The sequence below is a fragment of the Ambystoma mexicanum genome, chromosome 1q (genome assembly GCF_040938575.1).
Source record: "Ambystoma mexicanum isolate Mex_15411 chromosome 1q, UKY_AmexF1_1, whole genome shotgun sequence".
In the NCBI taxonomy this organism is placed as follows: Eukaryota; Metazoa; Chordata; class Amphibia; order Caudata; family Ambystomatidae; genus Ambystoma; species Ambystoma mexicanum.
Window position 1 is genome coordinate 465,530,305 of NC_090922.1, and position 144,179 is coordinate 465,674,483.

The window sequence follows — 144,179 nt, forward strand, 5'->3', positions numbered from 1 at the left end:
AAAGTGAAAACGTTTTTTCTCAAAATGTTTCCTTGTGTATTTCTATTTCCACAACACAATTTTACAGAGTTGATCTGTTAGATGAAGTGATGTGTTTTGCACAAGTTTTGCCAGTTGTATGTGAGTCTCAGGGGTTCTGGTCATCAACCTGAACCTCTGTTTATGATTGACCGGTTTCAGCTGGATGGTGTTGCTATCTGCTTTCTTCAGGACTTAAACCTGACATAAAGGGTCAAGGCGTATAGTGCATAAAGACAACATTATTGTATTTGTCTGAGCCTCCTTCTTGTGGCTGTAGGAGTTCATCGCTATTTTTCTTTTTTCGGACGTCTTACTCTTGAGGCACCATCACTAAGTGTTCCTCTATCCATTGAGTGAGAACATAAATGTTCATGTTGCATATTTGGCATTCTTACCAGTACTTATCTTCTTCTATGCTCTCTTTATGGGTCCCCCAGTGGTCACCCAGCTCGCATCTTCTACCTACAAGTAAATGATGGGACCATGTCTCTAGTATCTCTTCATCTACTTCATCTACTTTCACAACACAGATAATAATATCGCAGAGTCACCAATACGCAACTATGCTCTGCTTACCAGAGGAATTCCTTCAGTTCATATACAAGGGCTTCCGTCTCTGCTTTTGGCTATTGACTGCTAGCCTGTTCTTCCTTTGTTTTGACCTCTAAACAAGTGGTCTGAATCAGTGATATGGTTGTTGCATCATGTCTTTTTTCTATTTTCGATTTTCTTCCCAAACGGAACCATTATAGCTCCAAATGATGTCATCACAATTTGTTGTTCGGCCTTTCTTAATTCAGTGATTGTTCAACTTCTATATCAGCATTCCCAGGTAACTAATCACAAGGGGTATGCCTACAGCAGCAAGCACTCGCACATTGCCAGTATATTTCGCATTGTGCCATACGAATAAAGTTCCTGTCATGTATCACGACTGTGAAAGCAATCCGAGATATATATTTCAAACAGCATCCTTACCTTGTCTAGGTCAGTTTCAGGATATACTCATATCTCTCATCGCGCGACTGCGTCCCTTATTCAATCCAGTCTTCTACTAGAGGAATTCTGAAGCGTGCATGAATAATCTCAGGTACATAAGTCAGGTGATCCAGAGAAGCTCTTCAATAATGGGTTAGTCTTCTTTTCATGTCTACGTTGTAAACACGCTGTGGAGAGGTCCTTTGGCTATGGAGCTTGTCCTCTTTTTTGTCCAAAATCCTTTAAACAATCGCTGAAATGCTTATTGTCAAACACCGGTAGAACGGGGAGACATTGGGCCTCATTACACGGTAGGTGGTGGACCATGGCGCTATTAGCACCTTGGTCCATGCCGGTAAAATACCGGCACCGCCTTGGTGGAAAGGGGAATTACCGCCCTATTCCAAAGTTGGTGGGGCGGTAATTCCCCCTTCCCCCATTGCCCTTCCCATTCCCATTTTTGCCCCATAGGGCATAATGGGAATGGGGAAGGTGGTAATTACGGCACCGGAAATTGTGGTACCATAATTAGCTCCCTGGTCCCTTTGCAGGTTGGTTTTTAACGCCTGCAAAAAGCAGGCGTTAAATTCTCCAACCCGCAAAGGGACCTCGTAGTAGGGCAGTAAGGGTTTACTGGTACCCGTAAAATACCGGTACCGGTAAACCCTTACCGCCTACCGTGTAATGAGGCCCATTGTGTGTGGTGCTTGACAGCTGTGGATTTCTGTTTGAATTGTGCAACTCAAAGCATTATAGCATGACATCTCCCAACAAGACTACAGTGGTTGGACATGAGACTAAGATTTTCATTCCCTTCCCTCCAATGTGTGTCCACATGTATGGCAGCAGATGGCTGGTGGGACACCTTTCCCTTTCCCCTTTCTCCCAGAGCTTTTGTTGGGATGCACTTACAGCGTCCCAGCCAGCCAAAGAGGTTCAGGCTGAGGAAAACATATAAGTAAATGCCTTAGTGGGAGCAGTTGAGTTTGCGCGGTGGAAGGCCCACATATCACTTGAACTAAGCTTTGACGCATAATAGATACATCATATAGCAACACAGAAGGAGCACAAATGTATGAAAGTTGTGGTTGCAGAGGTCATGGTTATGGCAGCGTATTATAGGCCCAGTGTTAGAAATAGTAACTGAAGCTATGTTTTCAGTGAAGTGCAAGAAGGAAGCTGAAGCAGGTGAAAAAGCAAGTGAGAAAGGCATTATGGTAAAGGCAAATAAATCCCTGAAATTGAAGCTAGAGAGTCGTGCCCTGGTCACGTCATTACTGGGCACCTGGGGTTTGAACGAGATAAGGGCGAGCTATGTCTGGAAAGCACTGTGATTTAGAGGAGCAGAGGTGATGCCAGGAAATTTAGTTCAAGGTCGGAGGAGCAGCTTGTATGTGTCGTGGCATCTGGTATAATGAGAAGGCACATTGTTTTATCAACCCAGAGTTGCCCTTGCAAGTCCTCCTTTGAATGTGCCTGGGTTGGAGTGGTGCACATTGCGTGACGGTTGAGAATTATTGTTGAATCCATTTACCGGTAGCCAATGATGTATTAGGATTCAATATTGATGATGTAGTGGGCCTCGTGCACAGGGGCAACAGACTTAGATAAGGTGCGGCCAATCGGTCAAGGGACTATTGGGGGATGTTAACATGTTATATAGGTGGTAGCCAATGAGGGTAGGGGATTACTTTGTAACCTATGTATGCTAAATTGACTTTTTCCTCTATATAACCTGTAATTTCTTGGAGCGGTGAGCTCCATGTCAATTCGGTTCTACGGGACCATCTGATGTAGAGGACATTTGGCATCTTGGATAATTTTTGTCATACAGGTTTGGGTCATGTCTTTGTCTACAAAACTGGTGACACTAACATGATTCCAGACTCTCTGTGAGGTCGGAGATGTCCCAGCCACACATCCTGGGCAGTGGCACCTATCTGAATTGACCAGTCCCCTGTGCACAAACTGAGGGAACCCGTTATCAGAGTTGCTCGGTAGAATACATAGGTATAAGCACACCTTTGCGGGAGAAAACAATGAGGCCAGAGTCTGTGGGTTGTGAGTGTGTGGATTGTGAATGACCACATGTCAGTATATAGTGTTTATTTAAAATGAGGTGGCCAGATGGCTCTCCTCAGTTGAGAGGAAATGTGACGTCATGGTAGTATTGTATGAGAAAATGAAGAGAGAGGAAACATAATCTTCTCCATTGCCAGGGAAAGGCAAGAGCTATGATTAAAATAGAAGTGAGGTCCATTTTATGGTGGACCTGCGATCCCTTCGTCCGGCATAAGGGGGTGTAAGGAGATAAATTCCCTTATGTTGAAGTGAAGATTGAGGAAGGGTCTTAACTATTGTGTATATAATTGTGTTTTATTCAATTGCTGTAGTGTGGAGAGAGGATTGTTGAGTGAGAGGAAGAGAAGTGTGGTGTGAGAAGGGAGTGGGGAGTGGGGTGAGGAAAAGAAGGAGGGGGAATGAGGAGAGGGTGTTGTGGTGGATGGGCGGCAAAAGACGCCACCGTTGGACCCGAGTTGAGGAACAAAAATTGAAATAACTGAATAACTAGCAGGAGTCATGAGTGTCACTACCCCACTTGAATATATGTACTCGGCACTTCCGTAGTATTGGGAAAAGATAGTACATGATACGCGGGTAGGGATGTATAAACCGTTGCTCGAGGAAGAAACAAATGATAAAGACGTGCTGGGTCACATGTACACATATTTGGCTGCAAAGTATAAAGGGAGGAAGTAAAAGAACAGGCAAGGCATCCTTGAGCTTTGGAGGATGGTTTAGGATTTAGAGGACGTACCCGAGGACCATAAGGGATGAGAGACCGTACCCCCAGCACTTTGTACTACCCCCACACCCTGTGTAACACCCACAGTCTGTGATACGCCTATAACCCCCACAGCTCTGCCACCCCCACAGGGATGTTACCCTATGCAAGCAGCCTCAGGGTATACTAATCCCAAGTATGTGCCCCCTACAGCCGTGTGACAGAGAGAACCCACCACATATGAAAATGTCCCCGGCAGTGGATGCAACGTGAGACACAATAGTTATGGAGACAGAGACGAGGCTATGACTAGACTTAAAAACACCACTTCAAAGGACAGAGGCAAAGCTAATGTGTGTAACACTGGAACAGGATGTCAGAATCCGAGTCCATTGGAAGTGAGTATCTTTCCGAAGCAGGCGGACGATGGGTTGAACGATAGCTGAAAAAAAAAGGAATGAATTTCCAGTAGAAGTTAGCAAGTCCTAGGAATGATTGCACCTGTTTCACTGTGGTTGGGGCAGGCCACGAAAGGATTGCTTCCACCTTAGATGGATCCATGGCTACTTCTTGGGAACTCAAAACAAACCCTAAGTAATTGACTGTGGAGACATGGAAAATACACTTCTCAGGTTTTGCCAACAAATTGTGTTGGCGCAGTCTTTGTAGGACCATGGTGATGTGTTTTTGGTGCAGGTTCAGTTCTCGTGAATAAATCAAGATGATATCCAGGTAGATAATCACGAAAAGGAACAACATATCTGAAAATTCCCGGTCCATGAAGCGCTGGAATACGGCAGGAGCATTTGCTAGGCCGAATGGCATTGTCATGATGCCTGCCCCCGGGAAACCAGACCAGGCCCAGCGCCCCGGAAGCAGGCATCATGCCATTTGGAGCATGCCCAAAAGCCCCAGTTAGGGGCTGTTTGGGTGCAGTCCTGGCGCCTTTGGCGTCAGGCTCATAAGAACAAAGTCAGTCCTGGCGCCATAGGCGCCAGGCTCATTTATGATAACTTACCTAAAGCAGACCATGCTGCTTACTCACCTGATGCAGACCATGCTGCATGAAGACCTAAGCCTAGTGAGGCTTAGGAGGGACTATTTTAATGCAGGGACTGTTTTCTTACCTGGGTGGGGCAGTGGAAGAATACTTACCTGGGACTTCTTCCAAAGCTATTTAAGCCACGCCCGGACAGCCACACGTGCTTCGCATTATTCTGCAGTAGCAGCGTAACGCTCACCGTGCCTGCAGCAGCTTCCAGTCTTCTGCCACGCCCGTCTACACTCTGGAGCTCCTGAACCCTTCAAGGAAAACAGAAGGAAAGGTTAGAGCAAGAGTTTATTCATATTCACCTGAATCCTGCATCTTCCCGACTTGGACCTGGAAGAAAGAATCCATTAGTCGCTCTTGCCGCGCCTCATGCAACGCCGCGCTGAACTCACCTGTTGCCATTTTCAGCATTCCATCACGCTCATCTTCAGTCCGCAGCCGCTCTTCATCACCTATGGACATAATAACAATAAGGTGAGCAACAGAGAGTTATCTAAGACAACAAAGGAAAATATTAAGACTTACTTGAGATCACCGGGGATACTCACCTAATCTCGGGTCGGTGCAACCTTTTCCGCATATCCGCCGCACCCCGGCCCAATGGGGAAATATTCCGCTACAGACTTACCCGGTTGCGGTAAACGCTTCAATCCACAGATCTTCCTCCGAATGGATGCCTGAAAAGGAAAAGACCACAGATTAGAGCAAGCCTCCCTCTTTATTCCGAAACAGCTTTTTTAAATACTTACCTGCGCATCTCTGATTGCCACGTGAACTCTTTCCAGATCCATAAGGGCAACCTAGAGGAATTGGACAGAGTGAATTCCAGACGTTTTGAACTCTTATAACTATTACCTCTGCGGAGTCAACTCCGTCTGCAAATCGCCAACTTCCCACACCAGTGAGGCAACTGGTCATCTACGCGCCCCTGCACTTGAAGCAGGATGGAGAGTTCATCTTTCCAGATTATCAGGTGAGAATCCAAAGGAGTCCCAAAGTAATTCATGGGGAGAAGGTGAGGTTAAGCTTAAACCTCACAGGTGGTTAATTCCCCTTTCTGCATTACAGAAGAGTATTCATACGAGCCACACAGACCAAGCTGGGTGGCCCGGTCCACTCCGTCATCTCGGTGCTCCGAGTATCACTGGAGGAAGTAACATCAGGTCGGTCCAGATCAACGCCCCCGTGGACACCAGGTGAGCGTAACAGAACGCAAAGCCTACCCACAACAAGCCACCTGGGCGTTATGGAGACCTCAGAGACGGATCAATTAGCCCAATTATTAGGGGAGCTAAGGGCTGAAGTGCATGCCGCCCGCCAGGAAACTAATGCCCTTAGGAGGGAGCTGATAGTTTCGAAAGAGCGAACGGATGATCTAGCCAGACAGTTATTGCAAAATCAAGCTGGGCAAATGCCACTGCCTGGCCTCGGGGCAGGTCCAGCTCCTGTGTCATCGAGCAACCCTGTTCAAATACACTTACCAGGGGCCGTTCCATTGGCTCCACCCGAACGTTTTACCGGAGACCCAAAAAAGTTTGCTGTATTCATGAATCAGTGCCGCTTACACTTCTTATGCAGACCTGCAGCCTTTCCGAATGATCAAGCCAAGGTAGCCTTTGTGCTGTCATACCTCAGCGGCAGCGCAGCAGACTGGTCCATTCCTCTAGTTAATCAAGATGACCCCATTCTTTGGGATTTCCAGGGATTTCAAACAAGCATGGAAAGACTATTTGCTCGACACTCCCAGGGTCAGGCCCTGGATAACGAACTCTTATCCCTACGACAAGGGAATCAGGATCTTCTTTCTTACATTGCAACCTTTAACAGATTAATAGTGGAAACTGAATGGCCAGAAGTAAAAAGAATCACATTGTTCCATCGAGGGCTTCGAGGAGAACTCAAAGATGTCTTGGCCCAGATCGTGAACCCACCTCAAGATTGTACTGAATATATAAATTTGGTGGTCCAACTTGATCATAGACTTCAAAATAGGAAGGCCGATAAAGCCAGGTTTGAAAACAGAGTCTTGGTCAGAGCTCATACCAGCCCCAAAGGGGCAGAGACTTCAGAACCCATGCAAATCGGAGGGGTGAGAGGACCCTTAACTCAGAAAGAAAGAGATAGAAGGCGACAAATGCAGCTATGCCTATATTGCGGGAATTCCGGTAATTTTTTGCTGAACTGCCCCATAAAACCACCCAAAAAGGTGGTGGGGGCTGCGGATAAAAACTCTGGCTCGGGAAACGATCCCGCCCGACAAGCATAGAGGTCCGCTTGCCGAGCTCGAAGAAGGACACTCGCATTTCACCATTCCAATGATCCTCGTAGATCCGGAACAGCCATCTCGGATGCACGCGGTAAAAGCGTACGTAGATAGCGGAGCCATAGGAAACTACGTGGACAGGGAACTGGCTTCCAGGATGAACCTACCTCTCGCCCAGAAACCCACTCTAGATGTCATTACCACAGTTGATGGAACGGAAATTGCCTCAGGCCCCGGAACTCACTCCACCACAGAAATGACATTGCTGGTGCAGGATGGGCACCGAGAGACTTTGGTGTTTGATTTAATCAAGGCTCTGCAGTTTCAAGTAATACTGGGGATACCTTGGTTGGAAAAACATAATCCTAGTATCGATTGGCGAGAGAAGAGAATTACCTTCCCAGAATGTGCGCACACCTGTTACCCAAGAAAATCTCAGAACACGGTCCTGGCTTCAGTAACTCCAGCTACCATACAACTACCTACAGAGTATCTAGAGTTTCAAGACATCTTCCAAAAAGAACAGGCAAATACCTTGCCCCCACACAGATCATATGACTGTCAAATGGACCTCATACCAGGCGCACAACCTCCCTGCAGCAGGATCTATGCCCTTACGGAGCCCGAAAATCTTCATTTACGTCAATACCTGGACCAATACCTTGCTGACGGTTTTATTCGCCCATCTAAATCCCCAGCATCTTCTGCTTTGTTCTTCATGCCAAAAAAGGAAGGCGACCTCAGAACGTGCATAGACTATCGCGCACTGAACCAAATAACCTTTAAGAATCGGTATCCGTTGCCTTTAATTCCGGAATTACTTGACCAAGTAAAAGAAGCCCGCATATATACTAAACTAGACTTCCGGGGGGCGTATCATTTGGTACGTGTCAAAGAAGGCGACGAGAGGAAAACTGCTTTTCGCACGAAGTATGGATTATTTGAGTACCAAGTGATGCCTTTTGGATTATGCAACGCGCCGGCAGCCTTCCAGTTCTTCATGAACGATGTCCTTAGAGAACTTATCGATGTTTGTGTCGTTGTTTATATTGATGACATCTTAGTATACTCCTCATCAGAATCTGATCATATCAAGCACGTCCGAGCAGTGTTTGAAAAGCTACGCCAGTACAAACTACATGCCAAATTGGAGAAATGCGTTTTCCACACCACTGAAGTGGAATTTCTAGGATTCATTTTAACCCCGGGAGGAATCAGGATGGATACACGAAAAGTAGACGCAATTCTCAAATGGCCTTCGCCAAGCTCTGTCAAAGGGGTACAGAGCATGCTTGGTTTTGCCAACTTCTACCGCAGGTTTATTCCAGACTTTTCACAGATTGTTCATCCCATCACAGCACTCTTGAGAAAAAACAAACGCTTTGTATGGACAGACGAAGCTGAAAGTGCCTTTCAAGAATTAAAGGCCAAATTCACATCTGCACCGATCCTAAGACACCCACGTCCTGAACTCCCGTACATAGTGGAGACTGATGCATCCAGTTTAGCAATGGGAGCCGTCCTTTCTCAAAAAGATCCCGAAACAAACCAGATTCACCCAGTGGCCTTTTGGTCAAAAAAGTTCTCGGCTCCTGAATTAAACTATGCCATTACTGATAAGGAGCTGTTAGCTATCAAGTCCGCCTTCAAAGCTTGGCGACACTATCTACTCGGAGCCAGGCACACCATCACGGTTATCACCGATCATCGAAATTTACAATATCTAAAAACAGCCAAAGCCCAGTCTTCACGTCAACTCCGTTGGGCATTGTTTTTTGCCGAATTTGATTTTGTAATAACTTATCGGCCCGGTTGTAAAAATGGGAAAGCGGACGCCTTATCCCGAATAGGAATGGGAGAGACTGAAGTGACCCTGGAACCTGTACCCATAATCCCTGACCAGAGAATTCTTGGTATAACTTCAGTACAGACACTGGAAGACATTCAAGGGATTGTCCGGCAGCTCTTTGATCCTCAAGCCCTACAAGATTGGGCCAAAAAAGGCCCAGATTTCAGCATCACCAATGAACTACCATATTACCGAGGACTTCTATTTCTGCCACAAAAAGAACTACAAGAACTAGTCATCTCTCATCATCACGAAACGTTACTAGAGGGACACCCCGGTATTACAAAGACCGAAGCTAAAATCAAGAAACAATTCTGGTGGCCTACCTGGCGAAAAGATATTAAGTCATTTGTCCTATCTTGTGGCATCTGCGCCCAAAACAAAAGTCAAAAAAGAAAACCAGCTGGGCTAATACAGCCTATGGACATCCCACCGATTCCTTGGCACACCTTGTCATTAGACTTTATCACGGATCTACCCCAGTGTAACGGTTTCAATACTATCCTAGTAATAGTGGACCTTTTTTCTAAAATGGCCCACTTTATTCCCTTAAAAGGGATACCCTCAGCCTCAACCCTGGCCAAGGAATTCCTTGAAAACATTGTTCGTCTACACGGTTTTCCATCTGTGTTAATTTCAGACCGAGGAAGTCAATTCATCTCGCATTTCTGGAAAAAATGCTGCCAACTGGCACAAATAGATGTCAGGCCTTCCACTAGCCACCACCCCCAGACCAACGGCCAAACAGAGAGAACTAATCAGACTCTCGAACAATATTTACGCTGTATGCTACATCAGTCTGAAGGCAATTGGAAGGACACCCTATGGATCGCTGAATATGCGTACAATAATTCAGTACACTCAGGAATTGGGCACAGTCCCTTTTTTACCATATACGGACATCATCCCCGAACCTCGGAGTTGGATTCACCCCAGCATTTAGAGATGCCCGCAGTAGATCATCTTCACATAGTCATTACTCAAACCTTTAAGGAAGCAACAGAACATTTACGAAAGGCTAAGGAAAAATACAAGAGAAACGCTGATCAGCTTAGAAGAGAAGCACCACACTACCAGATAGGGGACCAAGTATGGTTATCTAATAAGCACATTCCTCTCAAAGGAAAACTGACCTTTAATCCCAGGTACTTGGGGCATTACTCCATCAAAGCCATTATTAACCCGGTGGCTGTCGAGTTGGAACTACGTGCTCATATGCGAATCCATCCCGTCTTCCACGTGTCTCTTTTGAAACCAGTGCAACCAGGAACTAGGCTAACTGACCCACCTGAACCTATCCTCATAGACGGAGAACCCGAATACGAAATCAAGAATATTTTGGACTCAAAAAGAGTGAGATCTAAACTCTTTAACCTAATTGACTGGAAAGGTTATGGTCCGCAGGAAAGGTCTTGGGAACCTAGTGACCACGTGCATGCACCTCGTTTGGTAAAGAGGTTCCACCGGGAATTTCCAGACAAACCACGGCCAAGGGGAGGAACGACTTTGGGAGGGGCCTTGAGGGGGAGTGCTGTCATGATGCCTGCCCCCGGGAAACCAGACCAGGCCCAGCAGCCCCGGAAGCAGGCATCACGCCATTTGGAGCATGCCCAAAAGCCCCAGTTAGGGGCTGTTTGGGTGCAGTCCTGGTGCCTTTGGCGCCAGGCTCATAAGAACAAAGTCAGTCCTGGCGCCATAGGCGCCAGGCTCATTTATGATAACTTACCTAAAGCAGACCATGCTGCTTACTCACCTGATGCAGACCATGCTGCATGAAGACCTAAGCCTAGTGAGGCTTAGGAGGGACTATTTTAATGCAGGGACTATTTTCTTACCTGGGTGGGGCAGTGGAAGAATACTTACCTGGGACTTCTTCCAAAGCTATTTAAGCCACGTCCGGACAGCCACACGTGCTTCGCGCTATTCTGCAGTAGCAGCGTAACGCTCACCGTGCCTGCAGCAGCTTCCAGTCTTCTGCCACGCACGTCTACACTCCAGAGCTCCTGAACCCTTCAAGGAAAACAGAAGGAAAGGTTAGAGCAAGAGTTTATTCATACTCACCTGAATCCTGCATCTTCCCGACTTGGACCTGGAAAAAAGAATCCATTAGTCGCTCTTGCCGCGCCTCCTGCAACGCCGCGCTGAACTCACCTGTTGCCATTTTCAGCATTGCATCACACTCATCTTCAGTCCGCGGCCGCTCTTCATCACCTATGGACATAATAACAATAAGGTGAGCAACAGAGAGTTATCTAAGACAACAAAGGAAAATATTAAGACTTACTTGAGATCACCGGGGATACTCAGCTAATCTCGGGTCGGCGCGACCTTTTCCGCATATCCCGGCCCCTATGAGGAAACATTCCGCTACAGACTTACCCGGTTGCGGTAAACGCTTCAATCCACGGATCTTCCTCCGAATGGATGCCTGAAAAGGAAAAGACCACAGATTAGAGCAAGCTTCCCTCTTTATTCCAAAACAGCTTTTATAAACACTTACCTGCGCATCTCTGGTTGCCACGTGAACTCTTTCCAGAACCATAAGGGCAACCTAGGGGAATTGGACAGAGTGATTTCCAGACGTTTTGAACTCTTATAACTATTACCTCTACGGAGTCAACTCCGTCTGCAACTCGCCAACTTCCCACACCAGTGAGGCAACTGGTCATCTACGCGCCCCTGCACTTGAAGCAGGATGGAGAGTTCATCTTTCCAGATTATCAGGTGAGAATCCAAAGGAGACCCAAAGTAATTCATGGGGAGAAGGTGGTGTTAAGCTTAAACCTCACAGGTGGTTAATTCCCCTTTCTGCATTACAGAAGAGTATTCATACGAGCCACACAGACCAAGCTGGGTGGCCCGGTCCACTCCGTCATCTCGGCGCTCCGAGTATCACTGGAGGAAGTAACATCAGGCCGGTCCAGATCAACTCCCCCGTGGACACCAGGTGAGCGTAACAGGCATCACCAGGTATTCATAGTGACCAAAGGGGGTCCGAAAGGCCGTCTTCCATTCGTCGCCTTCTTTTATGGGGCTCAGATGGTAAGCCGGTCTTAAATCCAGCTTAGTGAAGATCACAGCTCCCCGTAGGGCCTACAAAATATCCGAAATGAGTGGCAAAGGATATCTGTCTTTCAAGGTGCATTTATTCAAACCCCGGTAGTCCAGGCATGGACGGAGCTCCTTAGTGTCCTTCTTTGGCACAAAGAACAGAGACGCTCCGGCTGATGACTTGGATGGACGAATAGTACCATTGGCGAGATTGGTGTCTAGATATTCTTTTAAGGCTGCCTTCTCGGGTTCTGATAGAATAAACATTCTCGCGAATGGTATGACTGCATTCTCTTCCATGTCAATTGCACAATCTTCATGACGATGAGGAGGCAGTGATTGGACTATGGCGGAACAAAATACATCTGAAAACTGACAGTACGCCTCGGGAACCTGGAAAATGGCAGAGACCATGAGGTGTTGTAGTTGTGGGGAGTTCAATTTGGTGGCCTGTATGTGTTCTCCAGAAAGACAATGGGAGAGACAAAATTCAGAACCCAGAAACAAGGATCCGGCTGCCAATTAATATATGGATTATGTTTTCGCAGCCATGGCATGCCAAGCACTATAGGATAGTGAGCTGTTTTAATGATATCAAAACGCAACATCTCATTGATGATTGTGGATAGAAAGCATGAGTTCAGACGTTTGTTGAGTTATGGGACCGGAGGATAAAGGCTTCCCATTGATTCCGTCTACTGCTTGGAAAACCTCCTTGGTCTCACGAGGAATATGATGTTTCTGTGCCCATTCATCATCCAGAAAAGGCCCATGGCCCTGCAGTCCACCAGGCCTAGTATGGAATGTATTTCTTTGTTATGGTTGCCAGGTTCACCTGGAGTAGCACCAGAGTATTGTGTGAAGGTAGGTTTTGTGAGCTTGAAGACTCGGAGCATGATACTTTTTCCCGAAGCTGGGCTCAGTTCAGTACCGGGAGCTGGCGTTTCCCGAGCGGCGAGGAGGGGTAATCGGGCAGTTACAGATTAGGTGTTTATCCGATGCACAGTACATACAAAGGCCGCTGTTGATCCTTCATGTTCTTTCCTGGTTAGAGAAGGAACCTCTCAAGGACCCAAGCTGCATGTGTTCGGGTTCAGGTTGAGCTTTGAAAGAGGCTTCTTGTTCCCCAGGAGTATTGTAATCAGGCTGAGGCTTGGGTGGCAGGTTCTGCGTTTTCTTCTTCTTAGCTTTTCTTTCCTGTATTCTGAATTCTATCTGTAAGGACAAACCTAGGAGGGCCTGATAGGAGGCTGGGAGGGCTACTCTGGCTAATTCATCCTTGACTTCTTCACTTAACCCGCACCTGAACAGGGTAAAACAGGCTTCAGGGGTCCAATTAGCATCCTTGGCCAATTGTTTTAAGCGAGTAACATAAGTCAGCATGTCCTGTTTTCCTTGTCGGAACTCTAACAGTCTTTCCTGGGCCGAATACACCTGATCAGGGCAGTCAAACATGGTCTTAAGCGCAGTAACAAAGTCATCATAATTGTCTAGTACTGAATCCCCTGCAGAGACCAAGGGAGTAGCCCAGGCCAGCGCATTACCAGACAAATGTGAGATCATAAACCCCACCTTCGCTCTGGGAGTTGAGAAATAATATGGTTTGAAGGTAAAATGAACCAAACATGAGTCCAGGAAGGAGGGTAAAGTTTTTGGATTCCCATCATATGTGTCCACAATTCCTCCTACTGATGCACTTTCCTGATACGCTGAATGCCTGGATAGGACAAGCAGTTTTAGGGCAGCGTTCTCTGCCTTCAGATTTTGTACTTCCGTGGTGAGTTCCTGCATGCCTCCTATCAGGTCTTGGACAGCTGCCTCCATGTTGCAATGAGTGGTAGTCTGTTGGCGTCCCAATCTGTCAGAATCCGAGTCCTCTGATTCTGGACTCACCTGTTTGCTTCTGGTGGTTTTCTTCCTTGGGTTCTCAGGTTTCCTTCTCCTGGATGAATGTGCCTTATAGAGGTAGGCTGTGGAGTCTTCACAATTCAGTCTGCTTAACTTCGGAGACAGCGCTGGTCCACGATTCCCGTTCAAGGTTGTTTCGCGGCTCGGGCGAGACACGCTGGTCTGCTGCTTCCGATCGCAAGAGTGTCGCAAATCGGATACGTTCAATCATTCCAGGAGTGGTCCAGGAAGTGCCAGGAAAATAGGCGATAGTAGAAGTCACAATAAGGACTAGGAAGGTAGAAAAAAGGGGGAACCAGGAGTATGGAAGAAGGATACCGGGATGGGAGGAAAAAGGGAGATGATAGCTCACAACTTGCCGGACAAGTCGCAGGCAAGCAAGCGTTGAGACACGCGCAGGCGCGGGGTTGTGTCCCTTTTTAAGGAAGCATAAAGTCCACAGAAAGACTGGTCCGTGCATGAACATAGCGTCGGCCATGTTGAAGGGAACAGAACAAATCCTTATTGACTGAGGGACCAGGCAGACCAGAGGGGTCGATATCGTCGATACATGACACAGGAAGGAGGACGGACAGCACCAATAGGTACTGATGAATGGAGAGCAGGTGACATTTTGTTTTGCATTGATAGTGCAGCAATTAGGGATGTGAACATCGAAATGAAGGATGATGTCTGCAATGATGAGAGGTATCGAGGGGGGCTACAAGCGGGCTGACAGTTTAGACTATGTGCCGGTCAGAACGGATACAGGAGCAGGAGTGGCAGAAAAAGAGAAATGGGCAATAGAGGTGATGCCACCCAGGGTGACCCACAGAGAAGAGATTTGATGGGGTCCAAGACTCAGAGCACAACCAGGCCTCATGGCGGAGGTAAAATGCAAATGAGGGCGGAGGACGTTATCAGCCAAGCAGACGGGAAAACTGCTTCCATTGCTACAGAAAGGCACAATATGTGCTCTGATCACACATGGATAGAAACATGTTGATGTAGGCACTGCCCTTGCTCTCAGCGGCAACAGGAAAGTGGATATATGTACTTGAAAAACAGACATCATCCATTACACTAGCAGTAGGAAACCTTAAAAGTTTGTTTGCTGCATTGGAACAGACAATATTTGATGGAAAGCGAGATACCCAGGGGTGCACATTGGAGATGATAACCATGATGGAGCCCACTTTAATGATTGTCAAATGAAAATATGGGCTGCCTTAAAGACAGCATATCCTGATACACTGGATATAAACTTGAATATGGCACACACTATAAAACCAGATGAAGACTCGGCACAATACATCACCCAACTTCAAGAGATGTGCAGGGTGGAGACAGGTGATCCATGGGACAAAACAGTAGCAGTATTCACCACATATTAAAGAAAGGACTTGGTACAGAAGGATTTGGACAAGGTGGTGGGTATTGAGGCTAAAGGATGGACAGAGATTCAGGTGATTATAGTACACCACTGTGGGAAAAGGCAAGCAAAGGAGAAGGAAGAGGGGTAATATGCACAGAAGGCTGAAGCTAAGTTGTTACAGAAGAAATGAGCAGATTTGAGTATAGAAGGAGCAGTGATTATGAGTCCGTCTGTAGGACAGGCAGAAGCGTGAATGGTACCGGAGTGGACAGAGGGGTACCCTAGTTACCCAGACTATCGAGGGTATCAGCAAGGGGGAAAGGGGTTTATAAGATGTAGAGGAGGAGGATATGGAGGGATGGGCCCAGGATTTGGAGGCCCAGGACCGTGTTGGTCATGTGGAAGACCAGGACATTTTTGACGAGAATGTAGAAGTAGACAAGCATATTATCAGGATCCCTGCACCTATCGAAGTGGACCAGAAGTTCTGCATACAGTGCGCCATCGGAAATTATGCCTCTCAATGTGCCGTATGGGCGCAGGGTCTGTGAATGCACCACAGCAAGGACAATAGCCACAGTACCTGTATCAGGCGTTGGTACAACAGCAAATGAAACCCCCTATCCCAAACTCTGCACCAGCATATGCACAGCAGCAAACACAACAGATCGTACCCCAATACTATACACTAAACAGGGGCATGGGTGGTAACCCTTTCCAATTACCAGGATCAAACACTTATCCAGACTCGGACAGCCCACAGAGAGCCCTGGTGTGCCCACTCCTGTCAGTCACTTCTGACCATGAAGAGGAACCCCTGGTAGGCGTAAATATAGGTAACAAATCATTTGTTCCTATGGTTGAAACAGGTGCAACAAAATCATGCATAAAGAATGGGTGCTTCTCCTTATCAGGAGATGTAATGGACACACAGGGGTTCTCTGGGGCAATACTATCGGTTCCATTTACAGAAGACTTACCCATCAAGGTAGGTATGAGAGCTGTGTTAGTTCTGTTGTTGTATTCAGTGGACACACCAGTGAATTTGTTAGGTAGGGATCTGCTAAGCAAATTAAATACGACAATCTCATTCACAGAAAGAGATGTAGTGTATTCCACCACAGGAATTTGTTATGCTAGGGTTGCAGCAGTGACACAGGCATTGCACAGTAACAGTGCTAATAGAGGTATACTCTTGCACTCAGATTTTGTTTTGGCTGCGGCCACAGTGTTGTTGGGTTGGGTGTCTGGGATCAGAGACAAACCCTGGAGAGTGGCATGTGAATATTTGTTTAGGCCCACAATTCCCGAAGACCATGCCCTGGACACCATCATTACATTAGATGTGGAAGCAGTGATGATTGCAGTCTACAAGGTATTGTTAATAGGGACTGACGAAGAGGGAGAGGAGTGGCATACAATTTTGTGTATTGATCCAGCACAGCCACTAAGGGGGGTGTCAGAAAGGCAACTGTTTGAAGATATTGATAAGGGTGGAGACTTGATTTTTCAGATATGTATCCCATGTCAAATAATGATCCAACGTAGACACGTACCCCATCCTATACTGATTGCCAAAACTATGCCTGCATATTTAAAGGAAGATATGACAAAGGTACCTAATGCTTTATGGATGGACAATCCCCACTGCGTAGGGCTTTTGAAGATCACAGGAGTAGGTTGAAGGAGGGTGCAGTCTTACCCAGAGTACGGCACTATCCATTATCAAGAGAAGCAGATGAGGGAATACATGAGACAATTGTGGCACTATGAAAACAGGGTATCATAGTACCTTCAGAGTCCCCATGTAACACTGCGATGTACCCTGTCAAAAAAACCAAAGGGGCCAAGTTGGAAAATGATACAGGACTTCAACCATTGAATAATATTGTTGAAGCTAAATTTCCTGTAATGCCGAATCTGGCCACATTCATTTGTAATATACCCACTGAGGCCACATATGCGACTGTGATTGACTTGAAAAATGCATTCTTTTCCATTCCACTGCACCCTGATTCTCAATATCCCACTGTGTGTACATATTGCGGGCAAAGATTCCAACACACAAGGCATCCTCAGGGGTCCTTTGAGTCCCCCAGCATATTTAATAGGGTACTTCATAAGGATTTGAGTAACATGCATGTACAGAGCACCATTATTCAATACATAGATGATCTCCTAGTGTGCAGCACGACAGAAGACAATTGTAGAGAAGATTCAGTGACACTACGGACATTACTTGTGGAAAAAGGATACATAGTAGATAAGGGTAAGATGCAGTTCTGTTAGAAGAGAGTCGTGTTTTTGGGCAAGAATATATAATTTGCAGGGAAAGGAGTTACCTCACAGAGAGCATCTGCAGAACGGAATACACCACAGCTGACCACAGTTAAGGAAATGCAGCAGTTTCTAGGGTTGTGTAACTATTGTAGGACATGGAATTTCAACTATTATAGTTACAAAAAGCCCCTGCTGCAGGTATTTAAGCAAGCACATACAATTAAAGGAACACTTATCTTGACAGGAGAAATGGGCACGTGTTTCTAGAAACTAAAGAATGCCATAAACACTGCACCAGTGCTACCAACGCCTAATTACAAAAAAGATGATTACTTGTTTTCCCACTCCAATGTACAGGTTATGACGGCAGTATTAACACAGTTAAATGCTTTGGAACACAAGCCTCGAGAATATTACAGTGGGATTTTAGATTCTGCAATGCAGGGGCAGTTTCCTTGTGAAAAAGCCATGGACGGTGTGGCATTTCAATTGAAAAGTTCTCTTCAATCACAATGGGCTCCTCAGTAATGTTATATGTAGCGCATGCAGTGTTTGCAATTCTTGAAAAATCTAAATCCACCTTAACAACACAAAGGGCCTCAGCATATGAAGATATGTTGTCACGCTCATCCATTCACATTGTAAGGTGTCGTATGGTGAACCATGCCATATTTATTGCAATCCCATTTCAGACAGGAGAGGAAGAGCATGACTGTGCCACATATGAAGGTCTTAAGGAGGATTTAATATAGGCAAGGGAGGGTGCTCTTTAAGTGGGGAAGTTCTCTTTGTTGATGGGTTGATGATTGATCAGGAGATGTGATGGAGGCAAACAGGTGCAGCAGTGGTGTGCCTTGTAAATGGGGAGCAGCAAGTGTTTCAACCACACCACTTACTGCGCCACATGAAAAGTTTTGTTCGCAAAAAGTAGCAAGAGTAATTGTGTAATGGTTAAGCAAAGGTATTTATTGTTGGCCCTATGTGATTACACGTGTTTCGGCACAAAACCGTACCTTTCTCAAATCAGGGCATATCCATGTTTGTCCATGTGGGTTCAGTCTTGTTACAATACAAACGGAAATCCCGGTTTAAATCCCATCTGTAAGTTCAAGTTTCATGCAACTCGCATCAGATAGTACTGTACTTGTAAATGGGGAATATGAGATTGTAGTACAAAAGAGGTTACCAACACATTATTTGTCACAGGCAGCAGAATTACATTAATTGAAGCATTTGAGTTATCACAAGGATGTGCAGTAGCACAATCATCTGAGTCTGACTATTTGACTTCCACCACGCATTCAGGACTGTCTAGATGGAAGAGAAAAGGATTCAATAGGTCATATGGTATGACTTCGAGTAGGTGGCAGGATATGTTCCCACACAGCAGCCACAATAGCCACAGTAGCAGGCCAACCAGAATATTGGGTAGGTTCCCATACCATAGCAACACTGGCATGATTTGGGCTTTGAGGGTTGCTGGCTGGTGCAGATGACACTGTGCAGGTACTGGCAGCCTGCACCAAGATGGCCGCCAGGCTAGGCCTCTGGATGTTGCACAAGATGGCCCCCAAGCAGCATACTGTAAATCATCCCTGGCCGTCTAGTGTTCAAGAGTGCAGCCCATGGCTATAAAACCACACCTTGGGCCGCACCCCATGCTAAGCGTTTTCTCCGCTAGACTAACCATCCGAGCGCAGCGTTTCCATTGTGCATGCTGAGACTCCTGAGCTGGCTGTTCTGACACCAACAGAGCCAGCGCCAGCTGATTCAGGGCCCCTGGAATCTCTGCTAACTGCTACGTACTTCAATACTTACCGATACAGGCCGATGCATCACTGCCGGTACTTAGGAAAGGAAAAAGCCAGCGTAAGAACTTTGACTTCACTACCTCGTGTTCACAGACGCAGATCCCAAGTATCCCACTTACCTGCATTCCAACCCTTGTAGCCTTTCGGGCTGAGATCTGGATACTGGTGCTCGCTTTTCAGCTCCCGCTGCTCGCTCTTCAGTTTCCGCCGCAAGAGGGAAAGACAAGGACATTATTAAAACTCACCATTGGTGCAAAAAGTTACAAAGACATTATCACAACGGAGCCTGTGCGCTATGTACCAACAGCTGTCAAAGACATTATTACAATGCAACCTGCGTGCCTCGCACCAACAGCTGTTACAGCTGAATTCATAACTCGCGCCTCCTGCACCAACATACTTCCACTCTCCCAGTGCTTACCAGGACTATCCTGTGCATCGCAGCTGGTCTGGACCATGAGAGACAAGTGAAGGAACTGGACCCAGTGCTGAAGCCACACCTTAGGGACTGTCTGTGCACACAGAAGGAAGACAGAAGATAAGCCAGTGTCTCTGCCGGCCAGACAGCCTTAAGAGGAGTTCACGAGGTGGGGGTTGGAGGATGAAGGATTGAAGGCTATACTAACACCGCCACTTGTTTGCCCGCAGGTTACATCAACAGCGAGATACATCCAAAGCACTCCCAACTGCACCGCTCACTGGGCCCTTGTGTCATTCGGAGTGTTTTGGGCCGTACATCACGCAGGATCACGAGAGGGAAGCCACATATAGGCAGTTGGGAACCAGTGACCAGACGCTCCCGCCAGATGTTAGAAGGTAAGCGTTACAGCAGCCTTGTTGTTAAGACATATATGCCTTATCCCAACCAACACTAGCGGAAGTTGGCAAATGCGCCGCCCACACCCAAAATACCGAGGTTTTTTTGCTCATCAATGAGGTCGCAGACAGAGCTGCCAAAGAAGCAGCTTATTTACAAGTACATGATGTCACTGGGTATCCTGAGGTGGCAATGCAACAACTGCAGTTAGCAATACCACACAAAGCAGTACCGCTTACCCAAATAATTGAAGAACAAGGTGAAGCAGCCCAGGAGGAGAAGGATCTCTGGGTTAAAAAAGGAAGCTCACTTTCATCAATGGACTTGGTATGGTAAAACATTACAGGTGAAGTATTAATACCGCAGGAATTGCTCATGTTGCTCTTGAACAGCTGCATTACCCAGCACATACTTCTGAGAAACACATTGCTGATTATGTTCAGGAGGACTAGTTTGTCCTCAATTTGAATGAATGTGGCAATGAATTTGTGGCAAATCGCACTACTTGGCAACCCTTTACAGTGATGGACACACCCTCAGGATGTTGCGCTGTACATTGCCCCGTCCAACTGGACCCTTCGTGGAACTCCACATTAATTATGTGGATACGTTCAACAGGTGCAGTAACTACGGTTATCTTATTGTAGCTCTCTGACCATTGTTTTCCCATTGGATTGAGGCTGGTCCTTCTGTAAAACCTAATGCTGAATCAGCAGCCACATGTTTAGTACACAAGGTCTTTCCTCGCTGGGGTATATGTGAAGTTTTGAAATCTGACAATTTGACCTACTTTTTTAACAACTTGTTTAAAGAAATTGCATCGCTATTGGGGATACGCTACAAATTGTGTTTGATTTACCACTCTCCAGCCAACAGTGTTGTGGACAGATTGAACAGACTGTTATAAATGAGATTGTCTAAAACGTGTGCTACATTAGGGAGGAATTGGTTGCATTGTCTCCCTCTGGTTATGTTCAGCTTGAGAACGCAGCTAAGTAAAGATCACCACTTGTCCCTGCACAAGATTGTAACGGAAAGAATAACATACCACTAACACCTATCCACACTGCATCAGATGCTCACTAGAGTGAAACTAACAAGTTGTTGTCCTGACAGATTGCTCCTAGAAGGGAAGATATTGCTGTGACATCACCAACAGATGAAGCAAGCTTACCAGCACCACAGCCATGTCCCATCGACCAGGTGTATGTCTGGAATTTTGTGAGGTGCTGGCACGAACATCGCTTCCAGGGACCCTTCACTATCATTTATTGTACCCCATTTGCCGTCCATGTGAAGGAGTTGCGGTACTAGGTTCATTTCGGATGTTAGGAAAGTACCTGGTCCTGCTCCACCTTCTCAAGAAAATGAAGAACCCATTGAGTAAAATGCAAATGACTGTACATTAAGCATCCTATGTTAGTGTGATGCTGCAACTGACATATTCCTGAAAAATTGAAAAGAAGTGTTGTTGTTAGCCTTTCTTCTGTTTTTTATATCCCTCTGCAGGGTCACGATGTCAAGTGCTGTGTTATATATTTTAAATGCTGCATATGTTGTTTTATTTTTATTTTGTCCATATTGTCTCTTTGTGTTTATTTTATATGGGTGGGGTATAGAAAGGGGGTATGAGAATCGCACAGATGTGCAAAATGTGGGAATGACATGAACAAGGAGGGAAACTGAGGCAGTGATAGAATATAACCAATAGGAGTGATTTGAGACACTTTGGCTGTTGTGCACCACCCTGAATCCAACAACATGTGGTATAATCACATGCGTGATGTGGGAAGGACGAGGGCAAACAAGAGCTGCTATGAATGCTCATTGATACCTCAAGTGATGGGTACACCCAAGTCGGTTATACCTCAATAAATGCAGGCTCCTATAGCCCAAAGTTTAGTACACCTGGCCTTTTCCAAGGGCACGCGTTCCAAGCGCTTCTAATGGACAGAGATGACGAAGAATGTGCCAAGAAGAAAGAACAAGCTTGTTTCAAAATAAGACCATTATTGAAGATGTAAGGAGCATTGTTTTCCAATGATAGAGGGATGACAGGGGCAGTATACTGCACAGAAGGGGGGCTTACTGGGGTTCTCGGAGCACATAGTGGTATGTTTCAATCAGAATAATAAGAATAATAGTTTGGCATTTATATAGCGCTACAAACCTTCCGGTATCTGACCGCTGCTTATTATTACCCATGGTGTGTGGTGCTCATTTATCGACCTCGGAAGGATGAAAGGCTGAGTTTGGCCCTGCCGGGATTCGAACCTGCGTTGGCTCTGCACGGATGTCAAAGCGAGCGCTATACTCGCAGTGCCACTTGACCGACAACTGTCACAGAATATGCAGAGAATATGTGCCAAAGCTTACATGGATTGAGTTAAGCGAAAAACCAGCAAAAGTGCAGCTACAAGAGAACTATTCCTTTGCTTCTGAGGAAATGGCACTATACCGGTAGGGATGAACCCTTGTTGCATCAGAACCTTCTTTATACCTGATCTGACCGAAGGCACAGTGGCATTGATGGATGTCTATTGGGTGTGTGGGCAGTACACATACCTCCACCCCCACCATCTTGGAAGGGCATCTGCTCACTGACCACATTGCATTCAGCATTCCTGATAGTCCCTGATTCCCATCTGATAGTATAAATGTGCTGCCCCCAGAAACAACTAAGCCCCCATCCCACAAGTGTTGCCGTCACTCACCAAAGATACGCCACCAAAAGAGATCCAAATACTGGTTGCAGGACTCATCTGACAAATGGAAGACAATCACAGACCAGTTTCAATTGTTTCGTAAGGCTGAGACCTTTGTTACCTCCCTCCTGGTGCCAGGTATCCAGACAGCAGTCAATTCTAAGTGGTTGCAAATAACCAGATGAGAGATGCTCCAGTTAGCAAATGAGACAGAGCAAGGTCTCAATTCTATTTAGACTGAATTACGGGTTATATGCCTCAGGCCCTCCAGAACAGATACATTCTGGATTTGCTTAGAGCTATGTATGGGGGCATGTGCAACAACATTGGCCTGTCTTGCTGCACATACTTCTCCCCAAACTATGCCAACAGCGGGTTCCTGACCCATGCAATAGGGACCATTCATAACTTGAGGATTGGCATGGAGAATGAAGCAGGAGTGAATGCTGCTGACTGGTTCAATTCAATGTTCTTCTAGGCCCTATCATGGCTGGAAATAGCATTACAATTATTGGTCCCCATCGTGGTTTTTCTGCTCGTCATTTTTTGTTCATGCCATATGATTTTGAAATGCTGTTCGAAGACCTTTGCGAAGAGTGTGACTATGATGGTGACTATTACAGCGGGTTTACCTCCTACTATATTGGATGTTAGGGCCTAGTTACATGATGTACACCCTGACTGATAAGGGGGATGGTATCGTGAAACACAAATTGTGAGAATAGAGAATGATTTTGGGCCCCCATGTACATTGACCCCCCCCCCCACCTGACCCAGATAATTATGTAGAGCTTTGGGTTGATTTAGCTCCTGCATGGCGGTTGTTGTTTTATGACCTGCCCTCCGGAAGAGTATACCCAAAGGGGGGAAAACGTACACCACGTGTGTAGGGCATGGATACCAAAGGACGATGACTTTAGGAGAAAGGAAGCAGCTGGGTTAGTTAATGTAGGATTACCTAAAGGGAGGAATGTTGTGATACACCTACAGCATCCCAGCCAGGCAAAGACGTGCAGTCTGAGGAAATTCTATCAGTAAATGCCTTAGTGGGAGCAGTTGAGGTTGCGCTGTGAAAGGCGCACATATCACTTGTAGTTAGCTTTGACACATACTAGATATATTATAGAGAAACATAGAAGGAACACCAAATGTATGAATGTTGTAGTTACAGAGGTCATAGAAAGGGAAGTGTATTATAGGCACTGTATTTAAAAATAGTTTAAAAAGCTATGTTTTCAGTGAGGTGCAAGAAAAAATCTGAAGCAGGTGAAATAGGGAGCCGGAAAGGCATAATGGTAAAGGCAAGGTTAGCAGGTAGACATGGCAAAGGTGCTGCCATATTGGATGTTAGGGCCTAAGTACATGATGGGCATAATAAAGGCCCTGATGTGGAGCTGCGGCTCTGTTCAGGTCCAAAACATATTCCTACCCATCCTCCACGAGAGAAGCTGTGGTCAGAGGCACACGCTGTGTGCAGATAAATGCTAACTTGATCCAGCTGCAGAGCTCGCGAGCATTGAGAATGGAATCTTAGATGCAGGGAGGGCAGGCAGGGATGCGCAATTCGGAGGACAAATTCATGAGAATTAGGCACTAGGATTTGTGATGTGAACAGGATAGGTGAAGAGTTAGAGCACAACTGTCCTCATCCAAGGAATGGTCGTCACATTTGAACAACATGTAGACACAAAACCAAAGCAAATACATCATTGAAATTGAAGCCTGAGAGTGCTACCCTGGTTACATCATTACTGGGCGCATGGGGTTTTGAACGAGATATGGGGGGAGTCATGTCTAGAATGTGCTGATATTTGGGATAGGAGGAGCAGAGGTGATGCAAGTAAACTTAGTTCAAGGTTGGAGGAGCAGCTTGTGTGTGTCGCTGCATCTGTATAATGAGAAGGCACATTGTTTTATCAAAGCAGAGTTGGCCTCACCAGTCTTTCATTGAATGTGCCTGGATTGGAGGGGTGCTATGGGGTGAAATATAGCCCCTGAAAGCTAGAAATAAAGAGGCTTGAGTGATTGTGGAATCCTATTGAAGTCTAAAGCCAGCACAGAAATGGTGATGTCAGACACGAGGCCCATTGAAGCAAGACAAGGCCTAAATCTCAAAAGTGCAAAGGTATGCACAATGCATTTTAGCAAGGAAAAGAAAGACATGTAGCTGACAATGCTGTTTTATTAAACCATGGAAATCTACACTTATTACTTAGACAGATAGCACTGTGTACATTATCTTCAATGTAATACCAGATTGTGATCCCGAAATCTCCAGTGAAACCAAGCTTTTTGCATTTATAAGAAATAAATGAACTCCCATTTTCCTTATCCTAAATGACAGTACGCAGAGAGAAGTGCCTACTTGGGTTTAAGTTGAACATGATTTTGTCATATAACTGCCCTATACATATGGACACTCAAGAAGTGATACTCATGTCTTTTGTAACTGTGAGATTAATGAAGTACATTACACATGGATATAAGGCCCAGGTACCTTATCAAATGTCATGTAAAATGTATTGTGTGCGAGTTAAGTCATTTCTTGCTGAATTCTGCATGCAGCCTGTCATTTCTTCTGAAATGAAACTTTAACCTCAAAGACCTTTGCTCTGCTGGTCCTAGATAGGGAGGTCTGGTTGTCAACAATCAATCAGGTCAATTGCTTAAGAAAATATAAAGAAATACACTGTCACGTTGGAAATAGATAAAGCCCTGCCTGTCATTTCAGCAGAAGTGACCTTGAGGTCACAACTCACATAAATTGCTGGTAAAGCGGCAGCCTGGGCCATTCCAATGCAAAGAAGGGATAGCATCTGGCTGGTCACATGCTTAAGGGGAAATTCAATTTAAGAGAACAAAGGTGGGGGCCAGAGCGAGCGAGGCATCTGAGGCTGGAGTTTAGTTAATAGAAAAATACATTTTATGGCATAAAAAGGGCAGCGTATATGCTACAATAATCATTCCAGAGTTTATTAAAGGTGATAGTAACCCCTTTTGAACCATGCATTGTGTGATAAATATAACAGGAGTTATTAAGGAAAATTTGATTTGGGCCTTCCCTTGATTCCGAGAGATTTGAAAGTGGGTGTGAGGGTGAAGGACAAAATTAACATGGGCACTATGAAGTGGCATATTTTTCACTGATACAGCTCCTGAGTAAACAAAGAAAAAACATATCTCTGCATAGGAAGGGCGTGCCGACTTCAGATTAGCATCATCTGATTGGCCTTGAAATGTAGTTCTTAAAAATATATCCATACATGTAAAGATTTGAAAAATTAGTGCACTTGACATGTTGATAGATTTTCAGAGTTTAAACCTGCCAACCCACATGTCAGTTTGGGATGACAAAGCTTTCTCCTCCCACAGCTTTCCTAACTCACACCCCTCATCTCCTTGTCCTATTTGCACACAGGTGGGAGGTGGGTAGAGAAAACCAGTAAATCCCTTCTGTGGGAATAATGACAAGTTGGTGATGTCATTTTCCCTATAAGTAAACCAGATTGCACCAGAACTGTTTTTTCCCACTTGTTCTGGGAGGAAATCTGCTGCTGAACTCTTGCAAGAAGCACCAAGAGAGGCCAGAGGGGACTCTCCTTGACTGACACCCCTGCTGTCCCAGAGGTGCCGTGCTTGTCCCTGATGTCCATTACAAGGCCTCTCCTTTAAGTAAAACTATCCCAAAGCCATCGATTGTGTAGGCCCTGTATATTTCACAAGTATTGTTCTAGGTCTTTCTCCATAGCAACATATCTTGTTTGTCTGTGTAGATCCTTAGCATATTTCATTAAAGTAAATCAATTAATCCCCCTATAGAAATCATGGGATAGGTTTTGTTAGCATTTGAAACTAACAAGCTCCTCCCAGTGTGCTTTGAGCCGGTATAGACATAACAATTTTTTTGACTATTTGTAAGAAAATCCCTCACTTCAGTACTCAGTACAGAAGGGGGGGGGTCCTGAATCTAAAAGAATGAATCCCCACAACCCTGTTTCCAAGTGAGTGTGCAGGGTGCAAAACAAAATGTTCCATTGATCTCCTACATTTTAAACCAGAAGTGGTAAGCCTTGTATTTCCTTTGCATGTGTGGTGGAGAAAACTAAATTATTCCTTCGTTCCCATTGTGCTCCGCACAAACCACAAAGCCCTGCCTTTTCTTTTTAGGTGTGGCAAAACAAATTTTCCCATTGTTTTTCTTTCCCTCATATTGCATCTGTGGTAATAAGTCAAAAACGATTTTTCCCCTTGAATCCCTTTTCCAAAGAGTGCATTTCTATCAGAACCCAAACGATTTTCCCCTTGTGTTCCCACGCTCTGTCACTGGCCTTCAATTCAGAGGGGTCAAGTCTAATTGATGTTTGGAGGGTGGGGATATCTGGGAGAAAAAGTTATATAACCAAATCAGCAATCACTGTGTGTCTTGAATTGTTCTTTCTCTGTATTGGTGAGTGATTTGAAAAGAAATCTGCGGGAAATTGTGACTGCATATCTCAGTAATATCTCTGTGTGGGGTGCCATTACGCAAGTCAATGTTGTTCTCGTGTTGCCACAGCCTGGGTGGCTGATGTTAGTCTGTGAAATTTGGTTTCAATATATTAATAAATCTATATCCTTACTACACACTGGCCTGGTTCTTAGTCCATTGTAGCACTGGGTATTTGTTGGGGTTAGGTGTGCGATGGATTGGAGGCCTTACCAAATTGAACCTGAATTAAAATAATAGTGATTTGTTGTGTGCGACCTTGATTGGGGCGAAAGGTACTCCCTGAGTTGAGTTTGACTGCATAATAAACCGCAACAGTGCACATCATTTGATGGTTGAGATGTTTTAGTGTATCCATTTACATGTGGCCAATTATGTATTTTGATTCAATAGTGACGATGCAGTGGGCCACGATTACAGGTGGAATGGACTTAGATAAGTTGTGGCCAATTGGTCAAGGTACTATAGGGGGATATTAGTTAGCATTGATTGCCAATGAACATGGGGGGATAACTTTGTAACCTTTTTATGATAAATTGTGGTTTTCCGCTATATAAACTGTAATTCCTTCGGGTGGGAGAGCTCCGGGTCAGTTCAGTTCTACGGGACCATCTGAGAACTTTGTGTGCAAAAAAACATTGTTTTCCCTCGTAAAGTGGTGGAGTGGTTCTTCGGCCTTCTTGAAATATTGTTGTTGTACGGGTTTTGGGTCACGTCTCTCTCTGCACTCTGGGGCATCAACCAGACTGTACAATTGGTCAAGGCTAAATATCTGGGAAGGGGTAAGAAGGGCTCTCTATGTAGATGTTGAAGGGTAAGATCTGGAGAGGGGAAGCATGTGGCAGACACATCAGTGGTAAAGCAGGCAAAGAAAGGATTTACTGGACAGGTAAGTAGTGTCATGATTTCTGTACACAGACATGCTGCCATGTCATGCCTCCATTCTCATCTCACAGGGCATTTGCATGACATGACTGGGGAAAATACATAGCATCTTTCATGCAGTCGCCCATACACCTCATGCATGATGATCAAATGTATTACATTATGTTGGCGGAGGCATGTAATCTGTCATGCACCCTGGGAAAGTATGATTTGCTGGTGCTTCCATATAAATGTGGAAACTGAACAGGGTTCTTGTCTTCTTTGTTGAGTACAGTGACTTTTCCCTTGTTGGAATATGAACGGCCAACAGTACAAATACCGTTATGCGCCGGGCAATTTGCTCAGACAAAGGAGTGGAGTGAGCTGTGCCTGTTGGCGTGTTTAAATATATGTGGCCATATTCTGAAAACATTTGTTGGAACAAATGATGTGCGCCCCTCATCCACTGTTAGTGACTGCACACCCAATCCTAAAGTAGCCTCATAGTTCAAGCCTTGGCAGGCTCTCTACTCGCTGGTTGAGAAACAGTGCAACAAGTGAAAAGGCTGCCAGGAAATGGCTCCATGGTGTAGCTAAATCCTGTATTTAAAGGAGGCAAGCTTTTTGGTTTTCTTAGCACGATGCCAGGGAGTATTATGAACATAATTGCTAGATAATCCATCAGTGTTCATCCCCAGAAACTATGCCTTTGTTTCAGCCATTCCTAAACCACAACGAGTGGCTCTCAGACTTGTAAACGGCACAGTTTTTACACATTTGCCTAACACCTTCTGTTCCGTCACAACTATGCTTGTAGATGAATGTTTTCATTAAAGCAAGCTGGAATGCACATGCACCAACCCTTTTCTCTAACATACACAACTATAAAAATCCCTTTCAAGCATCCAGAAACTTACCTTGACGAGTACCAAAGAATATGTTTACTGTGCAGGAGAGGTGAACCTTATGTTGCTCTGTTTTAACTATGGCAAAGGGTGACCGTGACCAGACTGTACTAACACCCCATAAAGCTTTGGACAAAGCCACTTCTGTGTTCAGGATCAGTTACACCACCATTCCCAAATCACACACTTTCCTACTCACAGCCGCTGCATATTTTCTGATGACAGCAGGAGTGCTGTGTCTTGAAATGAAATCCCATATATTTCACGTCTAGTTATTATCGTTTTCCCCTTCTACAAGCGGTAAATCAAACATTTTCATTGGATAGTGTAGGGTAACTCCACAACAACCAGACATAGGAAAAACAACCCATTAGGGAAAAAGGCTAGGTGCACCCCTTTACAAGAAGAACAAGAGCTTTATTTTATACAAAAAGGAAAGAGGCAACAGGATATTATAAGTCCACTGCCACAGAGCTCTCTCACGTCCTCATAATGGAGTTCATCTTGTAAACCTCCCTGTACTTGCAAGATCTGAATGACACAAGGCCTAGCACGATTGTTGTTTGTCCTACTCTGTTTCCCCCCTCCTTGTCTTTTCACACTTAGAAACACTTGTGTACAGGCACGTTATAAATGGCTTATCATATCATATCATAAACGTACATATCGTCATTCATTCTCTTCTATCTTCACTGCACCTGGGTAGCAGCCCCTCCACCTTGAAGCGCTGCAAAGTAATGGTTAAACTTAAAAGGCACCACTGTGTCTTTACTCCTAAACACGTGATGTGCACCTGGTCATTAACATGTACTCTGCAGATAACTTTGAGGTCAGCATAGTCCTTGCAAACAAAGCAACTATTTTCTCATCCTAGACCCGCAAGCGCCCCATCATGCCTCTCCACTTTATTGGCATCACCGTTTGCTCTCCCTGGTACAAACCACAGACCTTGTTGTTCTCTGCTCCCCATGTATCAGTTAGCCCTCCCAAGAGGTAAGCCTGGTGTCCCACTAATTCATCCACTTTGTAAAGGATTTAATGTTATGTTATGTTATATGAATTTGTACAGCGCACAAACGCCCAAAGGCATCTTGGCGCTAAGCAGAGGAGATAAGAAATGGTAGAGCAGACAAAACACTAAAAGAGAAGGGTCTTCAAAGACTGCCGGAAGGCCAGATGGTTGGAGGTTGTATGTAGAGCCCAAGGCAACTGATTCTACGCCTTTGCGGCTACCACAGAGAACGTACAGCCACCAGTCCGTGACCATCTAACACAGGGTACAGATAGTAGAAGAGAAGCCTGGGTCCGGAAGGGACGAGCAGGAACATAATGAACAAACCTTTCCTGGAGATATTCAGCTCCTAACTTGTAAAAGGCTTGGTGTATCAGGCACATTGATTTAAACAAGATCAGTTTTTCAATCTGGAGCCAGTGCAACCGTTTCAGGAGTGGTGACATATGTGCTTGTGCCGGGGGGTGCAGAATTGCTCTGGCCGCCGCATTCTTAAGCATCTGAATGCGATTTATCAAATAGCGTGGTTGGCTATAGTACAGTGAATTACAATATTCGGCTGGGCTAAGAACAAGGGCCACTACCACAGGGGCATGGAAGTGACGGGGAATAAAAGGGAGAACCTTCCGCAGAGTGCGCAGTTTAAAATGGCCGGATTTACAGGCTGCACCAACCTGCTCTGCCATAGAGAGGGAGGATGAAAACATCCTTCCCAAATTTCTCACCAGAGGGGACGGAAGAGGAAAAGGGCCAAGAGAGACATGCCAAAAATCATGAGTCCAGAAAGAAAGAGGACTGGCCGTGCCTACCACGAGAACCTCTGTCTTTCTGCCATTAAGTTTTAGCGAATTATTAGCCATCCAGGCGCCAAGATCCTCAAGACAGCTTCTAAGCCGGGACGCAGTTTCAGAATGAGAGAGATCCAGGCGAACCAGGATCTGTGTGTCTTCTGCAGAAGACTAAAAGTGAAAGCCATGTCAAATGATGAGAAGAAGAGGAAGAATATAAATGTTAATCAGGATCGGCGACAGCGCGGAACCCTGTGGAACTCCGCAAAACAGTGGGATAGATTCTGAACAGAAAGGAGGCAGAAAAACTGACTGGGGCCGATAATCCAGGAAGGCAGCGAACCAGCTCAGCACTTGACTTCCCAGGCCAGCGTTCGACAGTCGAGAGATCAGAGTGAAATGATCCACAGTGCCGAACTCCGTCAACAGGTCCAGCAGGAGAAGAGCTCCCACCCCGCCCTGATTGACTAGGCAGGTTAGATCGTCTAGCACAGAGTTGAGTACTGATTCAGTTCCTCTCCCCGGTCAAAAATCGTACTGAAATGTGTCAAAAAACCAAGAAGTTTCCATAAAAGATGCAAGAAGGGGAGAAACAAGAGCTTCCAGAACCTTCATCAAAGATTGGAGGAGAGAGATGAGGCGAAGGTTTGCAAGAACGCCCAGATCAAGAGAAGTCTTCTTCAAAAGAGGAAGCACACAAGCATGATTCAAGGCTTTAGGAATGAGTCCCTCTTGAAATTACAGATTCACTATCATTTAAGAGTATTATTTCTGTACATCTGGTAGTTCAAATGGAATAACCATTATTCTGGGGGGCGCTAGTGTCCTAAATCTCAGTTCATGTTTTGGCAACCCAAGACCTCTGCCCCAGCCCCCATCAGCGTGGCCTTCATACTGGGCTGCATCCCTTCTCCCATTTAGCTGCTCGCATTCCTACCTAATTGTTCAAAGGTCTGGCTTGATACATATGTGGGTGTGCGTGCGTGTTCCTTGCCACGTCTGGGAATTGGAATGCGATAAGCACGAGATGAGACCTTGTTGTTCTGTAGTCTCCAACACGGACTGCGAGAATTCGGGCCTACTCTTACATGCAGCATTAGTTCATATTATAAATGTTGAGCACATGCAATAATATCTATGTAACACTATTGCGACACAAATGGTTTGTTTTCCCCTGTATAACCTCCCAGAAAGTATGTCTCCTTCCAGTTGATCCCACCCATAAGGTTCCTCCATACCCCCTACAGCACCATCTGCACATTCACCATGTTTTACTATATTTTCTGCAATCTAAATCGTTTGGGAGGGGCAGTGATTTGAACATGCATCCCGACACTAGCCTTTGGAAAAAACGCAAGTATGCTTTTCGTCCACAGTAAAGTGATGGACAAAAGCAGACAAACTCATTACTGAACTGATGAACTTGCCTGACAAACATCATTGCAAGATATTCGTCTATGTGTTCACCAGAGGCGTTGCTAGGGGGAGGGGTTAGGGGGCTATAGCCCCGGGTCTTTTGGTTATAGCCCCGGATAGAATCTCAGGGGCTATAACCAAAACACTTCCTAGCCCGAGTCCCGACAGTCCCGACAAATTAGCGTAGCCCCAGATCTTTTCCAGACCTAGCAACACCCCTGGTGTCCACAATCAGCATTGGCACCCCTACTCAGCAGTGGCCTATTGCCTGTTCTTGCCCCTGTGGTGGTGGTGCTGGCTGGTAACTGTGATGACCACTCTGTGCCAGATGGTCCTTGGCCCTGCTAATGGCAATAGTTATAGTGCAGCAGCGATAACAGTCAAATACCATGTGTTTAGGACTCAGTGGGTGGTCTGGTACCCGCCTGCATATAAGCACAGTCCAGTTCCATGTGCCCACTAAGAACTCCCGCCTGTGGAGGTGCAGCAGTGCAAGAGCTGTGAATGTTATGTGCCAGCCTTACCACTGACTGTGGTAAATATGACTATGCTTGCTTTCCTGCCAACTGGAAAAATTGGCCCACACTCGCAATTATTGCTAGTGCCCAGCAGTAAGTCCAGGCACTAGCCCTGTCAAACAACCCCAGAAATGAAGCACTGCACAAACCCACATGTCTATGTTATTGCATCTTTCCTTGTTGCTTTTGCATTTGACATGAAAAACATGGAGGCTTTGTACACATAATATGCCCGGAAATGTTCCATTTTGCAGATCAATGTGAAGTAAAATGGAGGGCACAATAAGAGGAGGAGCAATAGCTTCACATTAGCAACATACTATTGTACTTCCTATTTTAAAAAGAATATAAAAACACAGCTGGGTCGGGGTTCTCTAATAATCGCTAAGCAGTGCATTCTGAACATTTGGTATCAGATATCACCAAAGGGGCCTCTTTTGAATGGTTCCCGCATCTTAAGGCTTAAGAATCAATTCTCAATTAAATACGTCACGTTTTTCCACAAAACACAGGTCAATCTTAAAACTCTGCAGCACCAAAATAATGAACCCAGGCAAGATAGGTTCCTTGAGATGGCTCTGCCCAAAGACCATACTCAACTCTACAAGGAGGACTGAAAGGGTACCGTGTGGTTGGGGCCAGCGACAGTATGGTCTGGGAATAAGCGGACCCACTGTGCAGGTACCCTCCTCAAACACCGACTGAAAACCTGGCAGCATACATTCGAGGCCTGTCCACAACTGTACCGAGGCAGCTGCACACAGCTTCCTGCCAACGCCCCCTCATCACACTGTCGTTGGGGCACCATACAACAGGCAGCGCCCTCTATGGCATTGAGGAGATAACACTGTTACACATTGCCGAAGTTGTGTGCTATCGGGGTGGCTTTCTACAAGGCTCTGTGCCAGGCAGTGGGGATGGGAGCCACACTAGCACTGGCGTTGGCACTGGGGCGTGATTGGGTGAGTTGCTGGGGTTCCTCCTGTTCAATGCAGCTCTGAGCCTGGAGAAGGCTGTAGGCCCGGGGAAGTCGAGACTGCCTTGCTGAGTAGAGATAAAGGAAAGGCTGTTTCATTCCACCCAGTAAGTCTTTGGAGCACCACCATTGGTTGAGGTCTTCCACGTTTTCACTTCTTGGTGAATAAAACACAATCAATGTACATAAAATAGTGCAAGCAGCTCATATACATGGTATGTTACTCAGACGCTGCAGCCTGCACCTCTGCACCTCTGTAACACTATATTCCAACCGCTAGGGAATCCAACGGTTCAAATCTACCATGGCATCCCCTTCCACAAATGGCAATAGTATTGAAAAGCAGGCCAAGGAAACCTGCAATGGCTTTGAATGTGTAACACTTTTTCCCAGAGTCATGCAAACACTGGTGCTGGATGTGAGGTATATACTTGAGGGCAATCCCAACTCTGGCTAGGGCCAGGGGAGTATCAACAATGTACCAAGGAGAAAAGCCCCACCAGGAAGTATTTAAAATAACAGAAACAAATGCATGACTTTGTATACATGTGTGGTGGAGGCAGGTGCATATATTGACACTCTGCTAGGTACTGCCCTGGTAAGTTTCAATAAAATGAAGTAAAGAATATGGGAACTCAAGCTCCTGTCCAACTGCAAAACCACAAATGTGGTAGACTGCATTCAGTGCCCACGTGGCCTACGCTATGTAGGGCAGACTACAAGAGCAGTGCATGTCCGCATCAATGAACATCAGTCCAGGATCAGATGCAAACACATTGCTGCCCCACTGGTCTCCCACATTTTGGAATACCAACACACTGCTGATGACATAGGGCCTCATCACGAGTCTGACGGTAACCCTTAAATGTGGCGGTAGCGCTATTAGGCATTGCTTACACAGCTGGTTCCATGGGTGTGGGGATTGTTAGCACATCCTACAGTGTGTAGTCCATGGCTGACAGTCCTGCAGTATGTCCAGTGTGTGCAGTGTTGAAGTACTGTGTGCATATAAGTGGATAGGGTTGAACTGCATATTTTATCGGCTTGGGTCCATTGCGTTGAGTGCTGACTACTGTACTGTACCATGAAGTATTGGTTTTGTGCACTTAATAGAGTGCTGGGAGCAGGATCACTGTTGTGAAGATTTGTGGTTGGGTTGGCAGTAATACAATGCTATGTGAATAGAAGTGGATAGAGGTGCCGGACACGGTGGTATGTTTGTGGATTCTGGTAACTGTTACATGTGTGCATGCATTGCTGCATTATCGTGCAGAGGTTGGGTCGAAGTGTCGCTGGCTATGTTATGTTTGTAGATTGTGGTACCTGGCCACATGTTTGCCTGCATGGCCCTGTTATGCTGAGCTGGGTGTGAGCAAGGCCTACACTGTTGGGTGCATGGCAAAAGGCCATAGGCCGTATGCCATGCACCCAAGAGCCTAGGCCTTAACCATAGCCACCACAATATAATGCAGCCCTGTAGTTTTAAGTCTGCATCTCTCAGAGGGTGGTGACCTTTAAAGAATGGTTGTGTCGGACATTTTAGATGTAGTAGAACAGCAGAAGTGAGCTGATATGCGTACATTACCATATGGTGCAGGTTATTGCACGTATTGCACATTAGGGAGCCACATGTGACCATTTGCGTTTGCTATGGTTTGCCCTTTATAACACCCTTCCTACGTTACGTTTGTGGATTGTGGTACATGGCCACATGTTCGCATTCATGGCTCTATTATGTTGTGGTGGGTGTGGGCAATGCCTACACTCTTGGGTGCATGTCCAAAGGCCGTAAGCCATGCACCCGAGAGCCTAGGCCTTGACGATAGCCACCGCAATATAATGCAGCCAAGCAGGTTTAACTCTGCATCTCTCCGATGGTGGTGACCTTTAAAGAATGGTTGTGGGGGACAATTTAGAATTGGTAGAACACCCAAAGTGAGGTGATATGCGTACATTACCATATGGTGTACGTCATTGCACATGTTACACATTAGGGAGCCACCTGTGAGCATTTGCGTTTGCTATGGTTTGCCCCTTATAAGACCCTTGCTGTAGGAAGTGCTTTAAGTTATTGCACCATGAAAGGAAGTCCTCAGCATCACACATTTAAAATATGGACAATGTACACAGCCACCCACATACCATTCACCAGACCCAACCCAACGTCATGTAGCCATGCATGCAAACATGTGGCCAGGGTGAAAGTTGGCAGGCTCAATTGCAGATGGGGAGTGCATTGCACATGACATGAGCATTTAAACATAGGGTGTAATACGGTGTGTTGTGTGTGGTGAGGCCCTAGCATCTTGGATGCATGGCTGGAGCCCTTGCACCGACAACTATGTGAGCTGCTTGCAAGTAGGTTTGACGTTTGACATTGTTGCATTCTGTTCGTGATTTGTGAGCATTTCATACATTGTTGGTTCTATGGGTGTGGTGATTGTTAGCACGCCATACAGTTTTTAGTCCATGGCTGGAGCTTATGGCGTGAACACTCCTGCAGTGTTTCCACTGAGTGCTGTGTTGAAATAATGTGTGTAGAGAAGTGGATAGGGTTGCACTGGATATTTTATGTGCTTGGGTATTGTGCATTGCGCAGATTTGACTACTGTACTGCACTTGGAAGTATTGGTTCTTTGCACTTACTGGAGTGCTGGGACGAAATAAAATATTGCTACCTCTACTTAGTGGTGATGGGTGCCGCGCTGGGTGAATCTGGATGCTGAAAGCATGGATACGTTTGGAGAGATTTTAACTGGAGGTGCTTTCTAATCACATGAGACGTCTACTGTGAGTGTGTAATGGTACATATGGAGTGCTGGACAGACATTATAGTGTTCAATGCACAGGTCTTGGATGTGATTGCTGCATGCCTGTGTGACTATTTGATAGCACCTAATGTGGGAGCTGTGCAAAAACAATAGTGGAAAGGGAAGAAGGACCGTCCCTGCTTTACTTGGGCACAGCCCTCGCTGTAGCTGGGAATGCACACGTGCCACGTTCTGCCCTTCTCAGCACGGTGGGCATGGAAATTGAACTGTGGGGATTATCCAATGAGGTGGCGAGGGTGTGCTTCACAGGAAGGGGCGGTACTATTTTTCCCAATACTCTGTGTACTGAGGGTGACAGAGATGGAGAGACGCAGAGTGCTGATCGTGGGTGATACCTTTCTGCAAGAACTGCACAAGTATGCTGTGCAAAGAGGCATTGCTGTTAAATTTGAGTTTGGAAGGAGTGGAGGCTTTCTGGGGCACTCTCTATGAATGCAGTTTCGGCGGTATGGTTGACCTTTGCAGATGTGTGGCCTCTGTCGGTACTGTTGATGTTGGCGTGGTGCATTATGGAGCTGAAGATTTGGGTACATGTCATGTGGACATTTGCTCCATCACGTAAGTAAGTTGATTTAAGCAGTGATGCAGATTTTTCCCACTCCCAAGGTGGTTTTCTCAAGAAAACCACCAAGAGGAGCATGGGATCAGGCCAGTGTAATTTCTCCCCAGGCAGAGGTTGGAAGGTGTCTTATAAACAGAAGCATCTGTAACTTTATGTGCACTGCTGGGATGTTCTCCGCCGACTATGACATCATTAATGAGCAAAATGTGCACTGGTTTCATGCAAATGGCATTTCTTTGACCGCCATTGGGAATGCTGCGTTGTTTTACACTCTGCAAGAAGCGTTGAAGAGAATCCTGTAAAAATGTAAGGAAGAAAAGAAAACAGAAACTGGGATAAAGAGCAAAAACAAACAAGTTTCTGTGCAAGCACGTAAAAAAAAGAATTAAGGCACAGACGAAATCCCCTACCCTGGATTAAATTTATTCGCCAACTACTGGCGATGTTGATGAATCTGGATGCAGAATTCTTGGATAGTTCCACAGGACTTTCTACTAGAGGTGCTTGCGAATCATCCCAAAACCTGCACTCTGAATGTTTAACGGTGCATATGGAGTGCTGTATAGAAATTATAGCGTTGGGTGCAGAGGTCCTGCCTGTGATTGATGGATGCGTGTGTGACTATTTAACAGTACGCAATGAGGTAGTGCTGGACAGAAAATAGTGGAAAGGGAAGAAGGACTGCTCCTGCTTTACTGGGGTGCGGCCCTTGCGGTACCTGGGGAAGCGCACATGCCACCGTCTCTGCTTCTCACCATGCTGACCAATGGAAATGGGACCCTGGGGATTATCCAATCAGGTTCTGAGGGTGTGGTTCACAGGAAGGGGCGGTAATACTGTTTTTCATTACTCTGCGTAGTGAGGCGGACTGACATGTAGTTACGCATTGTGTTGATTTTGGGTGATGCCTTTCTGGTAGATCTGCACAAATATGCCCAGGAAAGACACTTTGATGGCGATTTCGGTTTGGAAGGAGTGGGCACATTTTAGTGCACTGTCCATGTCCGCAGGTTCAGGGTTATGCTTGCACTTTGCAGGCAAGTGACCAGTTTCGCTGCTGTTCGTGTTGTCATTGTTAATTATGGCAGCATGAATTTGGGTTACATGGCTTGTTCACGTTTGGTCCATCAACTGAAGAGGTTGATGGATGCAGTGAAGAGGCTTTTTCCCACTGCGCAGGTGGTTTTCTCAGCCATACCACGAAGAAGAGTATGGGAGTATCCTAATGTATGTTATTCCCAGCCAGAGGCTAGAAGGGGTCTCCTTAACAGAAGCATGTGTGATTATTTTTGTTTGCTGTTGGATTTTCTTCTGCATCAATGACATCATCAGGTTTTTCCATGCAAATGGCATATCTTTGGTGATGCTCTTTTGTTTGCCCATCTACAGGAGTCGTTGAAAAGTTTACTGTAAGATTGTGATGAGGAGAAGAAAACAGAAAACCCTATAAAAAACAAAAATAAAGGTGTTTCTCTAGAGGCCATCCTGCAATTTGTAAATGCCTCTTTTGAAGAGAGTGCCGCACCAGACCGACTGAAACGCTCCTGGGTTACTCCATTGTTTAAAAAAACAGGCATCGCCAAAGACGATCCTTTGAATTATAGGCCTATCACTAACTCGGCTTTCCTAATGAAGATTCTGGATCGAGTTGCCTATATACAAATAGCCAAACACATAGAAAGCCACCTGATTCTTAACTGTCGGCAATGAGGCTTCAGAGCAGGTCATAGCACTGAAACGGCCCTACTGGAATTAAAATCCAGGCTTCTTTCCAACATAGATAAGGGAGTATCTACTATGATCATGCTGCTGGACCTTTCAGCCGCGTGCAACCTGGTTGACCACAAGTTGTTGGTCACCAGGCTCGAACAAGTGGCAGCTTTCTCCATTGAAGCCTCGCAGTGGGTATCTTCCTTTCTCAAAAACAGGGTCAGCCGTGTTTGCTCAGACTTCGCCGAAGCAGACACAATCCCGATTGAGCATGGAGTCCCACAGGGAGCAAGCTTTTCGCCCTGTTTTTATAACATCTTTACTGTCCCCTTTTCGTCAATGTTGGTGCATGAAGACATCGGGTTCACCAACTTTGCAGACAATACCCAATGTATCATTCCCTTGACGGGAGACCACACACAAGACGAAGAGCGTGTAAATAAAGTTTACACCTGTATCGCAAATTGGATGGTACAAAATGGATTGGCGCTTAACAGAACAAAAACGGAGCTCATGATTGTGGGATCCCCTAATCGGATCTCAAAACTTGACCCCAGGTATAGCAAAATTCAGCTTGGCAAAGTTAAACTAGACACACTCAAGAAAGTTAAGTCGCTAGGGTTGATTCTCGATCAGCACTTCTCCATGAATGCTCATGTGGGAAGTGCTGTATCAAGGGCAGCCTACTACCTAAAACTTTTCACTCCCCTTAGACCCATGATCTCCCAGGCCAACGCTGAAACACTGGCGAGAGCCATAGTAGGCGCTAAAATGGATTACTGTTGCAGCCTGCAGACCGGCATCAGCAAAAAAGAAATCAACCGGTTGCAAGTTATCCAAAATGGTGCCGTGAGGGTGGTCACTGGCCTCTCCAGGTGGGACTATGTCACACCAGCAAGAAGAGCCTCATTCTCCTAACATTCAAGAGCCTCTTGGGGACTATGCCCCGCTATATTAACAAACTTATTCTGCCCAAGAATTCCCTTTGCGTACTCAGGTCACAGGATACTAATATGCTCATAATCCCTAAAAGTAAATCCCGGAAAGCGGAAAGGGGTGCATTTGCCACAGCAGCCCCTATTGCCTGGAATCGCCTTCCCCTGGACCTCAGATTGGAATCAACCCTTGATGCCTTTAAAAGAAAGTTAAAAACATGGCTTTTTTAATAAAGCCTAGCTGAATCTTCGTCTCTTACCCCCAGCTTTCCAACGCATATCTGTTTTTTGTTGTTTAGTCTCATCCATGCCATCATGCCCACGGGTTCATTTTTGCACAGTACAAATGCATTAAAGTAAAAAAAAGTAAAGTAGAAGCATCTAAAAAAATATATCTTTTCAGAGCCACCACCAAAGACGAAATCCCCTACGCTGGTTGCAATGTATTCCCCCATGCCCGCACACAGCACAAAAGCCACATCTGGAGCTTTTGAGGATGGCGGCCATGGAAATGGGACTGTGGAGGCTAAAGGATTGTGCAATAACATTTCTGGGTGTGGTATCTACGAAGAGGAATGTTCTACAGAACTGATAGTGTTACATGGAGAGCTCTTTAATGTGTTTGGTGGATGTGTGTGTGACCATTTACCAGTATCAAATGAGGGGGTGCTGGAAAGAAGATAGTAGAAAGGGGAGATTGACTGTTCCTGCTTTACTGGAGTGCGGCCCTCATGGTACTTGGGGAAGCTCACGTGCCACATACTAGTGTTTACAGCACGCTGTCCATGGGAATGGGACAGTGGGGATTATCAGTACTGAGGGTGTGGTTCACAGGAAGGGGCGTTAATACTTTTATCTATTACTGTGCATAGTGAGCTGGGCTGACATGGTTGCCATTACTTACAAAGGTAATATAGCATAGCAGAAATTGTTCCAAAATCAATGAAAGCTCCAAGCTATGCGGGCTGCTACTATGTTCTGAAAAGCTACAAACAGAATGCAGAGCAGTTCTGGGGTGTGAACTTTTGTAGGGCTGCTGCAAAAACTTTGCAACCGGTAAAGAGGCCTACATCGTTGAACCAAATACATACATGTGCAATGGCACACTGTGGGGGTTTTGTAAGAGTGTACTTTCCCAATAACACTCAGTAGACTGCAGAACATTGTACTTTTCCACTGTCCGATGGTCCGGATTGTGTCCACGATATAAGGGCCCATGCGCAGCGTGGGTGCGGTCGAATGGTGATTTCGCGAATGTTCTCGATTGGGACGGCTGCCCACAGGAAGCATTTTGGGCAGAATACTTTGTACGCATGTGCATAGGTGTCCTATGCACACCGTTGGGATCTCTGGACTGATTAATAGTGTGACACATGTGCGCTGACCATTTTGGGACATGTGTGGTGTTTTTAGGGTATAGCAGGTGGAATGTTTATGTGTGCGACTACCTGTATGACGTGGGTGGGTGTCTCAAACTACTTAAAGTTTGTCACAAGTTTCTTCGCATAGGCTACAGGGGTGGTGTTACCAGGAGACAGAGGAAGAGATACGCATGCGCGTACTTGTGCAACAGACAAACGTCTGCTCCCAGAACTAGTTATAGACGGTTCACAAGATGCGGACATGCGGTTCATTCTGGCTTGGTACGGATGCCTCCATTATGATTGCGGATAGGCCGGCAGGTGCGGTATCCGTAGGACACCTCCCTTTTGCTTAATTGTGGTAATTCCCACCAGTACTGACCACTGCTGAGTCATAATGGGATTTTAAAAACAAAGGAAAAGCCACATATACACTCAGGAACAATTTACATATCAACCTTAATTTCCACACGTTCATAGCTACTATTATGAAAAGGGAAGGGGTAGCAGAAATGGAGCAATATTGTGGGGAATTGGGGATCTGTACAAGTTGGTTGTGAGGGGAGGAAGGGTTTGAGGTATCATCGTAATGTGTTTGCTCACACGGATTTTGAGGTGGTGATGGTGGGCTATGAAATGGGGAAGGGGTACATTTTCAGCTTCGGCAGTGGTATTTTATTTTGCCCTTAATATGTCCTTGTATTTAATATTTTAAGGCGGCAAAATTGTTTCCCAATGCTTCCATTATGGCTTCCAGGCTGTCCAGTTTGCTATTTACAGAGTTTCTTTCCTTTCCTGTGTCCGTATGTTGTTGTGGAAGGGGTTCCAATTGCATTGCTTTCCTTTCCAATATGTTCTATTAAAGAAATAAAAATATATTAGGTGTACATGAAGCAATAGATATTAAATATTTCACATTTCAGCTGCAGTGCGTACCAATGGGGTTAGTATCGTAAGTTATTTTGTCATGAGGGAAATTCTTTTCCAGCCACTCTAAGGTGCTTGCCATTGCTGCACACCAAAATAAATGTTATGCTTATCTACCATTGTGTACTGCACCACCTGTGCAATTATCAGACAAACTTTAGTGTGCTTACTACGTTGTAGTGACGCTCAGGTCTTAATACTTTCCAGTCCTTACTGTGGCCATTCGTTCTTTGTTCCTATGTAAAGCAGCAGTGCAGTAAGATTGTTGAAGCAGACATCACTTCTCTTATTGGTGCATTACGTTATGGTGCACTCCCAATGCCTTGTTTTGTTTCTTTCATAAGTACAGAGTTTCCAGACCTTCTCTTTTTTAACTTGCAATTCACGTACATGGTGCTGTTTGTATGTTCCATGTGTTTGATGAATGGTACCACTATGTACGAGAATCTGTGCATTTCTAAGCAGGTTGGATGCCGCCCTATGCCCGCAACCAGATGCATACTCCACGACTGCTGTGCGCATTAACATGATGCCAGCGGGTTCAGTATGTTGTACTGTACATGTTTACAAACTAAGGGTATCCTGGTAAAAACTCACTGAAAAAACATTGTTAAAGGGACGTTATGTTTAAGTTACAGTACTAAAGACCTATCAAATTCAGTGAAAAAACGTTGTTTAAGGGACGTTATGGATTAGTTGCCCTACTAAAAAGCTATCAAATTCAGTGAAAAAACATTGTTAAAGGGAGGTTATGGTTCAGTTGTTCTAAGAAAAACCTATCAAATTCTGTGCAAAAAGTTGTTTAAAGGGATATTGCAGTTACTCTTACCAACCTATCCATATTATGGTTACACGTAAAACTGGAAAACCGCGGAAATTCCCTAGTTATGGTAAGCTAAGCAACCATAACACGCGCCACTTCTGTGCACTGCTAAGACTAACACCCCTGACATGAAGATGACATCACAAATGTCATTGATGACATCACTGATGACATCACATGTTCAGTTTGTCATGAAAAGCCTCCACAAGGGATTGTCATTATAATGTTGGCAGAACACTATCAGAGTTAATTGGGGGAACTATCATGACATACATAGTTCATTAAGCAATGCATTGCTATAAAGACCATTGCATTACAGAGTTCTTTCTATTACATGAAGCTAATCAATTAGAAACGTAGGCATTGTCTGCAGCATGCACCATAGAGGTGCAATACTCAACATCTTGCCATGTTGGATAGTAAAATGGTGAATGCTTTTGTTTCAGAGTTTTGCATACTGTAATCATGTCATAAGTCGCTAGCAATGCCTCACTTACTCACTTACTACATAATTGTACTACTACACACAAAACATAAAGAGAGAACATATACAAATATTAGCATACACAGGGAAAGTAAAGTAAGCAAAAAAGCAGCACTATTACCAGAAAGTGGTCATAACCTACCTGATTATCTTCATGCACAGAAATAATACCTGTGTTTCAGGCTTGGTTCTTCCCCTATATATATGTATCAAATGATGTAAGTAAACCGTAAAGAAACTAATGTAAGACCATATGACAAGGGTAAGCTCTACAGATATAGTACCTTTTGACTGTTTACTTGCTGACTGTCACTGAAGAAAACCACTTGGCCTAGATATGTCAGTGAACAAAAAAAGAGGGAGCCAGCCATGTGATGTCATCAGTGATGTCATCGATGACATTTGTGATGTCATCTTTCATGTCATGGGTGTTAGTGTTAGCAGTACACAGTGGTGGCGCAAGTTATGGTTGCTTAGCTTACCATAAGTAGCGAATTTCTGTTTTTATTCAGTTTTACGTGTAATCATAATATGGATAGGTTGGTATTACTACAGAGTAACTGCAATGTCCCTTTAATAGGTTTTTCTTAGGGCAACTGAACCATAACGTCCCTTTAACAACATTTTTTCACTGAATTTGATAGCTTTTTAGTAGGGCAACTAAACCATAACGTCGCTTAAACAATGTTTTTTCACTGAATTTGATAGGTCTTCAGTAGGGCAACTTAACCATAACGTCCATTTAACAACGTTTTTTTACTGAATATATCTATATATATATATATATATATATATATATATATATATATATATATATATATATATGTATATATATATATATATATATATATATATATATATATATAACCATATATATGATAGTGATATATATATCACAGTTTTAATTCCACATTAAGGTGAGGTGCATGGTGAACTTTGCACATTCACGAACTTGTTAAAATATAAAAGGCACATGTTGTGAAGTAAAAATGTGGACTTTTGGACTTTGCGCAATTAGGCACTAGACACTTTAACTTTGTTGTGTAAAACGTGATATATGATAGATTTTAGCATTATGTATCTTAATATGCATATATGTGTTCAAATTGGTGTGCAAGAGTACAGAAAGGATTGCACTCTCCAGAGCAGTTGAACTGGGCAAGAATAGCCAGTCTGCAAAAAACACTCACCCGCTGTGATTGTGTGCAAAAATAGATTTATTCCATGTGGGCAGAGATAAAAAAAAAACACTGTACAGCGCGTTTTGCAGCAATCCAACTGCTTGTTCATGTACTATATTTTTTTTGGTCAAAAGCCAAATGGTCGAATTTTTTATTTTATTTATATATATATTTTTTAGGTTTTCGTTTAGGGAAAAAAAGGGTTTTTTAGAAACCCCCCCCCCAAAAAAAAAACAAAAGTGAAAATACTAAAAAAAAAAAATCGACCATTTGTCTTTCGACCAAATGGTGTCGACCATTTGTCCTGTCGACCTTTTTTTTTCGACCAAATGACTGGTAACCAGTTCAAACGTTAGACAAATCAAACAAACAACACTACATAAAACATTCTCAAAACACACAATTAAAACTTATGAAAATAGACAGATAAACCGGAATCTAAGATTGTACAGTTATTCAAATTAAAAATTATCAAATCATCAATTCATCAAAATGTAAAATCAATCAAGTTAATTAACCATAAAAATGTCCTAACTGCAAATGAATAAGTAACCTTGGTCCCGCTATACATGTTATTCCACAGATCTTCCAAAAGCATACTGTGCCCAACCATTATTTTGTCTTTAAAAACGTCAACTCTTAGTTGATACAACGCAGGACAATACATGGCAACATGCTTTAAACTTTCTATAGAACTCCAATCTGCCTGATTAATGGAATTATTTGCGCTGAAATCGCAGATTTGCGCGCCTTTCTGCCTGAAAAACCCCATACTTTAAACAAGGATTTCCGGGCAGAAAGGCACGCAAATCTGTGATTTCAGCGCAAATAATTCCATGAATCAGGCTGAATATATTTGAGACAACGGGGTTCGTGCATTTCTTATGCATAATATTTCCCTACTTGGGATCAAATTAAGCCTGATCCTCATAAAAGCATTTCTGAACTTGTTTTCAGGGAAGATTTACACATATTTTGCGGTGCTATCCCATTTTTTATTTTCCCTTGCCAAATCCTTACACAATTTATAATTTTGTCTCCCTTCACAAGTCTTACACCAATTGTCTTGGTACAATTTCTTTTTTACCATATCAAAATTTGATATTAGATCGGTACTGTTTTGATTTATTGATTCTAGGAGATCTTGAATTATTTTTTAAGCACATGGAACAAAACCTCTCTGTCGTTTAACTTTTCGGTATGCAGGTCACTGTGTAGGTTGTCTCCCTCAGCCACAATAACAACTATACAAAACATAAACCTTTCCATCAATAATGCACAATTAGTTATGATATGCCTGATTCATAGCTCAAAATCACTATCGGTGCGCAATTAGGCATAGACAGGGCTATATGCTAAAAATTGCCCTCCATTCTCTCCATGAACACCACATCCAACTGTTGATTCAAAGCCAGTCCTTACATCACAAACGGGACATCCGTTGCAGGATAAAAGTTAATCAACGGCACTACCATGAATATGTCATATCTAAAATGTATGTGTTTCATTTGGGCCCTAAATTAAGAGGATTTTGCCATCAACCTTTCTTCTAAAGTGCTTTTGAGTGGCTTTGACACCACCTCCAATTTCTCTATACCCAATCTCCATTGCAAACTAGATTTCACCAGGACCTGGAGAACTTCATAATTCAAATGTTTTGTTAACATTAACCTTTAGTTTATTTTCGGCAGTATAATGGGTGAATTGTTTGAACGTTGAAGACCTACTTGTGTGTGTTCCATTAAAATTATATCGGCCCTCATTACGACCCTGGCGGAGAGGGGTATACGCCAGCGTAATGCATGGCGTACCTCTCCGCCAGATTAAGACTTTCCGTAGCGCCATGGTGATTTTTCCGCCCGGATTTTCCGGGCGGAAAAATCCATGGCGCTACGGGACCTCTTGTTAATTACGCCACCGTAATCTACGGTGGCGTAATTAACGCCTTCCCCACTCCCATTATACACTATGGGGCAAAAATGGGAATGGGGAAGGGTAAATGGGGATTGGGGACTAACCGCTCCGCCAAGGTCGGAATGGGGCGGTAAGTCCGCCAACCCCCATGGCGGAGTTGGCAGCTCTGCGCCATGGTCCATGGTGCAAATTGCACCATGGACCTCCGCCAGGGTCGTAATGAGGGCCATCGTCAGCATAGGTGATCCAAAACATTCTTGTGTTAAACAGTCTGTGCGAAACAAACACTGCGTTGTGCAGCTATTCACCCAAATCTGACAGGTACAAGCTAAATAGACAGAGGGTGGCCAATACGCAGCCCCGTCTAAAGCCATTCCATGTTCGAATTTCTCTTGATAACTCACCCATTGTGTTCATACAAACTCTCAGTGAGGTATTAGAATGCCAGTGGATTAAAATGCCCAGTAACCCTTCTGGCAAGTTCCATGTTCGTAACTTATTCCATAGACGGGCGTGTTTGACTAAGTCGAAGGCCAATGACAGATCTATGGACTGCCACATATTGTGCTCCATGTTGTTCACACCTAAGTATCGCTAGCACAAAGCCAAGAATTGCTTACACACCGTCTCCCATCTAACCATCCCAAAGAGAGCATGCTGCATAGGTTTCAATTGACACACAAGGTTTCCCGAGGAGCACATTGCATTGCCATATAATGTACCATGTTATCCAGGTTTCCCTGGAATGGGGCTTTGAGTTCTTACATTGTGTGTACCATGATTTTTCGTATCTGCACATTCCTGTGAAACTGCAGTGCCACATATTGCGCTCCATGATGGTCAAACCAATGTATCCCTAGGAACAAACATTTAATCATTTTACATTCTGCCTCACATATAACTATCCCTAAGAAATGGTGTGCCCTACTGCGTTTACCTATAGGCATCCCTGAAAAAACGCATTGGATTGCAGAGGGTCGTGCCCAGTTGTGTTTAGACCTGACTGCCCCTGGAAGGGCACACTGAATTCTCTCTTCTTATTTACTTTTAAGTTTCTTATCTGGGTACCCAAGGGAAAGTTTGTTGCACATATTATGCTCCATGCTGTTCACACCTGCGTATCCCTAAATGTTTCAGATACTACCTCGCATCTACCTACCCCTACACGAGTGTGATGCTTTGTTTCTAAATTATAGCATGTTACGTTCACATACAGGGACCCCGAATGCGCATTGCATTTCTGCAGACATTGCCCTGTTATGCTTCACATCAAGGTGTCCCTGAGATGGCTGATTAAGCTTTTTCATTTTGCATACTACTCAGTAACATATCTGAGCGTCCCTGTGAAAGTGCATTGTCACAAACTGTGATGAGTGCTGTTCACATTTAGATATCCCCAACAAATGGGTTGGCAATGTTTTACACACTGTCTCACATCAGACTACCCCTGGGATATATGTTTTGCTCTTCTCAATTCACAGGCAGGTATCCCCGGGGGGCACGCTGCAGAGAGATATATTTTGTAGTGCTGTGTTTCACATCTGGGTGTCCCTTGAATTGTTCCATTATATGTACTAGTATGTCCCGTATCTGGATGTCTCTGGGAAGATGCTTTGCCGCATATTTTTCTCAGTATTGTTGAAACCTGGGCAGTACCCCTAAGAAGAAGACCTGCACTGAGGTACATACTGCCCCTCAACTGACTACCCCATAGAAAGCCTGTTGCATTCCTCCAAACGTTTGCAATGTTGTGTTCACATCCAGGTGTCCCTAAAGAGCACATTGAATTGATAGAAATGGTTTCTCTTCTTGCCCTCTTTTGTTTCACATCTAGGTATCCCTAAATTCCCAGATTAAGTACTCACAGTTGTGGCAGCCATAGGCTGGAACGCCCTACCACTAGACATCAGAACCAACCCTTCTCACACCGCATTTCGTAGGCGACTTAAAGCCTGGTTCTTCACCTCCAACGTGTATCCTTCGCTGCCTCAAAGTTTTACAGTACCTTCACTATACCATATGCTTCTGGAAATACTTCTGCTCTACGTCATTTGTAAATTATTTATGTGAATAAGATTGCACATGTAAATATTACTGATTATTATACTTACGGGACCAATGTATCTGTTAATATCTTATGCCTGTAAATATGTTTAATATGATATATGCCAAACGTATGTTTCTATCATTGCCTGTACCGTATTACTGGCTCTCCAGCACCCAGATACCCACGGGTTTGGAGCGCTCTACAAATGTTAAATAAATAACGCATATTACTGCTACAATTTCATACTCCATACCTAGACGTGCTTCGAGTAAACTGTGCTGGGGTGTACTATCATGTTCCATGCACACAAGCACCCACAGGTAAGAGATACCCCAAGATAGTAACAGTTTATTTGTGTCTATACGCTATGAGCGTACAACGCTGAGCTGTGACAATAGGACAGACATCACAAGGGAACTATCCAAAAGACTCACCATCAGTACTATATACTCCACCTAACTGTCCATTGACTGGCTCGCATATACAATACCCAGCAACAAGGACCCACACACAGCTAAGGAAGGAGAAATAAAAAACAGATTAAAGACCTGCTTTGTTTCTCATTACCCCTGTGCTTAGTGCCATGCCCCACGCCCTTCACGGAACATACCCCGAGAAACAACACATGTAATCACACACATGAGGACAAGAATCATAATCCTGGAAAACTCCAAAAGCCACACCTGCACGCATCCAAGTCAAGAGTAGCATTCAAGAACACCAATGGTGTACACTTGGTCCATTAATCAATGTAACAGGCAAAAGAAAATCTAAAATCTCTGCTCCATCTGACGGTTGTATTACCTACCTCTCTTTCACACACACAGTCATCTCTCTAACTCTTTAAACACAACAACTAGACTACTATAGAGACTGAACAGAAGGGAGCACAACTCCAGCTCCCAGAACTCGCCACTAACTGCCAATAAAAAGAATGAGCCACTTCAATGCCCTGTGCATCGCCCACAGAGCCCATGAACGACAAGGAGCGGAATTTCTCCAAAACAAATGGCACTCTACCAATTAGCCAGAGACCAGGGACCTAAGATTGAGAAAATGTGGTGGCCACATGAAAGAAAACGCTAATTAGGGAAATTCACACCTACAGGACCACCTACAAATTCAGGAAAGATCCCCAAGAATATTAAAGCTACACTCGTCAACCCGCGGAAACAACACCTCTCAACTTCAGCATGCAGACACAGCCTAAAAAAGAGCCATGCCAGTTCCCAACCATCCACCTTGAACAAAACGCATGGCTTTCGGAGAACTATTGTGACGAGAAAACAACGCATCAAGGACAAACTGCCAAAACGCTGTAGAAATGCCTTCACTGTCTCACTGACTATATCCACACCGACCACATCATTGGACGTCTTCACGCATCAAACACAAAAAGCCAAACTGCTCTCACTACAGCGCAACTGACAATAACAATAATTTTAAAGCCTCTCTGAAAGCACAAAGAGAAACCCCTCCCTCCTTGAGTAAACGTTAATTTCTCTCCACCTTACTCTCACACACAAATGCAAACTTGCCACTGGCACGTGGTTTTTAAAAGACCCTGCTTCCTGACTTCGAGCAAAAATGACATGTTTTCACTTCTATCTCCAACTGACACACACACAGCCCTGGACAATGGATTCCCACACTACATAAGGCCGCATTTCTGAACACAAGTCCCTGAATGCATCCTGCACGTCGAACCTAGAGAGCTGAGGGTACTTCTGATCTGCAACCTCAACACAAAGCACAGCAGTGGTGCCTTCCTCTAGTCTTCTTACTAACCAAACACACTGGCTTTCTTTAACAATACAGTGCAGTCCAATTCCTAATAACATAACATGGTATATTATTTTATGAGAAGTGAATTGGTATTTATAAACTACACATTCAGCGTGGCTATTGTAAACCTCACTTGCAGTGAGCAGATTTGAGTTTCAGCTGCAATCTCCAATAGCTTGACACTCTGGTGAGTAGCAATGGGTGATAACAGCATTGAACAATGAGTTGGCCCCCCCATAGTGTTCCCAGACTGCTAGAATATATTTTGCCTTGGCCCTTAATGTTTTTAAAATCAAGCACTGGGTTTAGCAAGAAAGGTATGTGGGGGCCAGGTGGTTAGTCACTCACCAGGTAATTCACCGAAATGTAATAATTAAAATATAACAGGTTTTCTTTGAGGAATCCGTATTAATTTTATGGTGACGCTGCAGCCACAATTCTATGTGCAAGTTTGTCATTTGGGCCCACAATGCTCCTGCTTGCAATAATTGTGCTCAGGTGGATACTGTGACATGTAATACTATTCTTGCACTGTTACATTGAATGGTCAGGCAATCACTGTGAATATGGCAAGAGCACAACGAGGACAATCATTGATATTAATGCACACCATGCAGTGCTCAAATCTCATGCAAATACGTTTAAAACTATGACAATGAGAGTCCATGGTTTCGGGGACGAAGGTGACCCCTTCTTTGGCACAAATATTCGGAGTTACCGGCTCATTTCATTTTACTTTATCATAAAGTGCTCATATCCCATGTGTGATGGATAGGGAGTCAGAAAAATAGGGTTGCGGAGGGTTAAGATGCTCAGAGCTCCATCTTCACTTCAAGATTCAGGTTCTTAGTGGAATATATTTTGAATGTGGACAGGAATGTATATGTTTTGCGACCTGTTTGATTTTTTTTTATTGTATGTTGAAAGGAGTGCTAGAGATGCTAAGAGAGGGGCCATGGGAGTTTAGAGTTCCAGCCCAAAACATTAGTAAGGGTCGAGTTGGTTTGGGAGGATGACCTTCAGTGTTTCCCCAAATAGAAGTGTAGGGATAGGCTAGAGGTAACAATGGGTCATGCATGTGTCACTGCAACCATTTTCCCTTCTATTTATGTATAATAATGTTAACCTGTGCATAATACAAGAGCAGTACAAACACCAGCAATCTGGCAGCCCTTTTCATTTCCACTATCACGTTTACCCAGCACTACACACACTGGGACCATGATGGCAAGAATTGAAAGATTGGTTTGTTATGTGATTTGTGTGCTGTGATTAAGTCTCAAGCCCTAGAAGAGATTATGTTCTGCTACCATTACTGGGAAATCTGGTATTATGAATGTACTCGATTCTGGAAGGGGAAAGTCCAGCTACAATCATATGAGTATGAGTTGTTATTGTTGAGTATTTCTTGCTCAACATTTTGCTAGCAGAATTTCGAAAATAATAGCAAGTTGGTTTATTATGTGATTTGTGTACATTTCAAGCCCTCGCCAAAAAGGTAATCCTTATAGTTCTTGAAAATCAAAACATTACAGATTCGTACCAATTGGAAATGAAAGGCTCTGTGGATGAATGCCTACAGACTGGTTCAAAAACATGCGCTCACCAAGTAAACAAGGTGTGTGATTATGGACAAATCATTTAATCTCACTATGCTTTATTTCCCAAAACAACGGTTTCCTAGCAATAAGACAGTATATGCTCGTTGAAACATGCCTCAATCATCGTTTAATCACGACAATTTACAGGAATATAGATCAGCCAGTTATGCGCTCGCTAGAGACGTGGAATTAGGCTGCTCTACATTTCGCAACTTAAGATCTGACTTTGTCATTCATCCTTCTGAAGAGATAAAATGAATGCCATTACATTGGGTGACAATAACTAGAATGCTCAGAATTGAAGGCAATCCATACTCTCAGCTATACACCTCATTCCAAACATTCTGACTTGAGCAGAACGCTGCCCAATTGCTCTCAGCTGAGTAAAGGTAAAATGGAGTAAGGGCAGTTTAATTCGCCAAACTGGCAACTTCAATTGAACACAAAATGTAAAACGTCTATGCTCATTATATTAGCATCACGAATGACTTGCGTGTGCTCATTTTTCTTTCACTTTCTATTTGAGCAAATAGCATTTCAGACCTCTGGAGGGTAATTATCGCTTCAGAGGAATGCACCTTGTGCAACTTTGGGGCTGATTCATGGAATTTGTGCGCCGAAAAACAGGGATTTGTGTGTATTCTGCCCGCAAATCCCCATTTGTTAAACAGGGATTTGCGGGTAGAATGGCGCACAAATCCCCGTTTTTTTGGCACACAAATTCCATGAATCAGCCCCTTAAAGTCTTTACTTTGGCTCACGGCATAATTTGAAAGTGCGGCATTTTTACCGCTATCAACATCCATTCCTGGGTCAAGAATGTTTGCCGGATTGGGTATTATTGCTTAATTATTGTTATTGTACACCACAAATACAAAGTTATTCATCTCTTGAATGGCTAAAGGCAAGACCTCTTGAAAACCATGTCACTCTTAGGGCTGAAAAGTGCATATATGATAAACAAAGGTTCTTAAGGGTGCATACGAAATATTCACCAACCTCAGAGATAGCATCACTTAGCTAATTGCTTTTCCTAGCCTCCAGCGCATTCTGTCATTCTCAGATCTTGCAATATGCAGGTGGCTTCACGTCATGCCACACTTAACTGTGGAACTGACCGTGTGCAATCGGTGTACCTGAAGGTTAGAATGGGCCTCATTACAAGTATGGCGGTATGGCGGTAAGGCAACAACGGCGCCGGTGTTGCTACCGCCACCTTTGCTACCGTACCACCATACTACGAGTTCCGGCACCCATGAGCAGAACATGTTGGTAGCACCGGTATCGTTATTAACGGTGCCGGTGCTACCACCCTCCCCATTTGCATTTAGCCCTATGGAGCTCAAATGGGAATGGGGATGTACCAGGTCCGGCACCCGCGAAAGGGCAATTGCTGGGCCCGGAATTGCCCGGTAATTGCCCATTTGCGGGTGTCGGACCCGGATGCGACTTTGGAGGTAGCCTTGCCAGTAAGACCACCAAGGCTACCTCCAACCTCGTAATGAGGCCCATGTGTGCTTATTCAGAACTTTAAGTAGAACTCAGTACTCAGAATGTTATTGTAGGAGTTGATGCAAAGATTTGTTCTTAGGTCATGTTAGTACACAAGGTATTATTGTTTTGACAGGACGTTAATCAATACCTTTGCCCTTACTTCCAGATTCTAATTTAATGAGGTGACTAGGAAGGAAGTACAGTTGCATGTGTTAAAATCACAGAAAAAATTGATGTGGAAACAAAGGCCCTCATTACGTTCGCGCTGGTAGCCATGCTGCTATTGTCGGCATGGCTGCCGCCGAAATCACGTCCGGTCCACAGAATGAGGAATTACCGGGCCATTCTGAGTTCGGAAGGCCCAGTAATTCCTCCCTCCAAGGACCCGGACCCGGTCCTTCCCCATTCCCATTTCAGCCCCCATAGGGCTGAATGGGAATGGGAGAGGGAGCAAACAACGGGCCATTACGAGTTGGCCCATTGTATGCGCCTTCTTCCCCTCGCGGGACATGGTAAGCACGCCTGGTTTTCCCAGGCGTGCTTACCGTGTCCGGCGAGGGGACCTCGTAATGAGGCGGTATGGGGTTAACAGCACCAGCACCTTTTACGCCGCCGTTAACCCCGTACCGCCAGGGTCGTATTGAGGCCCAAAATATAAAGGCAAAAAGGCTGTGGTTTTGCCACTACAATCCATGTAAAGGATGCGGGGGACACCCCTGCAACCCCGCTCACCTTAAATGGTGTAATGGGGTACACCTTTAAAGGGTCAAACCACAGCATTTTTGCCGCAATATTTTGTACAGGCAACATTTTTGCTGCAATTTTACCATTGCATACCGGAAGTACGCAGAATCAAGGCAATCAATTTCACTGAAGGAACTGCACCATGTGCACTGCAATATGTCTATTTCCTATTACGTAGTAATGAAGAAGATACATTTTGTTCTCAGGAAAGACCTGCTGTTGTGCCATCAACATAGAAGAGCATATGTTGAAAGTTGGACACATTCTCTATCCCTGATTTATCATGACTTTCCCCGAACCCTGAAACCAGACATCTGTCTGTCCCTGTCCGCTTAAAATGTGCTTGGGCCCCCACTTCATTTAGAAACTGCAGAGTGGATCCACATAGAGAGGGCGATTAGGCTCATGCAGCTGCCATGGTAATCTTGCTCTAGACAACTCCCACTTACACTGCACCTGGCGCTAATTGTAGTGAGATGTTGTCCACTTGCTGGATGATTTTGAAAGTAAGGACACACTCGGCCCTATTCAGTGGTTTCTGGCTTCAAGTGATAGGGTGAGTGTGGGGCCCAAGGCCTCCATCACCATAAGATAGATATCACTTCACACGTTTTATCTACGGCCATTCAGCCAGGTCCAACCCCCACAGGCCTGTATGCACTGTCTCTGGAAGAGAGCGCTGTAGACTGTTAGCTCGGTTCCCCTTTTATGTATCTCCATCCCTCATATACAATGATATAGGATTGAAATTCTTGCATTTTCATGGCATTTCTTGCCAGGTTAGCCGGGATTCGTCTATTGAAGTCTACCAAAAGAATAACCATTCCATTGTGCCCCCTGTAATACATTAGCACCTAATGGCATTAACTGGTTTTCACAAATGGGGTGCAATTCTAAAGGGGTCATGTACATAAGTGCTCATTTGATCGTTTTTTTTTCTGAAATTAGATTTTCCTAAATATTCATTCGCAGTGATCCAGTTTGGCAATTGTACGTTTATTGTGAAAATCATTTGCTATCTTAAAATCACCTGACTCGAGACCTATATACAGAACCATGACAATCAGCATGTTTTCAATAATCCTTCCCTTATGGCTTGACAGGTATGGGGTTCCGTCCATTGCTTGTTTCCTTTTGCTGCACATACGTGGCCTGGCATTCAATTCTGCCATGCAATTCACTGATCCCGCCCATAAAAGAAACACGTCTGACAAGATACCTAACTGAAGTATTGTATAGAGTATGTTGTGAAAAGTGTCAAAAGACATTGACAAAGCTACTCGCTGGTAGAATCGTTTACAAAGTGTGATGATACCAGAAATAGTGTATCCTTTTTTACGTCTTCTTATTGGTAACATGCAGGGAGGTAATTTCACCAAAAGGCCAGGGGTAGCGGAATTGACGTCACATGAACCAAGACCTCCAATGACATCACAGGAAGTGATGTCATTGGCAACACCCCCAAGTGACATCACAGGGAGTGCTGGCACACGATCTTTCACCACTTGACAAAACAGCAAGTGGCATCACGTTCCTTAGTACACAAAGACAAATATGGTTATGATATCACTGTCATATGATGTACATTTCATACAAGAATGGATCAGCATATGTATAGGCCCATGTTACCAAATTACTTTGAATGGAAACAGACATCCAACACAAGAACCTGGACTATTGGACATCACTCGAGCTAAACTGAAAACAGACAGAGCATTTCAAAGAGGCCTAAACCCCGAAATGCAGACATCCAGTTCCTGCCAAGTGTCTGCCCACAGACTGGAAACAGCAACTGACCAACACAAGTCCAACCAGAAAAATGATGAGCAGGAGGGTTGCCCAGAGCTGTGCCAGTGGCTATGAATGACTTGAAACATTCCAGCCATCACCTTTCTGTTTTGCTTATTTGGTAATTAACCCATGTTTTTTGTTTGTTAGATGGGAGATAGAGGGGAAGGATGTGTTACAGGTCACAGTAATTGCAGGGTTTTTTGTTATCTGAAAATGTAAACTGCATCAGCAGCTCCATGAAATCACCTCTATAAAAGGCCCCTTTTATTGTTTTCTTTGGTCCATTTTATCTTGCTTAATGCCAGCCTCCTCCAGCTTCTAAGCACTTGAACATGAACTGAACCCATATTGCACTGTATCCTCTTGTTCCAAAGCAAGTGTGTTACCCCTGAGCTATCCTTCCAAATATATATATATATATATATATATATATATATATATATATATATATATATACACATATTTGAGGAAGTGGGGAAGTAACAGATGGTTTATTTCAAAGATGGAGGGCAATTCATGACTTCATGTAAATTAATTATCTCAACTTGCATCTATCTACAGTGTGCTTGTGATACAGGTCTGGCAGATCTGGTTCAGGTTAGACAGTGCCCAAGCAGAATTGGTGACAGAAGCCACGGAGGCACACCCCTCATCACAGGCCCAGTGGCTCACTGGATGTGCAAAGGCGACAACAAGAAACACTGATAAGATTTGCGTTCATGTTGGGCTGTCACTGTGTTCTGTAGGCTGCTCGTTCCCATTCCCAGCTAGCTAGACCTAGCCACCATAGCCTTCCTATTGTAGAAGAGGAGCCAAGTACCCCCACTCAACCACTTCATCTATATCGCCTATGTTGCCTATAGACTTTATACCGAATTATGAGACATATGCGGAGCAGCGGAACCAACAAAGAGCAGAGTATGGACTCAGTCCAGTACCAGTGAAAGGCCCAGTACCTAGAGAATTTGGAAGCCAAGGTACCCATTGAGGAAACCATATTTGCATACAAGATAATACAATGATCATTTGAATAAAATCCCTGAAGAAGCAGAATCAACAAGCTGCAAGGATGAATGGTAAATGTTATTAGCATTGGCAGTATATTTTACATGAAGCTGAGATGAAGTACACAAAGAGATGCAGTGATCAGAGAATGCAGATATTCTATAAGGCATCAAAAAAGTATCAAGGATAAGTGACATCTTGGGATCAAGGTGAAGAAGCTTATGCCACAGAATAGATAAAGATCTTAAATTGTTTTATATGTGTACAGATGCAAAGGAAACGCAAGCAGCAAAGTGATCATAAAACTAACTCTAAGCTTGTAGTAAAATAGACTGCGGCAAGCACTGACATATACATATAGGAATGAATGAACTATGGATATTTCCATTAACATGTTATGGTAGGGTGGACAGTAGCAAAAGGGCTCAATTTAGTGTATCGCAGTTAAAATACAGAAGTTGAATTACAAATGAAATTCAGCTAAAGGCAAGGTTGAACGTGCCAAGAAGCCAAGGTTTTATCAAACAGGGGCAAACTGACTTTGGATACAAATCCTGTGAAAGAACAAAACTCCTGTTCAGAAGGCACAGACATAACGCCAGAGGTTTATTGGAAAATAATATTAAATACACAAATAAATTCAATTTTATGGTCTCCAGTCACATGGAAGCATGAAGTTGGATGAACAAGATGCCCACACCTAGGCATAGAGGTAGACTGTGATCCTCACTCCATAATTTTCTCAGAGCTGAGAACATGTCCAAGGCCAACTTCAAACACACTAATTGACAACGGACCACTGAGGTGATGATGGATGGATATGCTAATTGGTGAGATGCTGAAGTCAAGATGACTGCAGTAGCACCTGCATGGACAGTCTGTTTGCTTCTAACGTAGATGGAAAAACACTGAAGAGGGTAGAATGTCAACCAATTGTAGAGGACCTGCATATTCAGGGGTCCTATAGTTGTGTAACCAATGGGAGGTTGTGTAATTAGTGATGTTCATAGTGGTCATTTTAAGGGAAGGGCTTAGCTGCCCCACCTGATGTTAAGTAACCAATCACAAAGCCACACTTTTTTAGATTAGTATGGGTCAAATACTTAGATATCCATAAGCACCAATCCCAGTTACTCTTAGGTTTTTGTAGTTTGCCACATAGGATGACGTAGGTTAGATGTCATTAATGACACATATTGCTTATAAATGTTCAGTTTTTTTATGAAATGCTTTGATTTGAAGATCGAGCGATTGCATTGATGTTCGTTATGCTCCCTGTTTTAGAAAGTTGATATTAAAACAGTCTTCCTTTTTGTCAGCTTCCTGATTCTGTTCCATTATTTGGTCTGTTAGTAAGGTCTGCATCCCATATCCATCTCGAGGGTAATTGCTACTCATCAAAGGAGCTGGATTGTCCAGTTCACTTGGTAGCAGAGAGAGGATGGTTCAGAGCCATCGATCTGAGTAAACTTTAGGGTTTCGGCAATATCGTACGACCTTTGCCATTCGGCTGAAAGAACGTGAAGCTCCCCATAGATAATGGATAGTATAAAAACCAATCAAGTGTCTTGCAAGACCAGGTGTGAGGGGTCCCCTATTTTCAGATAGAATCCCCTCCCACCTCTACGCGAAGCGGATTGATCGGAAGGTTGAAGAGGTGAATAAAAAAAGTGGACGATCCAGAGAGCCGGAAGAGGAAAAGATGATATCGGTGAGCAAAAGAATGAGTGAGTTGACAAAAGAAGCAGGGGACGAATGAAGAAATAAAGAGAGTAATGGAGGGCGGCGGGATAAAATTTAACGTGAGACAAAGAGTGTAATATGTATATATGTGGGGAATGAGAAATTGACTCGAGTGTGACCGAGCAATTAATATAGTCGTGAGAGAGTCCACGACAAAAGTGTACGCCCTGGCCTGCATCTTTATGATGTAACAGAAGAAGTTTGAACCCAGCGTCCCATAGCGAAACATTAGGAGACATTCCCCATTAAAGACGGGATCGAAGGGGTAACTTACACTCCAGTCGGAGTATTTTTTAGGGGGCTAACGTGTATTAAGAAGAGGACATTTGTGTAACCGGTTGAGTTTGTCTGTTTGTTTTATGCGGTTTTGTGAATGACATCCTTATTTGTCAATATTATTATTATTAGCGAGAAAAAAATATTTGTTTGGTTAGAATTGAACCTGATGGTTGTTTTTTAGTAAGATTAAAGTAACAATTGTGGTAGTGGGATTGGAGCTTGCTATGGTTGGTGCTGTTCATATTATATTATTTTTCTGAAACATACCTTTTAAAATTTGTGATTAAGAATAAAACAAGTGTCACATTAAAGTTAAGAGTAGACGAGTTACAAATGGAGGACATTACTCCATTTGTGCATCTGTGCAAACAGCTACCAAAGCATGCACTTAAGCTTAAACAATACATTACAGAATGGGTTACAGGAACCACAGATAAACAGGGCGATTCATGGAATTAATGTGCGCCAAAAATTTCAGCGCAAGCGTGCGAAAGCCTGCGAAAGCATGCAAATTGCAGTGCCAGTGCGAAAATCGCAGCGAAACCCTCGCACAGCGATTCATGGAAGTCTGTGTGCGTGGAAATCCACAGATGTGCGCAAAAATCCTGTTTGGCGCATGCTGGCACACACGCCTTCAAACAGCGTGCGCTAAGCGCACAGCGAAAGCGCACATAGCGCGGCACACAGAACAAAAGTAGGCGTAACACACGGCGTGACACGCGGAATGGGGAACAACGCGTGAAAATGTGGGCGTCACAGGGGAACTACAGGAGGAAAGTGCGCAGAATGCCCACACGCTCGCCTACAACACGTATTCATGGAATCAAACGGGGCTAACGCGTGCGCCAAAAAAGACACGCTAATCCAGAAACACGTACGCCAGCAGGAAGCTGGCGTACGTGGACCCACGCAGCATAAAAGTGTGTGCAAACAACAAACACGCACAGATGCCAGGATGAATATACCATTCCTAGCAGCAGTGGTCATGGGATACCGCAGGAGGAGGAGGAGGATAGTCAGGCCCAGAATTTTCACACCCAGAACCAGCCTTTTTGGGATGCCTGATGACCAGGTGTATGGGAGGTACAGCTTTCCACCTCCCTCACATAATATTCGACCTGGTGAGTGAGTGGGAGGATGACCTCACATCACCCACCCTGTGCTCCCAAGCACTCAGCCCCCTGGAGAAGGTCCTCAATGTACTGCACTTCTTGGCCACTGGATCATTTTTAGCGGATAAGTGCCATAGTGGGGGGGGTGTCCCAGGCCACGCAGTCACTCTGCCTGCACCAGCTGTTGGGCATTATGACTGCACGCCCATCAGTCCGCAGGCACATATACCTGCCCCGAACACCTGCCGAAAGGAAGGCTGTCGTCCAGGATTTTTACGGGGTGGCACACTTCCCCAAAGTGCTAGGTGCCATTGACTGCACCCATGTGGCTCTACGTCCTCCCAGGGCATCTGAGCACATCTATTGAAACCACAAGCACTGGCATTCCATCAATGTCCAGGTAGTATGTGATGCCAAGGGAATCATCACCTCAGTATATGCCAACTATCCAGGGTCCACCCACGACAGTTTCATTTACAGAATGTCAACCCTAAACCGGGACCTAGACGCTGGGTGGCATGGCGATGCATGGCTGCTTGGTGAGTATAAATGCCACAGCACATGCATGCATGTCAGATACTGAGTAATGTCACAACCCCACTAATGATACCCATCACCACCTTCCCAGGGGACAGTGCCTACCCTCTGAGCACCCACATGATGACGTCAATTTTGGAACCCCACCACGCCACCCGAGGTAAGATACAACACAGCAACACAGCCCATATTGCAACCCAGTGGCATATTGGAGCGCACATTTGGAGTGCTCAAGTCAGGCTTTCGCTCCCTTGACCGTTCTGGCTGCAGCTGTTATATGCTCCCCCATGCAGGATCATAGTGGCAGAATGTGTCCTGCACAACGTTGCAACATGCCGGGGCCTGCCGGTGGACATGGTGGTGCCCCCACATCCCCAACCACATGCATGCCCGCTGCGCATGGGAGGGGAAAGGGCATGGGGTGAGGCAGCCCGTACGCAGCTGGTGGCTAATTACTTCACCTAAAATCACACCCCTGTGGAGTGCACACAGCCCTGGCACATACCAGCTGACAATCAATGATGATGACATAAGGGACAGTCAACTGTCACAACCATACCAGCTTGAGATTGGTCACCTGGAAGTGTTACATTGTGTGCATCCCTACCCACACAAACACCACCAATGCTGTGTCATCAAAAGACACTTCTATGCTGCTAAATTCATGACCCCCTTGCAAAATACAACATGACAACAGCGCCATGTCACCCAACCCCTCCCCAGCTCCGCCACCCAACACACCATGGCATGTCATGCTATGTGAAAGCAAACAAAGCAATCCCCAAAACCTGACACAAGTGTCACAAAGTACACTGTCCCTAATGGAAACTGGCCACACACAATATGCTCCCAGTAATGTAGAACTAACAACACACATGACCAAATACTTACCAACAATACAATGCAGCAACACAACCTCAAACATAGGAAAAACATGACAGTACTAAGTTAAAGTAGTCGTAGTCTTACAACCTGAATATGCCACCATATCTACCCCTTCCAACTGTAGTGTTGCAGCCTTCCACATTTGTCAGTGTACTGCATGGAACATGAACTCCATCTGCAAAGTAGATGGCCTTGTGAAGACATGAGGAATGAACCTGCAAATTTGGAGGGAGACATGGAAGCACAAGCACATATCAATACACCATGCAGTGTACAATGCAACAACAATATCCACTAGGAATGTATACACAGTATTGACTACAGACTGCCCACACAGCTCATGGGAGTCCAACGTCACTGTGTAATTCACTGTCACTTGGGCACACCCTTTGCAAGCCCATGGAAACAGGAAGCAGGAGGGGTGTGTGTCTCATGAACCCAAGCATCTAACCCAAACTCAGGACAAGCCTGCATGTGCCCAGCTGGAATACAGTTGGTGCCCACGGGAGCCACACAAGGCAACACACTATAAAAATATTTAAAAAATCAAAAATCAAAAATGCCCATGTGGGGGCCGGGGGGAGGCCACCCAGAAGGTCCGAGGACAGGGTGCGCACCAACAGCCACCTGTGTGGATGTTGGGAAAGAAAAACACCTCCATGGGCTCATGGCCTGCACGGCTACGCTATTGTGGGAGAATTGCTGCTGTCACGCTCATCACCTTCTGCTGCTGCATCAGGAGGTGGTGGTGCTATGGGAGGCAGCCCACGCAAAGCCCTGGTATGGTCCTCCGTGGTAGCAAGCATGCGGGTGTTGAAGGTCTGATTCTGAAGGATTAAAGTGCGGAGATCCCCATGCACCACCTTACGGGTTGCATGCATTTCTGCACGCATGGCCTCCCGTGATGTCCGGATCTCCTCACGTGTTGCCTGCATCTCAGCTGAGAGCGAACCTGTGAGCCGCTCCAGCTGCTGTTCTGTCCTGAAATTAGTGGAAGCCTCAAGGTCAAGAAGAGTCTCCCTGAGGTTATGGAGTTCTTCCCTCAGGGCTTCCCTGTGGGCCTGGGACTCTATTGAGATGGATTGGCGCAGAGTCTCCGGTGCCGCCCGTCGGTCCCTGTTGGACGCCAACATGTCTTCCCTATGTGATTGGCAAATGGAGTCTGTTGCCTGCTGTAGTAGCTCCATCTGCCTTTCAGGGGGACAATGGAAGAGGCCAGCCTCTCCATTGCTTGAGCCATCATCTCAACTGATGCTGCCTGTTGGGTTGCCATACCGTACATGGATTGTTCCCATACGGTATTGTCTGGTGGCGTACCGCCACCGTGTCGGCGGGCACCACACCTGTTTGGGGCAAGGCAATCTGCGCCTTGCTGTGCCGGCACTGCCTGAGGCTGCAGGACTGCATTCCCCCTCTGATCTGCTGGCCCAGGAACAGGATCAGATGTTGTGGAGTGTGACCCTGCATCCGTAACCGCCAAAGGCGGACTTACCAACACTGACATCCTAATGGAGGGTTCTACCCCTGGTGCAGGTGGGTTGGACAGAACAGAATCCCTGCCAGAAACACTTAGCTGCGACGGCACATATGTCTCATCATCCGAATCAGCACCTGAATAGAGGTCTGGGGAGGTTCACCCAGAGACACCCCTGGACAGAATGGTCTGCAGCAAGATTGAGTTCTCACCCACCACCACACCACGTCCCCCACTGGTGCCCGGTCGTGCCTGAGAATCCTCCTGGGTCTGCACCATCTCCTCAACCTCAACAGCATCAAGTGCGTCATCCCCTGCAAAAACATGAAAGACAAAAAATGGAAACAGGCATTAGCACCATAGCACACAATTAGGCCTGACAAGCTACAGAACCAGTACATGATTTACACATGTCCCACATGACTATAACCCTCCCATGCATGCACTGTCACTGAGTTTGAAGGGGAGGCAAAAGGCAGACACTGATGACACCAAGATGGAAGAGCAACACATTTGCTGCATACTGGGTAGCACTGCCATCACACATTGGCCTGTGAGTGGCATGTCCAATACACATACATGACACATGCCATCACACAGATGGCATGTACCATAGCCATGGTACATTCCACAAGTACATCCATATGTCAGTGAATGAGTACTGTCAGCCATCCATGTGAGATGGACATGATGAGATGGAAAATGCTACATAGTGTGACAAAATACGCATGTGCCACACACTGCAACACATCCAGTGTACAAATATACAGTGATTGCAGGCCGATGTAGACATCAATGGTTGTGCACTTCAACATGACAGGAAACAACTATCACGTTCCACATTCAAACAGGCCCCAAAAACGTATGTGATCAGGCCAATACTCAATCAGCCTGAATGGTCAAATCATTCACCTAACAAGGTAACACATGTGGGCCAATGTGGGGTTCATCAATGACAGAAGCATGTCACATATGTGACAATAGGGCTGAGGAATGTGTAGCAAAAGTGGGAGAATTGAAACAATCAGCCTGAGCGAACACTGAAAAATACAATGTTGTTGCAAGATGCCACTTCAAGGGCAACTGCCGTAATGTTGCGCTAAATTGCTACTGTGGGCAGAAGGGATACTGTCACACCCAAATCCAAGGCCGCTGAATGTTTTTGATGAAGCACATGGGTGACCCATACCACTCAGGCACACGCACCCTCACCTGGCACTCAATCAGAACCCGTCACCAAAACAATAATCACATGGATTACACACACATGCATGGGCACTCACCGGACAATGCGTCATAATCAGGTAGTTCTCCCACACCTTGGATCTGTTCCTCTGTGACGAAGGCCCCAGCAACAGACTCATGTTCAGTGAGTTTGTTGTCCTCTGGTGGAGACCCACCGCCAGTCACCAGAGTAGCGGCATGATTTGAGGCCAGCTTGTTCTTTGCTCTGCGTTTTAGGTCATTCCACCGCTTGTAGCAATCATCAGCTCTGCGCCTCACAAATCCAAGGGCACTTATGCGGTCCGCGATGGTCTGCCAGTGTGCCCTAAGTTGACCAGGTGTGGTCTTGTACCCTGGAGTCACCAACATTTCGCGGCTATATGCTGACACATAGGTCACAAGTGCATCAAGTTCCGGGTCATTAAAGCTAGGCTTCCTTGACGTGCCGGAGTGTGTAGCCATTTCTGGGGTCTCAGCCTGTTGTGCCAGAGCACCCTTCTTCCTCTTTTTTGAAGGTGGAGCGGAGCCAGAGTGGCTTACGCCGCTCTGGTCAGTAGGGGCAGAAGCACCGGTGGACTGGGTAGTAGGAGTGTGGGAATGCACAATGACCATAGGTCTTGGTGCAGGCATTGGTTGCAAGGTGTTGTTGGCAGGGGGAACGTCAGTTTGATGGACCTGGACCAACATTGTCCTGGCTGGGAGAGTCAGAGCTGGGGCGGATGGAGCTGCAGCTGCCCCTGCAGCCTCCCCACCCTGCCTACTTGGGGCATCAGATGACATAGCTGCCCCAGATCCACGTGGCTTGGTGACAACAACTTGCACCGCCACACGTGGCCTAGATTTGCTGACCTGGAAGTCAGCCTGGGAGTCATCCTGTGCCAGATCAGGTGCCACAATGGGCTGGTCCAACAAGGGCTGAGCTGGGATGGTCTCAGCCACGTTTCCCTCTACCATGGGGGGGGCATGGGTGTCCCTTATAGGTCCTCCACACATGGGGGTATAGGGGCACCATGCAAATCCCAGCCACGTCCCCTACCGCGCCCACCACGTCCACCTTTTGAAGGTCGGCCACCTTTGCCTCCCTTACCGCTTGGTCGCCTCCCAACCATGGCACTGATGTTGTTGTGCGTATGGGAGGAGCAGTAAACTATTGTCCTGGGCAATTGGGGGTCAAAGGGGTAGGGTACTAGATGGAATTCGTACCCTAGTGCTCTAACAAGGCTGTCTGTGACCCCTGGGGGAAGATGACGGGTCACGCAACGCACAGGCAGCCCAAAAACAAAAACTAACGTGCACGCAACCCCTCGTAGACCATGTGCATGGAAAATGAACCTGCACTACGCTGTGGCACCCAGAAACACAAAAATAAGCATACGCGTAATACATGCAGCCTACAATGACCGCTGAAGGGGTACGCGACACACGGGGCAAGCACAGTTGGTAAATACGTGCGCGACTCACCGTCAGCCTGGAAAAAGAACGTGAAAAAGAAGCGCGTTTGCCCGCTGGCAACACCCCCGCCAAAAGAAGAATTGTACGCTGTCTGAGGAGACAGGACAAAAGGAGAAGTGAACGCTGTTTGAGGAAAAAGGCCCAAAATTGAAGAAAAATGAAAGCTGTCAGAGGTAACAGGGAGTACGAACTAGAAACGCTGTGAAGTAATCGCGTGTGAACCGACAAGAAGAACAGATTTCACCCACTCGGTCTCCACGAAAAGCACGTACAAGGAAATGGCGTCCTACATGTAGCTTTTAAACCGGCCCACACGTACACGTCACATACGCGTGTAAGTGGGCCCTTTCCTCCAATTACACGCGATGACACTCGGACGTGCAGTTTTTCCACGTGGGCTCTGTCATCACGTGCTATGAGGGAAACACCCACGTGCGTCACTTCACAGACGCGCTTACGCGCTAAGGGCCTTTGGTCCAATGAAACCGCATACGTGTGCTGACGCGCTTACGCGCTAAGGGCCTTTCCTCGAATTACACGCAGACGTGCAAGATTTTCACGTGACAAATAACTCCGTATCAAGCTGGCCACGCAACAACACACAGAAGACCACGCTACTGCCCAGAGGCCAAATTACTGGCCCCCAGAGCCCCGAGCACGCTCCCACCTGCCATCTGCTGCTGCCTGACTGCCTGCTGCCCACGTGCCCTGCTATTTGCTGCTTGCACATCAGCCAGGGGTGCAGTTGCTGTGACCACCCCTGCTGGAACCAAAGACTCCCGACTGGTATACCATCGCTCCACAGCCCAGCCCCAGGACCCAGTTGCCAACCCACTCCTGCCTCTGGGGTTGCCATGACGGGCACAACATCATCTGGCACCACTGGCAACCCCCAGCCAGAGAGGCAGAGGGCCACCAGCTTCACTGCCACCGAAGTTGGTGTCCTGTTGGAGCAAGTCCTGGGGCAGTATGATGCCCTCTTCGGAAGTTTGCGTGCCGACAAGGAAGGACGGTCCAGGATCTGGATGGACATCGTGACTGCCATCAACGCGGAGGGGGTGGCAGTCCGCGACTTACATCATGTCAAGAAGCGCTGACAGGACTTCAGGTCCAGGACCCTCAACAAGGCCCGGCACCTCTTGAAGGCAGCGGATGCTAGGGGGAACCGGGGCCACCTGTCGGAACACCAAATGAGGGTCCTGGAACGCATAAGTCCAGCGCTCCACGTCCTTGAGAGGCAGACCCGTCTGGAGTCGAGCGGTAAGAAGAGTACATGCATACTGATTGTACGCTGTGCGTGTCGTTGTGTGCCTGTAGTGGGCAGGTTGTACATGTGTTTTTGTATGGCCATGTATGGATGTGTATGTACAGGGGGGTGATGCTGACACATGCAAGTCCTCTCATGTGTGAAACAAATGGATGGTGTATGTGTCGGTAAGCATGCAGGCCAAATGCAGATGCGGGAGCACACATGTTTGAAATTCTGTGTATGCACGTTGGCATGGTTGTGGTGTCACACATGGATGGTGGTTCCTGCTGCATGTATCTGCACTGTGTACATGTGCATGTGTGTGTATTTGACAAGTGTGCAACTGTGATGCAACTTGGATGCATGTGACACTGACATGTAGAAGGTTGAATGCCAGATGTGACATGGATGGCGATCTCATCACTGTGACAGTTGGTGGACATGTACACATGCATGTAAGTGTGGTGGCGTGTGTGCATGTGTTGTGCACTCCCCATGTTTCATGTGACGTCAGGCTCACCTTCGGATGCTCATGCTGTCGTATGTGTATGGATGGTGCTGGCTGGTGCAATATGGCTGTGGAATTGCTCATGTGTGTGAGTTGAAATTATATGTGTGTTGGGGATTGTGATGCCATGTCTGAAGTTTGACACTGCCACTCATGTGCAACTGTCATGTGTGTATCATTCCATTGTACAGTGCCCTGATGCCTGTGTTCTTTCTCTCCCTATCTGCAGCGTCAACTGATGAAGAGGGCAGAGACGGTGCTGGGGAGCACAGTGGTAGGGATCGCAACACCAGCCGTAGACGCAAGGCCCGGCTCCCCTCCCAAGTTGTCATCTCATCATGGAGTGAGGAGTTCTTTGCCGCATCCCAGGCTGCAGCTGCCGAGGGTAGGTCGAAGAGGCAGAGGTCGGAGTTGGACTCCTCGGCAGCAGAAGGGGCAGCTGAGACCCCACAGGGTCCGACGCAGGAAGATGGCACAGAGTCATCCAGGTTGGTGGGGGGTTAGGTGGAGGAGGAGGCCGTGGAAGGGACAGACACAGGGTCTGGAGGTGGGGATTCCACTGGTGCTAGTGGTGCAGTGCAGGGTCTGGGACAGGAGGCAGCACAGGCCGCCGCGGAGGTGCCTGTGTGTAATCCTGTCCCCGATCCTGTGACTGCATCATCCTGCACCAGCAGGGATGCCTACGTCCAGACCCGTTTTCAGGGAGGGGATCTGCTTACAACAATTGGCCTTCCTCTCCCTGCGGATGTGGCTATCCGGGACCAGGTTGAGCCTGTCCTGAGTGGGATGGTGTTGCGTCAACGGGGCATGTGAGGTGACCTTCAGTGTGTTCGTGAGGACACTGCACGTCATCTCGAATGTCTTGTTGGCTGCGTTGACCTACTGGGACAGGACCCAGGGCCGGATTCCTCTGTTTGCTGGACCTTGTTCCGACCCCCTCCTCACCTGAACCCCCTACGTGCAAGTCGCCCTCCATGCCATCTTCCCACCCATGTATCACCTGGGTACCCTGTGGAGCTGCCTCTGACCCTGAGGCCAGGCTGGTGGAGGAAAGATCCCTGCCACAGTCGGGAGTCGGACGTCCAGCAGGGGTGGCTACCTCGACAACTGCACCCCAGCCGGAGGAGGACGTGCAGGCAGCAAGAGCCAGGGCACAGGCACAGCAGCAGCAGCAATAAGGTGGGAGCCATGATGACTCGGGGCCTTCAACATCAGAGGGGCAGGCATCGGCCAGAGGGCAGGAGGACCCAGGACTGCAAGTGTCTTCTGTGTGGCAGCGGTTAGGCCATGCTATAGATGCGGAGAGGCAGCGGGTGGAAGAGGCACGGCTCACGATGGTCAGGGCGGAGAACTCCATGCGTAGGGCTCTGAGGCGGGCCGAGTGCCTCGAGGCAATTCACAGGGACCTGGAAGTTCAGATGTCCTCGTCCCTGTGAACCCTCGGGGCCATGGATGAGGACCGCCTCCGGGACATCGAGCAGGAGTTCGATGATGCCCTGGCCCGGGAAATCGGTAAGTGAGCCATCGGACTAGCCCGCTGCCATTGTAAATAAATTTTAGAGTTAGGTTTCCTTTTTGTTTTCCTTTTATTTGTGGTGAATGGACAATGCCACCCATATTTGTATATAGTTGTATTTTTAGGTAGTTTGTTAGATAGGTTTCATTTGTTTGGTTGGGCTCATGGACCCTTTTCATACTTCAACAATGGATTTATTTGAAATATTTTTGGGGAGTTTGCACATGGATTATTGTTTTGTTTTCTTCACATTGCATTGTAAATAGTTGGACTATGGATTCATTTGAATTAATTTTTTTCATCATGGACATGAAGCAATGGATTTTCTTTTCCTTTCCTTTGGATTTGTGTTGGTGGAGGGAGAGTTTGGACTGTTTTTCTTGCACATTTTTTTTGGATTGGTTATGATTTTCATTCACTCATCTTTTGCACATGCTTTTCATTTAATTTTTGCTATTTTGGTATGCTTTCTTTTCATTGATTTATTTATGTACATAATACATTTTCAAATTTTAGTTCCATGTGTGGGATTCCCTCATTGGGTTGGTGCATGTGAAAATGTGGGTTTACACAATCAATGCCAACCAGTGTATGTGTGTGACGGACATGTGTTGATGTACATATTTGACTTTTGGTTTGTGTCTTGATATAGGCATGTCAGTGTGGGGTGGATTGAGAAATCATTGCGTCTCAAGAATGGGGTGGCGTGAAGTGTTTTTTTTGGTGTAGAAGTGGGCCATGATTGTGCATCATTATTTTGTGTAGGGGGGGACATGGGTGGGGGCCTGCTGGCAGGTGCCCCTCACTGCTGGGGGGTGGGGGTGCAGGGGGACATGAGTGGGGGCCTGCTGGCCGATGCCCCTGACTGCTGGGGGGTGGGGATACAGGGGGACAAGGGTGGGGGCCTGCTGGCAGGTGCCCCGCACTGCTGGGGGGCAGGGGTGCAGGGGGACATGTGTGGGACATGAGTGTGGGCCTGCTGGTAGGTGCCCATGACTGCTGGGGGGTGAGGGTGCAAGGGGACATGAGTTGGTGATCAGTGGTGCAAGCTGACATGTGGCTTGGCTGGGGGGCATGCCCATGGTGGATGGGCTGCCTGCGGGACATGACCAGGGGTGCGGGGTAGTCCCCTGGGGTAAGGGCTGCCTGCAGGGGCCGTGGAGGGTGTAGAGGGAACAACTGGGAGGACCCACACTGCCAATTCACGTGTAGGACTCCCCGCACACCCCTGAAATACACGTACCTCACTCGCACAGGGCCTATCGCGAGTGAGACTTCCCGCGCACCCCGAAATACAAGTACCCTGCTCAAATTGCATGTGAAACTTCCCGCGTACCCCTGGAATACACTTACCCCACTCGCACAGGGCCTATCGCGTGTGAGACTTCCCGCGCACTCCCGAAATACACGTACCCTGCTCAAATCGCGTGTGAAACTTCCCGCACACCCCTGGAATACACTTATCCCACTCGCACAGGGCCTATTGCGTGTGAGACTTCCCGTGCACCCTCGAAATACACGTACCCTACTCAAATCGCATGTGAGACTTCCCGCGCACGCCCAAAATACATGTACCCTGCTCAAATCGCGTTTGAGGCTTCACGCAAACCCCAGTTATACACGTACCCCACTCGCACAGGGCAAATCCCGTGTGAAACTTCCCACGCACCCCTGAAATACACGTACCCCACTCGCACAGGGCCTATCGTGTGTGAGACTTCCCGTGCACCCCTGAAATACACATACCCTGCTCAAATCATGTGTGAGACTTCCCCCGCACCCTTGAAATACATGTGCCCTGCTCAAATCGCGTGTGAGACTTCACGCGAACCCCAGTTATACACGTACCCTACTCGCACAGGGCCAATCACTTGTGAAACTTCCCGCACACCCCTGAAATACACGTACCCCACTCGCTCAGGGCCTATCGCGTGTGAGACTTCCGTGCACCCCCGAAATACACGTACCCTGCTCAAATCGCATTTGAGACTTCCTGTGCACCCCCGAAATACATGTACCCTGCTCAAATCACATGTGAGACTTCACACGAACCCCAGTTATACATGTACCCCATTAGCACATGGCCAATCGCGTGTGAAACTTCCTGCGCACCCCTGAAATACACGTACCCCACTCGCACAGGGCCTATCGCATGTGAAACTTCCTGCGCACCCCTGAAATACATGTACCCCACTCGCACAGGGCCTATCGCGTGTGAGACTTCCTGCGCACCCCCGAAATACACGTACCCTGCTCAAATCGCGTGTGAGACTTCATGCAAACCCCAGTTATACACGTACCTCACTCGCACAGGGCCAATCACGTGTGAAACTTCCCGCGCACCCCTGAAATACATGTACCCCACTCGCACAGGGCCTATCGTGTGGGAAACTTCCTGTGCACCCCTGAAATACACGTACCCTGCTCAAATCGCGTGTGAGACTTCCCACGAACCCCAGTAATACATGTTCCCCGCTTGCCGTGTGCTGTGTGGCAGCCCTGTATACTAGTACAGGGTTAGCGCAGCCCTTTGCGCTGGATTGGGGATTTTGATGGCTATTCCTTGCACGTGGGGCATTCTTGGGGCCTTAACTGGCGCTGCTGCAAGGTCGCTGCGCCACTGTGCGCCACGGCTGGTTTTGGTAGTTAAAATCCATGAATACGCTGTGCGCGGAAATGGATTTTAGCGCACGGGGCTGGCGCAAAGATTTGCACGCGCACACTGTGCGCCAGCCGCGTGCGCCACTTGTGCGCTAATTTCTATGAATTACCGTGAAAATGTTTATGCCCTGGCCCCAAGGAGGATCACTATCGAAAGTAGTTTTGCATCATATGATGACATATTTGCATGCTGCATATACCAGAAAGAAGTTAGAAAAGCGACTAGCTAGATTGGAGCTTTGGTAAATGTACCAAATAGAGCGAGATGAATCACTGCCTGTAGACTGGATACTTAATGTATGCGAAGATGGGGGTTGAGGAGCCCTCTGCTCCGCCCGCCCGGACTGAAACAGGAGACGAAAGCAAGAAAGACGATGGATTATACCCATTGAGGGAGCTTAAGACAGCAACAGGGTATAGTAAGCCAGCATATGAGTCACCTGCGCAAAGCAATGATGAAGGAATGGAGAACAATATTGAGAAAGATGTGATCGCTGAGGTCCCGAGGGGCAAGTAGGGATGCGACAAGGAAAGAAGTGATCGAGTAAGTACAAATATATCTCTAGATATAGGAAGGGAGATAAAACGATGGAAAGGAGAAAGGGACAAGGCTGATGGGATAGCGCTTTTACAGAACAAATTGATAGGTGGTCAAATTTTACTCAAACTTGATGGTAACGACATCGAGGATGTAAGACAACAGGAAGACCAAGATGAGAAAGATAGAAAAGACAGGGAAAAAGAGGAACGATTGAAAGACGAAGGAGCAAAAAGAAAGGATAGGCAAAGACGAGAGCAGTTATCTCAAGAAGAGCAGTCGAAAAAACAGGAGAGAGCAGAAGAGCAAAGAAAACGCGATAACCGACAGAGAGTGAATGAAGAGCAGGAAAGGTTAGAACAAAAAAGAATGGAAGCAGAAGAACAGAAGTTAAGGGATAAGAGAATACAAAGACAAAAGGACGAGGAATTACGCAGGGCAATTGAGAGAAGGGACTTGAAGAAAAAGGAAGAAGAAAGGGTCAGAGAGGAAGCAAGAAAATGAAGAGAATTTGATGATGATTTGGAATGTAAAAGAAGGCAGAGAGCACGTTGTCACGCTCACCTGAATCTCCGCAGGAGCGATGGAGTTTGCTGACCTCGGCCCTGCCCTCTTCTCACCCGGAATACTGGGAGTTTAACCTGGAAGGAGAATGAAGGGTTAGTTTGTGATGCAACCCAAACCCAGGGAACCCCCTCTCCCCTCTGTGTGCTGCAATATAGTGTCTGGGGGCTCAACTCTTAGTTTGGGATGGCGGGCTCTCCGTCCTGCCTCTGCAGAGGCACTACAGTGCGGGACCATCAGGCTTTTGCGCTGACTTGGTGCTGGTTTTTCTGGTTGCTGCGCTGGTTCGGCGATGTAAACGCCACCGTTTATTTTGGATAGTGGAGTTCTGGAGCTCCCAAAGAGTGTCCCAAGGCCAGTTACCTAACTGGAACCTTTGAACTGCGGGAATAGCAGATGTGCACAAAAGGAGTCCTTTTCGGAATAAGGTAAGTGCCAAATGTCCTTGGAATCCCAGTTGCTTCACTGGGTTAGCACGTGTGAAAGAGTTCAGGTTTGTATTGTCTATGAAGGTCTTTGCCAACAAAGTGTCTTTAAGTCCTAACCTGCTTTTCCTTTGTTTTTTCTCTTTGCAGGTTGCCGGAGTCACTCGGGGACGGAATATCTGGAAGAGCTTGCAGAGAAGATGAGCGGGAGTGACTTGTCGGTCCGCAAGTGGAAAAGGAGTCGTGAAAACTCCAGAGAGGCACTGGTTTGGCTATAGCTCCCACAGTTGTCTCTGTCACAATATAGGTGGGCCTTCTATACATGTGTCCACCAGGTCAGAGTATCGGAAATCAGTCCTAACACTGACATGGAAGGGAGCAGGAAACACTGTGTAGGCAGGGATGCCACAGACCCACAGGAGGGACCCCTTGATCTGTGCACGAGGAACACAACAAGCAGCGGCCACCAGCCCACTGTGATGGAAGCAGGTGCCTCGATCACCAGAATTGTCTGAGAGGAGGGTGCACCACGGGCCAGCAGAACACTGATAGGGCGCAAGGCACCAGTGCATCCTGCCGAGCACAAAATCCCTACTGCCCCTGTCAGGGACATCATGGCACTTCCACACATGATCACCTCCGAGTCTGGACGAGGAGCAGGGGGAGGATGGGGCCTTTTCCCACATGGGACCTATGGAGGAGCCTGGTGGGGAGTGTACCCCTGCTGCACTAACATGCATGACTGCTCCTACCATGCAGTCGGTGCTTTCTACCGTGACCCCACCCACACCACAGGATGAGTCTCCACCTTCTACAGATGAGTCCTCCTCTCCAGATCCTGTGTCATGAAACCCCAACTTAACTCATTAGGAGGTGGAGGTCCAGGAGGCAAAGGTGCTCAGCAAGTATGGGTACCTCACCAGTCACAGCTCGCTGTAAACAATTCCTGGGTGATGTCGCAAGATGCATCAACAAGGTTGAGGTACACCAGTGCAACACAAAGGAGGTGAAGAAGCTCTGGGATGGCCTCAGGTGGGTCACTGTCATCAAGGCAAGGAGGCTGCAGAGGCGGGTCCAGATGTTAATTCCTGGTCAATGCTGCAGGCCCAAATCAACCACCTGGAACACCGGGTCCTATGCCGGATTTGTCTGGAGGACTAACAAGGGCTCTCGTACCTCAACAGTTCATTGCATATGCCTGGTAGGTGTTCTCTAACTCATCGGCCACTACAGCTTGTTGATGTTTACTGTGATATGCCCATCGTTCCCTGGGTGGCATGTGCATCATCGTTCCTTGGGTGGAGTGTGCGTGTCACATGCATTTGTACATGACACCCCATGCTAGATAGCATTATCTCACAATCCCCATGTGCCAATATGTCAGGAGTCCGAAACCTGTGAAGTAGTCATGTTTGTGCCACATGCCTGTGTTGTTTGTCCATTGTTGCATGTACGGTCTCATGTGTCCCTTTCTCCTCTCTTGCCGCCATTGTTGCCAGTGACCCCAAGACCCAATGTGAAGCCAATGTGTCAGAGCTGCAACCTGTACACTGGAAGCACACAAGGAGGAGGATGGCAAAGGAGGAGATGCCAGGGGTGGAAGCCCAGGTGTAGCATGAGGAGGCACAGGAGTGGAAGCACAAAGGGTATGCAGTGCCATGTAACCCCATAGGGACTACGGTAGCTCCTCCTGCTGTGGCTCATGTACCTCCTCCTCATCCACCTGTCCCAGCACCCCACCTCTGTGTGTCCCCCACCCAGCTGCAAGGGGCCATTTCCACTTCCTGGACTGTCCCATGCCCTTGTTCCCCTCTGACACCTGACTCCTTTCCAGTGCTTGGGCCAGCACAAGGTGTAGAGATGCAATCAGACATCCTCACTCTAAGCTCTGCCCCTATTCTGCCTATATGCTGAGAACCAGAGATGACGACATGTGCAGTCCCAGTAAGAGTGCCAATATCGCAGAAGGCATTTGAAGCAAGATACCCACTGAGGAAACCATACCTAAATACCCGCAGACATATGCCCTCATTACAACTCCGGCGCTAAACCATGGCGCTATTAGCACCATGGTTGGTGGCGGTGTTGTAATGGATCCGCCATGGTTCAATGGGGAATTACCACCCCATTCCAAGGTTGGCGGGCGGTAATTTCCCATTGAACCATGGCCCTTCCCCATTCCCATTTTTACCCCATAGGGCTCTATGGGAATGGGGAAGGGGCTAAGTACGGTACCGCAAATTGCGGTACCGTACTTAGCACCAAGGTCCCTTTGCGGGTCCCTACTTTAACGTGTAGGTGTAGACCAGCCGTTAAGCTCGGGTCCCGCAAAGGGACCTCGTAGTAAGGCGCTAAGTGTTTAACGGCGCTGCAGCCTTTTACGGCGCCATTAAAGACTTAGCGCCAGGGTCGTAATGAGGCCCATAGTATTCTTTTGGATGAAGTACCAGAAGAAATGTGTATCTGAGTAGAAAAAGAAGTCTGATGACGTCATAAGAAATGGGAAGCTGACGTATCTAAAGGACAAATGAAGAATAAGTAACGTAAATATTCTCTAAGAACTGAAGAACAGATAGTAAAGATGAGCGCCATCTCGGGTTCGAGATGCAGCTGCTCATGCTACAGAAACATTAAAGAATATATGTCAGTATACACGTGTACAGATGCTGAAATGCAAGTAGGGAAAAGTATTCATAAAGGCTTGCTACGTAGTAAATTAGATTGCGGCAATGCGCCAAAGTATATATATAGGAACATATAGAATATGGATGATCCTGTAACGCACTTTAGCAGGCTCGTGAACTTTATGAAACAAGAAAAGACTTTCAAAATCAGTGGCGCAGCTGGAAATTACTGATGGTGAGGCACGTTTTAGAAGATTGGGTTTGCATAGAACCAAGAAGATAAAGCCACAGTGGAATGGAAGCCTGTCAAAAAGGCTACAACGAATGTGAGAAGGGAACACGCTTCTGTTTGAAACAATATGAAAAACTACTGAAGGCGTTTAAAGTTCATCATTTTAATAAGGATTAAATGCTGCAAAAGCTCGAAAAGAGTGGTCTCCTAGTAACATGTTTGAGATTGAAATAGCCTGGGGCAAGCTGAATCGAAACTAGGAGGCACAGTGAAGCTGTACTCCCTTTAGTTCCCAGACGAAGTCCATGGCTCCAAGGCTAAGTTCAAAAGCTTAATTGTCTGACACATCATAGAAGTGATGATAGATGGTGGGTTAATTGGAGGGGAGACATGATCACGCTGAGCCTTCATGCACCTCGGGTGATAGCCTGCATGCTGCTAGCATGAGGAACATTGTAAAAGGGCACAAGGGTTCCAAACGTATCATAGAGGGTCATATAATGAAGAGCCCTATAGTTTGAAGAACCAATTAATCGTTGTGTATTTAGTGACGATGGTGATGACTAGTTATTGGGAATGGGTGTAGATGCCCACCTAACTTAGATACCCAATCAGAAGCCTTTGGCTATATAGAACTTATACTTAGATGTTCACTGAGAGCCAAACACCGGTACTAATAGGTTTTTGTAGTTTGTCACGTAACATGATGTCAGCAGTGACGTTTTTGTTATAAAAGAATTATTTTTTCTAAAATGCAACGAGACCTGGCTGTGCGCCGTCAGATGATGCCCGTTGCACTCCCTGCTTTTGATGATCGATTTTAAAACAGAAAGTGTTTTGCCAAATTCCCTCAGTCATTCTGATTATTGATGTTTGAGTAATTTCTGAATCCCCATCCACATCTGAGTATTGCTACCGCGTTAAAGGGCTCTTAGGAGTAAGAGTTCAAAGGTCACAGGGAGTGTACTCCGCCTGCCGGCCTGCATGGGGCATGTGCATGTCCTGTGACACCTGCAGAAAAGGGGCTCACACTGCCCATTGTACAACCTGGAACATCTGCTGGCTGCATCTCGTCTGACTATGGTGTACACTGTCCCCGCCCCAGCGACCACTGCCACTGCACCATCAGTGTGGGCTTGTAGCAGGTAGCAATGGAGGTGATGGAAGCAAGGTATAGACAGTCATAGGAACAGAGGATACTGAGAGAGTTGATTGCAGGGCAAAGGGCTGAATTGCATGCAGAAAGAGGAGAATTGAGGGCGATCAAGGAAGCTGTCGGTGTCATCCAACATTATCTCTTGCAGACACAGATAGCTCCTTTGCCTCAGAGGTCCCCAGCACTCTCGGCCACCCTGACCCCTCTTACACCCGGGGGTAGCCAGCAGGGTCACACAGCAAGCCACTACTTCTCATTTTACCCCATCTCGCCAAGCCAGTGGATTCTGCTTGGTGAGGTGAAGGAAGAGGAATTGGAGGAGGTAGTCATGGGGGATAGTTATTTAGCAGGATTAAAGGGGTTTGTTTCCGCCTACTGTGGCCATCCTATTTCACTCTCCCTGCACAGTGTCCCTTGTATATTGTTTATATTTCTTCACATTTCAGTTAGTCACACTTACTGCCTCTGTGTACTACACCTTCACTGTCAATGTTCTATTTTCCTGCACTACCCTTTCATACATAACTCCCCTGGCCATGTGCGTGTTCGCCTCTCCCCCCCATTGTTTTATGCACCATGCTGTGCATTTCAATGCACATTATTTTGTATGCTATCCACGATTCGTGTCCAGTTTTAATGTGTGTGTGTTTGTGTGCCATCTGACCATGTAGGTTGTGGTGTGTAGGACGGTGCAAGGCCTGAACCTGCACATGGTCATGGCAGATGTGTCCATTGGCATTTCATCACAATGAAGGGGCCCCTGAGGGACCCTTGCGCATGGAAACAAGGCACAATCACCACACATGAACTGATATGCCAGACACAAGTTTGTATTCCCAAAATCTAGGGTTTATTGCAAAGCAAATAGTCTCAGTTGGCCAACTGTTCCCACGCCCCGCGACATGTGTCTACCAGACCTCGGGGGATGCAAGAAAGAGAAATTCGTACATCAGTTACATATATACAAAAAGAGCATCTAGTAATCAGTAGTGTCACAATTTATACCGCCCCTATTGCATTTCCTTTGAAATAGGCACGATGATTGACAATGGTGACGAGTATGACACCTTCAAACATTCATTTAGTAACAGTTTGCAATTTTGTAAGCCCACAGACATAAGTCTTTGTTTTAAAGAACACAATGCTTCTGTTTCTGAAAGCAAGCTGTGCATAGGGAGAGACACATTCTAGGCCTTGCTATCTCCTAGTTTCTATTCATGTTCTGGGGGTCAACTTGCTCTCCAGGGTTCTACCGGGCTCAGGAAAAAGGGGCCGCAAAGAAGAGCATAATTCAAGTCATTTAATGTTCGCTCCTAGTATTTCTACTGTGCTACCGAGACTAGCTGGCACCTGCTGTACTGATTAGAATGTCTTGCTGCTCACTCTCCAAGGATATGTGAGGGAGGAGACCGTGTATTTCTGTCTGGGTTACTGCGTTATGTTTCAACATGCCTCTCACAGCCTTGCATTATGCACCAGTGAAGTAGAATATTTCAGCAAAGCAGTTTTACATGAAGCAAAAGGCAACGTTAGAACAAACAAGAAGTAAACAAAATGGCGATTTCAGTCAACTTTAAAATGGCCTCCCCGTGGTTAAGATTTTGCTACACCTTTTTAATACTAAAAACATGAGGCGGTTGGTCTTCGGCCAAAAAAAGTATGTTTCCTTACGATCGAGGGGGTATCTACTCTTTCTGGACTGACAAAACCCTCCTTTTGGCCATATGCGAAATGCCTCATCCATACCTTGCATCCCCCTCTGACTATGTATCTTAATCAGATTCTGAATCTTGCACCCTACTGGTCTCATCTTCATTGTCATCAATATCAATTGACATGAATTCTTTTACTGTCTTTGATTCATCATTACCGTGAGTACTTGATTTAATAGTGCTCTTTTTTTCTATCATGTGTACACACTCTTCACTTATTTCAGTGCATATTATGGGTAGGCAATGTATGCAACAACAAAATGTCATGAATATTCCTAGCACTGCTACTAGGATCGCAAATAATTTCCATCCCCATGATCGTAACACTTCCCAGAACCAGGAACTTATATCCAATTCCCAGCCTCCTTCAGGGGGGTGGAGATCAGAGCTCAGAACGTGCAATTTCCTTATCGCTTTGAAGATCGTGGGGGAGGAGTCACTTACAAATATGCAGCACGCTGATCCCACGATTTTGCAAACACCGCAGCGATCAACCAGAATCATATCTAGAGCCATTCTATTTTGGAGTGACATTAATCTAATTCCTTTTTCCTCGAGGGTCATATTATATAATATATCTGTTGTTCCATTTATTGTTTCCTCTAATATTCTGGACAGTCGTTTTATATTATAAGAGTTTATTGCTTGGCCCCAGAATGGTATGAATGATTTTGCTATATCCTCTACAATCAAACCTCCTTCATCATTTCGTCGAGGTCGTGACCTGGCCAATTTGGCTATGTCTGCTGTTCTTGAAAGGAACACCCCAGGGAATAGAAAGCCTAAGTAACAAGTACCTCCCCAGTTTCTAGGTAACCAGGGATACGCTTTTTCTCCACACATAAAATAAACAGGATCTCCTACATAAATTGTCTCTTCCTCTTTATCAAAGAATGCTATGTTAATGTATCTAGTGAATGTCCCCACCAGGAAAGAACCCTTCTTTCTCAAACAAAAAGGGACAGAACCTGGACTATAATTCACTATATAGGAGGGGGGCACTGTATCTTTATTTCTTTCTAAATGTGATTACAGATGATTTATAGGGTACCGATAATCTATCTTGTGGCATCATTATTGGTGTAATCAATCGTGCTTTATGAAATATGGAACAGCCTACTGGTTTCATAATGACCTCTTCAAACTCATTCATATTTGTTCTGTCTAGTCGTCCAGTTTCACTTTCGTTCCATTTGCCATAATATAATGCACTCAGAGAAGCGTAACATGCAGAACTCAATTGTAGAGGCTGCACATGCCAACCAATCCCCTTACCACCATGTTGTGGCAAGTGGGCACAGACCCAACAATTGCTTTTTCATAATATTGAGTGTGTCATATTCATTATTAGCAGTAATGTGTTATTTCCATAACCCTCCCTATGTCTTTCTTCCATTGGGGACAAGGTGTAATAAATCACATGAACCCGGGCTTTCAGTAGTGGAGATGTTTCTCACAGGCAAGAGTACTTCTAACGGGTGCATTTCTTCCAAGTACCATAATACCAGTACTGTCATTATTGGGGCCAATATACTCATTATACACATTATTATCGTTAAGCTCAGCATACAATTTTTTCGACCATTTCCTTTTTGTAACCTTCTATGCGCTATGTTTAATTCATTATCAGCAGTGGTGCAGGAGGGGGCAAAAGTATGTTCCGGCATTCTTCTTTCTCGGTCCTTCGTCTTCTGCAGTGTTCGTCGTGAATGTCTCTCGTCGTTGCACTCGTTGGAATGTCAATAAGTTTGATAAATGTCAACAGTCTATTCTGCCAGTTCTTAGCGTCCTGGATTGCTACACCCTGGGCAAGATCTCTGTGCGTCTGCACATTGCTCAAAGAACTCCAGAGCAGTCATCAATTGCCTTCATACCATGTGCGCCCCGTTCGTTTGCACGGGTTCAGGACACATTGATTTTATGTAAACACCGAGGAGCCTCGTTTATTGGGCTGTCCGATTTGCACAACCCTCACACCGCTCTCCTCTAGGCCTCCGGTTCCTACTTTATCCGAGAATAGGAAACAGAGGCAACAAAAATATCAACAGAAACTTATGTTTGATCACTCCTTCTTCCGAGGCTGCAAATTGTATCGCCTTGCTCCTGGTATCGTGTGATCAATGAATAGTGCGGAAGAAATTGCAGACTCAAGCTCGGAGTCAGTCTGTGGCGCAATAGCAGATGATGATGGGCGCCACAGTGATGATGCAACTTTCTTTTCAGGCTGCGGCGCAATGAGAGAGGGTGGCCACCAAAGTGGTACACGTTTTGTGTCTGTTAGCAGTGATGCAGGTTCTGCTGAACAATGTTGGGGCACTCCTTGCCCTTCCCCTTTTACAGCAATCTTTTCAGGCTTCGTGTCAGGATCAAGCAAATTTTGTGGCAAAGAACTGGCAATCGTTTCTTTCATTTCTGGGACCACTGTCTCTTTCTGGTCGTTTCGATCAGTCAGTTTTGCAGACGGTGATGGGACTTTCTTGGCATGTGTTGCATGGATCCATGCCTTCCTTCCATCCACACGAATTGCCATTTGCGTAGTTAGGAAGATCAGATAGGGTCCACGCCATCTGGGTGCAAGCGATGTCTTCCGCTCGAAATTCTTTATTAGGACCCAGTTTCCTGGCTCTAGTGGGTGTCCCGGGCCAGTATATCTTATTGGTAATGCCTCCTGCACCTGCTGATGAATCAAACGCAATTTTTGAATTAAAAGATAACAATAAATGCTGAGCACAGGGTATTCAATTTCCCTCAGCCTTTTCGGCTGAGGTGCACACCAAACATTCCCCGGTGCCCCATTACGATTTCGTACGGGGAGCGCCCAGTTCCTGCCTGCACAGATGTGAGCATGCACAGTAACGCTATCGGTAATGCATCTACCTAGGTTAACTTGTTTCCTGCGCATATTTTGCTTATCTTAGATTTCAAGATACCGTTGTGGCGTTCAATCAGACCGGCAGACATGGGGTGTCTAGAACAATGGAATCACTTCTCAATCTGGAGACCTGCACAAATCTGTAATATTACTGTGCCCACAAAATGCGGACCATTGTCTGACCATATGACACGGGGAAAGCCAAAATGGGAGAAGTATTCCTTTAACATTACTTTCTCCATGCTCATGGCAGTTCAGTCTTTCAATGGATATGCTTCTACCCATTTGCTAAATGCACATATGACCACCAGGACATACTTCAAGTTTTGGCATCTCTCCATTTCTATAAAATCAAAATGGATTACCTCGAAAGGCATAGAGGGAGGGCCAAAACTGCCTGTTGGAGTCACCGTTCCCTTCCCCACATTGGGTTGTAGTGACGTGATACAGTTCTGGACCAACCTCTCTGCATTTTTCTTTATGTGTGCATTCTCCCATACTGTAGCTAGATTTTGGACTATCTTTTTGGCACAAATATAAGTGGGGCTGTGGGCCATCGTGACCATTGCAGTTACATAGGAATTGGGCAACATCCAGTTTTTACTTCCCCTGTCTACCCAGCAACCCTCCAGATCTAATTCAGCAGAGCCCTCAGCCCACCCTTGGATTTCATCAACAGTGGCTTCCGCCTGCATCTCTTTGACAGTAGCAATTCCATTCTTTATCATGCAGGGCACTTCGTCAGGCTGTACTGTTAACATTTTGGTATTCAAGTCAGTGGCAGTTTGCTTTGAAATTCTGTCTGCAAATGCATTTCCTTCTCCCACTTTGCATGTCACTTTTTTATGCGCCTCGCATTTCACTATCGCTAGGTGCTTTGGACACGTAAGTGCAGACAACAATCGTACAATCAAAGGGCCATGTTGTATTCTAGCCCCATGTGATGTTAGGAAACCTCTCTCAGCCCAGAGTCGGCCAAAGTTATGAACCACGCCAAAGGCGCATTGGCTGTGAGTATATATGTTTACACTCAAATTTCCAGAAATCTCACAAGCTCTGGTCAAGGCTATTATCTCTGCCGCTTGTGCAGAGTTGTAGGGGATTCTTTTACTCTCCGCAATACTTTTTAACGTGGTGATAGCGTAGGCAGCAGTTGATGTGCCATCTGGTAGTTTAAAACAGGAGCCATCACAAAATAACTCTCCATCTGGCTCTTTTTGTGCAGTATCTGTCAAATCAATTCTCCCCTTTGTTTTTTCCTCAGTAACCATTAAGCAAACATGTGGAGGTGATTCATTCCCATCAAGTTCTTCCATGGGCAGTGGCATTAATTCTGCATGATTCAAAGCGATACACCTCATAATTTGGATGTGTGGCGCAAAGTGGACAATTTCATATCTAGTCAATCTAGCAGAGTTGAGGTGTTGCGTCTGCGTTCTATTGAGTAGAACGTCTATAGCATGTGGCATCATCAAAATTAAGGTGTGCCCCAATACCATCCCTTCTGTTTGTTTCACTGATGCAGCAGCTGCTGCAACAGCTCACAAACATCGTGGTAATGCGCGCGCTACAGGGTCCAGCGCAGAAGAAAAATAGCCGCATGGCCTATTTCTTCCACCTTGTTCCTGTGTCAAAACAGCCAACGCACAGCCTTCACTCTCATGTACAAACAATCTGAATTTTTTTTCATAATTTGGTGTGCCCAAAACAAGCACAATGCAGTTTAGAGCAGATCAAATGCTCTCTGACATTCTTCATTCCACTGCAAAGGCATCACAACATCCTTCTTTGTCAACTCCACCAATGGCTTCACAATTAGGGCAAAATTCATGATCCACTGCCGACAATAAGAAGCCATGCCTATTATAGCTCTGACTCCTTTTTGTGTTCTTGGAATAGGCATACCAGAAATGCTCTCTATTCTTTCTGGCATCAGTCTTCTCCCTTCTTTCGAAAGTAGGTAACCCAAATAAGTCACCTCCTTTCGAGAATATTGGAACTTCTTTAAACTTGCTTTGTGACCATGTGCTGCCAAGTGTGTTAATAGTAAAGCAGTACTCTTTTTACAAATCTCTTCTGTATCTGCAGAAATCAACAAATCATCTATATATTGTAACAATACACAACCTGTTGGTAACTCTAGCATGTCTGGTTGTTCTTTCAATGCTCTACTGTAAATACTCCGACTCTCTGTTTAGCCTTGTGGAATATGCGTGAATGTAAATGATCGTCCTCTTAACATGAAGGCGAACAAATATCTGCTTTTCTTGTGCACTGGAATGCTAAAGAAAGCATTCTTCAAGTCAATAACACTAAAATACTCAGCCGAGGCAGGAATCATTGTCAAAATCGTGGTAACGTCTGGGACCAACGGGAATTGGGGATCTACCACCTTGTTTAATGCACGCAGATCAATTATAAAATGGTATGGTACCTCATTAGCTCCTTTCTTATACACTGGAAGAATGGGACTGTTACATGCACTGCCTGTAATGTCTTCAATCACCCCCAATTTTAACAAATCAGAAACAATACTTTTCAATCCTTTCTCTCCTTCTACTGAGATTTTATACTGTGGAATACACAGTAACGTTACTCCTTCTTTCAAAGCAATTTTCACTGGTTCGATCTTCAAACATCCAACATCATTGTCATGTATTGCCCATATACAAGCTGGTATCTCACTCAATTCACCTGACAAAGGTTTGGACACAAATTTGGATACCAGTACATTCTGCGGTGAAATGGTCAGAAATACTCCATCTGGTGTACAGTGGATTACTGCACTCAATTTGTTCAATAAATGTAATCCCAAAAGATTCTCCCCACAGTTCTCTGTTAATAGGAATGGACAGTATTCAGTGAATAGGCCTAATGTTACTGCTACTGGTTGGGACACCGGATTAATCACTGGGGTACCTGCAAACCCTACTGAAATATTTCTTTGCCCTGACAGTGGTATTTCTGGAACCAAGTGATGGTCTATCTAACACCTTTTTGCCCCTGTATCCACGAGGAATCTGTGCTCACTATCCCCGACTTTCATTCCTACGTAGGGTCCTTTCTGATTCACGGGAATAGACACTGGTTCCAACCCCTGTTTTGGGTTGTCCTATTGGGGAAACAACACATCATCCGATGTGCAATCGCTGCTGTTATTATAGTACGCATTCGCATGCGTATCAAAAATGCTTCCGCCCCTTCCTCTATTCCCATTTTGCATGTTCTGCTGGCTCTGATTCAGAGTAGAGGTTTGTTTCTGAGCTTGATTTTGATTTTGGGGGCCATTCCCTTGACTATTTTGGTGCTGTTGCATGTTATTTCTGTTATGCCCATTTGCTCCTGGATGCCCCCTATGCTGTCTTCTCTGGCTGTACCCATTTCTATTTTGCAAGTGTGGACATTGCGCTCGCCAGTGACCTTCCTCTCTGCAATACACACATTGATTCTGTCCCAGAGGCCCTCCATGCATGTTCGAATTACCTCTGCCCTGGGCATTCCCTCTTCCTCTATTGTGTCCCGCTACCTGCTGGAGTAGCACCCTAACCATTGTTCATAGTGCTTCTATTCTCATTGGCAAGGGGTATTCATCAAATACCTCATGTATCTCCATTGTGGGAATACTAGGATCTGAAATCCATTTCAACGCCTCTCGTATACACACTTTTAGTCTGTCGCCTGTCTGTCTTGACGTTGACAAATATCGCCAGTGTATATAGTGCTCTACCGTTTCAGTTCTATCTCTCCTAATATCTCTACTCCTATACCCAGGTGTGGCAAACATTTCAGCATATTCATTATCAAGTTCATTCTTAAGTTCAAAAAGTCGGTCTACATGTTCCCTCATCTCTTCATGCCTCCCTCTACAACTTGCCAATGCATTCAAATTCAACAGTTGTTGCGGAGGCAGCTTCCCAATTAACTGTTTCCATCTCGCCACCAAATCTTCCCCCATGCATTCCAACACTACCTGTCTTTTGTTGCTCCTCCTGAATTCAAATATTGAAGCCAGCGTTGACGTTCCATCATTCCCATTTATATACTTGTCGGCCTGCTCTTGCAACTCTCGCTTCCTCTCCTTGCTAATCGCACTACGAGTTACTCTCGTTCATCCCCTTTCTCCAGCCCCTTCTTCTGTTTCAACAAGTTCAAGTTCAATTATGGGAGGGGCAGATGGTACAGAACCGATCTCTAGGGAGGGAGGTGCAGATGGGACAACGAGAACGGGAAATTACTGTTGTGGCGCTGACTGGCTAATGGGAGGCGCTGTTTGTGCAATGTGTGGCTGTGCTGGTGTTCAGTCAGTTGGGAGGGGCTGAGCACAGGAGGGGGTTGAGCAATAGCCACTGACGCGGTCGATTTAGTCTCTCTCCTTGGACTTTGCTTTGTATCTGTCAATATTTAATCTATTAATTCATATGATGAATGCAACTCCCGTTGTGGGTATATCTTTTCTATGCTCAATTGCTCGTGTCTATTTGACTTTCTCAAACTATCATTCCACTCCTTCTCTTCCTTTTCTTTCCCTCTCTCTGCTTTCGACTTATGTCTGTGCGCATGTTTCTCTCTACTTTTCCAACGAAGCATTGCTTCCCTTCTCCAGTCCCTAAGGATATCAAATACTGCAGGGCGTGTTTTCCTTCTCATCAACACCTTCTCCAAATGTTCTATTCTCGTCACCTCAAAACTCCCATGATTCGGCCACTGAAGATCTTCCTGTTTTCTGGTTTGCCTATGTCAAATCTCACAAAACATTATCGCTCCCACACCATACTTCACATACATCTCATATGCCGGCGTTCCCACATGGGGCGTGACCTGGCCAGCTTCCAAAGATTGTCCGCCGCAGCGAAAAAATCCCGCTAGGGTGGACAATACCCTAGGGATGTTTTAACCTTACCCTTGGCTAATCAATCTTACGCTGGGTGTTTGATTTTGCAAAATCAACTCTCAACCAATATCAGGATCACTTTTGAATCGGGGCATGACTCACCTGATCAATCAAGTTGTCTTTTCAAGACACAATTCGTCCATATACTGCCGCAACCAACGGCGTTGTATCTGCGTATCTTGGCTCACTCTGCCTCGTTTCGGGACCCTCGCCTCCTTGTTCACTGGCCGGGCACATCGATCAGGGATCAGTTGTGCACAGATCTGCAAAGGAATCTCTCATCGCTTTCGCAGGGGTGCCCCAAACACATCTTGATCCCGGCTCGATCGTCCCGCCCTTGCCGTTCTCTCCACCTTCCTTATTTTACAACGTACACAATGGAATAAGTGGGGGAGGGTCCCTATTTGGGCACCATCTTGAGACCCTCGCACATGGAAACAAGGCACAATCACCACACACGAACTGATACGCCAGACACGAGGTTGTATTCCCAAAATCTAGGGTTTATTGCAAAGCAAATAGTGTCATCTGGCCAACTGGTCCCATGAACGCGACGTGTCTCTACCAGACATAGGGGGATGCAAGAAAGAGAAATTTGTACATCAGTTACATATATACAAAAAAAGCATCTAGTAATCAGTAGTGTCACAACTTATACAGTCACTATTGCATTTCTTTTGAACTAGGCACGATGATTGACAATGGTGACGAGTATGACACCTTCAAACATTCATTTAGTAACAGTTTGCAATTTTGTAAGCCCATAGACATAAGTCTTTGTTTTAAAGAACACGATGCTTCTGTTTCTGCAAGCAAGCTGTGAGTAGGGAGAGACACATTTCAGGCCTTGCTAGCTCCTAGTTTCTATTCGTATGCTGGGGGTCAACTTGCTCTCCAGGGCTCTACCGGGCTCAGGAAAAGGGGGGCCGCAAAGAAGAGCATAATTCAAGTCATTTAATGTTCGCTACTAGTATTTCTACTGTGCTACCGAGACTAGATTGCACCTGTTGTACTGATTAGAATGCCTTGCTGCTCACTCTCCAAGGATATGTGACAGAGGAGACCGGGCATTTCTGACTCAGTTACTGCGTTATGTTTCAACATGCCTCTCGCGGCCTTGGAGTATGCACCAGTGAAGCAGAATAATATTTCAGCAAGGCAGTTTTACATGAAGCAAAAGGCAACATTACAGAAAACAAGAAGAAAACAAAATGGCGATTTCAGTCACCTTTAAAATGGTGGCACTGTGGTTAAGCTTTTGCTACACCTTTTTAATACTAAACACATGAGGCGGTTGGTCTTCGGCCAACTAAGTATGTTGCCTTACGATCGAGGGGGATCTACTCTTTCTGGACTGACAACAAGTCATTCACATGGGTGGCATGTACATTCTTTTCCTGACATGTGCACCTTTGCCATGCTGCACATGGAATCCACATGTATCAGGTGAGTTGCCCCGTGCTGGAGACACTATGTTGTGCTGGAGGCAGTGTGCCTTCTCCATTGGCGATGTGTCCTTCAGGCCATGCGGCTGTTGGAAGTTGAATGTGCAGGCACGGAGGTGTTCTGCCCATGGATGGGCATTTGAATCTGTTCTGCATCTTCTTGCATGGCGTCCAAGCATGGCCCAGAGACTACATGCTTTAACGGTGTGTTCACACGTGGATGGGTCATGCGCATGGTATTCCAAGAGGGTGAATGAGTGGTGTGTGGGCATTAGGTTGTTAGGTGCCATGCATTGCTGTGTGCATCTGTCAAGGCCCGCCTACATCCAGGGACAACACATTGCCCTTGTATTTGCCTGCTTTGTTGATTAGATGAATGGGGCCTTGTTTACAGCAACCTTGTGGGTTGTGGGTTGTAGGGATCCTTTGCAACAGTGAAGTACACACTGTTTATAGCGATATACCGCAACTGATTAGGGTAGAGGGAGTTGTGTATTCAATGTCTCCTCAGAATGTGTGGAGGTCATGCGTCCTTCACCAGATGTCAGATGTCTCTGGATATGGGCGACTGATCTTGTCCAGCCAGTTTGCCCAGAGGGAGTCTGCAAGAGGTGTACTGTGGATTTCAGGATTTCAGATTCAGGATTCATTCGGAGTACAGGTGGGTCCATTGCGAGTATGCCTTTACCCGGGTGTCCCACGATATGTGACTGTGTGCATTGCGAACCCTTGCATGAACATATGCCTGTGTGTGTTACAGGACCAGTGTTGGATGCGTGCACAGGGGAAGGAAGTCATCAATAATCTATCCTTCGGGTGCTCTACATCTGATGTAAGCACACTTCTATACTAGCGTGGCTCTATGCTTGTGTCTTGCTGCTGGCTGTGGGAGGCGATGGAGTCACATTTCCTATTTGGCTTCCGATTGTGCCTTCCCTCGCCTTGTCCCCAAATACATTGTACAGTCAATCGCTATTGCAGAATAGTTGTGCGCGAAGGTGGATTATTCTGAGAAGTGGCAGCCATTCACCTGCTGTTTTGCAGCTCCATGTTGATCATGTACAGTGACATTAACGGGCTGATCTGCCCAGATTCTGTGATTTGTACTGTGTCCGACACACTTGTGCTATTTCTGAGATGTGATGTGATAAATTTGCAATAAAGTGTACAGTCACCTCTGGTGCCATGGAGATGTCTGGGTGTCGTACATGGTGTTTGTTTCTCATACTGCTACTGTTGCACAGACATGGTTACTTGCTGCTTCACTAATGTGCATTCCGGGGTGATAGGTGCATGTGGTTGTGTGGGGAGAAGTGCCATTCCATGGGGTCCATGCAGGAGTCCTGTAGCAATGTAGTGGTTGATGTGTCGTGGTGCTTTACGACGGGTCCTCTGGGGCAGTATCCTATGACTTTTGAGATAGGTTAACTGATGTCCACACTTGTCTTGGTCATAAGTTGCCATGTTGGGTGGAGGGGTGTGGGAAGTGCACTCTTACAGAGAGGTGCCGTCCGCTGTGTTTGGGTGGTTGTGGTGTGATACATTCTCATGTGGGTGAAGTGGAGTCTGGTGTGTTAAGGTTGTTCCAAGGTGGTGCCCTCTCCACCTGGTCTCTTTTGCCAAGCAGTAGAGGTATGCAGCATGCATCAGTATTTTCAGTTATCCACCAGCACTCACTATCAGTGCGCTGGAGGGCAGCGTTGTGGTGTCATCATGAGTAGTGTGGTCGCATAAGTTGACACTGTCATTCAGCTTTTTGTGGCCTGCAGTAACCAGGCTGCATGTCATCTGTGCATCCCCTGGCTCCTCCTTGGATATATGCTTCCTGTGTACCCCCTCCCCCACCACCCTTTTGGGGAAGATGTGTCTGCCTCCTAACTCTGTACTTGTTGGGACTAGTGCATCTTGTTTTGTCTTGGTATCACCTCCCCAGATCATGTACCATGGTGTCTACATTCCAATGTCCAGGCACACAGTGTGTTAGTCCACACATTTCTATGGTAGTTATCATGTGAGTAATTCATCATCATCCATTGACCATGTATTCATTTATGCATTCAACAAGAAATAGGCCATATTAACACCATGGGTTTGCTTAAGCCATTATGATTCCATGTTTGTCATTTTAATTTTAGCAATGGGAAGTGTTTTTAGGCACTAGAGAAAGCTGTTCTCCCTCTGCCATTCTGAATCGGCTTTGCTGTGCACGGAAGATTGTTTTCGAACAGTGTGGAATGGAATGAAAACAATTGTCTTTGCCAGTAGCTGTTTGGCGCAGAGAAAGATGGCCTTGCCTGGCAGGAGCTGGGAGGAGAGAATGTGTTTTTTGGTTTGAAAGGCTGACTGCGGAGAAAGATTGTTTTGGGTATAGAATGTCTCCATGTCTTGAGCAAAAGACAGGATCAATAGACGATATGATGTTCTGTCCTGTTCTCAGAATGTAGAAATGTCATGTCAAATTGTTGCAATATGCTAAGCTGGCGGAAATTGGATGATTATAGAATACACACACGTAGCCATAGAAATGAACAGACTGCCATTTGCGTCATTGCAATGTATAACTGTGGGGGTCTCTGTTGAGTAGATGCTGGCTGTCTGTCAGGAGAGCAGGAGACTGCGAGAGGCTGATTGAGTAGATGGCAGATGCAGATGAGGGGAGTAGGAGTGTGTTGGAGAGCTAATGCTAGAGAGAGCTAGTGGGAAGGAGGAGCTGTCTCATTAGGAACATACAGTGAGCTGTGTGGGGACAGAGAAATGCTATTTAGGGGTTTTGCTATTTGGTCTGAGAGCATTGCTAGGAGAAGACGGAGGGGCTGGGCTAGTGGTACTTATGCTTAGAGAAGTGCTGATTTGCTTGCTTATGTAGTAATTTGCAGTGGTTTTATCATGCAATGGAAGGCATGAATAAAGTGTATTATGTTATGAATTGAACCGATTTCTGTGTCTTCTTTTTGTGTCTCTATTCATGGTTTGTTTGGTTGTTCCATAGCGTAGCAATTTTGTTGTAGTTTCTCAAATGCACCTTAGTAACACAGTGCACCATTATTTTTGTAGTTTCACAAGTGTTCCAGGTATCCATTGTGCACTTTTGGGTGGCAGATGTTCCACCAGGGGATGGCGTATACTCCACTTTACGCATATATGACAAATTGGCCAAAGTGTTCATGTTGGACCGCTGGTGTGACGTACTGGATGCAGCACTGGGGAGTGGTTGTACTCTGTGGGACTGTACTGTAGTTGTGTCATAATGTGTCATGCACAATTGGTCATTGTTTTGGGTTCATCATGCAGTCGACTAATAATTTGTGTCATGTCATGTAGGGCAGATGTTTGGTGTTGTGAGTATGTGTGTGGACACTGACGTTGGATCCACTGGTGCTGAGGCGTCCATGGTGGCTTGTGTGTTGCTGTGTGCAATAGAGTTTCTGTTGATCCCCATTCACTTGATGACCTTCCTTTATGGGGTATTGGGGATGTGCATTTCTGGCATGGAGGAATGGTTGGATGTATCTGTCCATTTCTTTTTCGTGCAGTGCGTGGCTGTGTGTATGGCGATGTGCATGTTACCTGTTATGGTATGTACGGATGTATGTCTCCATAGCTATCTCAGGCAGATGAATGTGTGCAGGCCCTGCCTGGTATTTGTCATTCTTTCATCATGGACATAGGCTCATGTGTGCTCACTGTTTCTTTCAAGCAGCATGCATGCTCATGCAAAGAAGCTGTTGAACAGCCACTCCCTCATTCGTGCTGCTTTTGCACTGGGCTCCTCCAGGTCAGTGGCCTGGCTTGTGGCTGTGGCATGAGGTCAGGTGCTAGGTCTGCATATACACCTTTGCACTCTGCAATGTTATGCAGGATGCAACAGTCATGTTTCATGCCGCACACAAGGTGTGGCCTGTGCAGGAGAACACCCCTCGAGAGGTCTAGGCATCTACATAGAGACTTCATGAGGCCCATCGATTGCTCATTGATGCTCCTGGCAGCCCAGTGTGTCTTATTGTACCTTTCCTGATGCATGGTGGGCCTCTTGTAGGGTGTCAAGAGGTAGGCCTACAATGGATAACAAGCATCATCTGCGTGAAGAAGGGCATGCATGGTGTTAGTTCACATTGGGTGTAACTTCTGAAGCAGTGTAGACAAAAAGCGACTACCCCTTCGCCTCTGGTGATTGCTAGATAAACACATCACTCGGTCCAATATTGCAAATATGAGAAGAGTTATTCACTTAAACAACTGTATGATCCATACCCTAAGCAGAGACAGTGAGGATAAACACGGTGTGAGCCAAGGATGACAAAAGCAAGTGATGACATGAGGCAAATATGTATTTATCACAAAGTTACACAGACATTAGGTCAAACTGTATTTAGACGTAAAGAATGTTACCCACACTCAAATGACACTAGACAAACATATCATAAATAATGTATCTGCAAAGTGTAATGCTGAAATATATGCAGAATATAGTCCATGACATATAAATGCTACAGCAAAAGGTATGCATTCCTTCCAAGATGGATTCCACAGCATGCACTACAAAATTAATTGCAGACAGATCTTGGCAAAATGTCTTGCATAAAACAGAATCAAATAGGAGAGAAAAACACGATCTCAGAGGTGTGTCACAAGAGGTTTTTTATAAATAAAATTGGCAGTAAATTAGAAATAGATAAGCTAGACAAGTAGATCAATGGGGATGCGACAGCAGGCCTTATGTCCTTGGCAGAGATTTGCTAGAGTCTGTGTCTCATAAAAACTGCTTTTATCCAGCTCTAATTTGCAACAACAGTTCCATGATTCATTTGAAAAGTGGAAAAACAAGTTTTGTGATGAGCTCAGTTGGGAGGGGAAATAATTCTTCATTTCATGAAGCATTTGTGTTCAATAAGAAAGGGCAATGCATTTTACTCATAGAAACCTGACCAATAATATTGCAAGATTGATATTAGAACGGAACCGATGTGTGATGCTTTTCTTTCTATAAATGTATGCTGGATGTACAAAAACCCTGAGACTTTCCTTGCCACCTTGAAGCAGCCTATTGACATGAGAAACACTCCTGGCTGGCTGTGGGGAAGATAAATAAATGTCTTTATTCTTTGCACTTTTTATGTCTTTATCCAAAGATGGCTGTAGTGGGTTATGTCTGAGAAATGACACGATCTCTACACTTTGTTTGTTGTTCTGGATGTGTGCTAGTTGGTGTTGTGTGGACCCAGTGATGTTGCACACATGTTGCGATGGTCATGTGCCTGTGCGCCTGCTTGTGGATGTGTCTGTGTAGTGGAAAGTGGTGGGAGTTGCAGTACTCACCTATCAGCTACATGTCCCCGTAGTGTCCGGCTTCCAGCTTCACACATGCTGGAGAGAATATGTGGTTGTTGTGGATGGACCCCAGAAAATTGACATACACATCCATGAACAGCACGTTGGCATCAGAGACCAGTTGGGCATTGATGGCGTGCCAGCTGTGCCAGTTCTGGTACATGTGCACTCGGTCCAGAGAAGGGCATAGTGCAACATGGGAGCAGTCAATTGCAAGGAGGACCCGAGGGAATTGGTGTGTCACATAAAATTCATGTGCCATCTGTCTTTGTTCCTCCATGGTCAAGGGAATGTGGATATGGTGTTGACTGCACCATATGATGCATGTCACGACCTGGTGGAGGCCTTTGAGATGCATGCAGTAATGCCACTTGTCCTCTGGAATGAGCCAGTGTGAATAAGTGCAGGGCCGGACAAGAGGTTCACATGTGCCCTGATGGCATGCAACTGCACAGTGGTGGGGTGCAAAGCACACTTCCACTTCTGCAACATGTCCATGATGATGTGCAGAGGGTAGCAATACCTTCTGTAGACCTCTGTGTCGAGCATGCCATAGAGGGTGACCCTGGTGTGGAAGACCCAATCCCTCTGTCTCCTTGTCTTCGGCTGGGGTGTGGCAATGGCTGTTACAGCAGCACCATGCCGTTGGGGTGCGTAGAGTGCTATTGCCAAAACACAGGGATGCATTTACTGGGATGGGGGCTTGGAGTCGCACTGTGTGCCTTTATATTGGGAGCGTCATGATGTACATGCCTATGTGCAGCGTTGCTGTATGGATTGGTTTGTTCTTGTTTGTGTGGGGTGTTCTGCAGCTGTGTATGAGTGGATTTCAAGTGCGTCTTGTTTACAGACATTGTGTGTGTGTTTTGCATGGGGTGTTGTTCTTTTTTCATGACGGTTGTTTTGGTGGCATGTATGATGTGGAAATATGTATGTGAAGTGTTTTGTGGTGTGTTACGGGATGTGTGTTGGGTTTTGTGTGTGCAATCTCCTCTCAGTTGACTCTGTCGTGTACTTGGATGTCCTTGTGTATTTTCTGGTGATTAATTGCCAGAGATATTTATTTTAATGTGTACTGGAGGTCAATTACTCCTTTTCGTCTTTGCATAAATTCCGACTTTGATGGATGTTCCACTTTAACGTGCACTCTTTCTCAGGGCTTACATATTTCTATGTTTTAGTCATAGGTCCTTTTCGTAAATAGGTGTGAGTTACCTCCAGTAAGATCTGACTCATTTTGGGCATGAGTTGGACATACAACTCTTATCTTCATTTGTAAACTGGCCCCATACATCTTTTCCTTTTGGAAAATAAACATCACCTTTTTCACATTGCATACTTTTCGTTAGTCACATCTTTATGAATCGAGAAATCATGTGAAACAGTGCAAATGTATCATCGTGTACCCTGCCTTTTTCCCAAAACTAGCAACCCTAATCTAAATCCTTTAAAACCCTCAAATCCACCCTTCAAAAACTCAAACAATAAACAATCCTCAAAGCAACTTTTCAAACTTCGGTATTAATCACGATTTCGAGGATCGCTCCGTACCGAACACTGGATTGAGAAGCACCTTTTTTGCATTGTATACTCTTCTTAATCATGATTTACAAATTGAGAAATCATGAGAAATAGTGCAAATCTATCTCTGTGCCCAATGCCTCTTTCCCAAAACTGACAACACAAACCTACCTCTTTTTACCCCTGACATCCTCCACTCAAACAAATCAAATTTTAACCAATCCTAAAATCAACTTTTACAACTTATACAAATCCCAACTTTGAGAACCACAACGAAGAGAACACTGAATCGAGAAACATTCTTTCAGATCACATGAACACCTCACCCAATCAAAACAAAACACAATGTAGCCACGTATGCGCCAAGTACGCCTCTCAGTGGTGCACTTTATATTCACTAAACAAAGTTAAAGTTATCAATCAATACACAAACACAAGACATTCAATCACTTTAATACAACCCACCTACACAGTTTAATTTAATTTGGAAAGTATTTTTTAAATAGACATTTTTTTTTATCCTAAATTTACTTGAAGTACTCATCTTCCCCTAACTAGGAACCCTACTGATTACCATATCCTGATGTATTATAGTTTACAAGTATTTACTATTTCTTTTACCCTTTCGCGCTGCTTCTCAATCTCGTCAAAATGTTCGAGAAAACCTTCACCAATCATCGTTTCTCACCCTGCCCACAGGCTCACTGCCCTCAAAACTCCCCAATTAACAATCTTTATATCATTTTGGGGCCCTTTTCAATGTTGACTCCGAACTTGATTCCCATTTTGATTAATGGCCATCTTTCAGATTTGAAAAAGCTTGGCAACAACAATGCATCATGGGAGATATAACTAACTTTTTGGCGACAGGGCTTGCACCGTGCCCAATAAAAAATAAAAAAAACACTGGACGGATTTGCGAAAAACCAAGAACAGTTTTCCTTAGAGCTCTTCATGCCCAACTTGTTTCTTATTTGGCGCAAATCCATCCTGCGGTTTATGCTGTGCGCGTGAGCAACCATTGAATTTTTCCCTGTTGGAAAATTAAAGGAAACGTAGAAAGCACAATCTTTTTTTGACCCTATATATCTTTTGAACCGTAATACAAATTTGCACAACACTTTCTATTTCTGCCGACCTGAGGGCCTAATATAGGAATATCAAACTCTGTGCAGATCTGTTGAATGGCTCAAAAGATATGAACCATCGAATGTTCTCGTTTCCTATGGATGATAGGGTTGACCTTAACAATAGGGCGCTTTTGCTGCCCTAAAACATGAGTGCTTAGGTTTGCCCATGGAGGTTCGTAATATGCGCTGCCAGAGGTATACAGACCTTGGTCTGCCTGAGGAGAGAAAACTATTGAAGGGAAGATAAGGGGATGTGAAAGAGCCAAAGGGACGCTACAAGCACAGACAGGAAGGGATTCAGTAGGGTAAACGTTTCTTATGATAGACTTGGTGCATGTCAGTCCTGTTAGGTGGAGCATTGTTCTGCAAAAGGGAGGAGGCACATATGTCCTAGAGTGGTAATTGGGTTGTGCTTCCAGAGCAAGTCTGGAGAAATGTTCATGAATACACAATGTAATGTTGGATGCATGATGGGCTCAAGAGTATGCTTTGCAATACTGGAAGTTCGGTGTCTTATTTGCCCAGGTATCTTGTGACAGAATGCCATCTTTGAGAGTGAACTAGTCTCAGATCTTTTTAATATTTTTAAACCCAAAATGATGCCTCTGAAAGTGTGCTTTCCTAATGGGACTCACTTTCATAGTTCTTCAAGCTGAAAGTATACAAGAAACATGTAAATCTGCTAAGCGTGTTTTGAGCAGATACCCTGCTGTTTGGCAACACGGCACTTACAAAGTAACATGTGCATTCCTGGAAGCCTGATGGAACCCAAAGTTCCAAAAGCCAGGGACTTCCTTAAATCATGGGCCACCCTGATGCAAATGATATAATTGCGTTCTCCCAGAGCCCGTGGCAGATTCATAAATAAATATAAACTGGGTCTAGTTTTAACATGGTGGCGTCAAGGAATCTAAAATTATACTGATCAAAACGTATTAATGTCATCTGTTGTCAAACTGGTTTCTAGTGACTCACTCCCCTCTTAGAATCTGTGTATCCTTGGAACAGAGTTTCAATCAAAACAGACCTGAAGCTTCCCTTTGTTCTTTCTAGCAAGGTTTGTCACCTTACTCAGAAGAAAGGACATGACTCAGGAGTCAAGGCGCACCTGTGTTTCAAAGGATAGGCTCTGACGGCAAGTGGGTAGCAACACCAGGTCAATAACTATTAGAGACTATTTGGTGCAGGGCAGGCAGGGAAAAGGGGGGTTTGCAGTAGACTGGAGAGAAGTTGTAGCCAAGAGAGGGGTTTGAACATCTTTGAATTTCTTATGCCACACACACAGTTTCTGTGCCATATTTCCTCCAACCCACTTAATGCAGAAAAAGCAATGCAGCACTGTGGGAATGACATCATCAGGGAAAGATTCCTGTCAGAGCAGCAATTATTTGACTCTTACAGAAGGCTTGCGATGAACCAATCTTCTGTGGCAATATGACTATATAAGGAGGTGAACTCACTCACTTTAGCTAACTCATCTTTGCACTTCAGAAGAAAATGCATTTTACCTAGAATTTTATTGAGATACAGCCTGTCCTAAGTCTCCTGCCATCAAGTTGAAGATTAACAATCCAAGGAGGAAGCAAGGCCCTCCCCTCAACCATCCCATGGAACCATTTGGGGTGAACTGCTATATGGAGAGTGAAACCAGGCTCCTGATTAATGGAAGTGACAGCCCCTACAAGTGCTCCAGAAATATTCTCTCTATACATAATACATTTTCTTGACCAGATAGGTCAGAAATTGATGATGTGGCTTATGCATGCAATGGGAGAGAACAGATGGCTGCTATCCTGCAACATCTCTCCACAAATCATGAACACAACAAAATTCAACCATTGGCATTTTGGAATGCTGTTATTCTTACTAGGATTCTTCTGTATTGATTGGAACTTAACTTGCTAATAATGACTAGATTTCTCCTTCAGTTTTATCTTGGACAGGCATAATTAAGGTCAGAAGCAGCTCTGCCTGGTTCCCTCAGCTTCCCAACATTTGCCAGCAGAAAGAAATGGGACTGTAGCTATGGCTGAAGTCTGTAACAGAAATTGATGTGCAATAATGTATCTCTTTTGGACACAGTTCTCCAGAGATACATAACACAAATTCCTCTATTGTCTCAGTGATTAATCAGCCCGAGTCCTTCAGAGAATCTGTTAAAGATTGGTGTGCATTGCAATCATTAAACATTTAGCTGGTGTGGTGAAAAGAGACCCACAGCATACACAAGACACTTAAAATGTAGTTCAACACCTTTGTTAGTCATGCCCCAATGTATTGGGTTGAACTTGGATAAATGTTTATAGGGTGTAGTTGCTCAAACCTAACAGGATGGCCTAAACAAAACGCGAATGCAAACGTGTACGGAATGGGATGAAACCAAAAAGTGCAAGGATTACTTGTTCTCCTGAATTTGTGTGGTCTTCCTAAAAAGGAAAAGGGCAGTGTTCTGAATATTTACCCTATTTATAATATAACCTTAGCTTCTTATCTGGTATCAAATTAGATGAATGAGGATGGGCTAATGAACGTTGGTGTGGAAGGTTGCCCAGAGCAATGCCAGTGGTTCAGATTAATTCAAAACCTTCCACCCATCACTTTTGTGGTTATAGTTTGTCTCACTATGGGAGAGAGGGTATGCCCAGACGTTGGTCCCTTGCTCGCCGCACCATAGGGAACCAAGCTGCACTTCACTGAGGAGGCCCAACAAGGCCGAAACATGTCTGGGGTGTTTGTGTTTCCCTGCAGAGGGGACCTGGCCTAGGAGTTTGGGCAGGGCTGCTCCCATTAGGGGCAGTACCTGATTGATTTGCATATGGCTGGACCCCTTTTGCAATGGCACAGACAGGCTAAAAACGGCGGTGTGTAAGGTTGCCCAGAGCAATGCCAGTGGTTCAGATTAATTCAATACCTTCCACCCATCACTTTTTTAGTTTCATCAAATGAGAGGAACGCATGAAATAAAACTCATACAGGAATAGCACTGCTCAATGTGAATCAGGATGGGAAACAAAAGCCTGTGCACAGGCCTACTCTGAAGGACCTCATGTCTGAGTTCAGCATCCCTAATCAAGTAAATGATGCCCGAGGGGTACAGCACCAAGCTCGCATTTTTTAGTTTACTCACATTTTCAGGGATACAAAGCCCAGCCTGCTTCTTGATAGTTTCTTCTGGTCCAGAAATGATCACCCTTTAGGCTGTCTGCCACCATCCTGTCACAAATGCCTGCTAGCAAATGCTTCTTACACCCTATTTGCTCAGGCAATGCCTTACTAGTGGGAATTACTCCCCCATCATTGACATGTTATCATGTTTGTCTTACCTGGTTGGTGTGTGGCTGAAGTTCATTTCAGTCATCCAGTGCTCTAGATTGTCTTTTCTGAGTCTTGCCTCCCATCAGGAACTGAGCGAAATCGCACATCATACTTGTGTCAAAACCTCGGTATTTCTCTCTGACTTAGGTAGAGCTCTCAGTGGGCTGATGACCCTTCTCCTTCCTGAGTTATACACTCTCCTGCTGTTCTCCTGGGAATCATGGAATGTGACTTAGTGCAAACAGTACAAACAGAAGGCCACAAGGCATTGGTTAATCAACCTCTTTAAACTCATAACTATGGGATTCCTTTTCCTGTAAGAAGCCGCTTTCAACACAAATGGACTCACTGTGGCTTTCAAATGGCAGTGACCTACATGAATCAAACAGGAGATTTGGTTAGTAAAAGGGAGAAATCTTTGCAAATAGGTTTCGTCCAATTTCCATGGGGTGGACAAACAATAGTATGACAACACCCCCACCCCTTTCTCTTTAGCCAAAACCAAGGAACCGATTTTGTGTGATGGGTTCAAGGAGAAAGGGTGTATTTCTGCCATAATCACAATGCCATGAATTCTTTTTTTCTTTTTTAAACACTTTGTTTATCATTTTAAACACAAGTTAGAAATGAAAACAATATGAACTTACTCATAACATCAGTGGTTAACGTTTGGAATTCATCATATATACAGTATCTTGAAATCTAATCATGAAATTAGCGATAGCTGCAATACTTACCTTTATCTATTATATAAGTCTTCTATTCTACTACAACAATCCAACACATATAACAAGACCAGACAACACATCGTTGACAAAAACCAACAAACAACAACTAATAATATTTCTTAACAAACATTCCTCCTATCATGTCACATCCACCTATTTGCTTAATAATGCCAATATTAGCCATGGAGCTCATTGAACGATCCCAAAATCTTAGAGTAATGTTCCTCTTGCTTCTGCTTTTTTACCATGACTTTCTCATAACCAGACATTGTTCACAAGTAGAACAGCCATAATTCCACTTCTATTTTTTTCCTTGACTTCCATACCCTTAGAATTTGCTTTGCCACTACCACAAGTACTCTGTTTCTCCATCCAGTATTCTCTTGAGCTGCTATACATCTTTCTTTGTTTGACAATAGAATTGTTGAATAAGGCCATTGCACTCCCCAGCATTAAATCCAATCTACTAAAAACCTCATTCCAGAACCCAACCACCCATGGGCATGTCCATAACATGTGCATTATGGTACGGCCATTACAACTACAGCCCCAACACATGTCATTATCGGACAAGCCTAAACTGGCCATCTGCACAGCGGTCCAGTATAGTCGACATAGAATCCTTTGCTGCATATATCACAGGCCCAAATCCCTCTTTGATTGTGTGCCAATTCTCATTAAGTTATCCCACTCCTTTACGGGTATATCCTTACCTAGCTCACTCACCCAAGCCTGACGTACTTTCTCCCATGCATTCACATGAGAACTATCTATCGGCATCAGTTTCTGATATGTTGAAACCATACACAGAGAGGATTGAATTACGCTACAAACCATAGGTCTCTCGCTCATAGGGCTATCCAACATACCCTGTCTTTCAGTTAGAAGGCACTTCAAGTCCATATAACGTTCTCCTCCCTCTCACCCAAAAGTTCCTCTGAGCTGCTCATAGGGAATCATTTGACCATCTTTCCACACATCACATAACCCAAAAATACCTTTCCTAACCCAGCTCTGACAGTACAAAGTCCTATTTCCAATCTCTAACACTATATTGTGCCGTAATGAGGCATCATAATGGACCCAAATATTTTCTTCCCTGGCTATCATAAAAGTTCTCAGGGCCTCTCTAGTAGTTCCTATAGTGGACAATCTGGCAGTTAAATTAGGCATCTTTCCCATCAAATACGTATCTTGTACAGCGTACGCGAGAATCTTTCCTTTTCTATAATCTTCCAAAAAGGTATGTCATTGTCCCTCTCATCAAAATAAAGAGTTGACTTCTTTAGTACAAACCCTCTGCAATAATTGTTCAGGTTGGGGTACCCAAAACCCTCCTCCTGCACAGCTCGCATCAGGACGTGCTTTGGAATCCTGGGCTTCTTGCCTTCACCCCAAACAAACTTTTGAAAAACATTATCAATGTGACCGTTAATCTTCTTAGTAAACCTTAGAGGGATAGATTGAATAATATAGAGAACCTTGGGCAAAAGCACTATTTTAATGGCATTGATCCTCGCCCAAAACCCCAATATTAACCGGCCCCTTTTCAATACATCCTTCTGAATTACCCAATAATCTTTGATACATTAAATTGCACCATCCTCTTTAAGTCACAAACCAGATGGACTTCTAAATATTTCATCGTTCCCACATTCCATTGGCAGTTTCATGAATTTAAATCACCCCTTGGTTGTGAAACATTCAATGGAAAAACCACTGTCTTCTCCCAATTAATCTTATGACCAGACGAAAGCCCCACTTCCTCAAACATGCACTTTAGCTTATCCCCCACCTCCTTAGGGTTAGTCAATATTATGGTCATGTCATCCGCATAACACAGTATGTTTACCTCACTATCCCAAACTTTAAGCCCCCGAAGGCCTTGCTCCTGTCTAATATAAGCTATCAGAGGCTCTAATGCCAGGTTAAAAAGATAAGGCGACAGTGGCCAGCCCTGTCAGGTACCCCTAGTTAAAGGAAAGGAAGAAGAGAGCACACCATTAACCCATATTTTCACACTAATGGATGAATTTAGAGTTTTAATAACTCTCAAGAAAGTATCCCCAAATCCCATCTTCCTAAGTGTGTGATCCAAGAAAGCCCAACCAATCCAATCAAAAGCCTTCTCTGCGTCCATAAAGATCAGTAGCATGTTCTTCACCTCTTCCTCAGGAAGCCCCATAATTTCAATGATTGTCCTGATATGAAGGTAACTATACCTCCCATGCATAAACCCAACTTGAGACTGTCCTATCAATCTGCCAATGTATTTATCCAAACGATTAGTTATTATTCTAGTAAATATTTTAAGGTCCACATTTAATAATGATATTGGCCTATAATTCTCATATTTGTTTATGGTCTCTACCTGGTTTAGGAATTACTGTGACACATGCCTCTCGCATCATTGGGCACATTAACCCTTCAGTCATTAAACTATTTTATAAGTTACATAATAATCGAGTTCATTCAGGACCTAGTGCCCTGTAGAACTTGACCGGTAGCCCATCCAGGACCAGTGGTTTACCTGTATTAAACTGCCCAATAGCATTCAGTATCTCCTCCTCTCCAATAGGCTGATCAATAGCGATTCCTTGGTCTAAAGACAATTTTGGCAAGTTGATTTTCCCAAAAAACTCTTCAACTCCCTCAGGTGTCGGAAACTGATCCTCTGTGTACAATTTTCTGAAACATTCACATATCTCCTCCTTTTTAACATTGGATATTCCCCCTTCAGTCACTATCCTCTGCACATAGGAATTATCAACGAAACCCTTCAACTTGTTGGCAAGTAATCTACCACCGTTGTCCCTCTGTTCCCAGTATTTCTGTTTCATAAAGAAAATGCCTTTCTCACTCTGTATATCCATCTCACTTTTCAGAGACTCACGCACCCTACCCATCTCCGCTTTGTCTTCACTGCTTCGTGTCAATTGATATTTCTTCTGACACCTATCTAATCTACACTCCAGTAACTTCAATTCCACCATTCCCTTTTTCCTTGTGCGGGATGTAATATTCATCATGTGGCCCCTAATTGCCGCCCTGAAACAATCCCAAACCATTAACTCAGAAGCAGATTCTATATTTATTTAAAAAAAGGTCTTAATAAATGACTTTAAGGAGTTAAGTACCTCCTACACTTGGAATATGTATGTTTTAGACACCATCTTGACATTGCTGACAGCTCCTCCCCCAGATCTAATTTCAGCAGTATCAGAGAATGGCCCGAGATACCCGCTCCATTATATTTACACTAGTTGCCTTTTCGATAAGTCTTTCAGAAGTCAGAAAATAATCAATTCTGGAATACGAACCATGGACTGGCGAGGAGAAAGAGTACCCCTCTCTTCAGGGTCCAAGGATCTTCATATATCCACCAAATCCATACTTCCCGAAATATCACTAAACGCTCTGCTGGTACTCCCTGCCGTATATCAACATTGCACAGAGCAGTCTAGTTTAGGATCAAGGACATAATTGAAATCTCCCCCCAAAATAGTGTGCTCCCCGTTCATATCCCCACAACAACGATAATATTTTTGTAAAGCAAGCACTCCCCGCAGAACATGGACCATAAATGGATCCTATTGTAATACGACTGTCTTCATACTTTTCATCCACCAGAATCACTCTTCCCTCATCATCAATAACCACTTTCTCCACACTCAAGTTTAACCATCTACGAAATAGTATTTCCACTCCTCTTGATTTAGAAACATAACAGTTGAACGTCTTATTATACAGTGTGTTATTCATAAGATCTTTGGATTCCTCTAACAAGTGGGTCTCTTGTAAAAGGGCAACATCTGTCTTTTCCCTTTTTAGTCTCATGAGAACTTCCTTCCTTTTCCTAGGATTATTCAATCCTTTAATGTTCCATGAGCAAAATGTCATCTCATTCATCTAACAGCCAGTGTTCCTGGATTCTCCTAATTTCCATTTAATAGTCCCAATTCCATATCTAATGCACTCAATGCCTAAAATTCCTTAATGGCTCTGGCAATACATATGTGGAATCGTGTTCCTTGAAGCCTTAATTTTGGGAAAAAATCAGAGCCATTTGTATCCAAGTAATAGTACTTTAGTGACTCGATGGAGATTCACATATCACATAGACAGTATTCATAAGACAACACCAAAGACACAAACACATGTACCCATAAAACACATCAAAAATACATTGACCACAATACCCTGTGCCCTCACAGAGAGATTCTGAGTCCCAGTATTTACATCATAACTATTGTTCTGAACTATAACCACTCCGAGGCCTGTGCCTCAAAATATTAGTATTGTGAAATTGCACTTACCCCCACTCTTTCTTCCCGAAATTTCTCTTTAGTTCCCCATAATGTATAATACGTTATCGGCCAGATTTGAAACAGTAGATCTTATACTGTCCCTAGACTCCTCTTTTAGATCTGGTTGTCTCTGGAACCGACATTAGTCTGAATAATAAGAGTTCAAATGAAATGAATCCACATTGCCTCCTTTCAATTCACCTCATCTTATATGGATGCCAGTCATTGTATCTCCTACTACAATACTCCTGGATGTCGTGATGCAATCCCCTCAGTTTGTCACTCCTTATTCCCCTATACTAACTAATTGATCCTCCCAACATCGCAAATGCAGTGGAACCCTACAGGGTCACACTTAACCCACTGTTATCCATATAAAAAAAATCTACCTTATCCCCCACCCACTCTCACCTAATGAGTTCCACTATAATTGCATTTAATGGTGGCATTAAACACAACTTCTTTCCTCAGGTATACTTCTTACACCAGCCCACAAGTCGTATACATATTTGCCAGAACTGCTATACTGTTAGGAAAAGATACCCATCCCTGCATTGGAGATGTTACTAACACTCCTTTTACTACCATATGTAACCCCAAAATATGTACCTTCATCTCGATACGGCATAACATGTCCCATTGGTTGCACAATGACGCCCCTTTTCTTGGCCCACAATTCAAACGTAACTGGGAATGATGTTCATAAAAGTGTGAGAGTTCCTATGATAAGTCTTTACTGACAATATTGATGCCTGTTTTATTTAACAATACGCATTAATCCCAATGCAGTATAAAACATACAATATCGAAGATCCTTCTCAGTTCCAATTCAGTTTCCCCACAGAAATGATTGGCAATACAGAGATGTTTACTTTTACATACATTTTTCCACGTTGGCCAATGCAGTTATAAAAGCCGACTGACAGTGTTGTAAATAAAAATGCTGTTAATTTCTTAAATTCTTAAGGCATACAGGAGGAACTGCTTTCCAATCGCTTGGTACACTGGTAAATATAGGTGAGCATAACCAGTGTTATAATGTGCTTAATGGGATGCGGCTGTGGTGTTGAGGATTATGACATTCTAGGGGGAGACAGTCAGTCCTTCCCTTTGAATGTCAGGTTAACCCTCGTCATATCCAAATGGTGCTTTCGCTTGTGTGTCAATTTCTGATCTTAAAGCGGATGTTTTGGGCGTGCTTAATCATCCAAGTAAAATAAGCGCAGAGCGGAGACTTTTTTATTTGCACCAGTCTAAGAAAGGAGCAGTGAGCTGCACTTGCACACGGGGACCTGCATATTTCTCAGGAACTGCGTGTCAGTGCAAATGATTCGCTAGCCATTCCACCCCTCCACTCCGTCGCAATTCTGCACCCAACACTGACATTTCATAAGCTCCGAGGTGCCAGGTGAGTTCTAGGAGCTGATTTCATTTTGCTGGCCCCTTAATGGACCTGTGATCATGGAAAATGTGAAAAAAGCTAACTGCATTTATATTCCTGTTCAGGCTGTTTGAGGGACCGCAATGCAAGTGGGACAGCAGCCACTCATAACACTGCTGCTTTGCTTTCATAAAATGCGTCGGAATAGACCTTCTCATGCATTGCGCATTCCCCATGGGCCTGTTGTGAACAGATGCGCCTGGATATTTTTCTTTTTCAAGTATTTCAGAGCACACCGCCAATGTGAACCGGGAGGCGCGTTTGACATTTCTGAAAATGCAGTCTGCTAGGGGGACTGGCTGATGCATACATTCAGAAACCTTTTTTTGTCTAGGGCACACTCTTTTTGCATGAAAATTTAACCCGGTCAATTCTGAGTCTGGGCATTCAATGCCTGAAGAGTTTGTGCAGAATTGGTGCTAAAAGTGCTTGCAGTGATTGTTTTGGAGACAGACCCCCCACCCACTGCCTTAAGAGCTGACCAATCCTTTTACAACTTCAGAAAAAATACCAAACATTGGCTTACCTCCAAAGGTTAATCACTACCTTAAGTTTCTGGCAACTTGGACTGTGTCAATAATACCCACCCCGCTGCCTGCCTGTATCACTGTAATTGACCATTTTTGTATATATTCTTTGTTTTATTATGTATTATGTATGATGTCACATGGAAATGTTATGTTGCCCAGTCCCATTATGTAAGCCTGTTCCCATTGTAACCTTGAAACTTTATGTAAATGTAACTAAGAATCTGAAAATTCTTGTAATGTGCCCAGAAACCCTTGGGTTTGGAGCGCTTTATAAATAAATAAATAAACAAACACACAAACAGATAAGTCCTTAGACCAAAGACATGCTGATAATCCATTTGGAGCAATCATAGAGCACAGAACCATGTAGAGGTTGACTGAGCATGTATGCCCTTGTCTTACAGCCCTTTCTATGTCATAGTGGTTATTACAAGGTTCATGGTACAGTAAAAAAAGTGGTAATTCCATTACCGCCATTTTTATTTTTATGGTAGCGGAATTGCAGTCATTTTTACTGCACCACCAAGCTATTGTATTGCATTGTATATTTATATAGTGCTTATACACAGCAACGTGTTTCAAAGCGTTCAAAGAGGATGGTAAAATGGGGAAAAAACAACAGTCGCTCAGAGCCCTTGAAATTCTGAGACGATAATAGTCTGCACAGGCAGAGTAAGTGCATAAAATACATTTAACAGTTGAGAGACAGCAAATAGGCCTGACATTGATTCTGCAGTTATACCAGAGCAATTAAGGGGAGAAGACAAGGGAGAACAGACAGACGGTCTTCAGGCTCGGTGCATTTGGATCGTGCAAGTGCATAGACAGCACAGGGAGAGGGAGGTCCAAGTGCACCCAGTCAGTGGAGACTGGTGTAAATGCTGAGAGAGCCACTCTCTTGGGTTATTTCTAAGTGCATTGAAGGTGGGTGGCTGCAGGGCCCTGAGGCAAGTATGAGAGAGGACTGGCAGAGGTGCCTGGGACCGGTGAGACTCTGAGGTACAACAGGCAGCTAGTCAGCAAGCTGTAAGGAGGGGGAGGGAGAGATGGGGAGAGCAGAGAGCTAGGTTAGCAGGGTAGAGGGAGAGTGAAGGAAGAGGAGAAGAGGAGGATATTAAGGAGTTTCCGAAACCTAAGAAGGTCAGGCTCAAGACAGAGGGTGGCAGGGAGGCTATTCCAGAGGGAGACACCTGCTGAGGATAAGGATCTGCCTCCAAATCACTGCTTGGAGAACCGGCTCACTCACAGAAGGTTGGAGATAAATAAGTGGGGGGCTCATGAGGGACAGTATTTAGGTAGGCAGCGTTGCAGGTAGGTGGGTCCCATGCCCCAGAAAGCCTTGTGGACAATGCACAGGGTCTTGAACTTGATCCTTGCAGCCACAGGGAGCCAGTGAAGGGATTTCAGCGCTGGAGAGATGCGGTCCCTGGGCTTGAGGCCAAGGATAAAACTTGCGGCTCTGTTCTGGATGAGTTGCAGAGGGCGCAGGATAGAAGAAGGGAGGTTGAGGAAGAGGCTGTTGCAGTAGTCCAGCCTTGAGAAAACCAGGGCTCTTGCGAAAGTGAGCCACTGGGGGAAAGTGAGGAAAGGTAGAGTACCTCTGAGGAGGTGTAGCTGATAGACTTTTTAGAAATGTCAGCAGAGGCGTTGCTAGGGAGTGGCTTAGGGGGCTATAGCCCCTGATCTTTTGGTTGTAGCCCCAGATAGAATCTCAGGAGCTACAGCCAAAAGACTAGCTAGCCCCCAGTCCCGACAGTTCCAAAATCAGCATAGCCCCGGGACTTTTCCAGACCTAGCAACACCCCTGAATGTCAGAAATGTGAGAGGAGAAGGAGAGCACTTGAAGTGGAGGATTTATCTGCGGGCACCTGCTGAAGGTAAATATTCCACTGCATCACCAGGCATTATGGGATTACAGCAGGTGGAAATGCCATCCGTGATAAATTGCCAAATCCCCAATTGAGCCATTTGGACTGTGGAAAAGGGGTTTTAACACTGCTATGCAGCCATGAATTATGTGGTATTACATCTGTTGGGCCAAGTGGTAGTAATGGTATCGAAGCTTGGCAGTTTCTTTTTAGAAATACCTCATGGATACAGCCAATCGCGGAATAAGAACTATAGTGGCACAAATGGTCCACCCCACTGCTGTGTGGACAATAGGGGTTTATTATACACATCTTAAAGGCAAATTAGGACTCCGTTCCTAAAAACAGGGAAAATATATACGTCATAAGGGCATGCAAATCATTAAAACTAAATGAAATACGGCAGAAATGTCATTGAGCACACCTTCTAATTTTTGTAAATAATAACCTCTGTGGAAACACCTGCAGCTAATCTGTACTTGCACGCGCCTTGGCGCGGCCATGTCTGCACTGAGCTTGAGAGTTCTACAACTCCTCCTCTATAGATGAGTGAGCTCATGTCCACTGTGATTAATTCTTTCCCTCCTTTTTGTCTGAAATGTCAGCCGCATTCCTCCACGCTCTCCTCCCTCTCTCGGTGGTTTTGAATCACTTTGGCTGTGACCTTCGGGAGCTGCCAGGTACCTGGACTTTTTGCTGCACTTGATTGCGGCCATTACACAGCTGCCGGGAGAGGCAACTGATATGCGTTAACTTCCGGCTTTCCTGGAATCTGCCCACTATGAAGGGCGTTTCTTGGCTGTGGGTGCCACTCACCCTGTCGCAATAGTGGAAGCTCTCCCGACTTCACCAGATTACACATCCCAGCTTTTCCAAATTCCAATGCTGGGCGCCATAAAGTGCCAGTATAATTTAGTTAGTATAATTTCTATAACATTTTGCAGTTTTTTTCCCTGGCCGGTTCCCCTTCTCCCACACATCAAGTCGGCATGAGAGTGTAAAGGGAAGGTGTTCGGGCATACTCAGAGGAACTTACTAGACAGAGTGGTTGGGTTGGGGGGAGGGGATTGGTGTAGCTTTTCAGTCGTTAATATGAGTTGGGCCCACGCTATATATTGTAACAGGAAAAAGCGAGGGGGCAACACACCCGGACAATTTGTTAGTACATTTGAGAGTAAAAGAAGTAGCAAGTACTGGTCACCACCCGACGTGCATCTTGGGAGTAAGAACGTTTATTCTGTAGTGATTGGTGCTTCCGGGTTGGCGAGTCTTGGCATCACTCGTGAAGGTCATTAGAAGACAGAATGAGAGAGGGTTAGAGAAGGTTCTATCTATCCCTGCCTGCCTAAAACCCAGCGCTGATGGCCGCCTATCTAATAATGGATAGAAAAAGAAGAAAATAAGGACAACAGTTATTCTGTTATCAGCTGTTTGTTATTTATTCTCCACTCGCAATTCTTATCCACTAAGCATGGTGACAAGCTCCTGTATAGGTAGTCCTACACAGGAGTTCCATGGTGAACATTTCTTGTAAGACCACCAGCGCTGTCTAGAGACATGGTTTTAGGCAGGCAGGGATAGATAGAACCTTTTCTACCCTCTCTCATTCTGTCTTCTAATTACCTTCACGAGTGATGCCAAGACTCGCCAACCCCGAAGCACCAATCGCTGCAGAATAAACCTTCTTACTCCCAGGATACAGATCGCGCCGGGGCGTATTGCCAAGGAAAGGAGAAGTTAGGTCTGGTGGGTCGAGGGAAAGCTAGAAGCAAGGAAAGGGCCCCAATCACCTGGACAAGGTACAACACTATGTTAAGCACTAAGGAGATGGCACCCACATACACAGACTGCTAGGGTGCTGCTGTGCGGCGCTTTGGTACTCATAGATCCTTCTTCAGTCTCCGGCTTTGCCCAGGGTTGAATGGAGACAAAGCCGTGACAGTACATACGCGTGTTTTTATGTTTTATTGAAAAAAGGGCATAAACACAAAATCTTATCTATCCCAAATTGTAAACGTATGCAAGCTAAGCAGCTGCATGAAACGGTAACAAATAGTGTTTAGAATGGTATACTGTCTATAGCGGGCTCTTGATATCTTGATATATATAGATTGTTGGAATTAATAAGGGTCTTTACTTGCTGCAGGCAATGCGACAAAGTTGGCAACATGACCCATCCAATTCTCTTTTTTTCTTTGCATCTCGAGACTAGTAGACCGAGTTCTATAATGAGAAAAGTGAAATTGGATGGCCCAGGATACAAAGAAAAAAACAGGACTGGATAAGCACCTACAGATTGGAATGGGCCATGTTGACAACTATGATCCTTGCCAGGGCTGCCTTGATAAGATTCCTGGTAGACTTCGGCTCCAAGGAGTCTCTGGGAGCTCGTGCCACGTGTTCTGTGTGACCTGGGGCTGTAGCAGCAGAAGGGGGTCAACAGAAGTGCTTTGACCTGTGCCACTTAGGTCAGTTGCAGCCTGGAAGGTGTCCTGGTGATGGGGGTACCATGGGGAGTCTTTAAGGACGAATATGTGCGACATACTCTAGTATCCCGACAAGGCTCCCACAAGGCAAAGGGGCCTGTTCTGCTGGCCCGCCTGGAATGGTTTCTGACCTCCCAAACTGGGCCCTCCTACACAAATCGTTTTGCGTACCATTATTATATAAATTGCATGCATTGACAACAGTCGCCGAAGTGGGCGGTAGCAGTTGGGAGCAGTTCTCCTCTACTATTTCTGATTAAGTTTTACCGTTCGGATACTTTTATTTGAAAAAGAAACAGTTCCGGAATGGCTTCATTTTAAAATAAAAGTGTAGGAAGAAGTTGAAACTTGAACTTCAGTGCACTGCACTGAACGTTCCCTTAAACAGCAGGCCCATTTGTTTGGGGGTTTGGTTGCGTGTTCGAGGGGGCGTGGGGATGGAGTTTGTGTGGAGTGGGGCAGGCCAGCAGCTAACATAGTTCCGCTACTTCTTTCCAGACACTTCGACCACTGGTTGACAGACTTCTAGTCAACCGGAACCCTGGTGATCCTGAGTTTGTTTCAGTCAGTAGGTGACCTGCACCTAGACACTCCTCGGGGACTTGGTGTAACGTACAAATATCATACGTAAATCAAGCTGTCACATTTCCAGGAACCGCACCCTCAAGGCAAACAGCTTTTGCTCTACAGCCGTGGAAAAATAAGGGCAAACATGTAGGCTGTAAGCCTATGATGAATCACGCCATTCTAGTTTTTGGTGATAATTGCTAATGTCACTGGTGTGGATTATTGATTTATATTAAGCATCGTAAGCCAGTTGCATGGGCTGTTTGCTTCTGGTCTAACTGCTCTGGGCCTAATAACTCAGAGGCTGTTTAGTTAAATCTTTGCCATTTATTCTGCTGTTAAAGTGTGCATTAGTATCCACATTTAGGGCCCGATTCATGGATATTTTTGCACGGTTCAAAGTGACTTTGCACTGCTGAAAAGTGACTTTGCACTGCCGACATAACAATGATTCATGGAACTGTGCAAAGTGTATTTTTGCAGTGCAAAGTCAGTGTAAAATCAAATGACTTTGTACTGATTTTGCTCTGCACTCATAGGTTTTTCTGCATCTTTATTGTTAGTACTTGGCACTCGTAAATGTTCGTTCATTTACCTTATCTAAGAGAAATATGACCTGCATATGTTGCATATCCTCGGTAACTCCCGTTGTACCTTTTAGAAGCTTCTCGCTGTTGCATCCTTGACCTTTGGCCAGCAGATATTCTTTGTACATGCATGAATTTGTATTTCCAGCCTCTGTCATCTGTGCAGCTCTGATCTCTCCTTTGAGTTCTTTGCTTACTAACTTTGAGAGTCAGCATCCATCTTTCAAACATGGCCACTGCCACAGTGTTATGTTTTCTAGTGCAGCAATCTTCTATATGGCACATCTACCTTGAGGTTCTGTGTATATACATTCACTGCTCATCTGGTTACTTATCTTCTTTGTATATATTGATTATTCTTACTTCTACGTCTGTTTAGTCTTGTTTCTGCAGTTACATCTTCCTTTAAGTATTTTTATATCGTTTCAATGTGTCATTGTATCTTCTCCTTATGATATCACTTTGCACCTGTCAGATGTTCCTTAGAACACTCAATATTTAGTGGTGTCTGCAAATCTCCTGCTACCACCTCAGTACAAGGATACATTCGATATGGTTGTCTGAGCGCATAACGTTTATCAAACACTTAATGCGGCATTACAATGATAACTGGTGTCATGCACAATGTCTTCCTGTCACTCAGCTAGTATGACGGAGATGGGGGGGGGCAGCCTATCAGTGACATACACGGCTGCCACTCTACATTCCCTCCTCTGGTCGAGTCCTCAGCCACCTCCTCCTCAATTCTTTTATTTTTTCTAAAAAATGACTTCTTTGGGATCCATATTTTAGTCACCCCCCTCAGGCCACCTGCATTCTTGATGTGTTCATCTACGCTCCAGGTCATGTCATAGGTCAACACTCCGCAGTTTGTTGACAGAACACCCAATGCCCTACATAGGTCTTATGATCCTTTTGGCAATAAAACTTTGTTCCTGGGGTACCAATGGACTTCCTTTAATGTGCTCATGTGTAGTGTTTTCAGTCAGTGTGCTCATCAGTCACAGCATTCGCATTGATCAATATCTTCATCCCAATTGCTTTCTTTGCTGTCTTCTTGCATTGTCCTATCAAATATTCTTATAAGACAGAATCCCAGCAATACTAACACTAGTATTGCACCAAGTAGTTTGAAGGCATTTGCCAGCCAAGTTGGAGCCCATCAAAACAGAGATAAAATCCAATCTTCATCCCCGGTCTTGTCTACTTTATCCACCATCTTCATATGCAGGGTTGAGAGCATAGTTACTGCTTCTGCCAGGGTTCATTTTCTTCATCGTGAGCAGGTATGAATGTTCAGCAAGAAGGCCCGATCTTGGTGCACACGCCTCCTCCGTTGCTGTAATTAAGTTCAGGACATACCTGTTCAGGAGGGCCATGAGCGTGATTGCCCTTAATTCTTCTCTGATCGAACTGAATCCTTTTATTGCTGTGTTGATCGTTTGTAGTACCTCCCACCTAGTGATCTGTAACCACTTGATGTTTGCTGTAGCCTGAAATCCTGGCATGAATATAGCTGTAAATAGCATTGCTGTTCTACTGAACAGTTTATGTTCATCTGGAATGTCATGATAAGCTTCTATTGATTTTGCTGAGAAATAGGTCTCCCTCTTCTGTCAACTGAGTTTGAGCGATCTTTTCTTCCTCACGTGTCATCAATTTTCAGAAGGTCTGTGATCTGCAGGTTGCTTTCTGGTACTACTAAGACTGGTATGTTTATCAGTACCAATGAATAAATGCCTCCCCATTCTGGTGGCAACTTCATGTATGCTCTTGTTCCACAGGCCCAGTAGTGGTCCATTAGGACTGCTGTTCCTTCCTCCATGCCTGGTATGTCAAAATCTCAGCAACACTTGAGGTTTTCTCAAACCTTTTCATGCCATTATTTCTAAAGCATAGGGACGCATTCTCCAGGGGTAGTATCTAAAATGGTCCCCCCTCATCGCCGACCCATTTTAACAACCTTGCAATCTTAGGACAATGATCCTTGCATTCTCTTTCTGCATTCATCACAACTACTTCCCATTGTCCTGTTAATGCCATTGCCTTGCACACAATCAATCCATCGGTCCATCCTTCAGGAGTAAGGACTGTTCCTTTAATTCGTAGTTGACCTCTTTCCTAGCAATCTCGTATTTCTATCATTTTTGGCCTTGCATTGAACGCCTTGTGATCATGAGATCTATTATGGAGCACATGTGTGCCGACGTTCTTCAGCAGACCAATACACAATCAAGTTCCCAACCACTGTGGCATAGGCCATCCCATACCGGAACCTGGTGCCTGGTGCCTGCAAAATAGCCAATCAAAGCGATTTTGAGCAGTACCTTCTCCAAAGGTCAGGACAAGGGATGGGTGGACAGCTCCTCCATCCATGGCCTGGTCACCCTGCTACATGTGAGTGGCGTCTACTGGTTCTGCAACAACCTGGTCAAGGTAGGCTTGTTACTGTTCGGTTTGTGTGAGCTGATGTACCACAGACAAGCAATATCTTTGCATAGATGTGACAGTGCAGACAAGGAATACAAAGTTAAATGTTTTTTTAAGAAGCTAGATTTCTTTTGGGTTGATGTGAATATTTACTTGAACTTTACACAGGATTTTCATATAATGAAAGATAATGCTGTGTTAATGACCACCACCGGGGACTTACCCTGATTGTAATGGTAATAGGCCTTAGGATCTTTCAAAGGGGCAATAAAGATTCCCCATTTATGAATTTCTAGGACGGGAACTAGACAAAAAGGAAAATAGATTTTTAAAACATTTCAGAGCCCAGTGTAATGAATTCCTGGAAGATATTGACTGGGTTGCTAAATGTTTAATGAATGCCACTACACTATAAAAACAAATGTAGGCAAAAGCTAAAGTATGGGATTTCTCTGAAAGTCTGTCAGAACTGAAGAAATATAAACTAACTTGGTCCTAACAGATACAACATACATCATGGTGGAGATGCATGCTTACCTATTGAAATTCCCGAGTCCTATGATCAGACGGGAATTTATGTTGTTACTGCGCTTAAATATTCCACACAAGCTGCATTCTTGCAGGTTATGTAAGATGGGTAAGGCACCTTCTTAATGTAACCAACATGAGATGAAGAAATGATTAACAGAGCGTAAAATGTAAAATCATTCAACATGATTTTGTTAAACAAATTTATTTATAGGAATGTATGATGACTATGATAACGTATGAAGTTGTATATTCTGTGTATGTTATTTTAATATTTGTATCAACAATGTGAAAAGGTATTTATGAACTATAGCACACTTAATTCAAATGTAAAATAAAGAATCAGTCATGGGAATGCATGACGGCTAGTTGCTTTCCGAACTTGATGGCAGAGTGTGGAATGCTATATCCTGAGTGATTGAGGTATGTAGTGGCGTTCCTCACAAAGCTTTATATTGAGTCCATCCTGAATGATGAGGGGATGACTGTAAATAGCAGGGTCACAATCTTTATTTGTACAAAATGGTGTAGGATAATAACCGGAGTAGGGATAAGTAAATAACTCAAATAAATGAAGTAATGTTCCCTCCCCAGAGAATGTCATTCCTTTATTTCCCTCTGGCTGTTGAGGATTTATTTTCTTTTTGTAGCCATTTTGGACATTGTGTGTATTTTCAAACAGTTACACCACTTTCAAATGGGACAATAGAGATTTAGTTCTAGGTGTCACAAGGCATGCTCACGCCACTTTAACTTGAGGAATTTGACTGGGATTCTTAATCACCTCCCACTCCTTGCTTTTTTTTTTAAATAAAGCATGTAAGCCGAGATCTTGGTCCTAGCACTTGAAATTAATTCTCCCACATCCTTGCCCCATTCTAACTTGCACTGCTACAGAGTCGCAAATTGATGAAAAGGTTGACTCAATCTGCATCAATGGTATGAAAAGGACTTCAACCCATAGGTCGAAGTGGGCGGGAGCGGTTGGGAGTGGTGCTCCTATACTTTTTAGTTTTAAGTTTCACTGTTCCTATACTTTTATTTTAAAAAGATACCATTCCGGAATGGTTTCGTTTTAAAATAAAAGTGTAGGAAGAAGTTGAAACTTGCACTTCAGTGCACTGAAGTGAACATTCCCTTAAAGAGCAGGTGTGTTTGTTTGGGGGTTTGGATTGTGTGCGGAGGGGGTGCAACGATGGGGTTTGTGGGGAAGGGGGCAGGCCAGTGGGGGAACATAGTTCCACTACTTCTTTTCGTACACTTCGACCACTGCTTCAACCTCTTCTGCTTTTAAGGGGTTTGTCAAGCTTGCTGTGTAGATTGTCCTGCAAGGACGTATGTTGTTCATTCTCCAGAAATCTCTGCATCAAGGCATTGCTTAAACAACCGCCATGCTTCTGCCAGCAGAAAACACCACTAGTTTCTGAATTGTGCATGATTGTTGATCTCTGGTTGGAACTCGGACCTATAATACTAGCCAATAGTGTTTTTATTTTGACTGCCACCTTAGGAAAAGACCAGGAATGTTCAGAATGGAAGCAGGAGGCAAAAGCTCTACAACACGCATAAACACAAACACCATTGTCAGAGGTTGGTTGTGGGACTTCTGAACTTTGTAACTTTCCTTCCCAAACATATGTAAGTCCTAAAGTGTAGTTCCAGCCTGAGACCTTGATCAAATAGGCGAGTGCCTCACCTATATCTCCTAAAGGTAGGACTATCCTTTTCAAAACAATGATTTAGAGAGCTCTGTCCCTCAAAGGCTTTGCAATATCTGAAAGTATAGACATTGTAGATTACAGAAAGTTGATTTGCAGTTTCTCTTATATGTAGACGCTTCTGTAGAGAAACTGACTTCGGACTGCGGTTACTACAGAGCACAGCTTCATCTCCTTCACTTTGACTGGACGAAGGAGGCCATGTCACCTCTGATCTTAGATGCTTACATTGGTGGGAGCGGTAGGGTGGGAGAAGCATTGCAGCCTGCAGCGGGGTCTGTATTGCGTGTTAGTTAACCATTGACCAAGTTAATGGTCCCGACCCAACCATCATCATGCTATCAAGATAATCTGAGGTCTTCTGTTCCTTTTTTATCGCAACAGTTTGCCTTTCTACATTTTTGGTCCAATAATTTCCTATCAAAAACCTTCAGCACATAAAATGTGTAACACATGTAGAGGCTTTGTTGCATATACGTTTCTAAACCTTTACCTTAGAAAAAAGACTAGAATATTCATTTAAGAGTCTCAAACCTCAACATAAGCAAAGAAAATACAGCACCTCAAGCTCTCTGGGGGAAAGCAAAAAAGTAAACACCCTATATGTTAGCAGAAAAGTTTGATACTCATGAGTGTCCATGTAGTCTCTCATTTTTTACCTTGTGCTTTGCTCCTCCTACATTTCCACAGACAAACCAATTCTCTGAGGGCCTGAAACCTTGGATTCATTTCTCACCCCACCCTTTGTTGGATCAAAGGCCCATATCTCTTCGGAATCTGGCGTGAAAAGCAAATGTTTCAGAGGACTACTCTCCTCATTGCCAATTTCAGTAAGCCGCGCACAGTTCTGATGGATTCCTTCCTCCTAAGGATTTTTCATATTTGATGTCTCTTTTGCTGCGCGGCTGCTCTTCAGAACCGTTTCTGCTACCATGGATCCAGCACGGCTCCACCTGATGCCTCTGCATGCCCCACGCCAGGCATGACGGCTAGAGGCGCTCCACCTCGTCATCTTAGTTCCCTTTTTCCGCACACTTTGCTTGTTTCAGTAACAACGCTTTGTTCCAAATATTCAACTTGATCGTTTTCAGCCATGGCGAATCCATTCATGGCCTTGTGTTTTAAAGCCTGCATTGAATGCAGACTTCAAATGTTGGTCTTCGACCCCCACAGTGTTTGCTTTACTGTCTCGGTGAGGAACACAACGCGTAGGATTGAGGGTCATGCAAATCGACGGACCCAAGGCTTTTTGAGAGCAGGTGGCGGAACTCTTTACCTTTCTCCTTAGGGACAATGGTGATCCACTGACCCATTCGAGGTTGCCCGGGCGTAGCGTCAAACAGAATAATGGTCCCTGGTCCTCAAGGACAAGAAGAAGAAACACTGCAAGAGGTCTTGTTCCTTTGTCCAAACAGCATTCTTCTTCCTCCTTGCAGTCACCGATCCAGGGGCACCTCTGAGGACTAGGAGCAGGGTCGGACTGGGACAAGAAATAGGCCTGGTCACCCCAAAAAAGTGGCCCACCCCTCGCCTCAGAAAAGTGGCCCACCCCTCAACTCACGACCCTTGACCTCTGATGACATCACCAGAAGTGATGTCATTTGACCCCACCCCAAAGTGACATCCCGGGAAGCGATGAAACACAACCTTTCACCCCTTGACAAAACAGAAAGTGGCATCAAATAGCATTGTTTCAAGTACACTAAATTACTGTGAATGCAAGCAGACATCCAAGGCCAAATGATAATATGTTATTGTATAGCACTTACACTTAAGCTCTTTTTTATAGAACAAATATGCATACACTATCACCCAACCTGTGTTGGTACTCATTTAGCAACCTAAGAAGGATGAAAGGCTTTTTGAAAAAGAAAAAGTAAAAATTGAAAAAAATACATATTTTTTTCCCAATTTTTTTTTCTTCCAAACCGGCCCAGGGTTGACCAGAATCCGGCCCCGACTCCCCAGGGTCGATTTCGGCCTGGCCACGGGCCGAAAGGCAGAGCTGCCAATCCGACCCTGACTAGGAGCAGAGACATAAGGATAGGGTCTGAGTGGGCAAGGCCCGCCCAAAATCTGTAAATGCCCACTCAGCAGCGCTGTGTGGACATTTGTAAATGTCACTCTGCAGGCTCATTCGTGCATTCCAGAAACCAGGAAGCTCTCCCTGCTTCCTGATTCCTATCTGTGCCTGAGGGGGAGCAGCTGAGGAGGCAGCATCGTGCTGAGTCCGGTGGGAAACAGGTAAGAAAAAACAAATGTGTTTGTGTATGGATGTGTGCGAAGATTGTATGCATGTAGGAATGAAGGCATGCCTCCATGCATGTGAAGTGATATGCGTATGTATGTGTGCAAGGAGGTGTCTTTAAGTGCATGCATATGAATGAATGCAGTGTGTGTGGTGTAGATGGGTGTGAGTACGCATGTGAATGAGAATGCCTTTTGAATGTTCTGGGTGCACATGTGAATGACCGCAAAGCTGTGTGGGTGTGTGACTAGTGGGTGAGCGTGTGTGTGTATGTATGCAAGGCTGGGGTGGGGGAGCTAGGCAGGAGATTCACGTTTGAACATTTAAGACAGGGGCATGAAATGTTTGACTGGCATTTTGTCTTATTAGATGAAGGAGGGGTTGCGGTGGGGGAGGGTACCCCAATTGAGGCTGGCAGGGTACTATTGTGGCATGTAATTTCGTACTTGCATTAAGGACAAAGGCAACATGTAAGTGCTCTTATATGGGAAGGCATGTTTCCATACAGTGCCGTGGCATTTTTTTGTACTGGTGCAAAGTCCAAAGGGAAAATGATGAGTGCTCTTACACAGGAAAGGTGAGGACATGTTTGCTTATTGTGGGATGGAATTTCTCTGTATTGGTGTAAAGATCAAAGGCAAGATGGGGAGTGTTATTACATGGGGGAGCATTTGTTCAGCTGTCAAGGCAACGTTTTCTTACTGTGGCATAAGTTGTACTGCTGCTGGGGGGAAAGGGGCAAATAACCCATAAGATATGGGGAGAGTTGCGTAGCCAGCAAAGACATATTTTCTTACTGTGGCATGGCTTTTCTTAGTTTGGGCTAGCCAAATCTATTGCATTAGAGTACAGATAGGGATTAAAGGCATATGAGGAGGGACACACAGCTTGTACGTGGTGTTTTGTTATTTGCCCACCCATTGAATGTCTATGGCCATGCGGATCCCTATGGCCATTACCATCCAGTTCTTGCCCCTCCTCTCTGGCCAAAACACCTCCTCATGGGAACTCTTTCAGCTCGCTTTGCTCAAGCCTTATCATCAAACTTTGCACTCGAAGTGCCGGCCAGTGTTTTTTCAAAGCATTCTACTGGGAGTTAAATACTTCATTGGAGTTCTACACACACTACTGGTGTAATAACAATGTCTTCAATGTCTGCCTTCAGCAAATCAATTTCCGAGCGCTATGTGTGCCCTTCACTGAAGTCTTGTTAAAACGAGCACTGGCAAAGCAAACAGTGTTGGCTTCTGTATAGTTATGCATTTGCCAGGCACTGCTATTAGATGCCTATATACTCATAGCATTTTGCACCAGCTACCATATAAGGCCAGTTAATTCCACATGGCTGTGCCTGGCAAGTGCCTTTCCCATGCCTACACCAAAGCCCAAACTGTTGCTATTGCCAATGCTTATTTTTTACTGGCATTAAGGCTAAGCTAAGGGGCGTATGTTCTTATGTGGAGATACTGGCATATATTGGCTGAGCCAGCATGAACATATTTTTTTATAGCATCATTACTGGCACTTTGGGCAAAGCAAACATGAGCATGTTCTAATTTGGGAATACTGGGATATATATATGTGCACCAGCATGGTCATGGATGGGTAAAATTTGTATGAAAGGTTTTCTACACTTGCAGAGTACTGGCATATATTGGGAGAAGGCATCATAAAAATGTGTTGGAAAATGCTTCTGTGCATTGTTGGTGACTTAGCATCTACTGGATTTGTTTCCTGTGTCTTACCCTACAAAACTACAAAAAAGCTACCAAACTATGTGGCTTTCCCCCCAATTTGTCACAGAAAGTGTACTGTAAAATGCACCCTTTTAACCTAATATTTAAAACACTATCTCAGGGGGACAACCCCCCCAACCCATCGTGATTGGTTTGCGCCTCCTTGCTATTCATTTGGCCAGAGACAAAACAGACTCCTTGTCCTCCGCAGGTTCTCCTTGGGATGGGCCCTACTACAGCAGCGCCACACCGTGAGAGGAGAAGCTCTCCTCCGACGAACGACACAGCGACCTGGAGGTTCACTCAACCACTCCAGGTGAAGGCCACCCTGGCCCCCAATCCGCCTGATTAGGGTCATCTTGGTCCCTCATATCACCGCCATTTGCCTTTTGCGCCATTCTGCACACCCATACTGAGCTGCAGCCAGGCGCCGGCACTATTGAAATGGCTGCCGCAGTTTTGTTTACTGGTTGCTAGGCAACCGCTCTGCCGGAATCAGCCCTGATTGGCTGCTGCTATCCTCCTTCCTGCATCGGCCCCGCCAGAAGGTGGGAGCCGGCCATTGCAGAAAGGGCCGCTTAGAAAGCCTTTAGGGCCAGGCCTGTCTGTTCCTGTCCGTGGCGGGCCGCTGGCACCTTGCCCTTGGAGTTCAACAACCTTGTGAGTAATCATCATCTGCTCCCTTTGATAACCGAGACTTTTGCATTTGTTGCAACTCCACTCCCATAATCCCCGTCTATTTTAGTGACTATGTTCATTATGACATTACTCTGCCATTACCCTACAATCCCCAGAGTCATTAAGAGTGTCTGCCACGCCGGGCTTGTCTCTTTAAGAGACAGGGACTGTGTCACGTGAGCCCGACACGTGACGCGTGACGCGAGGGGGAGGGAGTTCCGATCGGGCATTCGAGATTTGTAAAAGAATAAAGAAGACGTGTTTACAGATCCTCGGCGTGCCTGTCCTTATTGTGAAGGCCCATCTGGGCCTAACAACTGGCGACGAGGCGTCTCCTCAGGCCGCTGAGTCCTCCTCCTCCTCCTCGCCCCCGGCGCCCATCCTGCTCCGCAGCGCACGTCGGGCACCGCCAGCCCGCCAGCGCCCGCTTCCTCCTCCACATCCGCTGCCTCACGCCGATCCCGGCCCTGCTTGCAGCACGCTCCCCCGCACCCCCTGCGACACGCAGGAAGGACGCGTGCATCATTCCTGAAGAATCCTCCTCCTCTGCTGCAAAACAAAAAAAAAAAATAATAATACAAATGAAACCAACACGTGTGCTCCATCAGCAAGCCTGATCCCAGGCCCTGATTCCAGCAGCAGGCCTGAGCAGCCCAAGCAGCGCAGCAGCAGGCCTAGGCCCAGGCACCCTTCAGCAAGCTTGAGTACAGGCCCTGATCCTGGGCCCAGATCCCAGCAGCAGGCCTGATCCCAAGCACCCGCCAGTACGCCTGACCCGGGCCCAGCCACCGCCGGCAACTTATCGATTTCGGGGTGCATGACCATCCGCCAGCCACACCATCCAGGCTCCAGAGACTGCCAACGGGACCCCGGTGAAAGGTGGGTGTCACCCTGCGCAGCCTGCTAGCCCACATTGCCTGCCACCAAAGCAACGGACCCCAGATACAGTCGCCCACAGGTGAACCACACCGCTCACCGCCACAATGAGCGCGCCCCAAGATCAGCAGGCCCCGGCTCCTCCGTCCCAGCGGGGAGCACAGCAACCACGGCATGGCGCATGCCCCCCCCCTTCTCCATGATGCCGCAGGCAGACAAAGGCCCAAGGTGGGTCGAGTGGTTGGAAGACTTCAACACCTTCATTGACGCCGCGGGAGAAGATAAATCCCCGAGTCTGTGCAGCATGTTTCTGAACCTTGCGGGGAATGACATTAAAATACTGTTGAAAACCATTCCACCAACAGAACAAGCTGACTTCCCAGCCCTTATCGCAGCACTGAACAGACGGTTGGTGATTGAACCCAACAGGGACTATGAAAGATACATTTTCAATCAGTGCACGCAGAGGATAGACGAAACGGTTGACGAGTTCATCACCCGCCTACGAATAAAAGGCGCAAACTGCCACTTCCACGCTTTCTCCCTAGATGAGGCCATAAGGTTGAGAGTGATTGAAGGGTGTGTATCCCAAACACTAAAGAAGCAACTTTTAAACTAACTGGCACCGCCTCCTCCAAACATGACAAAAACGAGACAATTGCAGCAATGCAGGCCAATAATGCCAGAACTACAGAGAGAGAACCCAATCTCAACTACTCAATGACCCCAAGAACACAACGCCAGTGCTACCGCTGTGGAATGCCGTATCCCCATGCAGGGACATGCCCCGCATTGTCCCAGAAATGCGGCAACTGCGGGAGAGAGGGACATTTCCAATCGGTCTGCAGAGAGGGCAAACCATTCCCGACCCAAAGACCACCAGTCGCCCCGCAGTTCAAAATACCCTACAGGAATCCACAAGGCCAAGGCTACCAGTTGCGCCCTTTTCAACAAAACCCGAGAAGATATGTCAGAGTAGTTGAAGACATCTACCCATCGGAAGAACCCCAAGGCAATGAAGAATATGAACAAATATCCCGCATAAGAGATGAGTACGACGGACCCCCAGCCTCCATCTCTCAATACGAGGCAGACCAACAGCGCCTCGAAGATGAAGGCTATCAATACAATCACTGTTGGCAAGATGAGTACGTCAACCTCATCATGGACGAAGGACAAGCACGTGAAGCACCCAAGATACCAATGGAAATAGGAGGCCACCAGTTCTGTTTCCTGGTTGACTCAGGAGCTACTGTCAACATAATGGGTGAAAAGGAGTTCCACCAAATTCCCAAGAAACCAGCCTGTTCATATTCTTCATTGCCTTGGGGTTCTTCCGATGGGTAGATGTCTTCAACTACTCTGACATATCTTCTCGGGTTTTGTTGAAAAGGGCGCGACTGGTAGCCTTGGCCTTGTGGATTCCTGTAGGGTATTTTGAACTGCGGGGCGACTGGTGGTCATTGTCCCAGAAATGCGGCAACTGCGGGAGAGAGGGACATTTCCAATCGGTCTGCAGAGAGGGCAAACCATTCCCGACCCAAAGACCACCAGTCGCCCCGCAGTTCAAAATACCCTACAGGAATCCACAAGGCCAAGGCTACCAGTCGCGCCCTTTTCAACAAAACTCGAGAAGATATGTCAGAGTAGTTGAAGACATCTACCCATCGGAAGAACCCCAAGGCAATGAAGAATATGAACAAATATCCCGCATAAGAGATGAGTACGACGGACCCCCAGCCTCCATCTCTCAATACGAGGCAGACCAACAGCGCCTCGAAGATGAAGGCTATCAATACAATCACTATTGGCAAGATGAGTACGTCAACCTCATCATGGACGAAGGACAAGCACGTGAAGCACCCAAGATACCAATGGAAATAGGAGGCCACCAGTTCTGTTTCCTGGTTGACTCAGGAGCTACGGTCAACATAATGGGTGAAAAGGAGTTCCACCAAATTCCCAAGAAACCAGCTTTAGTGCCGTCTGAATCCAAAATATACCAATGGGGCACCGACACTCCACTACAATCAATTGGTTTCTTCGCCCGTCACCTCATCCACGGCAACCGTGCCATAACGACAAGCATACATGTAATTCGCAGTCCAACGAAAGGAAGGTGCCTCCTCAGCTACAGGACGGCATCCTCCCTGGGACTCATAGACATACACGTCCGAGACGGTGACAAGATATATTCGTCAGAGCCAACTCAAGCAGCGAAAGAGAGCGTGTGAAACGTCCAAGCGGATCCAGTCGGGCTGGGTGCCATCCTTGCCCAAACAAATGGAGCAGACACCCTCCCGAGACATGTGGTGGCCTATGCCAGCAGAGCTCTCTCAAAACCTGAGTCCGCGTACTCGCAGGCGGAAAAAGAAAGTCTAGCAGCAGTCTGGGAATGTGAACACTTTCACAATTTCGTCATAGGAAAAAAATGTACCCTAATAACGGACCACCAAGCCCTGCTCTCACTGTTCGGCAACCCACGAACCAAGATGCCGCCAAGAATTGAACGTTGGGGCATCCGCCTGCAAGAATATGACTATCAGATAATACATCGTCCGGGGGGGGAACACAACCCAGTGGATTACCTGTCGAGGCACCCCACAGGAGAATCCACGCCGAGGAAGGGAGATGTGGAATACATTAGTTACGTTACCACGAACGCACTACCTCCTGCTATATCACTAGAGACTGTCGCAGAGGTGTCAGCTGCCGATCCGTCCATAGCACTGGCTATCAACCTCACGTAGCACAACAGATGGAAGACAAACAGGAAATTTCTGACGGAACATCCAGACGCAAATCGAGATGAACTGGAAAGGCTGGCAAAAGTTCATACAGAGCTGGCCGTCAAGGACAAGTCCATAATCCTCCGAGGGTGCAGAATAATAATCCCAGCGGCCCTGCGGTCAGACATTATAAAGACGGCCCATGAATGCCACCGCGGGGTGGACAACACCAAACGGCAACTTCGGTGCCACGTATGGTTCCCATTCCTTGATGCGCTAGTAGACCGTTGGGTACGAAATTGCATAGCATGTCAATGCACAGCCAGGGATGAAGCTCCAGCACCGCTACAGTCAACTCAGATCCCTGAACACCCATGGGAAAGAGTAGCAATAGATTTTTATGGGCCCCTCGAATCCGGGGAGTACCTGCTCTTGTTCATTGATGAGCACTCTCGCTTCCCAATCGTGAAGAAATCGCCGTCAACAGCCTTCGCTCACATAGCAGCTGTATTTGACGAAGTTGTCAGTGAGTGGGGCATACCAGAAGTCATCAAGTCGGACAACGGCCCACCGTTTTGTGGCCACGACTTTGCAACCTTCGCCAAGCATCTGGGATTCAAACACCAGAAAATAACACCAAGGTGGCCACAGGCCAACGGGATGGCCGAGAGGTTCATGTCGTCTATCAAGAAGACTCTACAAAGAGCCAGACTAGAAAATGTCGACCCTCACCAGGCCCTGTGCAGGATGCTGCGGGACTATCGAAACATGCCACATGAGGCAACGAACAGGACACCGGCTGAGATGATGGTAAAATACCAAGTTCGCACACGCATCATAAGACATCCCACCAACAAACCGGAAGCAGACCTGGAAGTACTAGCGAGAGATGCGGAACGGAAGGAACGGGCCCGCATTCAAACAGATGAGAAAAGAGGTGCTCGCCCAAAAGAGTTCCAGGTTGGAGACGAAGTACTGGTCCAACAGACGATGATCAAAAAGACTGACCCAAGCCCCTCCCCACAGCCGCTCCTCGTGACGGCCACAAAAGGAACCATGGTGACAGCTCGAAATGAAGAGCGGGAAATAACTTGAAATTGTTCGCAATTCAAGCTCACTGCCATTCAGGGCCAGCAGGAGCGACAACCCCCGGATCCGGAACCGATGCCTTTGGACCCGAGAGACTCACTGTGGTCGCCTCCGAGATTTTTACCTCGCCCAGGAATGAAGAGAGCGCAAGGGCCAGAAGATGATACTGGAGAAGCTACCAATAGTCGACCCCATCGTGTCGTGAAGAAACCGTCACGCCTAGTTGAAGAATGTTAATGTTGTTGTTGCAAGGACATTTGTCCGGGGGTGATGTCACGCCGGGCTTGTCTCTTTAAGAGACAGGGACTGTGTCACGTGAGCCTGACACGTGACGCGTGACGCAAGGGGGAGGGAGTTCCGATCGGGCATTCGAGATTTGTAAAAGAATAAAGAAGACGTGTTTACAGATCCTCGGCGTGCCTGTCCTTATTGTGAAGGCCCATCCGGGCCTAACAGTGTCATCTCTAAGTTCTCCCATTGCCACGATTCCATCACAAATGATTGATACCTAATGTTCTTCATTTGTTTGCGTTATCCCCTGTACTGCTCTCTATCACTGGGAATCATTGTGTAACTTAAATATTTAGTGAAGATAATATCATGCTCTGTACTAGCTTACTTGTGCCATCTCGCCGGCACCTTTCAATCAAACTCAATTGTGCCTTATTTTTCCAACGTATTGCACATGCCTGATTGGGATTGCTGATATCCATCACCTAGCAACAGCTCGTGCGACCCCTTGCATGAACCTAGCCTGATGGCATCTACTCATTACGAATGACTGACTAATTTAGATATTCAGTGTTACCACTACCATGATCTGCACGAGCCTGTTCTTACAATCGTGCTGACTCTTCTTGCATCTCGCTTCCCACGTATAACACGTGCCCGATTATGCCTGCTGATACCTACTGCTAAATCCAGCCTGTGCCACATTAGCTTGACCACACTGACTTATTGTGAATTACTGCTGACCATAGACTAACACACTACTACTACCTATTTCAACCATTTGCTGAAGTTAGCATGGTTCTTACCTAGCACCTCCTTGACAGTCTACTGGCCCTCACAACTCTGTACCTACTTCTTTCCAGCAAGCTGTTTGATCTCCTGCCCGCTGAGAAAATGCCCCTACCCTGTCTAATTAAACCAACACCATTTCTCCCCCCACTACAAGTAACACAAGACTTCCCCCTTAGCAACTGGACATCACTCCTAGCTACTCCAACCTGCAACTCTGGTAAAAGCAGCACCAGCCTAACTAATCCTAATGACCCATCTTACCTTACTCCTCTTCAATGCATCGAGCGGTTCACTACTAAACCCACTCCCAATCAACCATGCCGTGGTGTCCATAGGAACAGTAGACTTGGATCTAGACTCCTTTATGATGTATACGCAGCTAACATCTATCATGAGACGGCCGCAACTCCAATTTCTAACTCAATTGTCTGCACCATGCCTCCCACACCCAACTAGCACAAGCATACCACTAAAAGAAAACACAAGCAAAAGCGGAAAGACTTCATATGTCAGTGCAAACCAAGCCCCCTGAGACCGTAGCCCCTACCATTAAAGGAGCCTTAATAAACGCAATATTTGTCATTGCTCATGCAACAGACATAGCAGACCTAATCACAGATAACAAACTCGATTTCCTAGCAATATCCGAAATATCTCAAACATGGCTTCATGCTGCTCCGGGGCCATCCTTAATGTTAGCCATACCTGACTCCTATACAATTATTCGAGCAGCTATGCAAACCTCTAAGGGGGGAGGAGTTGCCTTCATAGCTCGGGCTAACCTGGCACTCAGACTCTCCCCCTCCCCCACTATCAACTCCTGTGAACTTCTGACAGCAACATTAACAACCTCCCACTCCAGCACCATTACTCTTCACCTCATATACAGGCCTCCTGGACCATCTGGAGACTTTGAGGAGGACATTATTACACTGCTCTCAGACAATATCAAACCTTCAACTCAAATTCTATTCCTAGGCGACTTTAACTTAGGCCTTTCCGACTCTAATGACCTGGCTGCTAAATCCTTGGAAGATGCCCTGAGCGAAATCGATTTCACACAAAGAATTAACCAATCTACACCTGCGAAAGCAAGAATGCTAGACTGGCTGCCCGACCACAATTGCGGCACCTCTATATCTGCCATCGAACCTGTGTCCTGGACTGACCACTCTATGATCACTTTCACAGTCAATGCTACCCAACCGGCCACCAACACTAGGAGTATAGCACCTCCCTTACTTACTAGGAACGAGTGTAATATCACAGCTGAGAACCTAATTCCTATCCTGATTCCAACACTGAACTCGTCCACTACCGAAGACCCGGAAGAATGAATCAACCTATTCAACAACACCTTGGGCCTCATTACGACACAGGCGCTAAGTGGTTAACGGCGCTGTAAAAGGCTGCGGCGCGTTAACCACTTAGCGCCTTACTACGAGGTCCCTTTGCAGGACCCGACCTGAACGGCTGGTCTGGACCAGCCGTTAAGGTAGGGACCCGCAAAGGGACCTCGCAGGCAATTACGGTACCGCAATTTGCGGTACCGTAATTGCCGCCTTTCCCATTCCCATTGAGCCCTATGGGGCATAAATGGGAATGGGGAAGGGCCATGGTGAAATGGGGAAATACCGCCCCGCCAACCTTGGAATGGGGCAGTATGTCCCCATTTCACCATGGCAGACTCGTTACAACATCGGCACCAACCATGGTGCTAATAGCGCCATGGTTTAGCACCGGTGTTGTAATGAGAGCCCTTGACTAATGCCTTAGACACCATTGCCCCCTTGAACCGCCACAAAAGTAAACCAAAAGCACATCTCAACACATGGCTCACCCCTACATTTAAAAACTCTTAGATCTGAAAAAAGGAAATGTGAAACCACCTGGAAAAACCTACCCAACAAAGAGAACAAAGACAAAGTCTCCAAAATCTCCTCTCTATACAAAGCAGCAATCATTAAAACTAAACAAGAAACCTATAACGACAGGATTCTAAACACAAGTTTCAGCATCAAGGAACTATTTGGAATTCTCAGAGAGTTAGAATCATCTACAGTCCCTGACTCACCCCAAAAGCAAAGACTGGCGCACTGGCATCCAAAGCGCCTTAGCCAATAAAATTGTCACTCTGCAAAACAAAATTGCCACTAAACGACTGAACATCAACCGCACTGAGACCACCAAGAAAACGGAAAAACCTCTAGCCCTCAACTCCATACTAGAATTTAAATTGCCCCAGTTACCACATCAGAGGTTGTAAACATTATAGCTTCTTTAAAACCCTCTCATTGCCAGGGCGACATTTGCCTGGCAAAAATTATAAAAGATACTGCCAGGGATCTCGCCCCCTTCATCACAAGGATAATAAACGCATCCTTCAAATCATGTCAGGCCCTACTAACCTGAAAGACACCTGGGTTCTCCCATTACTAAAGAAAGCTTCGCTCTACCCCACTATTCCGACCAACTACAGACCCATAACAATGGTCACTTTTTTACTGAAAATGATCAGCAAGGCAGCATACATCCAAATCCAGACTTACCTTGAGTCTAACAATCTCCAGGGCTCATACAGTCTGGCTTCAGACCCCTTCACTGAACTGAAACAGCCTTAATTGACTTGACAACACAAATTGATCTTTTGAAAGACAACAGACAATGTGCTCTACTCCTTCTGCTAGACCTCTCCACCGCCTTTGACTTGGTAGACCACAACATACTCTGCGAACACCTCACCTCATCGACCAATCTTTCACATGAAGCCTCTAATTGGATCAAGTCATTCCTAAATAACAGAACAATGAGGTTTTCCTCCCCTACGGACTCGGCTGACCCCATTCCCATTACTTGCAGAGTGCCACAAGGTTCTTGTGTCTCCCCCACTCTATACAAATTCTTCACTAAACCTCGATTCAACATATTGGACCGCCTGGGTGTCATCTACACCAACTATGCAGATGACACCCAGATACTGATACCACTATCAGGCGACTATGACACTGACAACGCCCTACTCAACAAAATCTACCTTGTTATTCAAGCCTGGATGGCCACCCACAGCCTTTGCTTGAATGATGAGAAGACCGAACTTTTCATCCTAGGTGCCTCTTTACACCTCAATAAACTTAACACTAAATACGCGTCCTTCAACATAGATGGCAATATAATTAAATCTGCCAAAGAAACCAAAACGTTAGGCTTTTATATCGATTCCACTTTGAGTTTGAAGAAACAAGTTAATGCACCGCCTCGGCTACAGCCTACACTTGTAAGCTTATTAATGCCTGCAAAGCCTACCTATGTACAAACAGCCGTATAACACTAGCTCGAGCACTAATCCTATCTAAATTTGATTACTGCAATGCTCTATATGCAGGAGCTAACAAACAAGTGCTAAATAAACTGCAAACCTCACAAAACAATGCCCTGGGGACAGCTCTGAGTATTCCAAAGAAAGACCACATCTCTGAAATGAGACGGAGCTACAAATGGCTATCAATCTGAAATAGAATCTACTTCAAACTGGTCTTCATTTCACACAAATGTCTTAATAATGCTGCCCCACAATACCTGAAAGACAAAATTATCCACAAAACCTCTTCCAGACCCGCCAGATCAGCCAACTCCTGCTGTATCATCACCCCTCGCTTTAACCTAAAAAGAGCTGGTGGCTCTAGCTTCCCGGTTCAAGCAGCCACAGCGTGGAATGCCCTCCCACTTAATTTAAGAACGGACCAAACCTTCCACAGCTTCAGATTCAACACAAAAAAGTGGCACCTTGCAAATGATGTGTCTGTCCTGAGTGCCAGGGTTTAGTAACTCTGCTATTCCACGACCATTATGCCTGTACCTCCGACTGCCACTGACCTGTCTATTATTTATGCATGTTGTGCTTGCCTTGATTATTGAACATTACTGTCATTTATCCCTGTACATCTCAAGCCTGCCTACTTATTTTTGTATATGTATTCCAAGCTGTCTTGTAATGCGCCCATTTACCTCAGGGTCCAGAGCGCTTTATAAATATTAAACAAACAAACAAACTTGTTAGACAATCCTAGCTACACCTCTGACTGGGGGCCACAGGCACCTTTCTGACACCCAATCCTCCATGCTGGAGGAATGGGAGGCCTTTTGGCTCAAGATGCTTGACATCTTCGCCAAGGCCCCCGCGCAGACTATGCCGTAGGGATCCACTGCACTCAGATGAGCCAGTAGCGGGCCCACAGGCAGGTAACTCTCTCTATGCTGCAACGCTCTGTGTTCTGATGTTGGTCTTCTGGCTTTAGCTCCTCACTCCTTCCTTCAACCTGGCAGTTGATGCCCGGGTCCTAGAGTTTTGATCTGGCTAAAATCCAGAGGGTGGCACCTTCCGACTAGTCTTTCCTGCCTGCTCATGCCTCACCTGAAAGCCTCGGGGTCCAGGCTGCCACTGCAAATCTAAAGGCGTTATTCCCTCTACATCCTGAAAGAGAGAGTAGGAAACTAGATGTCTGGGGAAGATAGGTCTTTGGCCTAGGCAGCGTGGGTATAAGAGCCATCAACATCTTCTGTGCCATGGCCAAATTCTCCTTTCGCCTGTCATCACAGCAGTTGCAGAACATCTCCCAATGGGAGATATGAGAGGGTTTTGAAGTCCTAGTCAAAGACGGCAAGACGTTCCTACATATGTTTCAGTCGGGCCTTGATACCGCAGACTGTGTGGCTCATACAATAGCCACAGAGATGGTGTTGAGGAGGTACCCCTGGCTGAGTATCTCTGGTTTCAGCCCGGATGTCCAGGTTTGTGGCATTGCATTGCAATTGCCCGCATTCTTCACTTCTAGGTTCCCTGCTGACCTCTGTGTTTTGCGTTTGGTCCTGTATTGCATCTGCATTCTCTACTTCTAGGTTCCCTGTTGTGCTCTTTTCTTTCTGATGGTTCAGTACTGCATCTGATTTGTAGGTCCATTGTTCTTCTTTGTTGTGCCAGCCTCCCTTTTGTGTCCCCCCAGTGCCTCCCTCCTATCTGCCCCACCGGTGTGTCCTGAAAGACAAAATTATCCACAAAACCTCTTCCAGACCCACCAGATCAGCCAACTCCTGCTGTATCATCACCCCTCGCTTTAACCTAAAAAGAGCTGGTGGTTCTAGCTTCCCGGTTCAAGCAGCCACAGCATGGAATGCCCTCCCACTTAATTTAAGAACGGACCAAACCTTCCACAGCTTCAGATTCAACACAAAAAAGTGGCACCTCGCAACTGATGTGTCTGTCCTGAGTGCCAGGGTTTAGTAACTCTGCTATTCCACGACCATTATGCCTGTACCTCCGACTGCCACTGACCTGTCTATTATTAATGCATGTTGTGCTTGCCTTGATTATTGAACATTATTGTCATTTATCCCTGTACATCTCAAGCCTGCCTACTTATTTTTGTATATGTATTCCAAGCTGTCTTGTAATGCGCCCATTTACCTCAGGGTCCAGAGCGCTTTATAAATATTAAACAAACAAAAAAACTTGTTAGACAATCCTAGCTACACCTCTGACTGGGGGCCACAGGCACCTTTCTGACAACCAATCCTCCATGCTGGAGGAATGGGAGGCCTTTCGGCTCAAGATGCTTGACATCTTCGCCAAGGCCCCCGCGCAGACTATGCAGTAGGGATCCACTGCACTCAGATGAGCCAGTAGCGGGCCCACAGGCAGGTAACTCTCTCTATGCTGCAACGCTCTGTGTTCTGATGTTGGTCTTCTGGCTTTAGCTCCTCACTCCTCCCTTCAACCTGGCAGTTGATGCCCGGGTCCTAGAGTTTTGATCTGGCTAAAAAGCACAGGGTGGCAACTTCCGACTAGTCTTTCCTGCTTGCTCATGCCTCACCTGAAAACCTCGGGGTCCAGGCTGCCACTGCAAATCTAAAGCTGTTTTTCCCTCTACATCCTGAAAGAGAGAGTAGGAAACTAGATGTCTGGGGAAGAAAGGTCTTTGGCCTAGGCAGCGTGGGTATACGAGCCATCAACATCTTCTGTGACATGGCCAAATTCTCCTTTCGCCTGTCATCACAGCAGTTGCAGAACATCTCCCAAGGGGAGATATGAGAGGGCTTTGAAGTCCTAGTCAAAGACGGCAAGACGTTCCTACATATGTTTCAGTCGGGCCATGATACCGCAGACTGTGTGGCTCATACAATAGCCACAGAGATGGTGTTGAGGAGGTACCCCTGGTCGAGTATCTCTGGTTTCAGCCCGGATGTCCAGGTTTGTGGCATTGCATTGTAATTGCCTGCATTCTTCACTTCTAGGTTCCCTGCTGACCTCTGTGTTTTGCGTTTGGTCCTGTATTGCATCTGCATTCTCTACTTCTAGGTTCCCTGTTGTGCTCTTTTCTTTCTGATGGTTCTGTACTGCATCTTATTTGTAGCTCCGTTGTTCTTGTTCTTTGTTGTGCCAGCCTCCCTTTTGTGTTCCCCCAGTGCCTCCCTCCTATCTGCCCCCCCGGTGTGTCCGCCCCTAACTGGCTCCCCTCTGCCTACACCCCCTTTCCTCCCTGCATCCCCTATGGTGCTCTCTGTCTCAGCTATCTTTGCTAACTACTTTTCCATCGACTATCCTATCCCTCTCACTAGGTTTGGCAGGAAGAAGTTCAAAAGGGAAATCCTAGTCTCCAACCCAGGCCTCCCTATCGCTGATACCTATACCAGTGCTTCTTTTAGACAGACCCTTACAGACGTTGTAGTTCCCTCTCCAGGCCTATGGACCCCCCATATGGTCTCTGTTCTCTCTCTCTTTTTTCCTCTTCTCCCATTAATGGTGTTACCCGCTGGGGGGCCCTCCTGGCCCCCTTACACTCCCCTAAAACCATCATTAATGTCTACTAAAGGGCACCATCTTGGTCCAGTGCCCTTAGGCCAATCTCCTCATCTTTGACATAAGCTTCCTGTGCCTTATCAGCTTCCTTTCCTCTCCTGCTATCCCTTCTTACCTCTCTCTGGCTCCTCTACTGCCTCCTGCCTCTGCCACCTCTTCGACACCCCCTGATGCTTCTCTGGCCACCCTGTTGCTTCCCTCCTCAGCCACCCCCCTGGCACTCTCTTTTCCCTCTCTGACCACCCTGCCTTCTCTTCCTTCCTCCGCCCATTCTCGGGCACCACCAACACTTCTGCAGGGTGTACCTCTGGCCTGTACCCCTCCCCAGAAGTCCTTCAAATGTGGCAACCTGCTCCACATTGCTACTCTAAACTCTCGTTCAGCTGTCAAACACTCCTCTGGCATCTGCCATATCCTGGTAGGGCTTGATTAGGATGTAATCAGTGTCACATAGACTTGGTTCACGGCCAGCTCTATCACAAGTTTCGACACTCTCCTTCCCAATGGCTACAAGATCTTCTCCAAACCCAAACCCAGTACCAACCATCCTGATGGGGGTGTAGACTTGATTTTCCCAGAGTGGATCCCTGCTTCTATCATTCCAATGCAGCACTATTCCTCCTTTAACTGCTTGGTCTAAAAGCTCTCCATCTCTCCTGGCCTCTCTCTCACTGTGGGCACTAACTACAGGTTACATGGCCAGGTCACCCCCTTCCTCTCTAAGTGAGCTGACCTCTCCTCCTCACTCCTTGCCTCTACCTCCCAACTTCTCCTCCTCAGAGACTTGAACATCCACTTGGATGCTACCAGCCCTTCTTCAGGACTCTTTTGCAACCTCTGCAATTCGCTCTCTCTATTCTTCCCTCTGGCCCGACTCACTCTGCAGAGCACACCCTGAATGTTCTGATCTCCTCTTCTCAACCCCTCTCACCACTCTTTTATTTTGGAGTGATCACTTTCTCCTTTCTTCCCACCTCTCTCTCTCTTCCCCGCAGGTCAGGCTGACTCCAGCACTGTCACTACCTTCTCGGTCACACAACCCATGAAGAGTGTGCCAGTTGAGGCTTTTGCTGCTACTTTCTCTCCTGCTCCTGCAACTTTGGCTAACTCACACCCTGACACAGCCCTCTCTAACCTTCATCTCTCTGTATCTAACATTCTGGAGGTCCTTGCCCCTGTCATGAGGATCTGCATGAAGCCCAAATCCAAGTGCAACTCTTGGTATAATTCTGACCTTGCTGCCCTTAAACGCAAGTGTAGGGCGGTGGAGAGGAAGTGGAGAGCCTCGGGCGCACCCCCTGACAAATGGCCTGCCGCCTGCTCAAAGGCAGTACAGACTCTTTATCCTCTTTAAGAAGAGAGCCTACATCCAAGCCTGCATCTCTGTGGCATCTAACAACTCGTTCAAACTTTTCAAAATCTGCAAGGAGCTGGCTAATCCTGCTGCAGTCTCTACCTCTCATGTTCCCTCCCAGGCCCTCTGCATGGCCTTGGCCTCTCATTTCACTACTAAAACTCAGGACATCCTGTCCACCCTCTCTTCCTCTACCTCCTCTTCCTCCTCCTGTGCCACTCCTGGCCCATATGAGGCCATCTCTCCTCCTCCTTTATCCTACTTTCCCCGGTTCACCGCTAACAATGTTTCGAGACAAGTACAGTCAAAGAAAGTCTCAGCAAAGCAGGTTCTCCCCTGCTCATCCAGAACTATCAAGGACCCCATTGACACCCTTTCTCCAGCTTTGGCCAATTTCTGCAATCACTCCTTTGCCACTGGAACTTTCCCCTCACCCCTTAAGCACTCTCTTGTGCACCACTTTCTAAAGAAGCCCTCGGCCGATCCTTCTTCTCCGGGCTAACTATCGGCCGATCTCGATCACTCCTTTCCTGAACAAACACTTGAAAAGGCTGACCATATCCCAGCTTAATCTACATACTGAATCTGTTGGTTGCCTTCATGACCACCAGTCTGGCTTCAGACTTCCAGAAGCATGGAAACGGCTCTCTTGAACACCTCTGAAGATTTGCTCTCCAATCTACACTATAATCTCCCTTCTGTCCTCATTCTCCTTGATCTATCCTCTGCTTTTGACATGGTCAACCATGCCATCCTGCTCAATCATCTCTGGGACAACCTTGGTATTACTAATCAGGCCCTGGCCTGATTGACCTCCTGTCTCACCAAACCGGCCCTCCAGGTCCAACTGGGGTCTTTCCTCATGTCTATCTCTCTCTCTACTTGAGGTGTTCCCCAGGGGTCTAATCACTCTCCCTGGCTCTTCAACCACTACCTGGCACCTCTTTCCCACTGCCTCACTACTTTATGCTCCAATTTTCAATGTTATGTGGATGAAACTCAGCTCTCTTTCAGGTTCCTCTCGGCCATCTCTCATACCAGACTGTCTGGCCGCAATTCAGGAATGGTGTGACGCCAATGATCTCTGCCTTAATGCCAGTAAGACTGAGATCCTCCTCATTGGGACACCCGCTCTCTCCTTTTCTCTCTCTCTCTGCCCACCCACTCTGGGCCCTCTTCATGCTCCCTCATGTGAGGCTAAGAACCTTGGTGTCATCTATGACTCCACCCTCTCCTTCTCTCCTTCTCTCCTCACATCTCGAACGTTGCTAAGAAGTAAAATTATCAGCTGCACCTGCTCAGAGGTATTTTCCTTTTCTCAATTTCCACCAGAAGCTCACTGTCTCCAGAGTTCTAATCCTCTCTAGGCTGAACTATTGCATCTTCTAAATCTTCCTACCTCTACTCTTCGACCTTTACAACTTATCCAGAACAGGACTGCAAGACTTGTCCTTGGCCTCAAGCCCAAGGATCGTATCTCCCCAGCTCTGAAATCTATACACTGGCTCCCTGTGGCTGCAAGGATCAAGTTCAAGACCATCTGCATTGCCCACATGGCTTTCTGGGGCCGCTCAACCTCCAACGTTCTCTTCCAAAACATCTTCCTTCTCGAACTTTATGCTCTTCCACCTCCAACTCTCCGAGGGTCCGACGCTTCTCCAAGAAGAGCGTTGGGGGCATGTCTATCTCCTCGGCTGTGGCCTACCTCTGGAACAGCCTCCCTGCCTCTCTCAAATTTGAGCAGAACCATCTCTGGTTCCAGAAGCAACTCAAGACCTTCCTTTTCACTTTTGCTTTCTCACTTCCTCTCCCCTGCTGATGCACCCTACGCGCACTCGTCACTTGGTCACGCTCTGAACTCGGGCACAGGCACCTGCATGTCCAGTTGCCCTTGCACTGCCTCATGGATTCCTAAGTACTTAAGGGTCTGTATCTGCAACCCTACAGTCCTTTCTCTCTGCACTTATGAGCCATCCACTGGCTGCACTTGTGAGTTAACTGCACTTCCCTTTTCACCTCACCAGTGGCACTTCTTTGCTTCCCTCTTCCCTGCACTTGCGCAATCTGAATTACACAAGGCCTAGTAAGATTGTTATTTTGTCTTCCCTTTTTTCCCCCTCCTTGTCTTCTCATGCCATGCAACATTTGTGTACAGGAGCGTTATAAATGCCACATCATATCATATCAGGCTAAGCTACTTGACAATTTGTTTGGGGCAAAGGCCAATGAGTCTTTTCAGAAATGTTAGTGCTCCAAGGTGAAGGCTAAATCTCTGGGCATAGCAGTGCAACAAAAACAGCCCATGGGCAGGGGCACAGGTTTTTGCCCCTTTGCCTCCTGTAAGTGACTTCAATTCAGCACTCCAACTAAGTCAATTCCTAGTCTGGGATGCCCAATGGAAGCCCTTATTTATATATTTTTATGACAAGTTCATAAATCTGGATGATGAACCGTTATATAACGCCCCTCTCCTAGAATCCCCCTGACCTCACTGAGCCAAGAAGTAGGTTTGTTTTGCAAATTAAAAAGGTTTATTGGAAAAATTAAACAATATATATATCACACTTTTATGAATAAATTAATATTTGATAGCACTCTTATGAATATGACAGTGATTAACAGTGGATAATATTACAGTAGCACAATTCTTTAATTACTTGGGAGTTGGTATAGAAAGGATAAGGTAGCAGAGAATACTTTGTATGGTTTTAATGAAAAGCAATGATGGAAAGAATGCAGCACAGAAATAAACTGATATGGTTTCAACAATAGATAAGAGGATCACTTTTTTCTTTATGACAACTCATTCGCCCCCTATGCAATATGAAGAGATGGAAATGAGGGCACACAGGTTTTCAGGAATACAATCAAAAGCAGTTCAGTTCCCCTCTAGCAAGCTTAGAGCAACCGGTATGCTTTTAAACAGTCAAAAATACTTCTACATGTGATTTGCAATGAAGTGAAAAATATGCTAAAAATGATTTTAATTTCCTATAGGAGATTCAGGGTAGGTGATAGCTACTTTGAATTAGTTCAGGTCAACACTTGGACTGCACTCTCTGCCACTGGTTCTGCTCACAGCGTCTGGTCTGGGTCTACTATCGGCACTGCACAGCTTTCTGGTCTGGGTCTGCTACCTGCACTGCACAGCGGTCTGGTCTGGGTCTGCTACCGGCACTGCACAGCGGTTTGGTCTGGGTATGGTTCTGGCACAGGGTTCTAGCCAGAATCAAACAGCAAGCCCGGCTGTTGAATAGTTTGGTTAGGTGGCTGGATTCTGAGGCCTGCTGAGAAGGATTCAGCTTTTGGTTCAGGCCTCTCTGCTTTAAGTTCTGGAGTCTATCTGGAGTCTATCGTCCTTCTGGATATTGTCTGGTCTGGCAAAGTGCTGCGCAAGAAAGTGGAAAGAGCAGTCCCTATCTGGCTTTCAGTGGTTCTTTGTATGTCTTTTGAAAGTGGGTGGGAAGGCTGACTTTCTATGCCCAACCCACTAAGGGTTCTGATAGGTTAAAGGATTTACTGTCCTCTGACTGGAGAACGGAGTAGTGAGTCATCCTGTGTCATCAGGTGTCATTTTTATGGCTTTAAGGAAAGAACACTCCCCTTTGGTTTCTTATAGAAAATCAATTTTACCCAAAACACATATTTCCCAGATACACAAGTTGTTGAAATTACATGTACACATCACAGATTCATTAAAACAGGTTGCTGTTCAACCCTGATCTTTCTAAGAGCTTGGGTTCCGAAATGACAACATTTTGCACTTTTAGTGGGTTTCGCCATATAGGTTTTTCATCAAATCTTCCACGGAGGTACACCCCCTCCCTGCGCATATTACAGTAAGTTTTCATTTTTATGATATAACCACAGTGTCTGCAATATTAATAAAACGTGGGGTTCGGTCTCAGAACATCACACAACGTCCAGCTTAGTCTCAAATTGTGAGTGAAATTTTCATATTAAGAATCCCCAAATTGTACATTTCTGTCAGCTTGATACAATATTTTATAAGCAATTTAATAAAACATACATTTGCTTTCAATTCAGTACACCCATTTGTTTGCCCCCGCCCCCAGGAACTTGGCTTGACTCCGAGATCATGTGTCTTGCCTTCCCCAGAGCAGTGTTGACAGTTTACATCCCAAATCCGCATATTCTATTCAGCTGAAGGCATCCATTGTCTCTTTCCTCCAGGCTGCAGGGAAACTCTCCTGCTCTTTTAATCAACAGGACCCTGTGATATGCTGTGCTGTTGGTGTAGGGCCGGGGAAGAGTAGGTGTTAAGAATTCTCATTGACCAGCAAGCCATATTCCTTTGCACTGACTTTGCTCTGTGTGCAGCCAAAGGATAGGGTCTGGCAATAGTCTCCTGTATTAACACTGATAGAGGCAAAAGTGGATGGTGGCCTATCTGTCAAGTTTTCACTGCGCATTATTGGATGATCTCTGGCGAGCAGCAAGCTTTCCGGCGGCCATTATGATGTTTCCCATGTCAGTAATGCACAATGATGTGGTAGGGCTTGGATGCGTGGATGAAAACATCCCACACTCCTATGCCTACTGGGGCCTCTACTTCCACTGTGCCCTTCTCTGCATCACCGGTAGGAGGCAGGACTTCCCAGTTTGCAGAGGAGTGGAATCATATCACAGCCAATGCATTGCCCTTATAGGTCCCTCACAAGGGATACTGCCTACCCTTTGCTTAAAGCCTTCCAAGCAATCCACCAACCAATCAAGACTTACCTCCGGAGCACCTCTGTTGGATGAGATTCATTAGCTTCTGGCAAAAGGCACCATAGATTCAGTACCCCGCTCAGAACAAGGCAAGGATTGGTATTCAACCTATTTCCTGCTGCCAATAGAGGACTGGGGCTTACATCCCATACTGGATCTTCGGCTTTTGAACCTGTACCTGAGCAAGGGCAGGTTCAAGTGGTTAGTTTTGCTCAGATTCTTCAAGCCCTCGATTTACAGCACCGGTTCATCTCACTGGCTCTACATGATGTCTACTCCCATGTGTCCATCCACCAAAACACAGGAAGTACCTGAGATTAGTGGTGGGGCATTGTCACTATCAATTAAATGTCAGGCCATTTGGACTATTTTCGGAACCCAGGGTTTTGACCAAGTTGCTGACACCGGTAGCGGCTCGCCTCACAAGGGTAGGCATTCATATCTTTCCCTATCTGGACGATTGGCTTGTCCAAGACTACTCTACGGAGCAGGCATTGGCACACTAACAAGCAGCCTGTTGGTATCTTCACACTAACAAGCAGCCTGTTGTTATCTGCACAAAAACAAGCAGTCTGTTGCACAACCTGGACTTCTCCCTGAACTTCAAGATGTCTTAAGATTTGCTGTCTCAGTCCCCCTTTTTTACCAGTGAGTTGCAGGCATTATCAGTTAAACCCTCCCTATTTGTTTTTCTCCAAAGAGAAGGTGACGCTGAGAGTTGGGCCATCCTTCCTTCTGGTCCATAATGTCCATCTCTTGTAAAGATCCATCTTCCTGTCTTATTTACTCTGCCTCATACTTCCAAGCCAGAGAAACTATTCCATCGGCTGTACCCGGTGCAGGCCCTCAACTAACTACATTTCTCAGACAAGGAGGTCTATGAAAGATGATCCCGTTTTAGTTGGTTATGCTGGTGCACCTGCTTGAAGGGCTGTGACCAAGCAGACCCTGTCAATGTGGATCATCCGCTGTGTTAGGTAATATTTCCTTTTGGAGTGTAATTCTTCCCACTTTCTAAGCACCTAGCATTTTGCTGGACTATTAGATTTTGTGTCTATTTCTCCTGAGTGAATTGGAACCTTTTTCCACACTCACTCCCTCTTTTACACTGTACTTGGGAACTGTTTCTATCTCTTTTGGATACTCTTTTATGGAGTTACACTTTCCTCCATGTTTTCTGACATCTATACTATTGCAGCACACAGCACTTTCTGTGCAGTGTTGCCGGCAGCTCCCTGAGCTTTCCTTTTTATTTTCCCCGGCTTGACTACTGTAACCAAGGCAGGCGGACACACTTTTGTCCCTCTTGTATTTTATTTTGTGAGATCAGCATGCCGCACTCAATGTGGAGTGCTGAGTGGAAACATTGGGCCTCATTACGAGGCCGGCGGCCGCGGAATGAATGGTGCTGGTAAGGGACCGGCACCGTTCATTCCGTGCCGCCACATTACGAGGTATGCAGCGGGTCACGCCCTCGACAACTGGCCAGACCAGACGTGCAGAGCGGGACCCGCTAGCAGTCAGGATGCTAACAACGGGGCCATCATTAACGGGCCCGTTGTTAGCATCCTCCCCATTCCTATTGAGCCCTAAGGGGGCTCAAATGGGAATGGGGACGTACCGGGTCTGGGTCCCGCGAAAGGGAATTACCAGGCCCTCCAAGGTCAGAATGGCCCAGTAAGTCCCCTTTTGCAGGACCCGGACGCGGGCCCGAGTTTGGGGTAGCCATGCTGCTAAAAACAGCATGGCTACCTCCAAACTCCTAATGAGGCCCATTGCCTCCCTTTTCTCGCTATTCTAGTAACATTTAGTTAATGTTACAAGTTCATCTGGCAGGCTAGGGGCAGTGTACCTTTTTAGTGGACTTTTGACGCAGGCTGCCATCACAGCTGCAACAGGGACACTTGGATCACCATTTATCTAAAACGGTGGCTGTACTTTTGTAAGCCCTGTTCATGATGACTTGTTAGTTTAACCGTCTCCTACCTGCCTGGGTGGGAGAGGTTTGACGGGTCTTTTGTTTTTGGCGGGCTTGCCAAGGTGCTCTGAGTGCCTGAAAGGACAGGAAGTGGGGGAGGTTACCGAAACTCCCCTGGTCTTTGTCCAGTGTGCCTGCCTGGAACCAGTTTGAACTGGGAGGCTGGCTGTTCCCCTGTGCAGCCACCCCCCAAATTTGCATGAGAGGCTTGAATGGTGATTGGTTGTCTCGACCAGTTTTCTTGCATGAAAGGCGAGGGTCTTGGAGCTGAACCTCAGAATTGATCACTGGACTGAAGATCCGAAGAGGAATGCGTAGAAGGGCATCCGAGCAACTTCCAAGTGACGGCCTAAGCCACTGCGTGACCACTGCAGAACTGACCCTGAATTCCACATGACAGGGAAGATCTCTTGTAGTGGACTTCCTCCCAAAGACTAGTGTGACCAGCCACTCTGAAGACAACCTTCATTTTGTACCTCTTAAGTAACATTTCACTTACTGATATTTTACCCATATTTGTGTGAACCCCTAAACTTTTTGCTTTTGTTTTAGACTCCTGTCCTGACTTTCTGTCAGTGGAGCAAAGCCTTCAGCTTCACTCAACTGGGCCATTATGGAGAAACGACTTGTCTTTCAGGCAGTCAGTACTGAGAAACTTTGTTTCTCTTAGTCGTATGAATGTTGCCACTTTTGGCAACTGTATTTCAGTGCACAAAGTACAATACTGTACCAAGCACTTGGGTCCTTGTGTGTTCATGCCCATGGCCATGCCACAATGTCTTTTATCTTCTCCTGTGGCCATTTTGTCCATTGGCCTTCTTCCTGGTCTTTGCGACCTGGGGGGTCCTTATTTGGGCATGAATTCACCCATGAAAGCCGGTGCTTTTTGTGGGCTAATGCATGTCACGTGTGTAGGTACACAGGAAGTGGGCTGGAACTGTCCTGATCCCAATCACACTATTAGTGCCAGGATATCTGGTGTGCACGAGAGCATAAGAGCCGCAGTGGTCCCTGATTGGACCCCTGCTGGCGTGCATGAGTGGGGCAGATCACCTCATTGGTCAGCTGTGACTGAGCACTCACTGGACTTTGGGCTATGAGGAGGGAGCCTGAGTGCAGACCCACAGATAACCAATAGGTCAGAATCAACTTGTACACGGAGCCAAGTATCCAGAGAAGTGAAGCAGACCCAAGGACGACTCGGAACAGCACAGAGAAGGTTTGACACTCAGAGCCTGCTGGTGTCCCGGTAGAACCCTGCTTTGTGTTTGATCTGCAAAGACCTGCAAAGGTGAGTCAAACCCTTGGAGTGGTGGGACCAATCACTCTCAACGCCTCCTTGTTGCCCTGCAAACAAGCATTCTTGGAAGTTATCCCAACAGTGCCATAAAATGTTTTAAAAGGGTAAGTGTTGTGACCATGTACATGGACTTATCATCCCAAGCACAACTCTGGTTACTCTAAGCCTCCCTATGTCCAAGGACCCAGGGGATTTTGTATGGCTTGTGGACCAAGTGACCATGTGTTGGGGGACACCAGATATAAGGTCAAAACTTTTGGGGTCCACTCTGTGAATCTGGCCTTCCATCATGATGAGAAAGAGATACTCCCATGGGCATCCTCTCTTCTGATTCCTTACCCTGTGGGATAGGATCAGAAGTAGACTTTGTTTCCCTGGGATCCTGGGAACCTGGAGTGGCTGAGGCATAAGCCTCCATCCATGGCAATACTAAGCATTACTTTAAGGATATTATCTCGATAGATGGTGTTGTTTTGTCTCGAGCTTTGGGGAACACCTAGTTTGCAGCTGCACATCATCTCTGTGCCGAATTCCGTTGACCCAGCTGCTTTGGGCTGCGAGAGAGGAGCGTGCGTCAGATCATGAGACTTGGGTAGGACAGTTGCAGTCGCTGCTGGTGACTTTCCCACCTTTTTTCAAGTGGCTTGAGACCAGTTGCATCAGTGCTTTCTTTGTCCTGCATTCAGGACAAAAGATCCAGCTCCAGTTGTAAACTGGACCTGCATCTGCACCCGCAGCGCCTGTGCACATTGAAGCTTAACCAAGGAGGGGATTTCATACTTCAGGCGACTATCTCCAAGGCTGCCAAGTTTGGACCCAGAGTGAGCTAAGGGTGGTGAGTAATCCTACCACTTAACGGTGGCCCATAGTTTATCCAACCACACAAAGGATCCCTTGTGGTCCTTGCCTTGGGTGACTCTTGCTTCCTAAAGCCTACAAAAATTGGGGACATCTGTGTTCTCCGC